The 144,179-nt window shown below is 44.1% G+C and overlaps 1 protein-coding gene and 1 pseudogene across 5 annotated transcripts in view; both read left to right on the top strand.

Moving 5' to 3' along the window:
• Rpap3 (RNA polymerase II associated protein 3) overlaps positions 1–11,813 on the top strand; it is a 34,307-nt gene extending 22,494 nt beyond the window's left edge. For all 5 annotated transcript variants that reach the window (XM_034517079.2, XM_034517075.2, XM_076911971.1 and 2 more), the window contains 7 exons: positions 1,910–1,980; positions 2,088–2,189; positions 4,114–4,334; positions 6,355–6,544; positions 7,488–7,585; positions 7,913–8,013; positions 11,533–11,813. In XM_034517079.2, the coding sequence (XP_034372970.1) occupies positions 1,910–1,980; positions 2,088–2,189; positions 4,114–4,334; positions 6,355–6,544; positions 7,488–7,585; positions 7,913–8,013; positions 11,533–11,618 (869 nt within the window). In that variant the 3' untranslated portion in view covers positions 11,619–11,813. The remainder of the gene's footprint in view (positions 1–1,909; positions 1,981–2,087; positions 2,190–4,113; positions 4,335–6,354; positions 6,545–7,487; positions 7,586–7,912; positions 8,014–11,532) is intronic.
• A 50,296-nt stretch (positions 11,814–62,109) lies between these two features.
• LOC117719301 (small ribosomal subunit protein uS3-like) lies at positions 62,110–123,488 on the top strand (annotated as a pseudogene).
• Positions 123,489–144,179: the final 20,691 nt, after the last annotated feature.

Here is a 144,179-nt window from a genome sequence, read left to right as displayed (position 1 = left end):
AGACCATGCTGTCCTCAACCTGTCTTGTCTCCTGATATGATATGCTTCAGCGAACTGACTGGCCATTCTCATTCCTGACATGTGTTTGTTTGCTTTCCCTCCTTCCCTATGACCTTGTGCTGTAGGTTCCTTTTCTCAGTCTCCAGAGAACTGATCTGGGCCTTCCGGTGTTTCCCTCATTGCTTTTGTCCCTTGTTTATTCATCTTCGGTCTCATTTGCTGTTTCCTTTCTCTCTTTGTTTCCTTTGACATCTGTACTGGGGGGGGGGGGGTAGTCAAGACAAGAACCTGTGCTGGCTAGTTTTATCTAATTGACATAAGCCAGAGTCATTTGGGAAGAGGAAACTCAACTGAGAAAATGCCCCTAACCATTTGGCCTGTAGACAAGGCTGTGTGGGCATTTTCTTGTGCTAGGCCAAGATTGATACATGAGAGCACCCCCTTCTGGCCTGGAGGTCCTGGGTGCTCTGTGCAAGCGGCTGCACAAGCCAGGAGCAAACCACTGAGTAGCAAGCACCCCTTGTGGCCCCTGCATCACTGCCTGCCTCCGGTTTTTGCCCTGACTTTCTCAGTCACAGGTGGCAGTTGTCACCTGTGAGCTGTGAGCCGAAGTGAGCCCTGGCTTCCCCGAGCTGCATTTGGTCATGGTGTTTATCACAGTGACAGAGGCCTGGGTTTTCTCCCAGCTTCCTGATGTTGCTTTCCGAGCCAGGTGTAGCTGCAGCCCTTTGCTGTTTGTTTTATCGAGTTATGTAAGATGGCACAGCACTGATTTGATATTTTTACCATCTGAAGTGTATGTTTTTGTTTTCAGTGTTGTGCAACCCTCCGTCTGTCTTTATTCTAAACTGTGCGTCAGATGCTGATTGTTCGTCTTCCTTTTCCCTTAGCTGGCCCTGGCACCCGCTGTTTCTATTAACCTGAGCCAGGCTGGACTTGAACCCCTCTGCCCTCTGAGTGCTGGCATTCTAGGGCATATGCTACCACACTGGGCTAAGTTTGGTCATGTTAGCTTTGCCGATTGGCAGGCTCATGGCCGTGTTGCTGCGGCGTCTGCTCCATTTAACTCAACATGCTTTTAAGCTTTCTGTGTGCTGAGGCATCATTGTAGTTTCTTCCTAAAGTGTTTTTGCAGTTTCTTTTTTACATTTTATTGAACATGTCCATGTCCATGCATGCATATCACAGACACACATGTGGAAGTCAGAGGCCAACCTACAGGGAGTTAATTCTTTCCTCTTTCCATGTGGTCCTGGAGGTGGAACTCAGATCAGTTAGGCCTGCCTGTGGCAGGAGAGAGAGGCTTGCTGTGTTAGCCCTGGCTGGCCTAGCATTTGCTATGTAGACCAGGCTAGGTTTGAACTCACAGTAGTCCTGCCAGTGTCTCCTAAGTACTAGGATTACAGGTGTGTGCCCACACCTGGTTTCATTGCCTTTTAAAAACTGAGCAATATTCTGGGGTATGGTGTTCTCTTAGGGGAGTTACTCCCTCATTTATTAAGTGAGTGTGGTTGTGTGCGGTGCTCCTTAAGTCTCTCTGTGTCATCTGCAAATCAAGGGTGCAGTAAGAGGTCCTAGAAAATCCATGTGAACAGCTTAACAAACACGTGTTCTTACTATTGCTCCTCTCAGTGTCCCAAGTAAACCTCACTGAGAAATGGGAGATGTCTTTTGGGTGGTGCGGGCTTTCAACCCCAGCACTTGGGTGGTAGAGACAAGGTGGTTAGGGTTCAGGTTATCTACAGAGATAGCTGGTTCAGGGACAGTCAGGGCTATGTAAGAACCTGTTGCAAAAAGCCAAAATAAGTAAATAAATAAAATAAAGGGATTATTAACTAAAGGTGTCATGTTTTGAATGTCATAAAAGTAATTTTACTATTTTGTTATTTTCTTTTAAAATTCTCGTTAGACTTTGAGACTGTTTTACTTCTGGAACCTGGAAATAAGCAAGCAGCGACCGAGCTTTCCAGAATCAAAAAGGTAGCGACCTCTTCACCAACGCGCCATCGGATTATCTAACACATAAGTTTGTTGGTTAATATAATTAACTCAAGTATTTTGATAGTTATTTCAAATTTGTTTTCAAGGAATTAATTGAGAAAGGACGCTGGGATGATGTCTTTCTTGACTCCACACAGAGACACAATGTGGTGAAGCCCGTAGATAATCCCCCTCATCGTGTGTTACCGGTGAGCAGAGCTCTTCCGTTTCCTCACCGTTCAGTATCCACCGTTAGTGGAATTGGAAACAGACTTGGAATTAGGAAGCATAAAGCGTATTGAAAATTCCTGCTGTAACTATTTAACACTTTCAGTGAATCCCTCATAGAATCTATGGACAGTATCAGGGAGAATCACCTGTTCTGCTCTCTAGAGCAGCTTATGTTTCAGTTACACAGTTTAGCATATTGATCTTTGAGTCAGTTTGACATTTTGTTATCGGCTCGACCTTGTCCGCTGCCTCTGGAGTTCTGTTTGATATTGCCATTGGTGATGCTGTCTGGCGGGTTTTGTTCTGTTGGCCCTTCCGTTTCTGCAGTCTCTGTTGCTTCCTTGTTAGCGTCAGTTTCCTGGGTGACTCTCTCCTTAAGTCACTGACTACTTCATCCACTTTGCTGACTTTTCATCCGTGCCTGAGCTGACGTCCTTGATCATTTGTGTCCCTTTTGTGGTCCTTGATCCTTCTAGGTTAGAGCTCAGGTTCTTTCTGGCCTTTCAGGCGTCTGTCATCTTTGTTCTCCTTCTGAGAGGGTGTCAGCTTCCTGGTAGGGGGGAGTGTAGTGCCATGCTCCCGGTGTTTATTTTATCGTGTCTGTGTGTCATTTGGATTTTAGGTTTTCCCCAACTGCTGACAGCAAGAGAAGACATGTCATCACCATGCTTTGGGTTAGGAAGGCCCCTAGGGTATTAGTTTTTGGGAAATGTAGTTTATAACATTTTTGCTTAGAGTTAAGAGTATCAGCATTTAAGTAGTGAGTGAGGGAGATGGGGAAGCAGAAAAGAGGGGGTGAAGAATGAGCAGAGTGTTGGAGGTGTGGACAGCAGGAGAGAAGCAGTGCATGTTTAGAGAAAGGAAAGACAGACAGAAATGCCTTCCCCATGAGACACACAATACAATGGACATAGTACATTAAAAACAAAAACAGTTAAAAATTAAAGTAGGGGCCAGTGAGATGGCCTACTGGGTAAAGGTGCTTGTCACTAAGCTGACACCCTGAGTTCAGTCTCGGATCTACACAGTGGGAGGCAAGAACTGACTTGTAAGTTGTCTTCTGACCTCCACATGACCCCTCCCAACAGCTAAACATAATAGGAGATTAGTGTAATATAAACAGAGATGGACAATTGGGCAGGGAGACTGCACCAGCTGTGCAGGCTTGCTGACAGGTTAGTCCCTGGGACCCCCGTAGAGCAGGATTGGTGATGCACATGTGTATCCCAGCACTCTGACAGAAGCTAGTCTGGAGGACACAGTATAGCAGCAGCAAGAGAGACCGCCTGTTTGGCGCTTACTTGATAATAGGGAATGTTATTTATTAAACTGGAAAACTACTCTGGATAGCCCCTGTCAACTTCGTAAGTGTGATTTGGCAAGTCTGAAGCCTGGATTGTTTTTATCCAGCTGTTGCACACCTGGATAGTGCTTAGAGTTTCACGTTGGACTCTCTCATCCAGTGCTGGCCCCTGTCTTCCCTTGCTGTACTTACCTCAGCCCACAGAACCGCTCGTTGTCAGGAGGATCCTGTCTGTCAGGAGGGTCCTGTCAGGGGGGTTCTGTTCTGACTGTCTGTACCTTCCCCTCCCTCCCCTGTGGACTGCCTGGCAGCCTGTCTGTTCTGCCCTTTCTGCTCTTGGCAGTTGACCTTTCACCTTTGTAACTGTTACTGTGCACATCCCTCGATTCCCACCTGTGAGAGCTTGGGTAGGCATAGCTTTGTATTCTCAGGCATAGTATGCTCCTAAGTCTGTCTTGCTGACAAATTGAATTTACTTTTAACTGGGATATTAACTGTAAGAACATAGCAGTCTTTTTTTTTTTTTTTTTTAATTTGTGACCTTAAGATGGGAAAACTTTTTATATGTCGATTTAAAAAATCAATTTTAATTGTTTTAGAAAGCACTCAGGAAGGTGTTTATTGAAGAAACTGGCAATTTGATAGAGACTGTTGATGCAGCAGATAGTTCTGCCACTGTCCCCGAGATGGATCGAGCGATGGCAGCTGTGGGCACTGGAAGCAAGAAGAATTCAAGCCAGGGCGTCTCTTTGCCTGCAGGGGATACTCCAAGAGCCAAAGTGTTGAAGATAGAAGCGATCAGTGAGACTTCAGCCCCGCCGTAAGTAGTCCTGTTCCTATCCTCTAACAACGACGTTAATGACGATGACGGTAACTACACAGGCATTGGCAATACTGAGAAGAGGTCTGGCTTGATCCGTGTGTGATCAACTGACTGACTGACTGACTGACTTAGTCTAGTGAGCCTTTCCATCTGCACTGGGAGACTGTGCTTAAGAACATCCTTATTTCTTTACCAGAGGGAGTCGACAGGTGGTTTAGAGATGACACAGTGTCTGATTCTCGATCAGATTGAGTTTGCTCAGTTTCTTTCTAGAACTTCAGTTTATCTCTGTTTCACTGTTGAGAGAAAGAAAATTTATAGAAGGAAGTGTCATAAAAAATGAAGAATTTAAATGTTACCATTATTGTATCCATCAATGCTGAAGGCTGCTGAACACTCTTCAAATATAGTTTAGAATTGAGAGCCAAGAACAAAGAAGAGAGATGTTTCAGGAAGGAGGGGCCTTAGCCAGGGATGCAGGGACGGGGCTGTGGTGGGAGTGGGTGTAATGATGTGTCTGTGGAGAGCCTTCAGTGAAACATTTCCAGTTGTCTTGTTACTCAGAATTGTTATTAATTATTGGTATTAACAACAACAATAATAACATAGTCCACACAGTGTCTTTACTGATGATTGTTGAGAAGGTGCAGACCCACTGTGGGGGGGGGGGGGGTTATGGTTAGTCTTATATTTCCACTCAGTGAACACAAAAAGTTTGTATTTTAAACACTGAACTATAGTAGAAGTTTATTTAAGGTATTGTATAGATTATTCAGAAATTCTGAAAAAAACTGAAGTATTTCTTCCTTCTTGAAGTATCGTGAAGCTGTAATAACTCAGATTTCTGAAAGGCTAAGTTACACTAGAGATGATCCTCTCAGAGAGTGGGCCAGCTCGTCCCCAGCAGGACTGCAGCCATTGCATAGCCAGATGCATGTGCATGCGCACACACATACTGCACACACAGCACACACAGCACACACACATATACATTGCACACACACATACATACCGTACACACACAGCACACACATTGCACACACATATATACCGCACACAAACAACACACACATTGCACACACACACATACACACTGCACACATACATACACATTGCACACACATATACACTGCACACAAACAACACACACATTGCACACACACACATACAAACTGCACACACACTGCATACACACTGCACACATACATACACACTGCACACACACACTGCACACACATACACACTGCACACACACATATATACACTGCACACATACACTCTGCACACACACTACACACATACTGCACACACATACACTGCACACACACTGCATACACACTGCACACACACACACTGTACACACACTGCACACACATACACACTGCATACACACATATACACTGCACACATACACTCTGCACACACACTGCACACACATACACACTGCACACACACTGCATACACACTGCACACACACTGAATATACACTGCACACTGCATACACTCTGCACACACACACACACACTACACACACATATACTGTACACACACTGCACACACACTGCACACACATACACACTATACACTGCACACACACATACTGCACACAATACACTGCACACTGCATACACTCTGCACACACACACTACACACACATATACTGTACACACACTGCACACACATACACACTATACCCTGCACACACATACTGCACACACATACACTGCACACACACACACACTGCACACACATACACACTATACACTGCACACATACACTCTGCACACACACTACACACACACATATTGCAGACACACACACTGCACACACACACACACACACACACACACACACACAGCACACACACACACCCCTTGAAAGAACTGGGCACTGTCAGAACGCAGATAGCAAGCACAGTATTAACAAGGTCTGATGTCAGAACTCCTGTTGTTCTCTCCTTTATTGGTTTTGGCTGCTCGTTCTGTCGCTGGTTGGCTAATGCTCTGAAATCCTCCAGAGCACAGGTGGACGTGAAGCAGGCCGTGCGTCAGCCTGTGAGTGAGAAGGCCTCTGTGAGGGCAGAGCAGCCGCCGCCGGATCAGTTGGCCACTGCAGTTCTGCCTCCAGTTCCTGCCAACTCCTTCCAGCTCGAGGCTGACTTCAGACAGCTGAGAAGTTCCCCAGAGATGCTCTATCAGTATGTAAAGGTGAGCTGGGGGGTGGGGGAGGCGGAGAGGGGGAGGGGGAGCCAACAGTGCTCCCGGACGTAGGTCAGAGAGTAGCTTCTGGCTGCTGCAGCAGAACCACACTTGCTGTTTGTGTAACACAACAGAAAATGCCTCTCCCTGCTGGGTGTGCATCATCCTGGACAGACTACTCAGAAAACCTGATTTTCTTTTTTGGAAGCGAGCTGTGTATGAAATTCCAGGGCCTAAAATGACTTAAAGTCTAATTTCATATTCTCTACCTAAGCTTTAGCTTTATTATTTAATCTTCCGCTGGGGAAGGAAACTGAAATCCTTAGATCTTCTGTGTGCCAGGCAGTGCTAGCAGTGTCTGGGCATTTAGGTCCTGGAAGTGAACTTTTATTTGCCTCAAGAAAATAAGCTAGGTCATGTGAATTTAGCAAATCATAGATTAGTATAGTCTTCTTCAAGTGTAGTAACATTACCTTACACTTTTGTAATTTTGTAATTTAAGTAATGTCTCAAGCAAGTCTGCTTTTATCTCTATTTGTGGTTATAGTTTGGGAGCTCTCTCATGAGGACCCCTCTCTCTTCTGTTTGTGGAGTTTTCTAACTATTATAATTATTTGTTATTTTTAATTGTGTATATATGTGTGTATGAACATGTTGGACCCCTGAGCTGGAGACGTGGGTTTGCTGCCGTGGGGTGCTGGGAACTGAACCCGGCTCTCCTGCATGAGCTGGAGGTACTCCATCTCTAGGCGTTAGTCCAGTTAGGAGCCATGACGGACTTAGGTCCCTCTCACTCCCATCCTTCTTTCAGAGTTGGGTCTAAGTAAAACCTCACTATCTCATTAAATATTAGTGTTTGTTAATTATTCATAATATTTGTATATGAGCAGTTATTATATAACATGTGTAATATGAATGTTGTCAAATTCAATTTTCTCTTTTTTTTCCCAAGAAAATTGAACCATCTTTGTATCCGAAGTTGTTTCAGAAAAACCTAGATCCAGATGTATTCAATCAAATCATTAAAGTTTTACATGACTTTTACATTGAGTAAGTTGTATTCTCACATTATAAATTTTTTAGTTGTATTCTCACATTATAATATGTCCAACGATTTAGAAAATTAATTCTTTAATCTTAATGTTTTGTATGTGGCAACGTCAGCTTCCTGGTAAGATTTACTGCTATAGAAACACTGATGGAGGGAAGTGTGAATGGAGAAGGACTTCCTAGAGAGCAGCGGGATAGAGGCACTGTGATGTCTTCTTATGCTGTTATAACACAGTCTTACCTTGGGGAAACGAAGACTTTGTTGTTACTAGAAAAAAAACCACTGCCTTTACCTGATCACTTGTGTTTATATTTGGACTGTTTCAGGAGGGAAAAACCAACTCTCATCTTTGAAGTCTTAGAAAGACTTTCTCAACTGAGAAGGTTTGACATGGCGGTGATGTTTATGTCAGGACCTGAGCGAAAGCGTAAGTTCTGAGAAGGCAGGCTTTCCCAGCTCCTCAGCCTCCTGCACCGATGTCTGTTTTACCCTGCACAGGATACAGACAGTCAAACACGAAGTACGTCCAACTCAGTGAAACAGTCTGTGCAGCTGGAGTCCATGCAGTTAGAATGTGTTATAGTTCTTGGCAGTGTTTAAGTGTAGGCACTGTCTTTATCCTCCAACACAGGAGGCAGCCACGGCCCGGGAGATAAGGAGAGGCCACAGGGAGGAAGCCACGGCCCGGGAGATAAGGAGAGGCCACACAGTAGGCAGCCACGGCCCAGGAGATAAGGAGAGGCCACAGGGAGGAAGCCACTGTGCTGTTGGTTCTTCTTGGACGGTGGTCAGTGGTACAAAGGTTAGATTCTGCCATTGTGGAGCAAGCAAAGGGGCCTGCCACAGAGCTGGGTACACGGTGTGTGTGATCCCTTCTGAGAGGTGGTCCTTGAGTCTCTTTCAGCTGAATTCTAAAGAGCAGAAATTGGTTAGACAGGGATGGGGAGCAGGAGCTTCCAGGGATTAGCATGTGCTGGAGGCTCTGCCTGATCACAGCAGTAGCACTGAGAACATTCCCAGTGCAGTGCTCCTGGATTCTAGGGCTGGGGTCAAGAGTGCAGATGATGACCCTGAAATCTTCCCTTACTTATACTACAGGCTGCCATAAAAATCAAACTCTATGAAAACTTCAGTTATTCAGAGTTTGGGGTTGTCTTAGTTAGGATCTCACTTGTGTGAAGAGACTCCATGACCAAGGCAACTCTTATAAAAGAAAATATTTAATTGGGGCTGGCTCACAGGTTCAGAGGTTCAGTCCATTATCATCAAGGCAGGAAGCATGGCAGTGTCCAGTCAGGCATGGTGCAGGAGAAGGAGCTGAGAGTTCTGCATCTCAATCCGAAAGCACTCAGAAGACTGACCCCACGTGGTTAGGAGGAGGGTCTTATTGCCCACCCCCACAGTGACACACTGCCTCTAACAAGGCCACACCTCCTAATAGTGCCACTCCCTGGGCCAAGCATATACAAACCACCACAGAGATTTATTTCTGTTTTTAGGTAAAAGATAACTCATTCAGTTATAAGTATGCCAATTATTATTTTGCAAGATTTCTTTAATTTTTTTATTTTATACGTGTGTGCACCGTGTATGCCTGGTACTAGGGGGCTACAGCTAGAGTGTGATCAGTTGTGAGCCTGTGTGTGTGTGCACTGTGTGTGTGCCTGGGCTACAGCTAGAGTGTGATCAGTCGTGAGCCTGTGTGTGTGCACCGTGTGTGTGCCTGGGCTACAGCTAGAGTGTGATCAGTCGTGAGCCTATGTGTGTGCACTGTGTGTGTGCCTGGGCTACAGCTAGAGTGTGATCAGTCATGAGCCTGTGTGTGTGCCTGGGCTACAGCTAGAGTGTGATCAGTCGTGAGCCTGTGTGTGTGCACCGTGTGTGTGCCTGGGCTACAGCTAGAGTGTGATCAGTCGTGAGCCTATGTGTGTGCACTGTGTGTGTGCCTGGGCTACAGCTAGAGTGTGATCAGTCATGAGCCTGTGTGTGTGCCTGGGCTACAGCTAGAGTGTGATCAGTCATGAGCCTGTGTGTGTGCCTGGGCTACAGCTAGAGTGTGATCAGTCGTGAGCCTGTGTGTGTGCACTGTGTGTGCCTGGGCTACAGCTAGAGTGTGATCAGTCGTGAGCCTCCTTTTAGGCATTAGGAAGTAAATCTGTTTCCTCTGCAAGAGCAGCCAGTACTTTAACCTCTGAGCATCTCTCCAGGCCTTGTTTTTATTTTTTGAGACATGGTCTTACTATGTAGCTCTGGCTGGCCTAGAACTTACCAACTTACAGCAGTCCTCCTGAGTGCCAAGTGCTGACATGTCAGGCATGTGCCACCATGCATAGCTAAAAATGCCAATTTCTTTACTTTTAAAAATTAGCAAAAGCTGGGCATGATAGCACAGGCTTTTAATTCCAGCACTGGGAGACAGAGGCAGATCTCTCTGAATTCAAGGCCAGCCTGGTCTACAGAGCAAGTTCCAGAACAACCAGGGCTACACAAACCCTGTCTTGAAAAATTAGCAAAACTTCAGCATGCCTTTCTTAGGTGCTCTTACACCAAGCACCCTGAGCTCCTCTCAGGTCCTTGTTGTAGCCGTGACACAGAAGGTTCTCAGTCAGTACGCTTACTAGATGCTCTCTGCTGGATATGGTGGTACATGTACTGTGGTCTCTTCCCTCTGGGGCCTGAGACAGCATTTTGAGTTCAAGGCCAGCCTAGACTATTACAGGGAAGACCCTTTTTAAACATAGAATAAACAGCAACAAGAGAAAGATACCCTTACTTACATCAGGAAGGAAACAAGGATTAGGGATTAAAATGTAGTTAGGGCTGGAGAGATGGCTCAGTGGTTAAGGGCACTTGTTGCTCTTGAGGACCTGGGTTCAATTCCCAGCACCCACACGGTGGCTCATAGCTATCTGTAACTCCAGTCCATAGACTATGATGCCCTCTTCTGACTGGGTACCAGGCACACACACATGGTATGTGTGTGTATGTATATATATGCAGGTAAAACGTTCATGCACATAAAATGAATCTCAAAAAAAAAAAAAAAAAAAAAGAAAAGAATTTAACCCTAAAGCTTCTGTTTTATCTTTTAAAAAGAATCTTTAAATCTTCTCATGCTAGTGTAAGAGTATGTGTTGAGTGAGTGTGTGTGTGTGGGCTGTCTGAGGATACCTCTGGGGTGGAGAAGGGAGCTGATTCTTCTCATCACCTGGCAGCAGGGTCTTGCTCGGGTCTCCCATCTGCTGAGTGAGCCGGGGGAGCATGGGGAGCATTAACTGAGCACTCGGCACTGGCTGTGGTGATCTGTCTTCCTGCCACTGACAGTGCTGCCCCGGTGCTGAGTGCGGCTGCTTAGACTGGTGCCACTGAGGGCGGAGGAGAAAGTTACGCTGGCAGCAAGACAGTCCGGAAAAACGAAACTTCTTAGATCACTCTTAGATATACAGACATGGTGGCACTCACCTTTAATCCCAGCACTGCACAAGCAGAGGCAGGCAGGTCTGGGTTCAAGGCCAGCCTGGTCTACAGAGCAAGTTCTAAGATAGTCAGGGAAACACAGAGAAACCCTGTCTCAACAAGCAAACAAACAAATAAACATCCTTAAGTCCACAAACAATTTATGAGAGGCCTGGAGAGATGGCTCAGTAGTTAAGAGCACTGACTGCTCTTCTAGAAGTCCTGAGTTCAACTCCCAGCAACCACATGGTGACTCACAACCATCTGTAATGGGATCTGGTGCCCTCTTCTGGTATGTGTCTGAAGACAGCTACAGTGTATACTCACATACATTAAATAAATCTTAAAAAGAAAGGATTTATGAGAAATGGTAACTCCTGGTAAAAGATGGTAAATATTTTATTTGACAGGTCAGATTAATCTCTTGAATTTATGTTTTGCATAGTATTTTAAAATGAGTGACATACAATCTTTTTTTTTTCTTTTTTAGTCACAAATGTATTATTCAATCACTTAGAAAAATCAGAACTGAAGGAGGATTCTATTGAAGAACTCAAGAAAAGATACGGCGGCTGACCTCCATGCTTGGACTTTGCTGCCGCCTCTGTATACGGTTACTGTCCTTCCTGAAATCAAGTGTTTGGCTTTTTACGAAAGTGAAACCTTACCTGAGAGGACTTTCCTCTCTCTGGATGGCTGTTGATTCATTGTAAGTGTTCTGTGGCCTAACTAGTGAGAAATGCTTCAAATAAACTAAGTTTTTATGAGATATATTTGAAGGCTCAGTATTTCATTTTATAAATAACTTTAAATGTTATACTACATTCCTCAATGTCTCATAATTGTAACATTTTTATATTTACATGAATTTTTAAAATCACAACACACAGCTACTTTATTTCTGCATTAATAAAGTGATTTCCGTGGAGAGGGTATTACTGACTAGATCTCAGAATTGTCTTCCCTCCTTCCCATCCACCTACACTAAACAACCATTTTATCAACAGTGGGTTCAAGACAGGGTCCTCAGCTCCTGCTGGGGGCTGTTTTGTGCTCACAGCTGTCTAGACCTGACAGTTACAGTCCAGTCATCATCACCGTGGCGTCAGACCTGGTCCAGCCTCCATGAGTGTTGGTAGTGAGTACTGTAGCAAGCATGGTACAGGTTACATGCTGTAACCCACGCCCACTTGCAAAACCTTTTCTCTGTGTGAGGTTCTGAGTTAGTGCTGACTTTGCTTTTAGAAGTTTAATGACTGGGGGAGCGACTTGGCCCTAAGCCGCTGCTCACCATAAGCATCACGTGGGTGGTGCAGAAGGGATCCATGGGAAATGCTTAGGAAAGTCCCAGAGGCAGGAGTAGTGAGTGCCAAGCATTAGGACTTTGTGTGCCCAGGTGTCTTAGCTGGGGTTTTATCACTGTGAACAGACACCTTGACCAAGGCTACTCTTATAAGGACAACATTTAATTGGGGCTGGCTTACAGGTTCAGAGGTTCAGTCCATTATCATCAAGGTGAGAGCATGGCAGCATCTAGGCAGGCATGGTGCAGGAGGAGCTGAGAGTTCTACATCTTCATCTGAAGGCCGCTAGTGGAAGACTGACTAAGTCTCATTGCCCACCCCCACAGTGCCACACCTCCTCCAACAAGTTCACACTTAATAGTGCCACCCCCTGGGCCAAGCATATGCAAACCACCACACCAGGTCCAAGGGAGATGCAGTGTTCCCACATGGACTCTTCCCACCTGTCTTACAGCAGAAATTAGAGGGAAGCCAGGAGAAGCTATTCTCTGAGAACTGGCTGTTTATGGTATAGCTAGGATTTAAACTGAGCCCCTGGCCACCAGAGATCATGGTCCTAAGTACCAACATGGAAGAGACATTAGGCTCAGACAGAAACGATTACAAAGAATCCTCAAGGCTAAGGAGGAAGCACAGTGTAGGTGGACCAGCACTTGCCATGGAGAAGTGTGAGCCCAGGACCCACTGGGAGACTTGTTGGCCGCAAGAGTGAGGTTTCCTTGTGGGAAGGTGGGTGAGGCTTATCCTGACCATGACAGTTTTCTGTACCCTGACAGGCAGGTTTCTAAAGTGAATCAGGAGTCACAGACTTTGTTTTCCAAGTAAGGGAATGAAAGCATATGTGGGTTATTCAACCTGCCCAGTGTCACCTGATAAATGAGTGACAACAGAGACACTGTACAAGGTTGTCTGACACTTCACCTGCCTGGTGGCCTTCGTGTACTGTATTCTCCTCTCCTTGAGGTGAAGAAGAAAGGGTAGATTCAAGATAATGCTGAGGAGGCAGACTTCTTAGGGTTGATGATGTTCATATATAAATCCAGTCAGTGAGGGGAGTAAGAGACTAGTGTACAGAAATCAGCTGGCCTTGAACTCCTGACCTTCCTGCTTCTGCCTCCCAACTGCAGGGCTGTGGGTCTATACCACCATGCTTACTGGATTTGCTTTCCATTCATTATTGTTCATCTGTAATATGTTGGCTACATGCCAGAATTTAAGCTGCTTGCATATCATAAGTTTCTTTTTTAAAAACACGTCATTAGTGTTAATATTGACCTTGTGTATGACAGAAGTCCAGTTAATGTTGATAAACTGATCTGTCTAGAATATCACCACTTGTGTGAGAGGCCAGAATTAGTGGGTTCCGTTTCTCACCCCAAGTATTTATTGTAGGATCCTCAAGTCAATTCACTTAGAATTATATCCACGACTTTTAAAGAGAAATCAATTAGAAAAGTGTAGCTATCCATAGTGGAACTTGACACACTTCCTTATACTGACAGTTAAATCATTGGGGGCAATAAAAAGAGTTCTTTTCCGCATGGCTGTTTTGTTTGTTTTGTTGAGCTTTTATAAAGTTTAAACACACACACACACACACACACACACACAGAGAGAGAGCCTTTGCACAGGTACCTGGTGCTTGCCCAAGGTTGGGCTGAGACAGAGCAGGGACGCAGCTATGTCCGGGCACTCAGCCGGTGGGAAGCACTGTTGGTACTAAGCCCTTTCAATCTATGTTTGTCAGCATTCCTTCCTTCGTTTTCCCATACATAAGCACCGGCGCTGGGAGTGGGACCATTTGAGTGTCTAATGAGCAGTTGTCGGATTCTTGTGCAGCCTGCACTGCCTTGAGCAAAAAGACTGTAAGTCCGCCCACCAGCCTGACTGCCCCTATGCCAGCACTGGCCATCTGGAATACTCCGTGGATCCCTTGATGTAAGTATACAAAAGATGGCAGTGGATGGCACGGATTGCCTTGGCTCCTTAAGACACAGCCTCTGCCAAGGCTGTTAGAAACAGTGTGTTCTGGCGTCTGCGACCATCAGCCCAGATGAACCACTTCCCCTGGGGGAGGGACTATGACGACAGGTGTCAAGCTGTGACTGGTCTAAGCACCCCTACTCGGACTGTGTGAGTAGGCTGTTAGGCTTGCTCAGAGTTGCCATGGGACCCCTCCCCCCAGTGCCATCCCCCTTGGTGTTGCCACATCAGGTCTTACAGACTTCTCTTTGTGGCCTTTCTTTGCCTGTTTTTGGGCGTGCAGGCTGAGCTGGTGACAGAGAAGGATGGTTACCATGGAGACCATGGCAGTAGGCAGGGCTTGACAGGATGAGCGGCAGCCTTGGCTCTGGTTTCAAGTAGCAGCTTTGATGGTTGGAAATCAGGCCTTGAGTCTTGACTTGACAGCCGAGGTTCATGCAGGTGCCACTGTGAACCTAACAGCATAATACCCCACACTAGGACCTGGTGCTGCCCAGCACATGATCCTCATACCTGGCTCTCTAGAACACTGTACTGACAACTGTTGTTTGGGTGCTGGAGATATGGTGGGACGTAAGCCTTGGAGGCCTGTGGTCATGTGGCAGCGGCCAAAGCAACTGCCATCAGAGGACTCGGTACTACCAATATCCCTTGCGCTCAAATCCGTGTGTGGCTCCGGTGTGGTGCCTCGTACTGCATTAATTCCGCCCAGTAATCCCATTTGTCCATTGGGTTCCTGCCCTCTGTGGCAGAGGATGCCTGACTCATCCCATCCACACCCAGCATCCAGCTCCCGAATGGCCCTCCAGATGCCTCAGATCCTGAGTGGAGCAGGTGCCTCAGCTGTATACCCTGGCTCTCACAGGCTGTCTCCAAGAAGGAAGTACTCTTGAGTCTTCACAGTGGCCATTAACAACCAAATAGCCTTTGAGGACTGTAAGAGAGGCCAGGGAGGAAGAAGAGAACAAAGGGCGGAAGATGAGGAGAGAGCAAACTGGGAGAAGCCAGAGGAGACAATCTACATCGCTCGTTGCCAAGAGGTCCAAAGAACTGAACATCCTTGAGGCTGAGACCCGAGGCACAGGTTACCAGTAGCCAAGTGTCCCTGTACCTGATCTATAGGTGCCGGGGCCATAGCACTTGTAGAGCAAGGGTTCTGGTACTGGAGACTTCCACAGGGGCTGCCATATTAGGGGCCATTGCTTGTTCCCACATCACTTGCCCACCCTAGTCCCTTGCAACTGTTAAATATCAAGGGAGTGAGGAAGTTCTAGAAATTCATGTTTGAAGAGTTTCTTGTCTACCCACAGTTTCTCTCCAAGTAGAACAAAGGCCTTTCAGCCACTGACTAGTGAGAAGACCTCAGTATTTGATGTTCTGCATCCAGTGGGCTGTGTGTCTGTCCAGGGTAATGCCTAGGACACAAGGGCTGGCGAGATGGCTCCATGGGTAAATGTACTCGCTGCCAAATCTGATGACCATGACCTGAGTTTGATACCCAGAACCCATGGGGTGGAAGGAGAGAACTGACTCCTACAGCGGTACCTCTGAACCTCCACACGTGCAACACACACACACACACACACACACACACACACACACACACAGAAAGAGAGAGAGAGAGAGAGAGAGAGAGAGAGAGAGAGAGAGAGAGAGAGAGAGAGAGAGAGAAACATAAAATAATAGGAAATAGCCCTTCTTGGTCTTCCTGGCCAGGTCCTCATAGTGTATCATCAGATACCATGGTCTCTGAAGGTTACAGGAGGCTGCTGATGGTTCATCTCAACTTTCAACATGAAACCCAGAGTTACCTGGGAGATGGGCCGGCCTCTGAGCATGAGCGCCCCCTGGGGGGATTATCTTGATTGCATCCTTTGAGCTGGGAAACCCCATCCCCTGTTGGCTGTGCCATTCCCCAGCTGAGCTCCTGGACTGTGGACATGGAGAAAGAACCCACAGAGAGATGCATTGTCTTCTTCCTCAGAAGTTTCTTCAGCCTTTTTATTAGGAAAGTAAGTAGGACCCTGGTGAACTGTCGTGGGCTAGACTGGATTGGAGACTGTCCAGATGCCCTGATGACAGGACATGGGCATCCTGCCATTAGCCAATCCAGGGCCATGCCGTGCAAGGCCCACTATGGATGGACAGTAGGGTCTGGGGTGGGCAGGGACAGTAATTCAGGGACTGGCACTTGACATTTTCCACACATGTATGTAACTGAATGTTGCAGACACTGAGGTGTGAAATGCTTTGTTTGCCATCCCATAATATACCTTGCTAAAGGGGAACTTGGGACATTTTGAGCTCCCTATAATTCTACCATCTGACGTTCTTTACTCTCTGTTTAAGGAATATAAAAAGAACTGCGCCATTAATAAACTTGCTGGCCTGAGTCTTCAGCCCTTCAGCCCTCCTGACCCCAGCCTTTGACTCTTCCCTTCTGTTATCTCTTTATCACCCATCCTGCCCCTCCCCCTCAGGACTTGATCAGAGCCACAGTATGGCTGGTCCAGGTTTGTGGACATGGAGAAATTCTCACATGTTTTGGTGAGGTAGGTAACATTCCGGTTGTAGGGTGTGCTGGCTGGTTTTATGTCAACTTGACACAGCCTAGAGTTATCAGAGAGGAGGGAGCCTCAGTTGAGAAAATGGCTCCATAAGGTCTAGCTGTAGGGCATTTCTCTCAATTGGTGATCAGTGGGAGAAGGCCTAGCCCACTATAGGTCGGGGAACCCCTGGGCTGTTGTTCCTGGGCTCTATAAGAAGGCAGGCTGAGCAAGCCATGAGTAGCAAGCCAGTAAGCAGCACTCCTCCATGGCCTCTGTATGTGCTGTCCTGCCTCCAGGTTCCTGCCCTGTTTGAGTTTGTGTCTTTGCTTCCCTCGATGATGGATGGCAATGTGGATGTGTGAGCCGAATTAACTCTTTCCTCCCCTGCTGGCTTTAGAATCCCTAAGACAAGCTATTACCAGCATAGGGGGTTTTGCTGTGGCAGACCTGCTTTTGGGAGGCTTGTAGAAGGTTCCTTTGGGAGGCGGTTTTATGATCTTGTTCCTGATTTTGTGGTCTGTCCCTGGAGCTGGTGTCTTATAGTCTAGTTTCTGGGACTTATGGTCTGTTCCTGGAGTCTTTTTTTCTGTTATGCCCCTCCCCCCCCCAAATCAGGTCTGGTCCTTAAATGTAGAGGCTCTAGGTACATGGATTAAGCACTTATATCCACCTCAGATCTGTACATTAAACCCCCAAAGCCCCAGTACGTGGCATTTGGAGATGGAGTCTCTGGGAGGTAATGTCACAAGGCTCGACTGTTGAGTCTAGTGCTCTCATGAGAGGACAGGAGAAGAGAAGACAGCTTCCTCTTCCTCTCTTGTGCTCTTCCTCTCCTCCACACTGTGGGAATACAGTAAGATGGTCGCCTGCAACCAGACGGACCTTCACCAGGCACAGGTCCATGGTATCAGTGACAAGAGAACCTTCTATAGGCATGGGGTCACAGCGGCAGTGTCTGTGACCAGAGGGACCTTCACCAGGCATGCGGTTGTAGCATCTGGGACCAGAGGAGAGGGACCTTCAGCAGGCACCAGGCTGGTGCTTCAGTGATCAGAAGGACCTTCACTAGGCACGGGGTTCACCACCTCAGTGACGAGAAGGACCTTCAGCAAGCACAGGGGTCACCGTATCAGTGACAAGAAGGACCTTTGCCAGGCACAGGTCTACAGCATCAGTGACTAGAAGGACGTTCACCAAGCACGGGGTCACAGCATCTGTGTGACTAGAGGGACCTTCGGCAGGCACGGGGTCACCAGCGTCTGTGACCAGTGGAATCTCCACTAGACACGGCATCTACAGCATCACGATTTTTTCTTTCCAGCCCCAGAACAGAATGCTTGCTTCTTAAGCCGCTTATTTGTTTATCATTTTTAACGCAAACCTGACTAAGGCAAGTGGGAACTAGGAAGACCCTGCTGTCTGTGTGGTCATGAGGTCATATAGAAGGTGGCTTCCATAGGGCAGTGCTTAGTTAGATATTTGTGAAATAAGCCAACAACCAAGAAATCCAAATGCCGTAGAATGGGGTCTCCAGACAGAGAGCCTTTGAACTTACTCAAAGCCCTTGTCTGAACATTAAAGACCTTTTCTCATCATTAATGGGTATTAGTTCAATCCTCTTTTACAAGATCATGTTCAGAGAGCCGCTTCTCTCAAACGTGTTTTGAACGCTGAGTGAGTAAGAAGGAGTACGATTTGCATTTCTGTTTCTCGGTAGAACATCCTTTTGTGGGTCACACCACTTCAAACAGACTTAATGATAACGTTATACTGTTCCAACTGTGTGTTGTCACCGTACCTGGAGCTTTGCATATAATATTTAAACTCAGAAAAGCGTAGGAGGAACAGGTTGTCCTGGGGGTCATACAGAGGCTATTATGATTTAGACATCTGTGTTCTTTCTTCTGTTTACTGGGTGACAAAACGACCTTGAGAACACAAAGAAACAACAGCTAGAGTCCCCAGGCTGGCAGTTGGCATTCTGTTGGCATTACTGCCACCTGCTGGCCATTCGGAAAATAGCAGTACATAATGTCCACGTTTGTTAGCAACAATGAAAGTGAATTTAATATTTCTTAGTAAGATGGGCTGCTGGATTTGTAAGTCTTTAGTGTGTTGTATTAGTCAGAACAAATATATTTATGTTTTTATATTTATATGGATTTATTAGACTGGCTTACAGCCTGTGGTCCTGATAGTCCAACAATGGCTGTCTTTTTACAGAATGTCTCTTGAGAGTCTGATCGTCATTCCAGGAGGCTGGAGGTCTGGAGGTCTCTGCAGTTCTGGTCTGGTACTGGAGTCCTGGAGGGTCTGGAGAGCTGCTGGTCTTCAGTCTATGTTGAGAACCTAAAGAAGTTTGATTTAATACCAGCAGCAACAAGGCAGATGAGCTTGCCCGGGAGAGCGAGGGCAAGCAGGCAAAGAGCAAAGATTCCTTCTCCTGTGTCCTTTATGTGGGCTGCCACCAGAAATGTGGCCCAGATTCAGGGTGGGCCTTCCTGCTTCAAATGATGTGAGTAAGAAAATCCTTCACAGAAATGTCCAGTAGCCTGGGTTTTGGCCGATTCTAGGTGCAGTCAAGTTGACAAACAAGAATAGCTTCACAGGTACACAGCAAAAATTAGGATGTAACCTTTGAAGTGTTGTTCAGAAAAAAAGACAAAGTGAGTCTGGGGCTGGCGGGGGGACATTGGGGGCTGTGGCAGAGACAGCTTGTTCTCTCATTTACACAAGAGGCATCTCACGGAGGCTGCATCCGTGCCAGCCATCATGGTGGTACAGCTAAGTACTCAGCACACAGAGAGGGCTGTGGGACTCACCCTGTCCTTGAGCCATCAGCAGGTCAGACAGAGAAGCTGAGTTCCCGGTGGCTTATCTAGATGAGCACACAGCTCATGGCTCCAAACCTGTGTTAGCCGTGGCTAGGCTGGCATGCCATCTGCCCACCCCAAAGTAGATGCGTATCAAGTCTTTCCAGAGACTTGGAGGGTGTTTTGAAGAAGCAACCCCACCCCCGATTTAAAATAAGTATCATATTGAACTTTGAAGAGGAAGATATATCCTAAAAATACAGCCTGGAAGGAGCGTTTTCTTATGGCGGTGGAAGTGGCAGGGCTGGGCAGTGGCTGAATGCCTCTCGTGCCAGTCAGGCCTCCTAGCTGGTCACCTAGAAGCACCTGCTTCCTCTTTGCTTCCTCTGCCTCTCAACTTCTGGCAACAGCAAGTCGTTGTGATGTTGACATCATGCAGCCCACGTCAATAATGAAACACACTAAGTTCAATACTTATTCCCAGAGGTAACTGAATATGCATTTCATCAGATCCAAACTGTAAGCAGGCAGGTTGTGAATTATGGTGAAATAGTCATTTGCAATGACACGTGGCCAAGAGAGATAAAAAAGATGGCATAGTTTTGTGGTCATTGCTCTGACTTTTCTGATTATAGCATGGTCAGCCCTCTTTTTAAAATGATAACAATAATTTATGATGATGATGCTGGAGTGCTGGCGCAAGCCTTTAATCCCAGCACTTGGGAGGCAGGGGTAGAGGAAATTCCACGCCCAGAACAATGGGCGAATCTTGAAAAGACAAAGCTATGAAGGAGAAAGACAGGAAGTGAGTGGGTTTGATGGATGTGCGCCCAGGAAGTGGGTCTGACCTGTGGCAACCGCTTTTCGGGTTTTGTGTTTTGTTGATTTCTTTTTTGAGACAATGTGCAGGAGATTTCATTTTGCCCTTACATACACAATCATCATGTTTCCACCTCAAAACCCCGGCTTGGTTAATCCTAGTACCTCAGTCCCAAGGCTCAAACTGGACATGCAGTCGGCCAAGTCAGCTCCACCTGTACATTGAGGTGGAACCCAGGCTTTCCGTATCGTTTCTCACAGCGTGATTTGTCATTGTGTGAGATAGATTGAGGCACCAGAAGAAAGCTGTCATGAACTAACCTTACACACACTAACTGTTAACCAGAGAATTTGTTTCAAGTCTCAAGATTCTATAACAGGTCAATGTAACTAGCTAACGACGACCTGAACACAGGACTAAGGTTTTCATACTATAGTGATAGACACTGTAGTTTAATTACATTGTCCTTTACGTGAGTCTTATTTTCATTAATTAAATTACTCTTCAAAGATCCAGAATTGTACCCTTTAAACAGCTGCACTGTAGCTTCTGGCCAGGAGATGGCGCTGTGCTTTTCATTTAAGCCCATCGTGAGGTTTCAGCCTGGTTGGGTTACTCCATAAACTCTGGAGTACATAAGGTAGGACATTGTGAGCTTCATCACATGACTGTCCATTGACATCACCCTACACTAACACATTAGAAAAATTGGGTTGTAGCAATGGGGTCATATACATTCATAAAAGGGATGCGCTTACTTTTATCAATCAAAGAATGAACACAATATGGTACTCGATGGTCCGGCACCAAAACAGAAACTTAAAAATATGCTTAGAACTTATACGTGGACTCACAAAAACAAAACTGTGTCGAATGAGTTATGTTTTGATTTGATACAGAATTCTTGACTGACAGCCTTTCTTTTCAATGCTGAAAAAAAAAAAAAGTCAGTGCTATCCTCTGAACCTCGGTAGCTAAGAAAGCTCTCGCTTTCCCCCTATGGGTGATCCGTCCTCTCCTTTGGCTGCTTTCCAGCAGACTTTTGTTTGTTTTAGTAAGTGTGATTAATTCAATCAGTCATGATGCATGTGGGCCTAGATGTCATCTGCTTTATCATGTTTGAGGTCTGGTCATAATTTTGCATTTGGAAACATTTGCAAAAGTTGGAATGGATTCAGCTGCCACTTCTTTGAAGACCTTTTCACCTTGTTATATTTCCCTCTCCTTCTGAAACATCCCAAAAATTACTTTTGACTTTTTCTTGTAGTCTTACAGGTCCAGCTCATTTTCCCACCAGCGTTCCTCCAGTCTGCCTCTCCAGTGCTCCAGTTATGATAGTCACGAACCCGCCATGAACCACTGTATCTGGGTGCCGGTGACCTGAATGCAGGGCCTCATTGCTTATATATAGGTGAGCACTTTACGGACTAAGCTATCTCCCCAGCCCGCTTCACTGATTTTTAAAAATTAATTAGTCAATTAGTTTGTTTTCTGTGTATGGGTATTTTGTCTGCATGCACATCTGTGTATCACACGTGTGCTTGGTGCCCACAGAGGGCAGAAAATGGGTGGATCCCCTGGAACTGGAGCTACAGATAGTCGTGAGCAGCCTTGTGGGGGCTGGGTTCCCAGCACTCTTCCTCGGGAAGAGCAGCCAGTGCACCCGACCATGGAGCCATCTTTCCAGCCCCTTTATTTTAGTTATTTTATTTTCAATTTACATTTCATTCTTTTTTATAGCTTCTATTTTTCATTTATTACTTGCTTTTATTTTTGTTTGTTTGTTTGTTTGTTTGTTTTTTGGCTTTTGTTTTTCAAGACCAGGCTAACGTCAAACTCAGAGATCGCCTGCCTCTGTCTACTGAGTGCTGGCATTAAAGGCGTGTGAAGTTTGTCCAACCTATTTTATTCTTGTTTCAAGCAGGTTAGCACTTGCCTGTCGAAGCACTTTTATCTGGGCTGTTTTAAAGTCTTCGTCAAGTCATTCCAGTATCTCCATAGTCTCAAGGTGAGCACTTGCTAATTGTCTTTTTATCATATAGTTTGAAACATTTCTTGGCTGGCTTTTTTTTTTTTCATACTATAATAGAATTTTGAATCTTTAAACTTTATTTTATTTAAAAAAAAAAAAAAAAACTGTTTTAGGGCTGGTGAGGTGGGTCAGTCAGTAAATGATCTGAATCTGAACCCACCTGGCAAACAAAGACAACTAATTTCTGCACACTGCCCGTTGACACTCTCTGTGGCATATGTAAGTGTGCTCACACATGAGGATGTGTGTGTGGGGGGGTGGCATGCATGCATGTGCACATGTGCACACACTTCTTTGTCAAGGGAGGAGGCAGCACTCCCTGAAGGTGCCAGAGTACAGTAGAAGTTCCTGATCCCGTTCAGCTTGGGTGGACTGGGTAGAGGTTACAGGTTTCTCACCACTGATAGGTGGAACCAGGTGTCTGTTTTTCCACTCCAGTGATGCGGTGACATAGAATTATCTCATTATTTATTTTTAAATAAATATCTCATTATTTTAAAACAGGTTTTTATTTTTTTGAAAAATTTATACAAACATTTCCTCCTATCCAACTCCTCCCAGATCTTTCCCCTTAACTTGCTTCTGAGGGGCAGCTGAAGCCCTGACAGTTGGTTCTCTGGTGCCACCCCATTTGGGAATGAGAAACTACTTCATCACTCATGGGAGAGGGCATAGCTCCCGGTGCACTGTGGGGTCTCCAGGGACACAGGAGGCTGAGGTGCTTCTCGGTGCCCTGCAAGGCCAGTGCTTGCTCCTCGCTGCCCTTCAGTTGTGCCAGTCCAGTGGACGCTGGAGTTCTTTAGAGCCTCACTGGAGCCTACATTGCCTACCCCACCTTTGCTGGTGTGGGTGTAGTGTTGATTGCTCTCTGAGTCTCTGTCTTGCTTGAGTGCTTGTTTCCCAGGGCTCTGGCACACAGAGGTGGCTCCTAGGTGCTTATTTTGCAATACACACCATTGGTGTTTGCGGTTTGCTGGTGGCCTCTGTAGCTCTGTTTGGAATGTGGGGCAAACACTAAGCTCAGGGAATTCACACTGTGCTCTTCATGTCCCACCGTCCCTGGTCAGTCTGTCTCCTTTTCTCAACTTTATCAACAGCTTCTTCTTCCAACTCATCCTTGTCCGAATCCTCTTCCTCCTCTTCCTCTTCTTCCTCCTCCTCTCCTTTTGAGACAGGGTCTCATTATGTAGCCGAGGCTATTCTGGAACTCATTCTGTAGACCAGGCTGGCCTCCCACTCAGAGATCTGTCTGCCTCTGCCTCCTGAGTACTGGGAGCCATTGCACTGGGTTTTTAGAGTTGTCTTATGCTGATCTATACACAGTGTCCTTTCATTTGTAAGTAGCGGTGAAAATATGCAAAACTTCACTGACTTTTTTTTTTTTTGGTTTTTTCGAGACAGGGTTTCTCTGTGTAGCCCTGGCTGTCCTGGAACTCACTCTGTAGACCAGGCTGGCCTCGAACTCAGAAATCCACCTGCTTCTGCCTCCCAAGTGCTGGGATTAAAGGCGTGCGCCACCACCGCCCTCTGACTTTTAATTATTTAAAAAATCCCATACTTTTAATCTCACTCAGAAGCTTCTTGTCCAACATCCCTGCCCCCACAAGGGGGCAGTAAGGGGCAGAAACTTCTAGGTGAGATTAAGTATAGAATAATATCTCTTTAAGAGATTATTGTCTGCGTTATTGATTGTGTCCCTTCTACACGATTCTGCGGAGTCCCGAAGGTGACAGGCAGGCTGGCTCTGGGAGATGTTACAGTTTGTGGAGCATCTCCTGCAGGCTCCTGTTTTGGAACATTTTGTTTCCATCTGGTGGCGCTGTTCTGGGAGGTTGTGTAATCTGGATGCTGCACCTCGCTGACAGGTATACAGGGATGGGTTTTGAGGGTTATGGGCCGGCGGTGTCCCGGTTGATGCCATGTAACACGCCTCTGCTTAAGGCTCCCGCTGCCAGGCTGTGAACGATGCCACAGTGGACAGTGTCCTCCCAAGAGAAATCCTGTCTTCTCCAAGTTGCTTCTGTCTAGCAACTAGGAAGACAAAAAATACAGGAAGAGATTAGGAGCCCTAGAGAGCTGCCTTGCTCCTTCCGCACCACAAGGGGGCAGTAAGAAGGCACCATGTGAGAAATCAGGCTCTCACTAGACGATGAATCTTCCAGGACTTCCCAACCTGTGGTATTCAGCCTCACCGGCTAAAGATCTAGAGACAATCTTCACCGTCCTTGGTGCCATAGCCCCCCACCCCGCCCCTCTCTTAAATCCTCTTGGTTTCCGCTTGCTGGAAGCTCGCTCGGATGAGCTCCCAGCCCTTCACTGTAACAATGAGGTAAAGTCTACAAGTCACCATCTCTCTAGTCTGCTATAGGATGTTACTTGTTCTCTCTGCTTCTAGCCCCTATAATTCGTTCTCTATAGCAAAAGTAAATGTAAAAAAAATTATTATTAATGTATACGTGTGTGTGTGAATGTGTGTGTGTGTGTGAGAGAGAGAGAGAGAGAGAGAGAGAGAGAGAGAGAGAAAAGAGAAGAGGAGAGGAGAGAGAGCGAGCGCATGACATGTGCGGTCATAGGATAACTCCATGCAATTGCTGCTTCACATCTGGGGACAGAAAGAACTCAGTTCAAGTCAGGCTTTTTCATGGCAAACATCTTTTTAACTATGTCAACCATCAAAATTCTAAAAGCACAAATCAGTTCTTGCCACTGCTGGATTAAGAATCATATAGTTAGCTGGGCATGGCGACACCGGGCCTTTAGTCCCAGCACTCAGGAGTCAGAGGCAGGCAGAGCTCTGAGTTCAAGGTTAGCCTGGTCTAGAGTGAATTCCAGGACAGCCAGGATTACACAGAGACCCTGTCTCAAAAAACGGAACAAAACAAAAGAATCTGAAAGTGGTATATCATTGTACTTTTAATAAAATATAGCATCTTTTAAAAGTTTTTAAAAAATTAAAACTTTTGTATATGAGTGTTTTGCCTGTATGTATGTATGTATGTATGTATGTATGTATGTATATGCACCGTGTGCGTTCCTGGTGCCCATGAAGGCCAGAAGAGGGTATGTGCTCTCCTAGAACTGGAGTTATAAGTGATCATGAGCCATTCAGTGGGTGCTAGAAACTCATCCCAGGGTTCTTTGCAAGAGTAGTGAGTAGACTTAACTATACCAGCCCCCCAAATATGGCTTCCTACTTATAGTCTACTAAATCCCCATGGGACCCACCTGTGTCTGTTTCTGCCATTACTGCTTGTCTATTCTTCCCGTGGTCACTGCGTTCCCAGCACCCCTTGCTCCTTTTCCTCTTTGCACCCACCCACCTACTCGGTCTCACCTCTTCTAAGGCTAACTACTTTTATTACTCATGAAACTTTTTAAAAAATACTGTTTAATTTTATTCTGGCATTATCTTCTGGCATTGCACTGGCTGATTTTTTGTGTCAACTTGACACAAGCTGGAGTTATTACAGAGAAAGGAGCCTCCCTTGAGGAAGCGCCTTCATGAGATCCAGCTGTAAGGTACTTTCCCAATTAGTGATCAAGGGTGGGAGGGCCCATTGTGGGTGGTGCCATCCCTGGGCTGGTAGTCCTGGGTTCTATAAGAAAGCAAGCTGAGCAAGCCAGGGGAAGCAAGCCAGTAAGTAACATCCCTCCATGGTCTCTGCGTCAGCTCCTGCTTCCTGCTCTGTGTGAGTTCCAGTCCTGACTTCCTTTGGTGATGAACAGCAATGTGGAAGTGTAAGCTGAATTAACCCTTTCCTCCCCAACTTGCTTCTTGGTCATGATGTTTTGTGCAGGAATAGAAACCCTGACTAAGACAGGCATAGTTATTTACTTGTTAGCGTGTGCCTCCACTCCTTACCCACTTGAGGTATAAACTTCCTGCTACCGGGATTGTTGCCTCTCATCCATTAGGCTGCTGGGAGGTGGCAGAGATGGATGGAGTGAACTCCTGGTGAGGTAGTCTGTGGAGGGCAAGGCAGGGTTTCACATTGACATATTGCACATGAACAGAGCCTGGTTTGTGAATGGCTTTGATTACGCTACGGAGGAGAAACTGAGGCCTGGAAGTCATTTGGTAACCGAGGGCACATAAGTGCCAGGCACGGTGCACAGCACCAGGGCCACAAGCATGAAGGAAGCAGGATTCTCGCCTTCCTGTGGATCGTGGACTCATGTCAGCACCAGGGAGCGCAAGCCACTGGCCTTGTAGTACGGCTGAATAAACAGTGGAGCTGTCAGAGGAGGGACAAAGCGCCGAGATAAGGAGTAACTGCTTCCTGGTGGAGAATTTTGAAAAGCTTTACTGAGAGGATGGTATGTGAACAAGGCCTTAGAAGATGAATAGGACTTTTCCAGGTGTGGGAAAGAAGATAAGAGCTGGCCAGGGAAGGAGAAAGCAGAGACGGAGAGACAGGTTCGGAGCTGTCAGCTATTTGAGAGCGGGCTGGACTGTCACGCCATGTATTAATGTTAGTGTAAAAGTGAATTTGGCTAACGAGCTGGATGAATAGACTTAATTTTCTCAGTGAATGAATTTCTGATTTATCTCCAAGAGTCAGTGAAAGTTTTCTCTGGCTCACATAAGCTTTCTGCAGGCTATGTGCGCTTTTCCTTAATTAGCCTCTGGATTGGAAAGAACAGTGACCGACGGCAGCTTGTGGAAGGGGAGACAAGGCAGGGTGAACTCACACACCCGCCTGTGTGCTTGCTTGCCGTGCTGAATGTGTGGCTGGCGGCTAGTCAGAAAACGCTTTCACCCAAGGGCATGAGTTGGGCAAACTATGTTGAGTTCAAACTGGCTTAAGCCTGTTGCCCATTGTCCTTGAAAACTAGGATCCTTTTTTGATGGATTCCCAGCCTGCTCAGACCTGGGTCCCTTAGCAACACCAAGCATGACTCCCGAGAATTTGTTACCTGAAAATGAGGACCACAGTCCATAGGTGTAAGGGTTCTTTTGTGTCTTATATAGGTTTTGTCCTTTAGCGATTGGAGACATCTGTACCTTCAGCCAACCAAGGAAGCCATTGGTGGCTAGGGCATCCACCCTAACACATGTACACACATCACCTCCCACAAATAGACTCCAGTGAGGGAACTGGGGTTTAGAGCTGGAGCACTTTTTGTCCTGGGGTGTCTAGATGATATATAGTGAGGCACAGGGCCAGGCCTCCTTTCTCCTTCTTGAACTGAACCAGGCAAGATGATCTTTGTGGGTTGGGTTGCTTTAAGTGACATCAGGGACCAGACTGGATGAGGCGAGAACCAGGCTCTCTGAAATTCCCACAGAGGAAAAGCCTACTTGTGAAAACAGACCCTAGGAAGGTGGTTTTTTTTTTTTTTTCAAGAGCTGGTGAGTAAACCATCTTGGATGAAAGCAAGAGCTATTGGACTTGAACCTGATCCAACCCAGGGTCTTAGCTATGTACTGAAGAACGAACTCTTTCCTGTCTTCCCTCATTCAGGACATTCATTTCTTGTTTTTCCCCCATGTCTGAAATATTAGCTCCCTTTCAAACAGCAATCCTATTTGCTTACTGTATTCACCCACCAAGAGTGGTCTGTAGTTACTCAGTAAATGCTTGCTGAGTGAATGAATGAAGGACATCACTCTGGCTTTTATGCATCCCATCTGGAGAGGAGGTTACAGCATCAGAACTTACACAGAAGAATTATATGTTTGAGCCCCAGCTCTGGGGACAGTGACCCAAAGTTCCCAAACTATCAATTACCAATGAACAAATAAATAAAAATTTAAATGCCATATCATAGGGTAAAAAATATTTAACTAAAATAAATGTTTGGTACGGGGTTTGCAACATAGCATGCTGATTAGGTTTTTTTTTTTTTTTTCTCCCCAACTTGATGCAAACTGGGGTCATGTGGGAAGAAGGAATCTCAGCTGAGAAAAATACCTCTCTATCAGACTGGCCTGTTGGCAAGTTTGTGGTGTTTTCTTGACTAATGATTGATAATGTGGGGTGTGGGCTCAGCTGATTGCATGTGGGGCCACCCCTGGGCTGGTAGTCCTGGGTTCTGTAAGAAAGCAGGCTGAGCAAGTCATGGGAAGCAAGCCAGTAAGCAGCATTCCACGGTCCTCACATCAGCTCCTGCCTCCAGGTTTCTCTTAAGTTCCTGCTCTGACTTCCCTACATGATATTGAAATGAATTGAAACAAAGCCCTATTCTCCCTAAGTCGCTGTTGGTCATAGTGTTTATCATAACAATAGAAAACAAACTAAAACAGTCAGTGAGAGTAGTTGTGGTTTATCACTGGGTGTGAACACACGGAGTACCACAGGACCGAGAGGAGCCATGAAAAGTTGCGAGGGGTGTGTAGGCGGGCAGTCCCAGATACACACACACACAGCAAGCGAGATGCATCTCAGGCAGACTTAAGAACCCAGAACCACATAGTTCTGCTCATGACCCAAATCACCAAGGCGACTGAAGGAAGGACCCTGGCGATGACGGTCCTCATTGACCTGGCACCAGAAGGATGTCCCCAAGTCTCTTGCCCCCAGCAGCTCTTGTTCATCAGCCTGCAGCTCTGTCGGAGCGGGGCTGCAGCCCTGCAACGGTAGACACACTGGTTAGAGAGTGCTGGCGAATGTGACGATCTGTCCTGGTGGAGAACCACGTTTTCTCATTTAGAGTCTGGGTCACGTCCTGGAGGAAGTATCCCAGCCCTTTGCCTGCTGTCGGTTCCGATTTCACGCTTCTTCCCGCCGTGCTATCTAAATTAAATCTCTACTTCACTCAGGAGCCCTCTGGCTTTTAAGTCCTATTTTTGGAATGGTGTTCAAGGCGTGCATCTGCTGAAAAGGAGGCTCCAGGGCTCCTGCCACTGTCTGGTCTTCTCAGGCTCTCCTTGCTTTGCACACTCAGCCAGATCTGTGTGGCTTCGAGGATCCTTCCCCTCTCCTGCTGTGGGGAAATTGTTCAGTCACAGACACTAGTTGGTGTCTGTGAGGCCGCACCCAGCAACGGTCTGGTACCTCTCCCACCACAGGCTCCAAAGCCATAGCCTCAATGACAACATTGTCAAGTCTTTGTGGCTTCCTTTCGGATGAGTAGACTGAGTCTCGACAAAGAAAGGCCCGCAGGGGGAGGAGTGAGCGGGGGTGGGAGGTCAGGTTTGTATGTAATATCACGCATGCTGGGAAAGTCTAGCCTGACCCTGGGCTCTGACACCATGTGCAGTAATATTTGTTGGAAGAGCTGTAGGAAGGAACTGCCGCTATTCCCACGGGCAGTGTGGGCAGAGACCTCCCTACTGTGCTGAGAAGACCTGACAGATGAGAGAATGAAGCAGGACTCAGTATACCTGACTTGATTTCCCCTTGGAGAACTCATGCCCAGATGCTTCTGATAGTGACGAGCCTGGCTCACATGGGTCTGGGGCAGGATTAAGCACCGAAATTCAGGTCCATGGGGAAACACTTTCTTTTGGTTACCGTATGCCAAGTTTGGTCAAATCGCTATTTGTTATGAGTCTATGTCTTGATGTTACTGTGATTCCCTCTTGGGATTCCCACGCCGGTGCTACTGTGTCTCTGACTCCCGGTAGCACAAACTAAGTGATTTATAACCAGAAGATTATTTGTCTCAACTCTTAGGGAGGCTAGGAGTCCATAGTGAGGACGTCACGTGGCCAGAGCACATTAGACGGCGACAGAGCATGCGCTTAGCCTCATAGATGGCCAGAGAACGTTAGACGGTGATAGAGCATGCGCGCAGCCTCAAGTCAGCTAGAGCATGTTAGACAGCGAGAGAGCATACGCTCAGCCTCATACTGGCATCAGCCCTTTGGCTCATGTATTTTTAAGTTTTCATTGTGTCTGTTCCTTGTTTGGATTTGCATTTCCCTGATGGTTAGTAAGCTTGAAGTTTTCATGTTTATTAGACTTTTTTGTCTCATCTTTTGAGAATTCTCTGTGTGGTTAGCCCATTCATTGAGTTTATTTAATGTTGTCTTGTTTAGGTTTTTTTCCCCCAGTTCTTTGTATATTACTCTGTTTGATATAATACTCTGTTGTGTATATAGCTAGCGAAGATTTTCTCCCATTCTGTAGGCTGTCCCTTTGCTCAGTTAATTGCTTCCTTCGCCATGCGACAGCTTTTTCATTTATAAAAGCTCACCTGTCAGTTGCTGGCATTATTTCCCGGGGGAACTGCGCCCTAGTCAGACAGCCCTTGTCTCTGCCTGTAACCCGGAAGTGTTTCTCCCGCTTCTTCCTGTAACAGTTTCAGAGTTTCAAGCCTTGGATTCAGGTCTTTGATCCATCTGAAGTTGAGATTTTTATATGGGGTGAGAAAGAGGAAATTAGTCTCATTCTTTCATGTGTGGGTATCCAGTTTTCAGCACTGTTTGTGGAAGATTTGTCTTTTATCCACTGTGTGTGTGTGTGTATGTGTGTTTACAACTTTGTGTGTGTGTTTCAATCTGGGTCTTCTCTTGTATCTCATTGACCCACTGACCCATTGACCTGTGTGTCTGCTTTGTGTGGGTGCCATGCTGTTTTTGTTATTATGGCTCTGCAGTATGATTTAAAATCAGGCATGCCAATACCTCCAGTGTTATTCTTTTTCGTTCCAAATACTTTGGATATCCAGGGTCTTTTGTGCTTCCACATGAATCTTAAGGGTTTTTTTTTGTATCTATGAAGAATGACATTATAATTTTTATGGAATTGTATTGAATTTGTAGGATGGCCATTATCTCAACATTAATTCTTACAATCTGTAGGTATGGGTGGTCTTTTCATCTTCTAGTGTCTTCTCTAGATTTGTGTGTGTGTGTTTAAAGTTTCCATTGTAGAGGTCTTTTACTTTCTTGATTAGGTTTATCAGGTATATTTCTTATGTAAGTTTTTATACAATATATTTTGATCGAATTTTTCCCCTCCCACTCAGTTCCTTCTGGTTCTTCTTCATCTCCCTATCCCACCCACCTTCATTCTCTCTCTCTCTTACAAAAAAACCAACAACAAATAAACCCAAACAGAAATAACAAAATAAAAATTTAAATTGAAAATCAAAACAAACTTAAAAAAAAGAAAAGAAAAGAAAGAAAAGAAAACAGATAGGATAAAAAAATCAAATCAAAACAAAAAGCAAAAAAAAAAAAAAAAAAACCCAAAATAATACACTAATATGGAATTCATTTAATGTTGGCCAACGACTCCTAGATACAGCACCTCCTGTGGAGTGTGGTCTGTCTACCCAGTAATACTCCACTGGAGAAAACTGAGTTTTCATTTCTCAGTGGGCATCGTTACTGAGAGCTTCTTGGTTCTAGGTGGTGCTTTGTGCCCACTTCCTCTTGTCAGTGTTAGGTTTTGTCTGGTTTGAACCTGTGCAGGCCTCATGTGTGGTGTCGCAGCCTCTGTGAGCTCACATCTTCTTGAGTCAGGAGGGTGTTGTTCCCTTGGACCATCCATCCCCTGTGACTTCCTGTGACTTAGATCTTCCAGCCTCCTCTTCTGCCTAGTTCCCTGAACCCTGAGGGGAGGAATTTGATGCAGACATCCCATTTAGGACTGAGTGTTCCAAGGACTCTGATTCTCTCTAGATTGTCCAGTTTTGAGTCTCTGTGTTGAGTACCATTGACAGCAAGAAGAAGCTTCTCTGATGGTTGATGGAGGTTCTTGATCTATGGATATAGCAATACGTCATAGGAGTCATTTTATTGCTATCTTCCTTTAACAGAATAACAGTAGTAGGCTTTCTCTAGGCTTATCTAGTCTTAAATACTTGGCCACTTTTGCAATGCTGTGTATAGATTCCTTATCATGGAGTGGGCCTTAAATCCAATTTAAAAAATTGTTTTGGTTACTCCTGTAACGCTGTTGCCACTATTTCAGGCAGGTCTCTGTTGGTCCTGTAACATTGATGCCACTATTTCTTTCAGGCAGGTCTCTGTTGTGGGCTCAGGGTTTGTTTTGTTTTTAGGTGAAATTGTGTTACAATGAGGTTTTGCTTAGCTGCTTAGGCTCCTGGTGGATCTCACACAGGTACCTACCCAGGAGCTATCTGTTGATCCAAGGATGAAACACACACACACACACACACACACACACACACACACACACACACACGCTTATTTTTAAAATGTCTTAGCTACCTCAAAGGCTGGGCACTCCTAAATCTTCCCCTGCTACCTCAGGCCCAGTCAAGGAAGTGGCCAGTGGCCACTTAGCTGAAATCTCACATGGCTGGTTGGCTTTATCTCCTGTGGCTACCGTGTCCCATTCTTCTTCCCTGCATTATAGAGATTCTCTTATTCCTCTCTGAGTCCTCGACCTCACAACTTTAAGTGTCCTGCCCTGTGCCCAACTACTAGCCATTGGTATCTTTATTGATTGATCAAAAACCAATTGGGGACAAAGGCCTTCAGTGTCTGGACACACAGATAGAATTTCCGATGTAATCAAAGCCTTAGAACCAATCTCCAACACAATTGATTACCTTTCTCCTCTGGTAGTGTGAAAAGTACCTTCCAGCACCACGAGTAGTATCAGTAGTGGTGAAACTTCTAGTTGGGCACCCACTTGATTTCTCCATGTCCAATGATAAAAGTAAATTGTGTCTTCAGCAATAGGGTTTACCATCAGTGGAGAGAGTAACCTTGGCAGTAGTCTATCATGGCGGTGGGGTGAGGTGAAAACTTTTGGGTTTTTTTTTTTTTTGAAAGTAAGTCAGTTATGTCAAATGAGGTTTTGTTGAGACACACAGGTAAAAAAGATGTTTTGTTAAAACAGATGCCTAAAAACATTTTTTTCTGAACTTGACACAGGGTGAAAGGATGTTTTGCTAAAGTAGACACATAAAAAGTATTTTGTAAAAACAGATACAGATAAAAAGTTGTTTTGCTAAAGTAAACACACAAAAGGACACACGATGTTAAGAAAAAATATAAATATAACCCAACAGACAATAGACAACACTAGATGATGCTGGTTCAACTTGCTATTCCTTACTGGTCATTGTTTGTCATGACTTCATTAAAAACAAACAAAACCCCCAAAACCAAAAACCTTCTAATGGTGTTCTGGCAGCTTCTTGTCACTTCTGTGGACTCTGGCTGGTTGACAAAGTAAAGTAAAAGCTTCTAGATACGTCAGCTGATACAGACTTAGTAAAACAGAGTTTTACTAAGACAGACTCACATAGGGTTTTGCTAAGACAAGACCCATAAGAGGACACGTAATGTTTAGAAGTAGAAATGGAGTCAATAGACGACAACAACTGACTTACACAGCTGGCTTTACAACGCTTCATTGGTCTCTTGTCTTCATCTTGTCTTCGATGATCTTCACCTCCCTGAGAGAGGCACAGCAGAAAGCTTCTCCTGACATCCCTGATGGTCCTGGTCACTGACTTGTGCTGATGCAGTGGAGGCCTGGCAGTTTCAACCAGGTCATGCCACCACAGCTGATTCATGTTTACTATCCTGACACTACTAAACCAGACTACTAACATCCTGACAATTGGAGACTTAAATCATGACAAGAAACTATTTCTAAACAACATACAACAGAGCCTTGCGGCTTCTTCTAGATGGACCTGCCATTACTAATTTGTGACTGGTGTTTGCGGGTGGATCCAGCTGCCGCTATTAATTCGTGTGAACTAAACTGCTGATATCCTGACAATCCAGATCAGCTTTACTCCAAAAATACTATTTCTAAACAAGTCCATTTTTCCCATATCCTAATAACCTTTCTTTTCTACTCCCTCTGGTGGGCAGTGAGATAAAAGAGAGGTTAAAACGTTTAAGAACCCTTATTAAAAGTAGGTTTTAAAAAAATCTAAACCTACAATATGGTGGCTCCATTTAAAGAGCTTTCATATATGTGTCTTTTAGGATATTTCTGCAACAGTAGGTTCTCATGCGGCTTTTCACTGTCCCTGTCGTCTTCCCTCATTTGCCCTGCCCTCCCTCCCTCTCTCTAATTAATTCTCCTATCCCGTTTCTCCTTTATCTCCTTACAACACTATACACCATTGCCTCTTCTTTGGAAGATCTCACCCATGGTCCCTCACTAGCTACTTAACCTCTGTACTTGCTGGTTTTATGTGTCAACTTGACACAAGCTGGAGTTATCACAGACAATGGAGCTTCAGTTGAGGAAATGCCTCCATGAGATCCAGCTGTAAGGCATTTTCCCAATTAGTGATCAAGGGTGGGAGGGCCCATTGTGGGTGGTGCCATCCCTGGGCTGGTAGTCTTGGGTTCTATAAGAAAGCAAGCTGAGCAAGCCAGGGGAAGCAAGCCAGTAAGTAACATCCCTCCATGACCTCTGCATCAGCTCCTGCTTCCTGCCCTGCTTGAGTTCCAGTCCTGACTTCCTTTGGTGATGAACAGCAATGTGGAAGTGTAAGCTGAATTAACCCTTTCCTCCCCAACTTGCTTCTTGGTCATGATGCTTGTGCAGGAATAGAGACCCTGACTAAGACAACCTCCATGGTTTATTTGGATCAAAACACACATATCTAAAGCTTAAAAAGCAACATCCACATATTATAATAGAAAACATTTGTCTTGTGGTGTCTGGTTCCTTCACTCAGGACGATTGTCACTAGCTTCATCCATTGACCTATAAATTCCATTGTCTTAACAGCTAAATAGTAGCCTATTTATTGTGTGAGTGTATCACATTTTGGTTCTCTGTTCATCAGTTGAGTGACATCTAGGCTGTTCCTAGTTTCTGGCTCTTATGAATAGAGCAGCAATGAACATGGTTGAGCAAGTGTCTCTACAGTAGGATGAAACATCCTTTGGGTATACGCTCAAGAGCAGAATAGCTGGTTCTTGAGGTAGATCTATTCTCATCTTTCTGAGGAAAAGCCACACTGATTTCCATAGTGGGTTTGTTGTAAACTACCTTTTTTATGTTAAGGTATATATCTTATACGCCTAATTTCTCCAGGACTTTTATCATAATGGGGTGTTGGATAGGATGTTGGAAAAGTCAAAGGCCTTTCCTGCAACTAATGAGATGATCACATGATTTTTATCTTTCAGTCTGTTTATGTGGTGGATTAAATTTATTAATTTGTACACATTGAAGTGTCCCTGAATCTCTGAGAAGAAGCCAACTTGACTGTGTTGGATATTCTTTTTGATGTGTTCTTGGATTCAGTTTGCAAGCATTTTATTGGGAACTTTTGTATCTATGTTCATAAGGAAATTGGTGTAATTTTTCTTTTTCTTCTTTTTCTTTTTTTGTCTGTGTATGGTTTTAGTTTCAGGGAAGTAGTGGCTTTGTAAAAAATAATTAAGAAATGTTCTTTCAGTTTTTATTTTGTGGAATTATTTGAAAAGTGTTGATATTAGTTCTTCCTTGAAAGTCTGGTAGAATTCTGCACCGAATTCATCTGGCCCTGAGATTTGTTTTTAGTTGGGAAAGTTTTAGTTCCTGCTTCTATTTCACAAGAAGTTATGAGTCTGCTTAAATTATTTACTTCATCTTGATTTAACTTTACTAGGTTGTGTGTATCAAGAAATGTATCCATTTCTTTTAGGTTTTCCAGTTTGGTGGAGTACAGGTTTTTAAAGTATGTCCTTATGACTCTATGAACTCTCTCGGTGTCTGTTGTGATGTCTCCCAATAATTATTTATTTATTTAATGTACATGATTAACACTATAGCTGTCTTCAGACACACCAGAAGAGGGCATCAGATCCCATTACAGATGGTTGTAAACCACCATGTGGTTGCTGGGAATTGAACTCAGGGCCTCTGGGAGAGCAGTCAGTGTTCTTAACCTCTGAGCCATCTCTCCAGCCCCAGATGTCTCCCTTTTCATATCCAATTTTATTAACTTGGATATCTTTCTTTGTCTCTTGGTTAATTTCTCTAAAGGTTTGTCAATCTTGTAGATCATTTCAAAGAATGAAGTTTTTGTTTAATTGATACATTGCATTGTTTCTGTTTCTATTTCATTGATTTTAGCACTGGAGTTTATTTCTTCCCGGCTAATCTTTTTGGGTTTAATCCTTTTTGCTTTTCTAGTGTATGTTATTAATATGAAACTATCCAGGCTTTAAAGTTTAATTGTGTAATTTTCTTGTTTGTTTTGTTTAGGTTTTCGTTTTGTTTTGTTGTTTGTTTTGTTTTGTTAGCTATTTAGTGCTATGGACTGCCTTCATTATGTCCCATAGGTTTGGTATGCTCTGCGTTTTCACTTTCATTCAATTCTGAAAAATTTTGCATTTCCTTCTTGGTTTTTGTCTTGACGTAATTTTTATTCAGTAGTGAGTTGTTCATTTCCCATGAGATTGTACACTTCCTGCCATTTCTATGGTTGCTATTCAGTGTCTTTAGTGGATGGTGGTCCACGTTAGTGGATGGGCTGCCACAGTTATTTCAGTTTTTTTTTTTTAAGACTTTTGAGACTTGCTTTGTGTTCTAATATGTGACCAGTTTTGGAAACAGATCCATAGGGTGCTGAGAAAAATATGTCCTTTAGTGTGTGGGTGAAATGCTCCGTAGATGTCTACCAGGTCCATTTGATTTTTGATATTATTTAACATCAGCATTTCTCTTTAGCTTTTGTCTGGATGATCTGTCTACTGGAGAGAGTGAGGTATTGAAGGCTCCCACTATCACTGTGTGAGGCTCAGTATGTGATTTTAGTTGTAGTAATGTTCTTTTCATGAATCTGGTAACTTTTGTTTGATGCATAAAATTTAGAATTGTGATATCGTCCTGGTGGGTTTTTCCTTTGATGAGTATGTGGTGTCCTCCCTTATCTTGCCTTCTCTTCTGACTGGTGTTGGTTTGAAGTCTGATATTTTAAAAGCTATACTTGCCAACTTCTTGGGTCCATTGCTGGGAATACATTTTTCCATTCTTTTACTCAAAGATGAAGCCAATTGTAAGATGGCTGTGGTGGCTACTCTTGGTTGTTGCTATGACTAATTTGGAGTGAACTAAAACCCAGATGGCTGGGCACACCTGTGAGGGATTTTTTTTCTTAATTAAATTATTTAAAGTGGGAAGACCCTCTTCTAATTCATATCTGCTGAGTGGAAAGATCCACCTTTACTCTGGGCCAGACCTTCTGCTGGCAGCCTGTATGAACGACATGGAAGAAGGAAGCTTGCTCTCTCTGCCTGCTTGCTCTCACTCTCCTTGGCAAGTCTATTCCTTCATCTGCACTAGAGCCTACTTCTTTGAGATTCTGTCTTACTGAAGACCAGCTTAGATATTCAGCCTCATGGACTGAATAATTACTGGATTCTTGGACCTTCTGTTGATAGACAGACATTGTTGAACTATCTGGAGCACAGTCTGTAAGCCATTCTAATAAATCTCCCTTTTACACACACACACACACACACACACACACACACACACACACACACACACACACACATTCTACAGAATCCTGATTGATAAAGTGCGTTTCCTGGAAGCAGAAGAAAGATGGACCCAGTTTCTTAAACCAGTCTCTTAGTCTGTCTTTCTAATGAGGAATTAAGACCATTAATATTGAAAGTAATTAACAAGCATTGTTTATTAATTCCCGTTATATTGTTGTGGTACAGGTTCCCCCCACCCCTTCCTTTTTTGATCTACTGTTCTGGGGCCATTGATTCTCTGGATGTGGTTAACCTCCTCACACTGAAGTTTTCCCTCTTGATCCTTCTTAGAGCTGGGATGTTGGACAGAAATTGCCTAAATTTATTTTTGCTGAACTGGTTTATCAGCTGTAGGAATTTACTGGTGGACTATTTAGGGACTCTTACATCTAGAATCATATGATCTCCAAATAAAGATATTTTGGGCTCTGCTTTTTCTATGCGTGTGCTTTTATGTTCTTCCCCCCTCTTCCCGCTCTGGCTAAGACCTGAAGCGATACATTCAGTGAAGAAATGAACACTCCTGCATTGTCCCCGGTTGTAGTGGAGACACTTCAAGTTTTCCCCATTTAGTATAATCTTTGCTATAGGTTAATTATGTATAGCCTTAATATTGTAGAAATATGTTACTTTCAAGCTTTTATCATGATGTCGAATTTTTGTCAAAGTCATTTTCTGCATTGACTCAGATAATCAAGTTTGTGTCATTGGGTCAATTTATGTGATATCTGACATGTATTGACTTTCCTATGTTGACCTGTCTCTGCAACTAAGGGATGCAACCAACTCAAAAATGATTGAGTGACATCCTTGATATTCTGCTAAATTTGGTTTATTGAGAGCCTTTGCATTAATGTCCACCAGGGAGATTAGTCTATACATTTTTTAACTGTTTGCATTCTTTTTTTTTTAAATATTTATTTATTTTATGTATAAGTACACTGCTGCTGTCTTCAGACTCACCAGAAGAGGGCATTGGATCCCATTACCAATGGTTGTGAGTCACCATGTGGTTGCTGGGAATTGAACTCAGGGGCTCTGGAAGAGCAGTCAATTCTCTTAACCACTGAGCCAACTCTCCAGCCCTAGTCTATACATTTTTAAAAAGACTTATTTTATGTATTTGAGTACAATGTCACTGTCTTCAGACACACCAGAAGAGGGCATTGGATCCCATTACAGATGGTTGTGAGCCACCATGTGGTTGCTGGGAATTGAACTCAGGACCTCTGGAAGGGCAGTCAGTGTTCTTAACCGCCGAGCCATCTCTCCAGCTTTTAGTCTATAATTTTTATTGTGTGGTTTTCTGGTATTAGTATTTGGGAATCTGACAAAATTCCCCTCTTTTCTACTTTATGGACTGGTTTAAGAGGCAATGGCTAATACAATGGTTTATAAGGCATTGGTTCCTCTTTAAAGGTCTGGTAGAACTCAACAGGGAACCTATCTGGGCCTGGAGCTTTTCCGGTTGGATTTTTTAAATCACTACTTCAATCCTGTTACTTGTTACAAATTTGTTTTACATTGTATATCTCATCTTGGTTTTATTGTGATGGACAGATGCATCCAGGAGTTCACTATTTCTTTTAGATTTTCCCGTTTTGTAGAGTATAGATATTTGTAAGGTAAGTCCTCGTGGTGCTTAGTTTGTCACTGGTATCTATTACAATGCCTCCATACTCACCTGTAATTTCTTTTAAATCAATTTTGGCCTTCTTTTTCTTTTGGTTAGTTTGGCTAACAGTGTGTAGATTGCGTTTGTCTTTTCAAAGAAGCAGAGCTTTGTTCGTTGCTTCTGTATACACCTTTGCACCTCCCTTCCCCCTGCTTTTGGATTAGAAAGTCCAAACATCAAGAGACCTGGGAAGGATTCTGAAGAATAGACAAAGTTCTTAACCAGAAACTGAAGACAAGTGCGATTTCCCAAGGCGTGGAAGAAGGGAGACTACAGCATGTGTCCAGATTGAGGAGAGGGTGACAGGTGACAGGAGCCTCACTAACCTGTCCCCGGCACAGGCTGCAGGGGCTACAGTCCTTCTGGAAGTTTGCTCTGTAGGACTCAAAGGGCTTCAGGCATCCACTTAGCTGACAACACACTGACCCAAAAGCATTCCTCTCTCAAGACACTTGGCACTGAGTAAGACCCAGAGTTGAAGCTCAGCCTAGGGACAAGGGCTCCTGACCTCCCCACAGTGAGCATCTCTCCTTCCCTGAGCCTAGAGACAAGGGCTCCTGACCTTCCCACAAGTGAGCATCTCTCCCTTCCCTGGGCTAAGAAGTAAACAGGAGCAGCTAATTGTTTGAATGAAGGAGAGACAAAGGGGAATTTGAAGAGAAACAAAACCCAACAGTGTGTTAAATTAGCCTTCTGCCACATTGTGACATGAGTCCTACTTTGGAGAACCAGATGTTTATATGCTACAGTTTCTCCATTTCATTTCCTGCAGGCTGCAATCCCACAATTATAATGGACAAGATTACTCTACACACTGGGGGTACTTTCCCAAGGCTAGGTTCCTCAGATTACCCCTCACAGCAGAACTTCCATCAGCTCAGAAGAAGAAGGCTTGAAAACAGAATCCTGTTGAGTTGGAGAAAATACATTTACAGTTTTGACACCAGCATGTATGGACAAGATTCATGCCTGCTCTAAGGTCAATTTACCTGTAATGTAAAGTATTAATTTACATGACTGTTTGAATAATGGGTATGAGGCTGTTTTCTTGAGAGTGGGAACTCCTTAATGGGATGGAGACCTGGACCTGGGGAGAAAACCCACCTCACGGTTGTAACATTGCCTCCTCTAGTAACATAACTTCAGGAAAAGGTTGATATATGAACACACAGCACCCCGTTAGATTTAGATTTTGGATAAGAAATAGGATGTATTTACTAGGATGTGTTTATGTTAGAGGATTATTTGCTGCTTACCGTTAGTTCCATACACCATTCAACTTCAGACAAATAATACTCGTTTTTAGAATGAATGTTGTGTTAGAAGGCAACTTGTATCTGGACAGATCACACCAGGTCAACACAGCTCCACGAGAAGAGGTTTAGTGTGGGAAGCAGGGGAAGAGATGAGGAAAGAAGGGGTTCAAGGGAGAAGAAGAAGGAGGGGCAGGGGTCTCTGCCTTTTATTTGGGCTGTGACATAATCACCCATACTACAGCGCACAGGTGAGGCATGCAGGTAAAGTGCGTAGATGAGGTGCACTCTGGGAATGTGTGGTGGTTGCCATGGCAACAGATGCAGGAGTGTCTGTGTCCGTTAGGGGTGATGTCATCGCTGAATTTGGTGGTGACTGGCGACCGGAAAGCTGGTCTCTGATGCCAACAATAAATATAATTCAAATATTACTCATTATCTGAAATTCTAATTTAGCCAGATGTTCTGTGTCCATCGATCTCTCCACACACTGGACTGTAACAGGGCCCTTGAAACAGACCTTAGTACGACTGACTCCATGATACAAGTACCATTCAGGCTGTAAAACTCAGCATGTAGACAATACCACCTGTCAAAACTAAGCCAAAGGTCTAATCCACCAAAGGCCATAGTTTTGGGCAAGTCTCATATTGTACTAACCTTCCCTTTACTTCTGTGGCTCTGCTTTGGCTAACTGTTCTTGATAATTGAAGTACGTCACCCCGGAACATGGTTTTTGTGCTTAAAAGCTCACCTTGAGAAAGGCACTACATTGGCATCCTGAACACCCAGCGTAGTTTCTAGTGAATACCTTCTATTACCATGTCCTGGCAGTCTTCTCTGGAGAATACCCCACAATAGGACAGTTCTACTTTGGGTAAGTCATTCAAACTCTCAAAGTTTCCATTTCTTCATTTGAAGCATTGGGCCTAGTCACATTTGCCTTACAGAGCTGAGAAATAGATCATGCAAGAATGAGAGCCAGGAAACAGGTCAGGGAAGATAGCCAGGAAACAGATCAAGCAAGGTTAAAGTAGTTACAATGATTCACATCCCATGGCTCTGTGTATTCCAGATCACGACTATAACCAGATCTACATGGAATGAGACAAACCCTGTTTTTAATGGTTTTACTGAGGTATGTGCTCTTGGATGCCCATAAAGTGGGTCTTTACTGCGTAATGTTCTATGGCTTAAGTGAGTTAGTGAATGCAAAGAACTTAACCCTGAACCCTGAATTTAATGCTAAAAATACCCAGTCAGTGCTAGTTAGTTAAATACAAGCCAGTACTAGTTAGTTAAATACCCAGCCAGTGCTAGTTAGTTAAATACCCAGCCAGTGCTAGTTAGTTAAATACACAGCCAGTGCTAGTTAGTTAAATACCCAGCCAGTGCTAGTTAGTTAAATACCCAGCCAGTGCTAGTTAGTTGCTACTGCAGTTGTACATTTATGGTATAACAGTATCAGAGCAAATCCAGGAGATTTGGAAATGGATCTGAACCAAGAATGATTTATTGAGGACTGGGTGCTGTGGGCAATGTGTTTTGCCTCTAGTCAGTTATCAGAAGGGGACAGGGGCTGTCAAAGTGTATCTGGGGAAGACATGTACAGGGCTTTCCACTCCCCCCCCCCCACCCCCAGAATGCTAAGAGACAAAAATAACACCTTCATGAGCGAGTTTGAGGAGCCTAGAATTTTCTTGCAGATTTCAGTCTATTTCTGTAAACTCAGAAGAAACCAACAGCTGATGTCTGATTTACTGCGGGCGCAAACATCCTTTATAAACAAACCACAGGCTCGAAGCAGCCTCAGATGAATTGATAGCCTGAGGCTACAACTCTCCCTGTTTATTAAATGAACTAGGCCCGATCTAGGTCATAGCATTAGCGAATGGAGAGCGGGCCTCGCCAGATTTCTCTAGATCCCTGAGCTCAGAGACAGATAAAAGAATTAATCAAGCAAAGCCCGGCAGAAGGCTTCCGGGCGAGGGGGCTAGGGAGGGCAGCTCCGATACTTTTAAAATAGAAAAACATTAAGAAGTAGCCACATAGACCTGCAGAAAGAAGAGCCGGATATTAAGCTTCTTAACAGTAATTTTAAATGGGTTTTTAGTTTTAAAATGCAAGTATCTGTTTAGCGGCTTCTCGTGGACCATCATAAATAGCTTTTCAGGGACCTTAGAGATTGAATGGAAAGTGAACTGCTAACAAGAAAGGGAGCAGGTCCTGGGACTGCACCAGCTGACAGATAGGAAGCTCTGTCCCTATCTAAGGCTCAAACCCACCCTCCACTCCTGTTGCTGGGTCTTTCTTCCCGTTGCATTTCTGATTTCTTATCTCTCAGTCTCTGTCTCGGTTGTTTTTCTTCGTCAAGTATTTATCTTCTAAATCCTTCAGAATCCAATTTCCATGTGGCTGCTTTATAAGTCACTCTCAGTACTTGCTAGGTTTAATTGCTGAAATAATTATGCACTTCCCAAACTGTTCTTGCGGAGCGTGGAGGCTGAGGTAAGTGTCTGCACACAGCACTCCACGGGCAACAAACAGCTTCACATCAATCAAGCTGCACAGTTTGAACTGACATGAAGATGCCCCTTGGGAACGGCTGAGTTTTATTTTAAGTATTTTTTTTTTTCCTAGTTGAGCCCGTCACTTCTTTCTCTTTTCTATTTCTTCAGATGCAATCAAGATGCATCAATGACTTTAAAATGCGTAAATCAAACATTTCTTTAAAAAGCAGTTGCTTTGAAGTGTTGTGGCCCGCAGGAAGCCGATGTATTTTCTTAACTAATGATAGATATTTTCATGTGCAGAAAGCTTAGCATCTAAAACCTTTTGGAAACACTCGATGGTGTTTTGGGCCGAAATGTTCCCACCTGACATTCATATTTGGAACCCCTGGTTCCAGCATGTGGGGTTAGGATATGGGGCTCAGGGAGGTAAATAGGTCATGAAGGTGTCTCTTCACAACAGTCAAACAGTTACCTTGTGTGTCTGGTTGAATTGTTATCATTCAGGTAAGGTAGTTTCGGACTACCACACAGAGAAGGCCAAATTAGAGTCCTTTATTAGCTGTCGACTGAGAGCAAGCTCTTGCCCTGGACAAACTCTCAGCACCAAAGCTCAGAGCTACAGTCGTTGTAAAGGTGAGACCCACAATGACATCATTGACAGATGTGGGTTAGGAGAAGCTGGTAACATTTGTTTTGAGTATGTATTTGGCAGAAGGTCCTGAGTGTGTTACCAAGACAGGCATGACTGTTCGAGGTGTTAGGGACATCACAAGGCACGAAATGGAGTCAGAGTGAGATCTGGGCAGGATGATGTTACCTCAGTCACTTCAGAATGAGAATGACCCCCATAGGTCATATGTTTGAGTACTTGGTCCCCAGTTGCTGGAACTGTTTGGGAAGGATTAAGAGGGGTGGCCTTTTTGGAAGAAGTGTTTTGTTGGGGATGGGCTTTGAATTTCAAGAACTCTTGCCATTCTCAATGTATCTTTCGCTGCCTCTTACTTATGGAAGATGTGGGCTCTCCGCTGTTCCTGCCCACCATGCCTTTGCTCCACCATCATAGAATCTAACTCTCTGAAACTGTAAGCCCAACTAAATGGTCTTTTATAAATTGATTTGGTCATGGTGTCATATCATAGCAATAAAAAAAAAATAACTAGAACACCTAATCTGTAACAATTTAACACAGCACCTTAAATGAGCTGAGACAGTATATTGGTACCAGGAGTAGAAAGCCACTCAGACAAATACTTAAAATTATTGAATGGCCTCAGAATGGGAGAGAGACTAGAGACATTTTGATTGTCGTGTAGCAGTTTCTTCTGGGATTGAAGCATTCCCTCTCCCAGGGAAGCTCCTTAAAACAGAAGGTAAACAACTCAAACTACCTTTAGGAAGTCCCTGAAACTGACCAGATTCATTAAGTGCCTCCTTCCCAGAGTATACAATAGAGACTTTCTCAGAGTTATTCTCAGACAAGCAGAGCTGCAAAGAAGACTGAGCCCAGTGGAGCTGCCTGGAAGAAGTTTAGTCAACCTGAGACACTTGGAAAGGACACTGTCTAAACTGCTGAGCTGCCTGCAGGCTGTGCAGCTTGCTCCAGGTTCCCAGCTTTTGTGAGCTGTCATTCATGTTGGGATGAGCTTTGGTGATGCAGCCATTTTGAATCATTTTTCCTCTTGTCTATAACCCCTCATGAATGTGCCTGTAAATAAAACTCTTTGGTTCACCAAGTTGGACTTGGGTGGTGTCTGTACATTGATCTATCATGGCCTCCCTGTCTGCGGTGAGTAGACAGACATATATGTGTTGTCCGTGAGTAGACAGACATATATGTGTTGTCCCCAGTAAGTCTTTTTGAAAGTGATTTTGGTGAGAGCTAGAGAGAAAAGGAAAACAGGAATATATATATATTATATATATATAATATATATATATATATATATATAATATATATAATATATATATATATTCCACACGGGGATGGTAATGTCATAAGGAAGTTAAGGACATGCTACCGTCTGAATATATCCCCCTGAATTCATGTGCTGGAAACTTACACCTCTGTGCAACAGTGCTGAGAGATGTGGCTTGTGGGAACATGTGGATTCATATTCCCGGAAGAAGGGCTGATGGTCTGGGGGCGCCTGCCCAGCTTGTCAGCCATGTGAGGACATGGTGGTCTTCCCTTTCAAGGAACACAGTCAGATTCATAAAGTACAGACGTAACAGAAAGGGAATGAGAAGACTCAGCAGGTAAAGGAGTTTGTTGCTACACATAATGGCATGAGTTCAGTCCTTGGAACCTCAGATGATGGAAGCAGAAACCGACTCCCACAGGTTTTTCTCTGACCTCCAAACATGTACATGTGTGTGAATGCACATATACTCACATACACATACACAAACATAGAGGGGGAGGGGGAGAGGACAAGGAGAGAGAGAGAGAGGGGAAAGGGGGAGGAAGGGGGAGAGGGGAAGGAGGAGGAATGCACATACACTCACATACACATACACAAACACAGAGGGGGAGGGGGAGGGGACAGGGAGAGGGGGGGAAAGGGGGAGGAAGGGGGAGAGGGGAAGGAGGAGGGGGAGAAAGAAAGGGAGAGGGGGAGGGGAGGAGAGAGAGAGGGGGAGAATATCAGAGTTGGGATGAGGGAAGAGTAGAGCAGATCCAGAAGTCTGTCCTGGCCTCTTGAGGCAAATGTGGGAAGATTTGTATCAAGTTCCCAGGGAGAAATCAACAGACAGCCAAGTGCTGTGCTAGTGGACTGCCAGACGCCTCTAAAGCAGCAGTTCACAGAAGACATGCACGACACAGTACACGTTAAAAAGATTAACCCTGACCCACATGACCGCACAGTATACGATATAAAGCGCATGGGGCCCTTTTAGCAGCTTCATATAATTGATGAGAGGACAGGGGCCACAGTGCTGGGCCAGAACCCCTCAGAACTGGGAAGCCAGTTCCAGTGCCATACACAGCAGGCTGCAGTGCAATCTTTGGGTATGAGCTGGGCCAAGTTGTGCGAGCTAGCCTTTCTGAGATCATCAAGGATCGAGAGATGCCTAGAGGTCTGTGGTAACAGTAGTACCTCAGCATGAGGAGGCTGGGTGGCTTATGGAGACTGTCTGCAGGTTATGGAAAGCTAAATAATGTGGTGTGCACATCTGGCTGGTGAACATGAGATCATTCCTTTGATAGATGATGAATGGAAATGACAAGCTCTCTTTTTATTGTTCTGGATGGTGCTGATGCCTCTTCTTTGTTATACCCTTAGCTGCCCAAGACCAGCTGGTACTTGGATGAGAGCTCCTGTCCACCTTCTGTAAAAACGTTTCATCGAATGGTGTTCATGCTATGTGATTGGTCTTACAATTCCCAGGCTTTAGCATTATGAGAAGTCAATTTCTGCTCTACCTAGACTACACCACAAAATAAACTGAGATATTGCTCATCAGTCCGGACATGAGCTTGGAATGGAAAAGTCCACTTCTACTTGGCATCCCAGAATCCACTTGGGTTTTATTGTTTGTTTCAGAAACAAGATTAACTTCCACCTATGCTTTTCAGACTCTCACCGAAATGTAGCTCTCACTAGGATAAATGCACCTAATTCAGACTCAGTAATGATTAGTTTAGGCTGGACAGGAGGAAGGAAATTAGGCAGCTTTTATTTCATTAACAGGAAGAGGTGCCATTTAAAATCAGACAAAACAAATCAAACATACTGGGGGAAGGTAGGATCAGTCTCAGGCAGAGACCATTCTTTCAAAAGCCATTGTTGTCACGAAGTCTTAGGATGGAGGCTGAAAGCTGAGCTACCTGGTAAGGAAGTCCACGGGGCAGAGATTCTGGGGAGGATGTTAAGGCCTCTCACTGGGGAGCAGTGAGCTTAAGTGATCCTCCAGGGTAAAACACATGGGAGGAATTCACAATAGGAAACGGGATAGGAATTTATATGAGAAGCTATGTTAGGGAAAAAACCAAGAGTTGGTTTTGCATTTGTTTTCTGTAGTCATGCACCAGTTGCCAGGCATACTAGCTGTCGACATCCGCCGACTATGCAGATGTGTCTGAGAGACCCAGGGTCTGAGGACCTGAACAAGTGGGGCAGACTACAGTCTGATGCTGTTGATGACTTCCTTTGAGTTTTAGTGTACTTTTTATACTGACTATGACAAAGAAAGTAATGGTTTAAGGAAGGTTGTCTGAGCTCTGAAAAACATGATCAGAAAAACATGTAAGTAAGGCCCAGTAAGCACACACTGAATATGATCAGAGCAGCCCTTTCCGAAAACTCTCTCAGAACAGACCAGTCTAAACACACTTGTCAGATATACATTACAGATTATATCTGGGAAAGTGCAAAAGCAAGGCAGAGGGCCATATCTGGATTCAGGATACACTGATCAGATTGGGTTCTATAGCTATGATCTGACACCCAACAAGAATAAACATGTCTTATAAATTGAATATAAATGTTTGTTGTTGGAGGCATAAAGTTACATCCAAGAACAACCCAGGAAACAAAATGCCCCTGAGGTAAAAGGCCCTCTGCCTTTTTTCCTGGAGACCCTCTCAGAATTCCCTGAGACATCATTTAGTATGTGTCATGGTTTGGATCATGTTCCAACAGTGGTCTTATAGAGATATTCTCCAGGCCTTGGAAATGTAGGTCAGTGACCTCCAGTACCTGTTCAAGAAACATGGACGACTCGGAGACAGATGTAGGGATAAGGATGCCCTCTGCCCTGTGGCCAGTGTGTGTAATGGTGAGATGAATGCTGGGACGGTGGTCCCCGAAGCCTATGGTTCACCATCCTGCCATTTATTTCTTACTTGTAGCTCAGAGCACTGTGGGGGTGTTTGGCAGGCAGTCTGCAAATGTCCCACCAGTTCCCACAGCCTCAGAGCTCCTTCCTGACTCTTAGGAAGTCAGTGAGCAGGTATAAGGGGGAGGAAGCCAGACAGTTACCCAGAACAAGTTTGCGGGGCAGGTTAGAAAGTAATGTCTACAAGCAATTGATTTGTCAGGGTTCGGTCATCCTGGTCCCAGGAAGATCATGGTCTGGCAGCCACTTTTTGGCACCAGCTTTGACCCATGAAAGGCAAATATTTTCTGGATGGTCACTTGTCTCTGTCACACATTGTCAGGGGCCTGCTTATACACTGAAGGCCTAAAATCAGCCATAGGCCTAAAAACAGCAATAGGCCTGAGATACATGCCTGCTAACACAAAGTCTTTGGTCTCTGTGGAAAAACACTGAAACAGATGGCTAGAAGCTATTGTAAACAGGCAGCTTTGGTGGAAAGTTACCAAACCTGAGTAGTCATAGACCTTGTAGATAGGTACCCTTGGTGGATAGAACCAACTTAGATCAGGACAAGTGAATCATAGGCAGAGTCATAGTGACATGTCCCCTGAACCCAGCTGACACTCTGTTCTGGAAGACATCTTTATTCCCCCTAAACACCTACGCTCCTGTATCATCTCCTTCCCCACATCCTGCTTTTCTGTGTATATAACCCCTGTGTGAAAAAGTAAAAATTACAGTTTGATCAGCCTATAGACAAGCTGCTTCTTTGTGTCTGCTTGTTTCCCTCCTTCTCTCTTAGGTGATCTCCTGGACCCTGTTTAATGCCCTGCAGACCAGGACAACACATGCATGAGAGAGGGTCGTGATGAGAGTTCAAAAGACAAAGAAACCCAGTTGCATGGCATGAACATGCATGTGTGTTCATGTGCGTGTGTGTTTGTATGTGTGCATGTGTACACATGTGGGTACAAGTAGTGGGTGATGGGAGAAGAGATGGAAATTACAGTAAGATCCTTCAGAAGACTTTATATTTAAACCAAGCATTAGAAGGGAAATGTGATTTAAGGAGTGGGGGGTCAATGGAAAAGAATATCTTATATTGAAACAGAAAGCATGGGCAGAGGTATTGGGCCATTCATTAATGTATCTAGTCAGCAAATCATTACAGGAACGCTGAGAGTCATCCCCCAATCTGACAGTACAACTCTCCGCAAGGCAGATTCATTCCTGCTCTCGCTACCTCACTGACTAACAAGGGGAGACAGACTATAAAGAACTCACAAATAAAAACACAACACAAAACATCAAGAAAATAAGTGGGTTGCTGGGGAACTGAATATTTTTAAATAGGCTTAGGGTGAGAACGCATGTCAGAGGTGAGGATGGAAAAGGAAAATAGTGAGACTCCAAAGAGAGGAAAGACCAGCCAGGAAACTATCTTTCATGCAGAAAGGGAGGCTGAGGGAAGAGATGTGGGAGACACAAAGTCCTAGGAGACTAGTCCTTCTAAAGTGACCTTTAGAGCCTACTCACACAAGCCTGTAATCTCCGTACTTGAAAAGCATTGGAAGGAAGATCTTGAATTTTTTTAAAAAGATTTATTTATTTATTTCATGTATGTGAGTGTTTTCAGACACACCAGAAGAGGGCATCAGATCCCTGTTACAGGTGGTTATGAGCCACCATGTGGTTGCTGAGAATTGAACTCAGGACCTTTGGAAGAACAGTCAGTACTCTTAACTGCTGAGCCATCTCTCCAGCCCCGATCTTGAATTTTTAAAAAGTTTTAGTTGATTGATTGATTAATTAATTAATTAACATCCTGACTGCAGTTTCCCCTCTCCCCCTCCTTACAATCTGTCTCCTCATCCACTTGCCCTTCATTTTTCTTCAGAGAAGGGCAGGCCTCCCATGCATATCAACCAGCCATGGTATATCAAGTTGCAGTAAGACTAGGTGCCTCCTCCTCTCCTTTTAGGCTAGATGAGGCAGCCCAGTAGGAGGAAAGGATCCCAAAGGCAGACAACAGAGTCATTGACAGCCCCTGCTCCCATCGTTAGGAGTCTCACAGAAAGACCAAGCTACACAACTGGAACATATGTGCAGAGGACCTAGGTCAATTGAATTTGTGAATTCAAAGCCAGCTTGAAATATATATGTAGATCATATCTCAACAGCAGCAGCAACAACAACAACAACAGAACATTCAAGCAAACAAACAAAACAAACTTGGCATATAAGCCTAAGACAAGAAAATAGAAACTCATAGCTCTACTTCATGTTTCTGGACCCTGAACTCGATGGCCCTTTGGTAAATTTACCAGTCTATCTTAGGCAGTCTAGCGCCAAGAAGGAGCCAGCCATCTTGTGTACTAGGAAAAGAGCACCAGTTTTCTTCAAGGAGTTAAAAACCTGTAAACCCCACTGATTAAGTAGTTTTTCACTTTTGGTGCCTCTCCCACAAGCAGGAGTTTCTCTTTCTGTTGCTCTAGAGCAGTGGTCTCAAGCTGTGGGACACTACCGTTCTCTTAGTTAGGGTTTCTATTGCTGTGAAGGGACACCATGACCATGGCAACTCTTATAAAATAAAGCATTTAACGGGGGCTGGCTTACAGTTTCAAAGGTTCAGTCCATTATTGTCGTGGTGGGAAGCCTGGCGGGGCAGCATGCAGTCAGACATGGTGCTGGAGAAGGATTTGAGAGTTTTACATTTGGATCCACGGGCAGCGGAAGGAGACTGTGTGCCACACTAGATGTGGCTTGAGCATGTGAAACTCAAAGCCTATCCAACCTGACTTCACACCTCCTCCTTTAGGGTGTAGCTTGACATGCCCGCCCATGCCTTCTCCAACTATCAAGATCTAACCTGGGTTCTACATACAGTGCCCTAACCTCATCTGGTCTCTACTGCTTGAACTGAAAATGATATCTAGGCCTTGGCCAGGACCTTTCCTACCTATCCCCCATAGGACCCTTCTACACCATATTTAACCTTTCCACCCAGCCATATCTACCACCTCTCCAGGCTCAGACCAGGAAGCACATCCAATATCCCATCCCAACCCCCTCTCCCACATGACTTCATTCCACACACTCCATTTTCAATCTCTAGGTCCAATCCCCTCACACATCCTCTCTTCTGCTCTGACCTTTTCTGTCCATAGCAGACTTAGGACTAACAAAAAAAAAAAAAAAAAAAAAAAAAAAAAACCTCTACATGTCCAGATTTCATCTCAAAAATATATCAACAATATAAAAAAACTCAAGCCAGTATCTTTTCTCCAAAACCTACCAGTCCTATAGAAATATTTGCTAATGAGAACCCAGCATATGGAATTCAAAAGAATAAATTTCACCAAATAATCCAGAGAATTTAAAGAAGACATAAAGAAACAGTTCATTGATGTTAAGGAGAGAGAATAGATGCCTGAGTGATGCCCACAAAAATACAAACATAAGGCTGAAGGAAGTGCCAAAGGCAATCCAGGACCTGAAAATAAAATTCAGTCAGGAGACAAAACCATTGAGGACTCAAGCCAAAGTGAAGATGGAGTTATAAAACCCAATAACTCAACTAGAAAATCAAACAGAAATTCTTACACATAGAATGAATCTAGTACAAGATAGAATATCAGGACTTGAAGGTAAAGTAGAAAATTGAGACCAAATAATTGAGTAATAGAAACATGTTTTTAAAAGCACAGGAAAGGAATGTATAAGACATGTGGGACACCATGAAAAACACCCAAACCTTCCATAGGTGAGGGAGAAAAATGCCAAGTCAATGGCATAGACCAGATCTCCAACAAGATCATAAAAAAAAACCCTTCCCAATTATGTAAGAAAATACATACCTATATAGATACAAGAGCCATCAGTTGATAAGACCAAAAAAGAAAATCCCCATGACATATCATAGTTAAAACACTAAGTATATATAATAAAGTGCATCAAACACACACACACACACAGAGAGAGAGAGAGAGAGAGAGAGAGAGAGAGAGAGATATGCAAGTCACATACATATAAAGAAAAAAAAAAACATCAAATGATAGCTAATTTTTCAGCGGAGACTTTCAAAGCTAGAATAACCTGGAGCAATGTATTACAAGTCCTAAAAGATTGTGACAGCCACCTCAACTAATATCTCCAACAAAACTATCTGCTCTCATTAGAGAGAAAGACTTTATATAGCATAAATAGCCTAAAAATGAGTCACATCCAACAAACCAAACCCAAGGAAAATATAGGAAACATCATTTCAGATTGAGAAGAAGAATGAGCTGAGGCTGGAGAGATGGCTCAGCAGTTAAAAGCACTGACTGGTCTTCCAGAGGTCCTGAGTTCAATTTCCAGCACCCACATGGTGGCTAACAACCATCTGTAATGGGATCCGAGGCTTAAATCTGGTGTGTCTGAAGCCAGTGGCAGTGTATTCATATACATAAAATAAATCTTTAAAAAAAAAAAGAAGAATTAGCATTTGGAAAGACATATGAAACCATAATTATTAAAACACAAAATACCACTGAGAACATAAACCACACCAAAAATCAACAGCATGATGACCACAATTAACACACACATTTCAGTAATAATATAAATATCATTGATCTTAATTCTTCAATCAAAAGACACACTAGATGGGTCAAGAAACAAAAATCTATCTTTTTATTGTCTATAAGAAACACATCTCAGCTTTAAAGATGTGCATGGCCTTAGGGCAAATGGAGGGACAAAAGTTCTTCAATCAAATGGGACCCAAAAGTAAGCCGATGTTGCTATCCTAATTTCCGACATTCAAATTAAAACTAATAAGAAGAGACAAAGAGGGACACTTCATTCTAATCAAGGGAACAATTACCCAAGAAGACATTACTATCTTGAGCATCTATGGACCAAACTCTGGCATGCCTACTTTTGTAAAAATCATTCTACTTGATTTAAAGACACAGATCAACATCATTTAGTTAATAGTAGGTGATTTGGATACCCCATTTTCTCCAATAATCAGGTTATCTGACTATTCTGAGAAACATCAGAATTAATTGACACTTTATATCAAACAAACTCAACAAATATCTACAGAATATTTCATCCAAACAACCAAGAAGCACATGGAAGCTTTTCTAAAGTAGATCACATCCTTGGGACACAACACAAATCTTTCCAAATTCAAAATGATTGAAATCTCTCCTTGTATTCTGTATGATCACAATGCAATAAAATCTAAAATTGACAGCAAACAAATCTCTGGTAAGTACACAAAATCATGGAGATTAAACAACTTATTACTAAACAATAATTGGGTCAAAGAAGAAATAAAAGAAGAAATAAAATTTACTGTAGTTAAATAAAAGTGAAAATATATTAAACCCTCTGGGTCACAGTCAAAGAAGCCCTGGAGGGAAAAATTATAATTCTGAGTGCCTACATTAAAAAAAATAAGAAAGCACGCAAATGATTTAAAGATGCAACCAAAAAATATTGGAAAAACAAAAACAAACTAGATTAAAATCCAGTCAACAGAAAAAAAAATCAGAGCTAAATTCAGTGAATCAGAAACAAAGAAAGCAATACAATCAATCAATCAATCAATCAATCAATGGAATTAAGAACTGGTTCTTTGAGAAGATAAAATCCTGGACCCAGCTAACCAAAAGACAGAAAGAGAGGATCTAATCAGAATCAGAAATGAAGAAGGAAACATTACAACAGACACCAAAGAAATTCAGAAAATTATAAAGGAATATTTTAAAAACTCTACTCTGTGAAGCTAGGAAAATGAAAAGAAATGAATGGATTTTTAGAGTTGGTCAATCCAACAAAATCAAAGCAAGGAAAAGTCAGTAGCTAAACAGATCCATAGCAAATGAGGAGATGACAATGGGAATAAAAACAGCGATGTGGTATGGTCACACACACCTTTAACCCCAGCACTGGGAAGCAGAGGAAGGCAATTTCTGTGAATTCAAGGCCAACCTGGTCTATATAGTAAGTTCCAAGACAGCCAGTGCTACAGTGTAAGACCCTGATGAGAGGTGTGGGGATAAAAATTTTCCTACCTAAGAAAAGTTCAGGGCCAGAGGGATTTACAGCAGAACTACACCAGACCTACAGGCCAATATCCTTGAAGAACATAGACTCAAAAATACACACTAAAATCCTTGCCAACAGAGTACATATATACATCAAACAGATTATACAGCATGTGTAAGCAAAGTACAGTGAAGCCACCCAACTGGTAAGAAGAAAAACAGTTAATTGGGGGGCAAACTGCCAGGCTGTCTCCTGAGAGTAGTGAACAAGCAAATGGGTGGGAAAGCAAGTGACTTTCATGTGACAGTCAGCAGGTGGAGATCTTAGAACGGATTCAGGTTACTTGATCACTTGGAAACTAGATGTACTTTTTCCCCTCAGTTGACTGTCAGGAACATAGAGGGAAAGTAAAGACTTTCCTGACAAACAGAAACCAGCATTAGGAGGTTCCCAAGGGATGCCGAATTTATGGTTCTCTTTACCTGGTAAGAATATGTCAACTGGGCAAGCCAAGGACAGGTAAGATTCTGCACAGAGCCTTACCAACCTAAGACAGAAGTGCATTGCTTATGATAATGCATATTCCATGACAGGTAAGGAAGGCTTTCTTGTCAGAATGACCTAAAACAGGCTCAGTCTGGTTTATGCAATAAAAAGTGGGAGATGTGGAGAACTTTTGGGGCTGCCTGGCAGGAATCTGACATAGGCCAAGGACAAGGAAATGGACTGTAGGCAGGAATCTGACATTGTACTGGATCAAAGAAGTAATTTCAGGGATAAATCTAAATTCTAGGCTAGAACAAAGAAGAAATCTCAGGCAGGAATCTAAATCTTAGACTAGAACAAAGAAGTAATTATAGGCAGAAATCTAAATCTTAAGCTAGAACAAAGAAATAGGCTTCAGGCATGAAAATGACTTTGGGCTAGGACAGGGAAGTAGGCTCAGATATTTTGATCATCCTGATAAGCCCTTAGAAATAGTGATCACAGGAGTAATCATGGGACTCTGTTTATTGTGATACATGTTCTTTGATTATCTGGGTTTATTGTCTTCCTTGTTCCTATACTATTTGCATCCATTGTATTGCTAGTTCCTTAACCTAGAACGGACCTTAATACTTGAATGTAATTTAAACAGTATAAAGGCAAAAAAGGAGGAGGAGGAGGGATGGGATAGGGGATTAATGGGTGGGGGGAATGGGGAAGGGGGATGGCATCTGAAATGTAAATACATAAATAAATAAATAGGATCACTAAAAAAAATGTCAGCAGCACTGCCCTCTGGGGATCTGCTTTGTGTCCTAACACCATGACTAAGCTTACATCATCCCTCAAATTCTGCTGGTTTTATGGCAGTTGTAGATCCCCTCCCAAGATTCATGGTTTCACTTCACTAGCCCTGAGTAGCTGGATATGTATCTAGTACCAGGCATTGTGGGAAAAAAAACTCGTGGGGGAGTCCGGCAGTGGCAGCGGCAGGGTCCCAGGTGGACTTTCCACACTGCCTGTGGAGGGTCCCACATTCATGCAGCCACTGAGGGTGGGCCAGAGGCAGCATCAGGAGGGTTCAGGGTTCCAAAGGCTGGGAACCTGGAGGCAGGCCCAGGAGACAGTGGAGTCCAGGAATTTTCCAAAGCTTTTATTGTTCATGGCGTGGTGAATGGGTGTAGATGGTTCTAGCTCTGCTCCCCTTAAAAGCCAGGGGAGCTGGCTTTTTATAGGGAGGGGAAAGAGGGGAGGGAATAACTTAATTAGCTAAGCCTCCCCCCCCCCCCCGCGCCTTTATATATTTAAATCTCGAGGTGAAGACTTGTTAGTCACGCCTTCTACCTGTGTCTTACATGACTGACCTGGGAAGGTAAAATGGAGTTTAGACTGCTTGTCAGGGCCCTGAGTTCTGGGAGTGTGGCCAAACACCTGCCCCATGCCAACCCAAGAACCAGGATACCCTTCCATGGCCCAACAAGGCATGGCTTCCCTCTTGTTGATCTAGTCTTAAGTCCAGTTAGAGAGATGTTGGTTACAGCCAAGATATGTGTGCCACTACACTACACTACTATACTCTTTGGGTTATTGTATCATGCCAATCAATGATGTTCCATAGGTACCTGGCTGGCAAGGACTGTTGGTTGCTTCTCCTTTGGAAGCTTGTATGGTTCCTTTTGGTACCATGAGGTAGTCTTCAGGGAGGAAACTTTTTAATTAGTTGCAGCTCAGGGTCCTCTGAGACCCTTTGTGTAAAGTGCATGGTGTCTTCAGCAATACGGATTTACCCCTTCTTTTGGGTGGGTGGGGGGCAACCCACAGCAATAGCAGAAGATGGTATTTTCAGAGAGTCTCTTGGACAACCCTGACCAACAACTCAAAAGAGGGCTTTTGAGGCCTTCTTTTTCAGGCCTGGTGTTGTGGCTTTGTTAGATGGACTTTGGCTGTTGGATGGAACATTCCAGATGAGAAAATTTCGTTTAAACTATATATGCATATTTGTACACAGAGTTATTCAAATTATAGTTTTTTTTAAAGATAGTACTATGGTTCCTTATATCTTTTTAAACATCTTTATCCTCCTTTCTTCTTCATTTAGTTCATCTCCAAAGAGCCCCCGCTTTCCTAATCTTCTAGCCTGCTAAGTGGCCTGCATTTCCTGTATGGCATTCTGAAAAACTGATGACGCCTTTAAATATGTGTGAAAAGCATAAACGTAGGAGCCGCCCAAACAAGTTGGCAGCTTTACGAGTTATCCAAAAGTATCTTGCTCCTGGAGAAGTCCTAGAACCCTGGGAGCCAGCCAGGGTTTTCCACTCAGCACCCCACCCCACCTCCCCCTGAAGTACTTGCTGAGGAGTGCCCAACACCACTAAACATAAATTCAAGCTCTTTCCTCAGATTCCTCTAACTAGTCTACTCCCCAGTAGTGAGGCTTTATATTTGTTCCTTGGTTCAGAACATTTTTAGCTTCAAACTTGAACTAGGCTGAACGTAATGGAGACATGCTTAATAGACAAGAGGCTGTCACTTTATAATGTGGGGCCAATGGCTCAGCCAGGGAGCATTGTCATCTGGCTCCTAGCTTGTCCTGAGATCACAACGTCACAGTGAATGCTCACCTAACTCTGTCATGGTGGATAAAGGACCTACAAGATTCTGAAAGACAACCTCAGTGCTCATGTTCCGTGATGAAAGTCCTGGTCCCCAGGGGCTGACCGAAGGCCCCATTCATGATGGTGACAAAGGCTGAGTAATGCACTGGCGCTCCTTGTGCTGTGTGAGTCAGAGGAGAAATGCGATCTATCTGTTTTAAAATTTAAACAGTCAGACAACTCCAATTTTCTACTAGTTTTGTATGATTTTCTGCCTCTCATTCCAACTGAAGACTTTCCAGACCCAGAACTGAAATACTGTAAAAGCAGATGTAATGTTCTCAGCTGCCCAACTGTTCTCTGAGTGCCTGCGTCCTGATAACCACACAGAAGTACAATGGATATGTGCTTCGTTTGGAAGTCTTATAGCTCCAATGCCAGAAAACCTTTACAGCACACGAATATCACATTGTCCTCTTCAGCAGGCTGTGTGTGTACAACGTGACAAGTCGTGGTATCTTATAAGACACATAGCAAGAATCTAGGAGCTAACTGCAGTGGACCGGATGGGTCTGAGCTGAACAGGAAATGGCAGCAGCTCACTTCCTGGCCTCATGGTCTGGGGCCACTTAGCTTGGTGACATATCAAACTCTGCCCTGGTGAATAACATGGTGGCAGTGTCTAGAGCAGTGGCCCTCAACCTTCCTAATGCTGTGACCCTTTAATATAGTTCCTCATGCTGACCCTCAAACATAAACTTATTTTCATTGCTACTTCATAACTCTAATTTTGCTACTGTTATGAATCATAATGTGAATATATGTGTTTTCTGATGGTCTTAGGCGACCCCTGTGAAAGGGTCATTTAAACTCCAAAAGAGTCATGACCCACAGGCTGAGAACCACTGGTCTACAGGAATGCTGTGTGTGTGTGACTTCAAGGCCCACTACTGTTTAGGTCTTAGGTGCCTCCTTCCAATGTTTTGGGTACTCAAGAGAATGTAGACATTGCAGAGAACACAAGCTTGTTTTGAAAAAGAAGACCTGTTTGAAAGCTAGCAATTTTGTCATTTCTGTTGTTCTTATTGAGACAGAAGGCACCTCAGCTGCATCCTATATACGTCCATGTATTAATGGTTATGACTGCATGTGTGGGTGATGTGTGTGGGAGCACATCTGCCACAGTACACGCGTGACCAGAGAATAACGCAGAGGTGCAAAGGTGGTCATCTCCTTCCACCTTTGCATGGGGTTCAGGCATCTAACTCAGGTCACAAGGCTTGTACAGCAAGCACTTTTATTTTGCTATCCCATTAGTTAATATTTTAAATTTTTCTCCTATTACTTAGTCTCCCCAAACCTGAATTGCTCACATATACAATGGTGATTAAAATAGTATAAGTAGTATGTAGGCGATATAAAGGATTATTTTTTGCTTCAACTCTGTCATGATTTCTTTCATTCTCTCTCTCTCTCTCTCTCTCTCTCTCTCTCTCTCTCTCTCTCTCTCTCTCTGTGTGTGTGTGTAATTGATAGTGAAAGTGAAGTGAAGCCTTAAGAGAGGCTTCATTGCTTCGGAATGGCCATTCTAACTGTATAGAAGTCCGCTGAGATGTACAGAGTTTGAGGTTGGGCAAGCGTCTGTGTAGCTCCTATATCAGGTACTTTTCTATTGCTCAGATAAGATATTGTGACCAGGAAGGGCAACTTACACAAGAGTTAGAGGGTTAGAGCCCATGGTGATTGAGTGAGGGCATCGCAGATGGATCAGAAGGTTGAGGGTCATATCTTGACATCAAGCACAAAACAGAGAGAACAAAACCAACAATCTCCAGTGATACATTTCCTCCAACAAGGCTGCGCCTCCTAAACCTGTCCATAAGGCACCACCAACTGGGGACCTGGTATTCAAGTGGCTAAAACTTTGAAGGACATCTGATTCAAGCCAACACACTTTCTTAAACAAGCTTTGCGTTGCTTTTATTTGTGGGTTAATTAGAATAATGTGTTTTATTTTTTGAAAAAATCCTTCTGTGCCCTCGGGTTTCAGTGGAGATTAAATGAAGTGTTGAGACTTTGCTTGTGGAGCTGAGACCATGGGGCACCTCTGTGGGTGGTGCTGCTAGTGGCCTATGGGAGATGCTCGCCCAGTCCCAAACTATACATCTCAGTGCCCCCAGCAGGTTTCCCCCAGCAGGACAGGAAAACAGACGCCATGCGTGCAGACAGCACCACTGTGACATTAGCTACCATCCCTGTTTCCTGTCCATAAGCATCTCAGCTGTTGCCTCTCAGTGCCCGCTCAGAGGCTTGGAGTCTGACAGGAAAGTTTTAATTGGGAGTATAATAGTCATGCTAGCTTTTCTTCCTCTTGTGCAAAGCTTACAATTGTTCGTTTGGGGAAGAGAATAAAAGTCTGGTGGATACGTGAATACTAATGTAACAGAGTAAAACCTTCAGCCAAGCTTTATTGTTCATCTCCTGTCTTCTCCTGGGCACAAAAGAAGAGTCAAATCGAAATGGAAGGTTGGTGGTGGGGTTCAGTTTTGGCTCTGGGGTTGGAAGCTCCCCTTCATGGCCCTGGTAGTACTGGGAATAGCTTCTGGCAGAAGGAACTAACAGCACCAGCTATTTTGTTCTAGAAGTTTCTCCAGGGATCTTGTTCTAGTCTTATCCTGCTGCTGTGATATAGTAGCCTATAAGCAGCTTACAGAGGAAATGGTTTATTTTGGCTTGCACTTCCGGGTCACAGTCCAGCACCACTGGAAGTCAGGACAGGAGTGCAAGCTGGATCCTGAAGAAGAAACCGCTGGGGAATGCTGCTCCCAGGCTCACAGTTAGCTTCCTTACACAGCCCAGAGTCATCCGCCTTGGAAATGGTGGCACTCACAATGAGCTGAGCCTTCCTACTAATTAACAATCAAGATAGTTCCCCACAGACACACCCACAAGCCTCTCTCCTGTGTCTCCTCTGAGCAGGTAACATCTCACTCTGAAACGCAGGCTTCACTCAGGGTTTTCCACTTGCACTGTTTTTTGTATTTTTATATACTTACCTGACATGAAAAACAAAACAAAACTATAATGTTAAAATTAGAAAAAAATAGAAAAAAAAAAAAAAAACCCTTATATCCTCTTTCATGCCTCCTATTAGATTTAAATATTTATTTGGATCAAAATAAATCATTTTGTAGTGCCCTCTCATCCCCCCTAGCAAGCCTTCTGTAATTCTGTGATGTTTTTCTCCATATGAGGTCAGGAAGTTGTAAGCTTGCGGAGTGGGGGTCTGTGAGGGAGAGAACTTTGCAGCTCTTTGTAACTTTGGGTAAACCATGCACAGAATCCGAGAATGAAAAATGTTCAGTCTCCTGAGTAAGTGAGCATCTGTACTCCAGATAAAGAGCTCCAGGCCGCCAATGACTGCCAAGAGTTAGTCTTCCTCAGGATGAAGCCCCTGATTGGTTATCCAATACCAAGTGGTCAGTCCTAAAATCATACACGTGAGCAGTTACTAAATGGACCCAGCAGGTTCTATTTATATAGTCATTCACATACACACAGTTATGCGCACACACATTCACACAAACATACACACATGCAGACACACACCACCAACAACAACAAGAACAATAACTTTAAAATCCCATTGAATTATTTTTCTTTAGATTTTTGAGCTGTGTGATCATCAAGGAAACATATTTAAGAAGCTGCATCCCAGGATGGCCTTATAATCACTATGCAATATAGACTGGCTTTCAACTTGCAATCCCCCTGCCTCTGCTTCCTAAGTGCTGGGGTTATAGGTATGTGTCACCACATCTGGCCCCTTTCTCCTTAAGTAAGAGAAAATTTGAAGTTTAGAGATATTTCTAAAATTATAATCTGAGACCAAAGATGGTTATATACCAGTAGGTCGTGATAATAGCTAATCTGTCTCCTCCCTCACCTTGTCCTCTCCTGGCCTCTCGTGAACATCCAGTCTTTGGTCTGCCGTGCAAGCACAAAGCCACTGACAGATCTGAAATCCCACCGAATGCAATTTAGGTTCTAATGGAGACTCAGAGTTTGGCAGAGCTGCGAGCTCCTTACTTGGCGTGTGAGTGATGATTATTCTACAGCAGTCAGGCGGGACGAGCTGTGAGACGCTCGCTCGGCAGAGAACGCCAGAGTCAGTCAGCAGGAACCACAACTGAAAGGCATTACTGCTGCATTTAAAGAATTTTGATGTCTGAAATTAATAAGCTTTAAAACTTCTATTATTCTTTGTATCAGTCATAATTCAACAGCACCCTTCTTTCTCTCTCTCTCTTTTTTTTTTTTCTTTCTTTCATTTTCCTTACGGGGAGTTGAATTACAAGTGTGTTCGCCGTGTCTGACTTTACAGTCACTTACTGGGTGTTTACTGTGTGCCAGACGGTAGTCCTGAGGCTTCCCATCACTCATGACTCCTGTTGCCCAGCAGAGAACAAACTTGGAAGCTGGAACTGTCATCACGACATGGGTGGCAGAGGTTAGAATGCCTGGAGGTCCAGGGTTATGTTAGTGGCAGGAATCAGAGAATGGCTTTCATCAAGTGTGCTGCTCTACCCTGGGGACCACAGAAGGGTAGAGGCAGGCAAGAGTTTCAACCTCTATCTACATGGTAGGTGTGAAGTCAGCAGCAGAGATGGCAAGTTGAGCAAGATGGCCGGACTGGATGGAAGCCACAGGAGCTGACAGCCAGTGACAATGTGAGACCAGAGAGCAACGAGGAGAAAGGAAGAGATGACAGTCCTTTGCAGGTTTCCTCTGGTGGGTGAGAAGGTGAGCATGACCAGCCATGGCAACTACATCACTAGGTTCCTGAGAGGACTGGAAGTGTGGAGTTTCCAGCACAGGGTCTGCAGGTAGCAGGCGCTGTGCCAGGCGTCTTCAGTATGGTGAGAGGCCTCCCTCCCTAAAAGACGTGAGATGCACTGACTAAAGCAGGAGCTGGCTCAGTTTTATGGAGAAAGTCTTTTATTTGTCATAAGTGGAAAGGTTTTTTTCTTTTGAAATAAAAACTGCATGTTCCGTGGTAGATCCTGGACGTTTTGCTAACAAATATGGACAGATGTGGAGGAAGGAGAGAAGCACTTCTTTCCTCTGACACTCCTGTGTCCGCAGCAATGGGTTAGCACTGTAGAGAAAAGATTGTGATGCTTGGAGCCAAGCGCTACATTTGATCTTAGCCAGAGAGCTGAGAAGTGACCACCAGGAACACACACACACACATGCACATACACACATACACAAACATACACACATATACACATACACTAACATATATACATATACAAGTATACAAACATACATACATATACACAAACACACACCTATACTCATACATATACACATACACATATACACATATGCATATACATACATACATACACAAAGATACACACATACATATACACACATACATACACATATGTACACACATACACATATATATACATACACATATGCATACATACATATATACACACATACACACATACATACACATATGTACACACACATACAGACACATACATACATATATACATATATACATACACACATATATATGCACATACACACATACATACACATATGTACACACACATACATACATATATACATACATACAGATATGCATATATACACATACATATATATATGCATATATATACACACATACACACATATACATGTATATACACATACATATACACATACACACATACATTTACATATGTACACACATACACATGCACACATACATTACACATATGCATACATATACATTTATATGCATATATACACACATACACACATACATATACATACACATATACATACATACACATGCACACATACATTACACATATGCATACATATACATTTATATGCATATATACACACATACACACATACATATACATACACATATACATACATATACATACATATATACATACATACCCACATACATACATATACATACACATATACATACATACACATACATACATACACATACATAGATACACACATACATACACATACACACATACATACAAACATGTACACACACATACAAACATACATACATATATACATTATATACACATATATATACATATGCACATACACATACGCACATGTATATATACATACACATACATACACACATAAAACATGCATACATACTACATATATATACACATATGCACACACACATACACACATGTACACACACATACACATGCCTGAAATTTCAGAACTTAAGATTCTGAAACAAGGGAATAGCCCTAAGTTCAAAGCTGGGCTGGACTATATCGGAAGCACCAGGTCTCAAAATAACCATTAAAAAAACCCATTGCACTGCTTAGTGTAACACTTCCCATATTTTCCCCGGCTTCTCCCCTCTTAGCTGCCCCTTTCCTCTCCTCTCCAGCTCTCCTGTTCTAACTCTCCAAAGCTTTACAACTGGACTGTGAGTGCCACGCTGCTTTGGGGTGACCACTTACTTCTGTAGGAGTTTAGCTTGCAACTGCTGTTTTTTTAATCATTGGATTTCCCAGGTCATAGTTCATTCGTCAAGTGTGACATTGGTAAAACAACAGAAAAGAAAGCTTGGGAACCCATGGTAGTCGTGCCTGGGATAGAAGATGGTCAGTGTGGTCTAGCCTGGTCTCTCTAAGACTTGTCTCCTGACCACCTGCAGCGGTGCCCTCTTCTCTTTGGACCGTCACTGGGGTTTCATGTTGAATATGTATCTTGTCCATTTCCTTCCTTTTCTTCTGTCAAGCCCACCTAGTGCCTGACTCCTAATACTTTGTATGTATATGTATGTATGTATATATGTGTATGTATGTGTGTATACATGTGAGTATGTGTATATATATATATACATGTGTATGTATGCATATGTGTATGTATGTATATGTATGTATGTATGTAGTATTCAGGCCTCCATCCTGACTCTGCCCCAACCACACTGAAGTGTGAAGGAGCTTACCTTCATATGGACTGTTCCCTTTACAGTTGGTGTGTGACAGTTACTTTTCTATAGCTGAAATAAAAACAACTGTGACCAAAACCAATTTATGGCAGAAAGAGTTTATTTTGGATTATGGTTCAGGGAGATGCATGTCCATCACAGCCTGGAGGCATGACAGCAAGTGGCAGCCATGGTGTCAGGGGCAGAAAGGTACATTATCTTCAACCACAAACATGATGCAGAGAGAGAAAACTGCCCGTTCAGTGGTATACTTTCTCCAGCACAGGCATTATCTCCTGAGCCTCCCCAGTCAGCTGTGGTAACCAAGTGTTGAAATACCCAAGACTGTGGGAGACATTTTCATCCAAACCACAGAGAGTGTTATGGCAACGCTCACACAAGGCAAGCTTGCCTGGTCAGTAGGGACTTGGACTCTAAGTTCAGAAACCTTGTGTCCCTCCTCACAGTATATGACCTGGAGCAAGCTCTTAAGCCTTTTCACCCTAACCTGGGAAAGATAATTATTCCCACTGATGAACATAAAAGCTAGAAATGGGTTGGGAAATTCAGGAAAGATGGCCTTGATTTGTGTCCTTGGCTGGAAGATGAAAATGTTACTGGTCTTGTCCTTGCTGAAGGCCAGAAAGGACAGAAGTTCTTGGAGGTGCTGGTCCCTGGTCTGGGTCCTGAATGATTTTAGGGTCTCATCTCTTGAAAGGGGAATGGTACAGTAGCTTTAGAAGCCATTGAGGGTGGACTGTGTCCTCATGATCAGCTTTGGGCCCCACTTCGTTTTTTTCTCATATCACTAGCAAAGTAAACATCAATCTTGTCACTGCTTGGGCCTTCTGGTCAACCTCCGGCTGGGGCATTGGGTGGGGATAGTGGGAGTGGGGTGTAGAATCTGTTCTGATCTGTTCCAATGATCAGACTATTACATACACCTACTATCTGCTTGCTTGACATTTGATCCTGCTGGGTTAGTCACTTGGCCAGGAGATTTCCTTTCAGGAAGGCTCATTTAAACCACCTAAGACCATACGAAGGAGATGGGAAGAATAGTTATCCTTTTAATGAGATAATGTATTCCTCCTTCTCGGAAATTCTCCTTCTATGCAGTTGTGTGCAGAGTTCTATCCTGTGGCACTATGGTTTGCCCATAACTCTCCCCCCCCCCTTTTTTGGTCTGTTTTTATTTGTCTCATTCTCTGAAGTGCCCATGCCCTCTCCTGACCTGTGGCTTGTTGAGCCTGTCTTCTTCCTTTAACACTAACTCAAAAGGCATGGCTTTCTCTCTCTTATCTTTCTTCTCCTGACATCTGAGAAGATTTACAGTTTGCCTACCCTAGTAACCATTTTGTAGGGTTACTGTTAATATTACATGAGATAATGCTAGAAATGTGTTTAGAACAGAGTCGGGCCACAGTCAACATGCCATAGTAGTTAGGATTATTTTATGGTTCACGTTGTTAGGATCCCGATACTCTCTCTCTCTCTCTCTCTCTCTCTCTCTCTCTCTCTCTCTCTCTCTCTCTCTCACACACACACACACACACACACACACCATCTCTTGGGAAGTGAGTTCCGTTGCTGTCATTCTAAGTCCCTGGGGAAACTGGAATTCCATCAAGGTCACTACCGCAGGGGAACCTGGATTCCTTCTCCTGGATTCTTAGTCCCTTTAATCAAAAGGAAGCTCTCTGAGACAATTTTGTTAGAGTCTGAGAGCAAAATAACAGAGCAGACAAGCTGTCAATTTCCACAGCTGCCCAGAAGAAGGAGATGGGAAAGGGCAGAAGGGGTGGGGGGGACCAAGTCGTTTGCAAGGAAGTTTGGGAAGCAGCCTCATACTAGAAGGGGGAGGGGCACTTTAGAGAGGGACGGAGGAGGCCACGCCCAGAGCTTGTGTGTGTGTGTGTGTGTGTGTGTGTGTGTGTGTGTGTGTGTGTGTGTGAGTGTGTGAGGGAAGCGTGCCCAGGTTTTGGCCAGTAGCAAAAAGGGCAAAAGGGTGAGAAAGAAAAGAAGTTAAAAAGTGGGTGGGTCGGCTGTGCTGCATCCTAGAAGGTCCTGGAAGATCCGTAAGCTTCTCGGAGGGCGGAGCTCCAGGAAAGATGGGTAGTTATCTTGTTAAAGGCACAGTTACTCCTTCCCTCTCTTACCATTACTTTAGGAAGACCAGCTTTCTAGGGAGGGGTGGTCTCCTAGGGAGGTGATTGATGGGCTCAGCTGAATTAACTCTTAAAAAGAAGAGATAACAGCAGGTAGCTTTTGAGGGGCTTCAATAGAAGTCAGATCGCTCCATCTTTTCATATGATAATTTAAACCCTAAAGAAGGATTTCCCTTTCTAGTGGTATCAGGGAAACAGAAAGGAGGGCGTCCATTCCCAATGGCCTCCAAGCCTGCTTAATGCTTAATGCTTACATACCTAGCTACCTGACCCTTACCTCTGTTTTTGGAGACAGGGTCTGTGTGTCTTAGACTGGCTCCTTCGTACTCTCCTGTTTCCACCTCTGAAGTGCTGAGGTCACAGGCGTGTGTCTCCTTGTCTGATTTATTTGGTACTGGGGAAATCCAGCCCAGGGCTTGCTGCCTGAAGCCTGGGGTTTTGTTTTTGGGTTTTTTGGGTTGTTTGTTGTTGTTTTGATTTTTGTTTGTTTGTTTTTAACTGACTTGCCTGGACTTGGCCATTTCTTAGGCCCAGTCTCCTAGACTGCCAATTTGAAGCCTGTCGTGATGTCAGCCTAGCCTTCTCAGTCAGTAATGCAGAGGGAGCAAGAGCCTAGATCAAACTCAGGAGGAACAGGGATGAACCTGAGGTGAGGTTACAGTTCACCCTCATCACAGAGTTCACTGCTCAGGGAGAAGACGGTAGGGAAGAGGCAGAGGAGGGGACAGTTGGTGGAGGGTGCTCTTTTGTCTGGACTGGCCTCATTTTACAAGCGGAGGAAATCAGCAAACTATTCTGACAGAAGCGCTGCTCAGCGTGGGATTGTGGCACAGGATGCAGGGAGCTGTCACATGGATCCTAAAGAAATGGATGATGGGCTGGAAGGCAGCTCGGTCCTTTTTTGGGTCTGTCTTGGGACTCCTGTGTATTTTATTCAGTACAGCGTGTGGTAAGTGAAGAACCAGGTAAAGGCAGTGGGTTGTCGTATAGAACGTGATCTTCCAGTATCTAGAACCTCAGCTGGCTGCTCAAGAGCTTCCACTGTGCTTCTGCATGAATAGGCGTCAGATTTAGTCTGAAGAAAATTTTGATCAGAATAGCTGAGTGTACAGGTGGTTCTCCACGGTGGGCTACGGGAGGTCCACGTCCAGCACCAGACATTGGGAGTCCCTTTCCTAATAATGACAGCTGCCCTGGCACCCAAAGGCTCTGCAGTGCAAACACAGAGCTGGCTGTTTGTAAAAGATCTCCGCCTTTCTGGTGACTTTGAAGCAAAGAATAAGGAAACCCCAGGAAGCTGTAGGCTCAATCTCAGTACTCTGAAGAAGCAACAAAATGGCAGCAGAAACGCTCTTGTGGTAGGGCCTAGTCTACAGGTTTGGAAACTGCTGGGCACCGGGCACAGGTCTAATGACCTCAAGGAGCTTGGCAGACTGTGTTTCATCTGGTTACACTCACAGACCATTCATCTCTGAGGGAGTTTCTTAGACTCCTGTGTTGCAAATGAAACCCTTAATGTAGCAATGGTGAGAGGGAGCCCTTCAAGAGATCAGGTCTTGACCTCTCCGTGCTCCTGAAAGAATTAACGCCATTCGCCATTCGCAGTAGGTGAGTTATCCCAGGAGTGGGCAGATGGATGAGTCAGACACCAATCTCTCCCCCTCCCCCTCCCCTCCCCCTCTCCCCCTCCCCCTCCCCCTCTTTCTCTTCCTCTCACTCTCCCTCTCCCCCCTCCCCCCTTTCCCTCTCCCCCCTTTCCTCCTCCTCCCCCTCTTCCCACTCTGTTTACACACACACACACACACACACACACACACACCCCACACACACCCCTCCTGTGTGCTGTGAAAGTCTGAGGGCTTTGTTTTGTTTTGAAGGCACTTTGTTAATCTTCATGGCTTTGTACTTTCATTTGTTATTGTAGGCACTCAAATCGAGGCTCCCAATTACAGAAGTAGACCCATGTGCAGATAGCTTTTTTTAAAAAATTAACGTTTAATTTTGAGGTTGACTTCTGTCAGCCACGATAGGCCCGTGTTTTATTTACCTCCCCACAGATGAATCAAAAGCTTGTGCACTGCAGGGTCGGGAGAAGTCTGGGCTCTTCGTATCATTTTGTTTTCATCTGCTCGTATTTGTATCCAGATGCTACTGCCATCTCAAGTGTACAGAAGAAACTAGAGAGCTTTTCTCTGAGGCATAGTGGTATTTGTTTGGGACTAGCTTCTTGAAGAGGATTGAATCCTACAATGGATGTGCACCTGCATATACACAGTCAAACAGCTATGTTTTTTAAAGCCTACCCCCTCCCCCCCCCCCCAGCCCCTGAATGGGGAGGAGTCCATTTTGAAACAATCGTCCTTGGCAACAGTGACTGGTGTCAGGCTGAAGCTGAGAAGCCAGTTGTTGGGGCAGATGTTCCTGTAAAGCATCTTTCACAGCTGGCTTTGCAGTCTAGCAGGATTGTTGTCAGATAATCATGGATAAGAACTCGGCCCTTCCTTCATAACTTCCTGGCTTATTTACTTTTTTTTTTTTTTTTTAAATTTACTTATTTCTTCTGTATACAGTATTCTGCCTGTATGTGTGCCTGCAAGCCAGAAGAGGGCACCAGATCTCATTATAGACGGCTGTGAGCCACCATGTAGTTACTAAGAATTGAACTCAGGACATTTGGAAGTGCTCTTAACCTCTGAGCCATCTCTCCAGCCCATAAGATTTATTTATTTAATGTATATGAGCATTACATATGAGTACACTGTAGCTGTCTTCAGACGCACCAGAAGAGGGTATCAGATCTCATTACAGATGGTTGTGAGCCACCATGTAGTTGCTGAGAATTGAACTCAGGACCTCTGGAAGAGCAGTCAGTGCTTTTAACTGCTGAGCCATCTCTCCAGACCCCTGGCTTATTTACTTTAACAAATAATCGATCTAAGTTACTCCATTTTGACTCTAGCAACTTTTATATTTTCTTGCACATTATGCTCTGTACATCCATTTGAGGTGGTGATTATGAACTCTGAAATACAGTAATTTAGGAGACAGGAAAAGTATGTCTGTCTTCTGCTTGGGGAAGAAATTTCCACTTTTTCTTAGAAATCACTGGAGCATCTAGGGCAGCCTGTGTAAGGTGACTGTTTTGAAGTAGCCTTTTTCGAGTATTTAGAGTTAATTCCTTTGATATTAGAACAAACAATTATAGACATAATTCTGATACTTTCCTATATACAAAGCTTACGAAGACAAAAAGGAGTATATTAGATATTTTGAAGCAATCATCTTTGTCCCTGTAGTGTACCAATTCCATTCAGAGAATTAATTATTATGAACTCATTCTGGAAAGTTCTTTAGGAATCAGTGTGTTCATGAATGAATGTCCCAGGTGAGGCCTGGCTTCCCAAATCCTTGGGTTTACACAACACATTTACAAACTTGCCTTGCCCATATGCAATCTGAATTCCTGTTTAATTAATATTGGTATCTCCACAGAGTTAACTCTAACCCTCAGAACTCAGTGAAGAGCCCGGAGCAATTGCCGCCATTGTTTCCATCCCCACCTTACTGCAACGCTCTCAAGGCCTACCTTCTCCTCAGTTGTGGTAAAACCACCTGGCGTGCGGAGTGAGCTGGCCAGGTGGTTTTCCTCCCCAACTTGCTTCTTGGTCATGATGTTTTGTGTAGGAACACAAACCCTAAGACAACTTCTTACTTTTTTGTTGTTGTTCTTGTTGTTTCTAGGAAATACAGAGGCAATAGAAGACTCAATGAGACGCATGGTATATCCTTATAGCAATATTTGTATATTTGTGTCTCTTACCACTCTGAGCCAGGCTTGATTTCCCACTAATAGCTATTTTGACTTGTCTCAATTCTGTGATTATTCCTTAGTACACTGAAATATTTGTGCACGCATTCATGTAGCAGACTGCCTGAAAGCCTTTGGGGACACGGCAAATGATATTCATAAATAAAATATCTCTCAGGACATTCCCTCCCTCAAATGTGGCAAAGGGCATGAATAAACAGTCTCATGATGTTCTGTGCCCCAAATGTCATTACGAGTTTTGTCTTATTATGTCAAATCTGCTAAAGACACTTCAAGAGATTTGTCAGCTGTCTCACAGCAACCAGCTAGGAAGCACGACCACCCGGAGAAGAGGCAGGCTTAAAGAGCCATGTTGAGTTTAGGTCTCAAAAGATTCTCTCTGTCATCTGTTCCTCCCATCCCTCCTCCCCTCTTTTCCCCCTTCCCTCTTCCTTTCCCTCCTCTCCTCCCTCCTCCCTTCCCTCCTCCCCTCCTTCTTCCCTTCCTTCCTTTCTCTCCTCTCCTCCCTCCTCCCGTCCCTCCTCCTTTCTCTCCTCTCCTCCCTCCTCCCTTCCCTCCTCCTATTCCTCCCTCTGTGCTCCCTTTCTTTTCTTCTTCCTTCCTTCTCATTCTCATCCTCTTCCCTCCCTGATAACCCCCTGCTCCTCCCTTCCATGTCTCCTGCTTACCATTCCGTCTCCACTACCATGAAAACAATCTTGCAGTAGTTTACTGAAGAACAGGATAAGCTTGTTGTAGCTACGCTAAGTTCTGTAATGAGTGACCCATCAGGTGACCACAGATGGATAAGTAAACCAAGCTGAGATCAGCTGAGCTGAGATCAGCAGAAACATCCACTCACGGACGAATAAGCAAGCAGCTGTTACTTTAATCTGTTCAGTTTTGAGTTGTTTTGTTGCGTGGCAATAGCTAACTGATACAAACTCAGAAACAAAGGTTGCATGACTGTTCGTGACAGGCCTGTAGTATTTATTCCTGGTTAAGGTATTTTTCTACGATCCCATTCTATTGGCCCATCTTGTGTTCCTCTGACGAGCTGACCCCTTGTCTTTAAAAAAGTAACCTCTGGTGCCGGGCAGTGGTGGTGCACACTTTAATCCCAGCACTTGGGAGGCAGAGGCAGGCGGATTTCTGAGTTCGAGGCCAGCCTGGTCTACAGAGTGAGTTCCAGGACAGCCAGGGCTACACAGAGAAACCCTGTCTCACCTCCCCCCCCCCAAAAAAAAAAAAAAAGTAATCTCTGGGACATTCAGGCTTCTAACAAAGTCAACAGTGGCCATATGGGGTGATGGGTGAACATTTTTTTTAAAGGAGACTGTTAAGATTATTATTTATATAAGTGCTTTGCCTGCATGAATCTATGTGGACCACATGCCTGCCTGGTACCTGCAGAAGTCAGGATAGGATGTAGGATCCCTTAGAACTGGAGTTACAGATGGTTGTGAGCCACTGTGGGTGCTGGGAACCGAACAGCGGTCCTCTGGAGGAGCAGCCTATGCTCTTAACCTCCGAGCTGTCTCTCAGCTGAGCCATCGGATTAAGCCCGAGATGAACATTCTTACGCAAAGATGATCCATGCAAATTTTGGAGACTGTATCTGTATCTTTGAACAGAATCAAACAATCCCTGATTGTTTGTTAACTAGGTGGCATCGCCAGCTGCCTGCCTTTTCATGGACCATTTTCATAAACCCAAATGCAGTGCACCGTATTTAACTATCCATCTTAATACGCAGCATCACTATGTGGTGCTACGCCTCACCATCTAGAGTCAGGAGAAGCATGAGCCGCAGACTTCCTGGATGCTCATGTTCCTGTCCCTTCCCTTGGGCTGATGTTTCACTGCTGATAATGACCCAAAGATGTCTGCTCTGGCTTCTGCTGGGCCGGGTGGCTAACACCTCGCTTATCCTCAGGCTTTGTAAAATCTCCTAGCAGCATAGTAAGAAAGGTCATCTACCGGTGGGACAATTAACATGTTTCCTCCCCGTGAATGAAGTTTGGTGTAGAAAAGGGCGAAAACAGTGCCAGAAATAAATGGCTGGCTTATAAACATATTTATTAAATGCATCATGCCGGAGCAGCAGATGTGAGGAGGACAAAGGCTGCACCCCAGCAGCCGGTTGCTAAGCAAATTAACTGTCTTGTTGCTGGTAATGAGAGGCTGTGCTTGCTGGGAGTGACTGTGGGATTGTACATTTCTCCTGTTTGTTTTTCAATGGACCGTGATTGGCTCTGGGTACAGTTTGGATAAATTTTCTCTGTGATTTTGATAGAATTGATCATTTTCCCCCTAAAAGAAAAATTTCCCTGATAAGCCTGAGTATTTTTTTTTCTGACTCCATGATTTCCTGACGTCCTCATCAATGGTATCGATATAATTTATGATTGCCCCTATTCCTCTACTCTCTGTAAATCTTGCAAAAGATTACCACCAAGTAGAATTATGTTCGACTTAGAATAAACAGAAAGAAGATCCCAGAAGATGGTAATGGCTGTTAGTTTAGCGATTCCATGTCATATTGTTAGGGCAGAAACGGGAACTCTCGCAGTAAAGTCACTGATTTGATTAGGAAGACTGATCGTTACACACTGTAGCAATACCCACAGCCCTGGCACCCTTCCCACTTCGTCTTTAGGAAGATATTTTCTGGCTCTGTTGAGAAGAATAAGTCATTAGAAGCTCCAGTAAACAATTCTGTGTGGGGTGTCCACTCGAGCAAGCAGCTGTCCTTTGAAAACGGCCTTTCTTGTTGGAGGCGCCCAATTGTGCAGTCAGGAGGTTGTGTAAAATCAATTAAGCGGGGATCACAGGATCATCAGCTCTGAGAACTGCTGGCCCAGCTGTGATTATTTGCCAACGGTGGCAGCTTCCTCCTTTATTCCTCTGTCACTCCTGCCCACACGTTAGCCTTCACTTCCTGGCAGGGTACGTCCCTCCCCATCTCCTCAGCTTCTTTCCCTCACCCCCCTGGCTGGTTCAACCCTGTTGTCTCTCTTGAGTCTTCCCTTAGCTCGAGCTCTCAAGAGCCTGGAGGAGGACACCCTACTGCGGCAGGAGGTTGATGCTTCCAGCCCTTCCTTGCCAGCAGGTAGGAAGCCGAGAAGGGGCGGGACTACAAAGTGCTGCTGTTGCTATGGCAACCCACACTGCTCTTTAGAAGAAAATCTGTTGAAGAGGAAAGGATCCTCTGGTCTTTTGATGTGTTCTTCCCAGTCCTCCCAGCCCTCAGCTCTTGTTAGAGGGTCATCACTCCTAATTGTCCACCCATCCCTAAGGAAGTGGCTTACACTGAGGTCTGAACAACAGAAATGCCTCCCTTCCCCAGACAAAGAATCCATGAATATGACATGCATCTTAAACAATATTTTTTCTTATATATGCATGTATATATATATGTATGAGATGTAAGCATGCTTGTGTTCCCGTGGGAGTGTAAAAGTGTGCATGCTGGTGCCCGTGCATGTGTACACACATGGCTAGAGGTCTAATCAGCATGTCTTTCTCAATTCCTCTTCACCTCAGTGTTTGAGACAGTGTCTCTCACCGAACCAGAGTTAACTAATTGGCTAAGTTTGCTACCCAATGAGCTCCAAGCATTATTCTGTCTCTGTTCCATCCCCACCCCCAATACTGAGATTACAAAGGGAAGACACCACATGTGGTGGGGATATGAATTTAGGCCCTAATGTTTACATAGTGGGTACTTTTGAGCCATCTCCCCATAAGTAGGTATGGATTCTTAAACAAGAAATATAATATTCGATATTATAATTTTGTACACCATTTGGCTGGGTGAGGTCGTGGGCGCTTTTTTTTTGAGGTACAATATTTATTTGTTCATCAAGTGCTCACTGAGTACTTACCACAGTGCTGAGGCCTGTGGTGCACTAGATACGCAGGCAAATACCCACAGCTGCAGAGTTGAGACTTCATAGAAGGTCAAGTGGTAGTTCCGGATGCAAGAGTCTGGGGGTGGGGCCTGGGGTTAGGAGAAAGGTCTTATGTGAACACACAGTGCTTTGAAGGACTCCTGAGCCCACATGACCTAGAAGCATGTCTTGATATTTTTATAGTTAGTATTCAAAATAATGGCTTTCATTATATTTTGCTCATATTCGACTCCTAAATTGCCCTCCCTTACCCCCTTCTTCTGGTAGTCCTAAAGAGCTCCCCAACAGTTCTTCTAGGCCTAGTTCCTCAGTTGGATATAATAATACATAGACTGAACGGTGCGCATTCCACTCAAGTTCATACGTTGAAGCCTAAGTCACAACACCTCAGCCTGGTGGTAAGCTAGAATGTAAGAACATCTAGGGGCGGGATTTTAGAAATTGTGCATGAGTATTTGGTTGCATGCATGCATATGTACTATCTGGCATTCTCAGAAGTCAGACAAGGGCATTGGATCTCTTGGAATCAGAGTTACAGACTGTGCTGAGCTACCGGGTGGGTGCTGAGAACCGAACCCTAGTCCTCTGAAAGAGCTGGAAATGCTCTTCCCTTCTGAGCCATCTCTGCAGCCACCTGAGGTGGGATCTTCTAAAGGGGAGATTGAGTTGAATGATGTCATGAGGGTGTGCCAATATGACTGGTATGAGAAGAATCTGGACACAGACACATATGGTGGGAAGAGAGTGTGAAGACACAGGTAAGACAGCCATCTACAAGCTTTCCTCATGGCCCTCACCGCTGTGGATGCTGTAGTCTGCAGTGCTATAAGGAAATGAGCCTGCCATTTAAGCCATCCAGCGCATTTACTTAACACAGACAGAGGCACTGTGAGGATCGGATGATGTAGTACACATAACGGGCTAGAGAACATGAGATTGTTATGTAGCAGCCCTTAGTAGTTATAGAAATCAAGTAGTGTCTGTTTTAAATGAGCATGCATTCCAAACTCACTTGTGTTATTAGATTCTGATCCTCCTCTTCTTCCTCTTCTTCGTTCCTTCATCTATCTATCTATCTATCTATCTATCTATCTATCTATCTATCTATGTATCTATTTTTCAAGACAGGGTTTTTCTGTGTAACAGCCCTGTCTGTCCTGGAACTTGATCTGTAGACCATGCTGCCCTCGACCTCACAGAGATCTACCTGCCTCTACCTGTCTCTCTGCCTCTCTGCCCCTCTGCCTCTCTCTGCCCCTCTGCCTCTCTCTGCCCCTCTGCCCCTCTGCCCCTCTGCCTCTCTGCCTCTCTGCCTCTCTGCCCTTCTGCCCCTCTGCCCCTCTGCCCCTCTGCCTCTGCTTCCACAGCACTAGGATTAAAAATCCAGAGCATTGTTAGATTCTTAAGGTTCCTGGAGTGTGGGAGCCCTTACCCCTTTTACTTGGATGCTGAAATCTTTCAGACATCCTTCATTAATCCTGTTATTGTTGAAAATTGAGCATCTAAATTTCCTCCCAAGAGTTTAACAGGCCCAAGGGTCTCTCTTTAACCGGCACAATGTGCACCATTAGTAGGTGCTTCACCTCGTTCTAACGTCAGAGCTTCCTAAGGACTTCCCTGTTCACACCTGGAAAAGCCTATCGCATCAACCTTCTTCACTCCCACGAGCTTGTTCCTGAGTACAGAGTCTTACACAACTGCTCCATGCTGAGAGGACTCAAATTTGTTTCTGGAACTTTAATTATAATTTAAGAATATGCAAATTACTATTATTGTTTCCCTTTAGTTATGGGACAGCTGCTTCAAAAACAATTAATGAACGAATCATGGAAATGCAATTAGGAGAAATACCATTCTCCATTCTCCAAACAGAAAACAGAAGGGACAGAATTCTATTTACAATTTTCCAGATTTTGTTTGTGTATTGAGTTTATGGGAGCTGGTTCCAAATAGTAAATCATCCTTTATCATTACCCTCTTCTGATATCTCTGTACTTACTTTCCTAAGAGCAAGACTTATTTAATGTTTTCCCTCCTTGAGGAAAAAGACATAAACCTAAGAGAAAAATGATCTTTATGCCTTCCCATCTAAGAAGACGTTGCTGTTGGAAATGCAAATAGAACAGAGAGGAAGATGGAAGAAATAATGGATCAGGGCTGGAGAGATGGCTCAGTGGCTAAGAGCACTGGATATCCTTCCAGGGGTCCTGAGTTCAATTTTGAGCACCCACACGGCAGCTCACACTATAATGGGATCCAATGCCCTCTTCTGGTGTGCAGATGAATATGCAGTCAAAGCAACCATGTATACTAAATAAATAAATCTTTAAAAAAAGGAAAAATAATGGATCATCCGTCAGCCCCAGCTTTGATGCGACTTCTCCCATAAGGAATCTATTACCTCATCTGTGGCTCTGGGGTGAATAGAACAGTTGACTTTGGCCAATAGGATGTGGAAGAACCAAGAGTGACTTCTAAGCATGCCTGAAGACAGACCATGTGAGAAGAACGAGACTCAGGGGAGGACACCAAGCATCAGACACGTGCTGCGTGAGGCTGTCTCCCACTGCTCAGCTCCGTAAAGACTAGCAGCAGAACAAATCGGCTAAATACAGCCCAAACTGTTGATCTATGGAATCAGAAGTTAGTGGTCACTGCCTGAGGTCAGTGTTGGATGTCTTCCCCAGTACCTCTCCACCTTTGAGGTAAAGTCTCTTCCAGAATCTCACTGATTCAGCTAAAGTAACTGGCAAGCAAGCCACAGGGAGTGTTTCTGTCCCCTCCTTCCCTGCTCTGGGATCTAAGTGCACATGCTGCTGTGTTCGGCTTTAGTGGGCATGCCGGGAATTGAACTTGTATCCTCTCATTTGAATGGCAACCACTTTACTGACCTCGCTATATTCCTAACCTCAGGTTCTAAGTTCTATAAGTTACAGCAAGGTAAATAGGACTTTCAACATTCTGTTGTAATAAAAACAAACAAAACAAGAAAGGAAGAAAATCTCTTTTCTGATAGAGGACATCTGTGGTGTTTCTATATGCTTGGCCCAGGAGTGGCACTATTAGAAGGTGTGGCCCTGTTGGAGTAGGTGTGGCCTTGTTGGAGTAGGTGTGTCACTGTGGGTGTGGGCTTTAAGACCCTCATCCTAGCTGCCTGGAAGCCAGTTTTCTGCTAGCGGCCTTTGGATGAAGATGTAAAATTCTCAGTTCCTCCTGCACCATGCCTGCCTAGATGCTGCCATGTTCCCACCTTGATGATAATAAACTGAACCTCTGAACCTGTAAGCCAGCCCCAATTAAACATTGTCCTTTATAAGAATTGCCTTGGTCATGGTGTCTGTTCACAGAAGTCAAACCCTAACTAAGACAACATCTATGAAAAACTCACAGTGAGTAGCACATTGAATGGTAATTGACCAAGAGCTCTTTCTGGGATGTCATGAACAAGACAGCATTTCTCATCTTGAAGACTCTAGCCAAGATAATTAGAGAAGTGTCCAGCTGTTTCAAGCCTCAGCTTCATGAGCCTTTCATGCCTTCAAAACCAGCACCACCTGGGGGACTCTTAAACATCACCGAGTTTGGTGCCAGCATAACCTTGGGTGGCCCTGTAATACGGCTGTGTGTGCTGGCACTCAGGAAGCACTTCCACAAAGATTTTGTCTCAATAATGTTGGTTTCTTTTAAATCATAGCTGATTCTTCAGCCCCAGCTGACCAGTATCAATTGTCTGAACAAAGCAAAGATTTCACTTAGTGAATTTGGTCTCTTGTTAATCACAGCTGATTCTTCAGTCGCAACTGGTCAGAACTGTATATTCTTAATTCAAAACATGTAATGGCCTTGATAGAGTCTCTAAGGAAGTCTCCAACATCCCTCTGAGAGGTTACGAGCTGGGCCTTCATTGTCTGCATTGCTGCCCTGTGCTCAACATTCTGATTTTTTATGCCCACAAAGCAGCCCACTGGGCTCTGAGTTCTCAATGGTGTTTCTAACCCAAAGACTATTTTCCATAGTCCCCCAGGACCACAAGGTCAGATCTGTCATAGCAATAGCCAACTTCTGGTACCACAGTCTGTATTAGTCAGGATTCTCTAAAGGGACAGAACCGATAGATTGAGTAGATTGAACATATATATTAAAAGAGGAATTTTAGAGTGGGCTTACAGGCTGAAGTCCAACAATGACTGTCTACTGATAGAAAGGTCAAGAAGCTGATAATCACTAATTATATGAAACTGGATGTATCAAGTATCCAAATCTGGTGCTGGAGCCCTGTAAGAATCCTGGGAAACTGCTGGTCTTCAGTCCATGTTAGAATCCCAAAGTTTCAGTACTAGTGAAAGAATGCCTTGCAACAGGATAGGTGAGCTTGCCATTGAAAGTTTCAATCAGAGCCATTCTGTCTGCTGCTTAAATCTATATTCTTGTCAAAATTTTTCAGCTCACATCTCTTCTACACTCAGTATATAGATCATCGGGGAGGAAGGAGAAAAGCAGGCACATAAACCAGGAGGCAGTATACCAGTTAGCTTACAACGTCTGGGAAGAGAAAAATCTCAACTGAAGAACTGACTTCATCAGATTGGCCTGTGGGCATGTCTTTGGGGGGATTTTCATGATCACTAATTGATGTAGGACCATACAGTCCTCTGTGGGTGGTGCCATCCTTAGGCAGGTGAGTCTGGGCTACAATAAGAAAAATGGCTGAATGTGAGCCTGGAAGCAAGCCAGTAATTAGCATTCTTCATAATTTCTTTAAGTTCCTGTCCTGCTGGGGTTCCTGCCCTGACTTCCCTCATGATGGACACTGTTCAGGACACGTAAGCTCAAACCCCACTTTCTTCTTTAAGTTACTCCCAGATTATGTCCTCTTCTAATCAGTAATGCTATTAAAGATGTATTTTGTTTTTGCACACCTCTGGACATTTACCTATTTTATTGAGTGTCATTTTTAGTTTTACATTTTTATCTTTTATTCTCAACATTTAAATGTAGATCTTTTAACAAAAAATATTATAATTATAAGAAGGTGACTGGATATAAGACTAATACATAAAATAAATTTATTTTCTATTTTTATATATATTGTATACATCTCCGTATTTCTGCATAGCAAATAGATGTTGTTTCTTGAAACATGGATTCATGTAGCATAGGCTGTCCACTCTAGTAGTGGTGGATAGCCTTGAACTCCAGATTCTCCTGCCTCCATTGCCCCTTCAACTGCTGGGGTTATAGGTATGATTTATCATGTCTGGCTTTTTTTTTTTTTTTTTTTAAATAAATGACCTTTAAAAAAAGCAATCCTGCCTCCCCCCCCCCCATAATTATAAATGTCCACTCCATAGGTACCACCTTGGCCTGGGTCAGTAGTGGTTTCGTCGTAAGATGCAATCCCTTTGCTGTGAGGACTTACGCTTCCTATTGTACATAACACTATTCAGCTGAGGGAGAGTGATTATTAACTTACTGAGGAAATTAAAACCTTATTTAGTTGGGTGTGGTGGTGCATAGCAGAGACATGAGTGTCCAGAGTTCAACTCCGGGCTGTATAGTGAGATGCAGGTTAAGAAAGCAAATGAAATCTTAATGACTTAATTTAAACCATGATAATCGATTTTTCTGTGGTTAAAAAAAATCCCTGACACATATTTGCTCTCTCACTTGACACATGTAAATAAATCAATAAAGAAGTACCTGCTAAGTTTCAAACCCTGGAGAAAATGGCTGAGGTGCCTATTTAACAGATCGAAGAGGACCTGGTCACCAGGTTGTCTAAGCATCCCTCAGTTCCTACCTGATACGGGGTATGGCTCATATACCTGGTTCCCCTCACTCACCCTGTATCTCTAGTTCTCCAGCTCAGGAGAATTAGGCTAGAGGCCTAGTTTCCCCTAGAGGCTCTTCCCTATTTAGTCCAGCCATTTTGGTTACCCACCTCTTTTTTTTTTTTTTTTCTTGCCCTTTGGCCTTTTGGCTGCCGAAGCTGTTTGACCCCTCTCCTCACGTGGCTCAGGGTTATGTCCACTATAGACTCCCCCAGTATGAGTATGGTCCCTGCCTCCACCATACTCAGGAGCAGTCATGGCCTTATTTATTTATTTATTTATTTATTTATTTATTTATTTATTATTCAGCTGGTACCAAAACCCGGGACTTGTCATTTTCTTTCTTCTTCTTTCTTTTTTTTTCATTCAGTATCAATCAGTAAGTACCTTTCTCTCTTCTTCTCCTCCTTCCTTCTTCATCAGAATGTGCTGTTTCTAGCCTTGGTTATAAGGAGCTGTCTTTAAGTAAGCAGATACATAAACGTAGTTTCAAGTTGTGGAGACAGTAGAGAGAGACTTGGGCAGGACGGGCTGTCCACAGCTCTTCTGTATAGTACGGGAACCAGGGCTCAAAGGTGGATCCCACAGGGCACAGGAACCTCCTCCCATCAACTCTGGGTCTTTCCCAGCTCATTTCTCTACTCGGTAGCTGCTGCCTGAGTGATATAAACCTCTGACAGCCAAGAGGAGCGGGGTGGGGGAAAACATTTTCCCGAAACATCTGTACAGAGTCCACTTGAAGCAGTGCCAGGGGGCCGTGGGGGCGGTGGGGCAAATTAGCGGTTGCCGTGACAGCCCGGGTGTTCAAGATGAGGCACTAAAAGGTACTTTGCACATTGCTAAATACAATTGTTCTTCCTCGATGAGTTTGGATGTAACAATGGTTGATTACTATGCACAGGCTACTTTGTCTCAACTTTTGATGTTCACAGTAGCTTTCACATGGCGATACTAATCATGGAGGACCCGGATCCTAACGGCTTTGACCTTCCCTGGGGAAGATAACTGGTAAACATGGACAGGCTCGTTACATACCAGAGACACTGATCACTTGGGGTACTGGGGAGCCTAAACATATGAGTCGTTTGGGGATCACCTCTTTATTGGGATGCCTTTCGCACGGAGGGATGGTTCTTGCTCTCTGTGAGGTGAATGTGAGAAGTCAGAGCGGTGCGGGAGTGGAGTCAGTCCAGTGGAGAAGTTGGGTCATGGAAAGCACAGTGAGCCGGGTGGGGGTGGGCACGTGTGGAGAGGGGACTTGCTGAGGCCCCGTGAGCTTCATGAGACACAGTCCAGCGGGGTCAGGCAATGTTCAGCTCTGTTCTCACAGACTCTGTAAGATGGTCTGATTTCAGTCAATAAAAGGCTTGGTTCCTCTTACACCGAGTTAAGTGATCTGCGTGCCTCTATTTTTTGCTGTCTTCGCAGCTGTTGGCATTTCGTCTAGGCTCCGCCCCACAGTTACCTGGCAACAGCCAGGTATGCCTGACTCACCATAAAAGCGGCTGCTTGGCCCCTCCTCTCTCACTTGCAGCCTTGTTTTTGCTCCCTTGTAATCTCCTCTTGCCCCTGCTCCTTAGCGTGTCTCTCCCCATTCCCCTCCCGCTCTCTCTCCATGCTCATGGCCGGCCTCTATTCTTCTATCTCCCTCTCCCTCCCTCTCTTTCCTTCCCAAGCCCTGAATAATCTCTAGTGTATACTATACCATCGTGTGGCTGGTACCCCAGCATGGGCCCTCAGAGGCACCCCCTCCCTCCACACCATAGCGCGCCTCAACCAAACATAACTCTGCCTTCTTTATCTTTTTATAAAACAGCAGCGAAGCCTCAGGCCTTGTAAATCAGAAAAGGCTGATGTAAGCATAAGGAATTGCTCTTTTCTAAACCCACCAGGATTAGAGTGATCCCCGCTGCTCTTCCTCTGAGCTTCACAGGGCCAGAGACATGGGCAGACAAACTTTCCTGCAATGGAAAAAGAAACCGGCTTAGACTGACAAGCATAACAGCCGGCCAAGAAGATGAGGGCCAGAGTGTAGTGACAGCGGGTCTTGTTTCCTTCAGAGCTGAGTTTCATTTCCAAATGTCCTTTTCAGCAGAAGGCATTTTGACTGAAAATTCCTGAAAAGAAACTGGAAAGAGTTTCCATGTCTGCAGACACTGGTGGACTGATTGGAATTTCAGTACTGTGGAGAGATTAGAATTTTATAGGCTCAGAGGCTAATTACTTAATCTTGGGCTAGTTTTAGCTTCTGGAACAGCTATTCCTTGTCCCACTCTGTGTCCGAACTAACACCATGTAATAATAAATAAAAGCCCCTTAGAAGCTATTAACTTAGAACTAACATCTTGTGATGATAAATAAAAACCTCTTAGAAGCTATTAACTTAGCAGAACACTGTCTTCCGCCAATCCAAGAGCCAAGAATGTCATCAGAATGCATCGTGGGACTACAGTGAGAGGCCAATTCTTTTAAGCTCAGGCTTCATTTTAGAGAACCTGACCTAAGTTTGAACTCAGGTAAACTAACAGGCTGGTACCTAGCGTTAGTTTCCAAGTCTTCCCCCCCCCACCCCCCGCCCCCAACAAAATCCTAAGCCTCTAGGCTGATTCCCAATGAAGTGCCTTCCTTCAGGTTATACCCTCAACAAGACCAGTGTCTCCTGATTATTACCCCAACAGATCTGCACCCCTAGGTTACAAGGCCGTCCGTCCCCTGCCTTATGACCACCAATGCAGAGGGAAACAGACAATAAGTTTATGATATGACTCCCAGGACTAACCAATTATGTTAAAGGCCACAGTAGCTTTTTAATTAGATGCTTGCACACTCACGCCCCCTCCCATCCCCCATCCCCACTTGCTGCTTACTATAAAGCCCTGCCCCATAGATATTTGGAGCTCCCCACTTCCAAAACTGTGCCCTGGGGGGCCTGAGATGGCTCGAATAGAATAAAGGCCCTATTGTAATTTACATCGGATCAGCTCCTGTCTTTTTTTTGGGGGGGGCGGGGCGAGGGGGAGAATCACAACACTTCCCTGGACTACAATAGAACAGCTCCCCCATCTCACTGTACAGTCCCTCTGAGGTACCAACCAATGTATTTTAATCTTGCCTTGGTTTATGACTTCCTTTGGTCTGTAAAATAGTGAACAGCTGTGAAACTGCTACCATGCTGGAAGATAAATTTGGGGATAACCTAATTCTGAGTTCCTGGGCCATGCCCCCTCAAAACAGCTCCAGAAGAAATGGTCTCTTATTCCCGTTATGCTGAGAACTATTTTTCGTTTGTTTGCTTTTAACATCCACAACATCATACACTTGCACACTCAGCCACGGGTCCCTCCTAAAGGATGTGAATGTAATCGAGGCTGGGCGTGGGGATGTAGTTCAGCTGGGAGAGTGCATGGATAGCATTCATGAAACACCAGCAGGGCATAAACTGGGAATGGGGGCACTGGCTGGTCATTACAACAGGCAGAGGCAGGGGGATTAGGTATGCAAAGTTATCCTCAGCTCTCAGGGCAGCCTGAGCTCAAGACCTGTCTCTGGTAAACAGTGCAGGCCATCAGCACGCCATGATGTAGGAGGGCTACAACATCTGCCCCACAAGGAGGTGGCCTCAGGTGTTGAGCCCTTTTCTGAATACAGGGGCTCTGCCAGTGTATCCGCATGGTACCCCTCTACTTCTGAGCATAAACCCCGAGTTTGGACATTTTTAGAAGTGAACACAAGAAGATCCATCCGGAATCCATTGCAAAGCCAATGCCCCCCCAAATCACACCCGGAGGGCCCTCTCTAAATGTCTCAGGAGAGCTGTCCCAGAAGCTCTCATCTTCCCTTGTTATCTACAAGCTGTGGCCCCTCCCCGATTTGCCAGGGCTTTCTTTTCTAAACTGCACAACCCTTTGGCTTAGCTTTTGCAGAAGCAAAGAGAAGGCCAATGGTGAATAACATGCTTAAGATATTTTTATTCCATTACAATTCAAACGATACAAAAGTGTGAAAGATGTTTGTCCCTCTCTCTCTCCTCCAATCTCATTCACCAGGTGTAAGAGCCCATCTTTAAAAGGGTGGCCTTGCAGCCGTCTAAACTGCAGTCTGTTCAAGTAGAGTATTCAGTTCCTAGCTATAGTCTTGGCAGAGCCAGGAGAGAGGATCTTTCAAAAAACCAGGGGTGTGTACCTGTTGTTCTAGGAAGAGACTGTTCTTTTGTAGGGAAACAAAACTCTTTATGGGCTCTTTGAAAATGGGACAACAGGGGGCAGGACCTGAGTCTTCAGGGGAGAGATTGTGACTAAGAACCAGCCAGAGGCTTTGCATATGAGAGGGAAAAAAAATGCAAAGGATCTCTCCAGATGGAGACCTGTCTACTTCCCCCACCCCACCCCCACTTCCTGAGGATCTTTAGAAAGAACCAGAGAGGCTGGTGGCCTTGGGAGCCTGCCATCCTGAAGAAGGGAGGCTTGAACTATTCTTCTGGGTATCAAAGGAAATCAACCTCCCTGGCTCCAGAAGATGAGGGCTTGGGTTGGAGTGAACCTCAAACTGTTCTGCTCTCTGTGGGCTAGCCTCCCCACTCTGCTTAGTGAAGGTTCTTCTGACCCTCTGGGAACAGGGAGTGGGGTGCCAGTTAGAATACTAGAAGGGGTACAGAACATTCAGAGATTAAAAACAAGCGGCCATTACCAGGCTGGGAAGTAAATTAACTTTGCTTCAAATGTAAATGTCCCCGCAGGGGCTGAAAGTATATTCTAATGACCTTGTAGGGCCAGATGGAAGAAAAAAAAAAAAAAAAAAATCAGTGGCCTAGCCCCATTTTCTCTAGACTTTAATTTCCTCCTTTGAACAAAGGGACAATAAGGCTCTGATGGAGCCGCACCAGTTGCAGGGCTGGCTGTTAAAGTGAAAAGGAAGAGATTGAGGCTTTAGAAGTGTGCTCAATTTTTCCGTCCCTGGGAGGCCACTACAAACCATCATGTTTAGGCCGCAGTCCCAACATCTAGAAATAAGACTGGGGTTAGCTGAGGTCGGGAGTGTTGCTGGACTGATACTCTTGGTTTCCTGTCAGGATTCGTTCTGTGACTCAGTTTCCCTTTGTCTCACGAACCTTGTTCAATGAAAAGGGAGACATAGGGACACTGCATATATACTGTACGTGGTTAAAAGTTGTGTGTCAATCAGTTCTCTGAACCTAAGAAACTGAGATAGAAAAAATTTTTAAAAATTAATGGAAAAATAAAAGGAAGTAATTCTGGCATTCTCTTTGCTGTGTAAATCTCCCATCTCCTCCAAGTGACCAAACTTGCAGTCTCCTGTCTCTGCTTAAACTGTTCAAAGTATAATCTGGAGTTAGGACCTGAGAAAAAGTTAAGGATGACAGCATATGAGAAATGTATAACCCTAAAGTCTATATGAGTTAGAATCTACTCATGGCCAGCTACTCTTTGGGCCACAGCCCAATGGACACCATATTAAAGAGTTTTTTGCTTTTTAACCTCTAAGCATGTGGAGTGAATTATCACAGGAAAGGTACTGAGAGTTCCGACCCTCTTGTTTCACAAGTAAGAAAACAGAGGGCAACAATGTTGTGAAGACCCCCAAACTCGGGAGACCCTTCCTCAAGTCTCAGGAAATCAAGACCACCCCAAAATGACAAGAAACCATACCTGGATGCAATCAGCGGAGGTTTATTTGAGAGTTGGCTAGCCAAGGTCAAAACTACTCGTCCACACAGGAACAGAATTTTGACAAAAGGCCAGCAAGCTGAGGATTTTTTTTTTTTGTTTTGTTTTGTTTTGTTTTGTTTTTTTATAGCATGGGGTGGGGAAAGGAAGGAATTTTTGCGTGGTTACACATGATTGGTTGCATTTTTGCACAGTTACACATGATTGGTTGTTTTACAAATTTTGAACATCAGCAGGCTGTAACACTGGGAAAACCTCAAGGGGGGGGGGTAACCAAGAACAGTGGAACATTTCAGAGGAATCCACCCTAAATGATTTAGAGCCACGTGAAAATCACTCTGCACACTCATTCTTCTCAAAAATGTAGTTTTACCATGTCACTGTGCCCTACCCTGTCATTACCAACTATTTCAGGTTAACTATTTCTCACTTGCCATAGCCCCATCCTGAGGCTTGAGGAATGTTAATCCAGCAAGTGTCCTCTGATTCAGGGATAATGCCCTCCACCCGGAATGTGTCTCGGGGCAGTGAAAGCCTGAAATCTTACATCCAGTTCTGCTTTCTGGAACTTGCATTCTTTTGTTCAGGTTTAGGGTAAAGAAAAAGCCTATATATATTTCATAAAATGGTCTTTATTAATTTTTCACTCTACAGTTGCTGTTACTTTTCCCCTTAGAATTGTGGAGTTCTTAACAGCACCAAGCTGGACTGAGAAGCCCAAGGAGACTTTGTTTCTGGCCTATGATAGAGGAGAAGGTTATCTCTGAACAACCTCTCAGCCCCTTGGTGTTCCAGAGGGCACAGACATAGAGCAAAAGCTGAGCAGACAGGACAATAAAGACGAGGCTTATCATGATGTCATTTATGCATGTGGCATTGTAATGAAGGTAGAGGCTGTGTTACCATCCCGGCAGTTATCTTGGTCATGTCAGCTAGCTCTCCTGAGTAGAAACGTCTGGTTTTAGGCTTCCTACCCTTAAAGATAAGCAGCCAGGCTCAGTAGGAAGTGCGTGTCTGAGACCAACTCTCCTGATAGGACTGTATCTCGGGGTTACTGCCATGCCATGAATGATCACGCAACACTCACAAGATAGGGGTTTTGAAGGCATTTATAGAAGGAATAATTGTTTTTCAGGATATGAGAGAGAAGGAAGTTGGTTTAAGCTCTGAACCTTCTGCCATTAACTTGGAAGACAGGTTAAAAAGTACAGGCAACATTGTGATCAAGACTGAATCAAGACTCATCCCAAGCCTCTCTTGAGTGCTGGTGCTTTCTCCTTATCCATCCTCAATTCCGTTCTGTGTTGTTCTGTATCCTGAGCCAACGCTATTCTCAATTCCTCTACAGTCAAACTGACGCAAGAAAAAAAAAGATGGGGGTAATTTAGGAGTCAGGGTAAGATACTCTAGAGTGGAAGCTTCTTGAGGGGAACGCCTCAGGCTGCTCAAGTAGCAGCATCAACTTGCATCTTGGGCTGTTGCCGTTATGAGTCTGGGGTCATTCTGAGGTTCACCAGTCTGACCATAAATAAATGCAACAAAGAAGAATCTTCATTCAGATGCCGGCACCACAAACTCATGGCGCCGGGACTGCACTCATGGCGCTGGGACTGCACCTAGGAGTGCCTTCAAGATGCATCCTTGAGTTACATTCGTCAGAGGTTTATAATGGCAAAACTTAACTACTTCCTGCCTTTGTGCAATCAGGGGCAAGCACACATCCTAGTGTACTTCCTGCCTACATGTAATCAGGTATACATCCTGCCTGTGTGCAGCAAGTGTGTTTACAGAAGGGAAAACACGCAGTTTGCTGTCTTACATGAAAAAATTACAAGATCAGCTGCCAGGATTCCTGGAAGTTATCTGTCCCTGGGCAAGTGGGGCTTACAGGTTAGAGGCATTTCTGTTTTATAGTTCTCTTAAGCACAGTAATTTTAAACATTTAAACATAATGTTCATCATCACATTGCCAACCAAGTCTCTCCTGACCTGTTTCCTCAGTACTAACGTACAGTTCTCATGAAGTCTTCTCCAAGGTTTTGCTTGGCCAAATACTTTTCTAAACTCCAGGTATGGAATAATGGTGGTCAGATGTCTGTATGCTCCACATGATAACTTTGTGTAGTTCTTAGTGAGTTGTTTACCATAAAAATAGTATAATGACAACAGTAAAGGAGAATCCACCCACTCTTTGACTCTCCAACATGCTGACAGTTCATCCAAGTTTCCTGATAGCTTTTGCTTACTTGCTGCGTGTTTTCAGATCAGTAGGTTACACTGTACCTGCACTTCAAACTCTGCTTTGGTCTGTAAGGTCCCATTAGTTTACCACACTTCTGCATGGATTTTAGAATCATATTTAACAATCATACTATTTCAAATCACCTTTATATCACAATTTATTTAATTAGTCTCCCTTTGATGGACATGGGGATTATTTCTGATTTTTTTTCCTCCATCACCAGTGACATTTGAAACAATGGATACCTTTATGCCTGTCTCCATTTTAATGGATTTTGCTGAATTAATTCCAAACTATTGGATTAATGAGTCAAAGGAAAGAGTATTATTTTAGGAATGGGCAATTTGTTTAACAAGTACTGAGGGTATTGAGGAGGGTCGGCTGGGTTGTAAGGGGCCTCAAGGAAAGTATAGAGATGGCAGTCATTCCTAGTGTATAGTGTCCAAAATCTGTTGTAACAGTCACCTCATTTGTTAAGGATTTATGGTTAAAATCCATAGCAGGAGTTGTTACTACCAGGTGTTCAGACATTTTACTTTAACTCCTCAGTATGACCAAGGGAAAAAGTAGCTAAGATTTCTTCTTATTTTCTAATTGTATGTGTGCATATCTTTGTGTGTGGATCTGTACACGAAGGCAGGTGGCTATGGAGATGAGAAGGTGTTGTGTCCTCTGGAGCTGGAGTTACAGGTGGTTGTGAGCTGCCCAATATAGGTGTTGGCAACTCAGCTTGGCTTCTCTGCAACAGTGGGGAGTGTTCTTAACCACAGAGCTATCTCTCCAGCCCCATCTTCCTATTTTTAAGATGAGAAACAGAGAGAAGCTAAATAGCTTATACAAGGTCAAGTATCTGGTGAAGAAGCTGAGTCAGGATGTGAAGGTGGGTCTACATGGCTCCAAAGTTCTTGGGTTTAGACCAGCCTCATTCACGTGGTGCTTCCCCCAAGCACTGTGCAGTATGCCAATGGTCTGAGTCTTTCTGTTTATTTTCTGTTTTGACATCAGAAGATGTACTCATTATTCTAAGCCATGAATGTTGTCTATTTTTTTTATCCAAAGGCTTATATATTTATTAATGCTCAATAACAAGATGCCTTTATAGAGGTGTAACCCAATACCCAACCTAGATATACCAACTACCTTTGACTGCTACAGACAAGTGAACATTAGCCTCCATGTCTCCCTCTCTCTTGTCTTGTCTCACCCCTAGCTCCTCCTCTTTTTTCTCCTCTTACTCCCCTACTCCTTCTCTTTCTCTCTTTACTCCTCCCACCTTAGATCCTCCTACATATCACCCTTCCTGTTAAAATTAAAAAAAAAAAAGACCTTTCTCTCAAAATACAATTAAAGCATAACTATACCAATTTGTATCAGTAAGGTACCAGATAGAACTAATACCCAGTCCACCATTTTGTTGACTAAACAGAACCTCTGTCATCTCTCCTAACTAAAAGACTTAGTTCTGAACCTGGCTTTTTTTCTTGGCTTTAGAATGAATGTCAGCTGAAAACCATCCTCTCAAATATGTTCTCTCAAAGTAAATAGCCAGGATTGGCTATGAGACTGTACGTCTTCAACCCCATCAGAAATCCAGAATGACTGAATTAACTGAAATTATGGGAAGCACAAAGCATAGCTTCTAAAACTTAGCCAATTTATAGACACCGCTGAACACCTGGACAGTCCCTATACTTCAAAATGTTGGAGCATCCGATCTTTAGCCTTCTGGCCCAGGATCATCTGACAGACCAAGTAATGCAGAATTATTAAGGGCTAATTACTCTGTCTTGGCAGATATAATCAGTCAACTATTCAGAAAGTCCATCCTTTTCTAGACAGTAGTTTGTCTGTAGATGAAAAGAGGCAATTTTTGCCTAGTGGCTGTCTCACCACAACTGGAGTAACTCCAAAGATGCTCAATTTCTTCTTAGAATCCAATACAGGGAAGCTGTCAGGAACAGACAGGTCTCTAATCAAAATGAACATTAATACAGAAATGTTTGTAATATCAATTCTGTGGACTTCTGACGTTTTGAAAACCAACTATCTATATAAGGCAACCTGGACTATTGTTTGTTAACTCCCCTCAGCTAAATAAAATATAGAAAACACCCTAACAATAAACTCAGAGCTATGAATTTGCTATAGGCCCTTAACTCACAGGATAACCATCTCAAATCAGTTAAAGAAGGACTGGGTCTAAGCCTTGTATTCCTAAATGTGTTATATGGACACAATGCCTATGAGAGTAACAATATTCATCTCACTTTTATATCAATAAGAAACTCGTACCAATGAAAACCTTAAATTTGAAATCAAAGTAGATTTTGTACCATTTAAGAAACTATAACTTCAGCTTAATAACAATTATACAGATTTCTACCAATAGGTTATGGCTATGCAATAAATCCTAGCTATTCCTCCCTGTTCCAACAAAAGCACTACTTTTCCCTAGAAAGACAGCCCAATATTAACCACCTCAGTCCCCAAGCCCAGGGAATAGGGACGACGACTCTTCATTAACTTCTTCAAGCTGATTATAGGCGCTGAGATATTAGAAGAGGGGTAGGGGGAAGGGTAAATTGATAAGCCTCTGATGTCTCTGTCTTCATTGCATCCAGCAGAAATCCCAGAACACCAGAGGTTCAAGCAGGTCTGCTCAGCTTGCTTGATGAGTAGATTCACCAAGGCTGTGTATTCTGCATTATACAATTTTCAAAATAAATTTTAGTATCAAGAAAATTTTTTTGTTTGAATTCTGGAGTCTAGTCTTCTGGTGGCCTGCCTCTGTCATTCCTAATCCATATAATTCTGGAAGGCAGAAATATTTTAATCGTCTCTTCTGAAAACACACAGACAAAAATCTTTTTCCCTAAACAGAATATCCTTGAGCCAGTAACCAGAAAGACCTTTATCCTGACCTCTTTCCCAGAGGAAAAATATAACCACAAAACTTCAAGTCACACCCATCTTCCTTCCCTATTTTGCCAAGCAGGAAATGAACCCAGAATTTCCATGGAGCCCACGTTAGACAGAACCCGAGTCACCTGTGAGACATTATAATTTTATATCATTTAAACACACCTGATTTACACTCTCTTTCTGTTCAGCCCTCTTCTTAGAACAGTTTTTTATTTACACCATCTATCTGTTTGGCTCTGTACTCCAGAGCAGCCTCCACTTGTACACTGTAATCTCTATTCTAGAGCCAGTTACAATTTTCCCTATCTAAGTTCCAAACCGTGGGTGATAATCCACACATGATTCAGACAAATCTGTTTATAAAACTTTCTTAAAAGCAAATAATCCCTATATTTAACTTTATACTTAAATCAGTAACTGCTCCATAATGGAGGCTTATTTATTTGGCTATCTTGGCTCAGAGCAGCCTGACAATTTCTCTTAGCAGAGGACCTGCCTACCAACAATTTTTGTTCATAGTTTCCTTACTGGAGTCATGTGACTCCTATCAGCGCCAATCACTCACTCACTTTCTTTAAAAAAAATATAACTTTTACTCTCAGGTGAATAGACTTAAATTTTTAGTAAATTTGTGTCTGAAGTTGGTGCACCACTTTGTTGTGGTAATTACTTTAAAAACGACCTCTGGTCAAGCCAACTGTCTAAGCTGTGACAGCTCTGCCTAGCTCAACCATGTGGCCAGAGGCCACGTGTGTTCTGCAGCTAGAAACGGCCAGCCCTGCCACCCACGAGATACAAGGCTGGGCATTGCCCAGACTATCCTGCCAACCACATGGGCCCAGTAAGAAAATGAGACTCCAATGCTTAAATTATTTAAAGGCTTATATAATTGGTAATAATCAATAACAAGATGCCCTTACAATCAGAGGTGTAACCCAATACCCAACCTAGATATACCAACTCCCTTTGACTGCTACAGAAAATCGAACATAAGCCTCCATGTCTTCCTCTCTCTGTCTCTCTCTCTTTCTATCTCTGTCTCTCTCTCCTTGTCTCACCCCTAGCCCCTCCTCTTTCTTCTTCGTCTATTTTTCAAATGCAAAAGCAGAGACAGTATTGAGCTCTGAACAGACTTCAAGGCTTTAGCTGAAAGGATTAACACACTGGTGCTTGAGAGGATGTGGAAAGGCCTCATGTGCCACCCGGCAGGTTGTCCACTGTTTGCTGGGTTTGGCCTTGATAATAAGGATGGAATTTACACCGGGTCTGCAACTGACTGTCTCAGATAGTGCCCTCATCCCCACAGTAAGGAGGTTTGTGGGCTGTTTAATCAGGATCAGACTTCAGTGGCTATAACGTTCTCTGGTTTATGGGGATATTCTAGTACATGCAAGCTGCACTGTAATGCATTTTATTTTTTATATGTTTATTATGCGTGAAATTTAATTTATTGTAGCTGAGTCATGGTAATCCAATACACTGAAATTAGATTAAACAGTCAACAACCGGCCATTTCATCTCAGAGATGTCAAACTACTTTACATATCTAGTGATATACATTGAATGCACGCTTTTGTTGTGCATCATTTTCCATGAACGGGGTGTGTATGTGTGTGTTTTGTGTGTGCACTGGCTTCTGCATTTCAAACGTACATAGCATGTACATCTTTTCAAGTCAATATGGATACGGCCTTAGTTTTTCTCTAACAGCTGCACCGTGCATCATTGTGCCATGGTACATTCCCATAGTGCATTCAGTACATTCTCAGTTACTGAATATCAAGGTAGGATCTTCTTGCTGAATTGCTGAGCATTTTCACAGTTAAGGCTCTTACCTACATTGTCAAGAGCTTTCTCACGAGAAATTCTTATACTCACAAAGTCAGAAGGCACACTGCACTTAAAAGTCTTTGCCAGCTAGTTGTCTGCTGCAAAGACCAGCTTATGCCCTTCAAACTCTCAACACTCCATGTAGGACTGGATTTTTCCTGCCGACTTACTTGTTTGTTCTTTTGTATTTGAGAAGGAGTCTTTCTATGTAGCTCAGGCTAGACTGGAATTCTTGATCCTTCTGCTTCAGCCCTTAGAGTGTTGGGATAAAATATACATGTTTATGTAAGTTGGGCCAGTTATTCCAACTTATTCTGTCTGGTTAGGCTAGTTTGACCGGGCCGTGTAATCTGGAAACTTTGATTCTAATCATGGTATTTATGAATATGGCCAACACATTGAACACCTTGCAGGAAAAAAAGGAATATAAAGAAAAGTTCCCCTGGAAGTAGGATTTTCATGTCACTGTGGCAGAAATGGAATTTCAGTTGGAGGGAGAGATGCTGAGTGTTAGGGGGAACCCACCAGAGATGACCACTCAGACAGTTTATAGCCAATTGAAAGTCTGTATTCCAGCCAGCTGGGACCACCACGCAGGCGTTAGGTCTTCAGTGTACTCCTGAGTGTCCAGAGCACAAGTGTTTTGAAGGCAAATCTACATCCTGCCATCTTGCTCACCAGCTGCCTGGGGGCTTTGCAAAAGCCAACCGTTTAACAGAAGCTAAGATAAGTTAGCTTGGGCATCTTAACCTCAGGTTCCTAGAATAGAGTTCGGTAACTTTCCATGAGATTCTCCATCAAGGAGATCAAATTCTAGTTAAACCTGAAATGGTCTCAACAAGAATTCAAGATGGAGGAGCCTCTGCCTTGTCACAAGAGTTTTAAATGTCCTTGTGCCCAACTTAACAGGTCTCCTGATCCTGTACTTTTTGGAAAGCAAATATTGACACATGGAGAGGAGTGTGGGTGCCGTTGACTTATCCAGCGATTGTTTCTGTTTGTTGGTGCTTACATCCAACAATCTGCTGCCAAATGCTAATTTTCCTTTCCTAGGAGAGTCACATATTTTACTTGAGCCAGAAGGGGGTGGGGAGGGGGAGTGTTGGTTTGTTTGCCAGATGATACCTCATGGCTAAGAAGGGAAATCTCTAAAAAACACAGCTATCATTTAAAATGCATTTGCCTTTGTTTCCTGGAGACGAAATTGTTCTGGTAACACTCAGCAGGGTGGAAGTGTAAGGAAGAAGTCGCTGATCAGCAGCACAGGAGTCTTGACCTGTTCTATTTTTAACCTGGGCCAGTTTGCCCCTCCTTAAGCAACCTGGTGGTCCCCCATGCCCGGGAGGTTGCCACATTGATGCTGAACTTAGTGCAGATGCCCAATACACATAGTATAGCACAGAACTCCCAGACTCGAGTGATCCTCCTGCCTCAGCCTCCCTAGTAGCTGTGACTACAGATGTGCAGCATCTAAATCTCTCAACATCTGTGGTTTCAGTTTCTTGATAAAAAAGGCACAGACTAACAGAGTAGATGTGAAAACAGGATCAATCCCTCTGCTGCACGCAAGAAACACACCTCAACATCAAGGACAGAAATCACATCAGGGTTAAACAAAGACATTCAAAGCAAATGGGCCTAAGAAGCAAGCTGATGCAGCTACTTTAATATCTGACAAAATAGACTTTAAAACCAAAACTATTCAGAAGAGCTAGAGAAGCACACAACGTACTCATCAAAGGAAAACTCCACCAAGATGACGTTTCAATTCTTAACATCTATGCCCCAAACACAAGGACTCCAAAGTGTGCAAAAGAAACACTACTACAGTTTAAGTCACATATTGACCCTCACACACTGATAGGGGGCGCTTGAATATCCCATTCTCATCAATGGGCATGTTATTCCCACAACAACTAAACAGAGAAATATGTTAACATGTTATAAACCAAAAAGACCTAACAGATATTTACATAACGTTCCACCCAGACACACAAAAAATACACCTTCCTCTCTGCACCTTATGGAACTTTCTCTGAAATTTGCAACATACTTGGACACAGACCAATAAACACAAATAACCAGCAAACATGAAGAACAATACTCAACCTTATTAGCCATCAGAGAAAAACAAATCTCTGCCTCTAGTCAGAAAACAAATGGCAGGTGCTGTTGGGGATGTGGATGGAAGGGAAGCCTTGCAGTCTGCTGTTGAGGATGTCAGCCATTATGAAAGTCAGTGTGGTGCTAACTCAAAAAACCTGAAAGTAGATCTTTAATAAAGTATTTTTCCCAAAAGCCTTCAGGGCAACATACCACTGAGACATTTCACGTTATAGCTTATCACCACACAAGCTGTGAGCCGACCTAGGCGCCATCAACAGAGGAATGTACAAAGAAAATGTGGCATGTGTATACACAGTGGACATTTTCATCGGAAAAGAATTAAATTATCTCATTGGCAGGAAAATGGATGCAACCGGAGACAATCACGTTAAGTGAGTTAGAGCTGGCTCAGAGAGAAGGCAGCGTATCTTTCTCTCACTTGTGGTTCCTGGACTTTTAATGAGTCCTTTGTTTATTTTATGACAATTTCATGCATGTATACAATGCTTCTTGATCCTGTCTATCTACCCCCAACTTCCTGCTTCCATATGTGTATTGACATGAAAGAAGGCAGACTTTCTAGGGAATCATTGAGGACCTCAGGAGGAGGGAGGGGTGAGCCAGGAAGAGTGGGAGGGGCGGGAAAGGCAGAGTAGAGGAAGTGGAGGGATAGCCCCAAGTACATGAAGTCCTTAAAGAGAGGGTTAACACAAAACAAGAGCAACGGCAAAACAGCTCTAGAGGCTGCCCGCGCAGTTTGATTGCTCCCTAAGGAAAGCCGCAGCTCTCAGTGAATCAACTTTAGAATGTGGAACATTTTAGCAGTGTGGGGTGTCCATATACGTAGGAAAGGAACAAGCATTCAGCATGGGGTTAACCATTTTCTGAGAGGGCTGGGGCTGTAGCTCGGTTGGTACAGCACTTGCTTAGAGCACAGAGGCCATGGGGTTGACCATACCCAGCCTCTCAAATTATCTGAGGCAGAGAAGAATGAGTTCAGGTTTCTCATGTCATCCTGGTTTGGAAGTTTCTCATGAAAAGTTGGAGGAGGGGATGTGACTCTGTCCATTGTGTTCTTAGTACAAGCAGGGAACAAAACAGAAATTTCCTCCAGGCAGTGGTGGTGCACGCCTTTAATCCCAGCACTTGGGAGGCAGAGGCTGGTGGATTTCTGAGTTCGAGGCCAGCCTGGTCTACAGAGTGAGTTCAGGGACAGCCAGGGCTATACAGAGAAACTCTGTCTCAAAAAACCAAAAACCTAAACTACTCCCCCTCCCCCCCCCCGAAATTTCCATGAACTTGTGACTCAGTATTTTTCTTCATATCTCAGATGTAGAACCATTAATGGTTGGCTATTAAATTGGAACATCAACAAATCTTCTCTACGAAAGGATCTGGTGACTGACTCTAGGGCAGGAGTCTTATTATGTACCACAAAGCTATGTTGGACCTGATGCTACAGTCAAAAGCTGAGGGAAGATCACCGTAGGCTTAGATTTTTCAAAATGTACTTTGATTATAGTTTAATCTCCTTTCTAGCCCACCACCCATCAGAGGTAGGGGAAAAGAAAGGTTACTAGGAATTAGGGGATGTGGATCTGTTTAGAAATAGTTCCTTGGGGTGATGCAAATCTTTGTTGTTAGCCGTCCAGTCTTACAAACACCAAACATAAATCAGTAGCAGCGGCTGGTTCAGGAAGAAATGGTGAATCTCCACCAATCAGAACAAGTTCACTGAAGCAGCAAGAAACTGCAACACCATCAGAAGGAAGCTGTTTGGTGCAGTTCTCTCTGTGAAGTCACAACGAGTGAAGATCAGCAAAGAAAGCAAGGTGAACCAATGCAAGAGCGTCATCAGCGAAGACCAGCGTTAACAAGGCCCAGTGCAGACCAGGCAAGAGTTGCAAGGTGAACCAATGCTGGAGCACTGCCCACTGTCTGTTGGGTTATATTTATGCCCTTTCCAGACATTACATGTCCTCTCAAGCATTTGCTCCAGCAAAGCATCACATGCCCTGTCACCAGACAGCCTCCAGAAAAACACCATGTGTCGGTTCTCAGCAAAACATCCTCTCACGTGTCCACTTCAGCAAAACATCTTCTCATAAGACAGTTTCCAGAAAAACATCATATGACACAACTGGGCAGGAGCACATTTTGCTTGGATCACACAAGGATATCAGATTCTAGATTCTTCATTTTGAATATAAAGTTGCAGCAGGCAGTCTCCAGGGTCTTCTAGGCCTTCAGCCTCAGCCTTGGCTCTTCTGTTTCTGAAGCTACCAGGTTCTTGGCTGCAACAGCTACAGATCCCCACTCCACATCACCCTGGCTCTCAAGCCTGTAACGTCCATTGTGAGACTATGGGACTACCTGTCTCTCGTGATATAAGCCAGTAGAATCTACATTATTGATTCTATTCCTCTGAAGAACTCTGGCTAATATAAGACCCAAGTGAGGAAGACAGCAGGAAATAGAGACAAAAGAGGTTAAATAATTCGTGTTGACCTCAAGAGGCCAGTGTGGAAAGATGTGCATCTGCACTCGGGCTGGCACAGTCATGCCTTTCCCACGTCTCCAGCTCGTGTTCTACTTGAGCTTCTCAGTAATTATCATGGCAGATATAGTTCCTTCTTTCCTCAAATTTCTAGATATGTCTCAAGTATGGCACGGGCAGAGGACACCAAAGTCAACTGCTATTAACTCTTATTCTAAGATCACTGGAGATCCAAAGTGATGGAGACGTTTCCAGCCCTTTGGAGAAGGCCCGTGGATCTCTGTGGTGTACGTACTGTTGGGAAGATGTTGCGGTAGACACGCTATGGTTAGAATGAGGGACTTCTGAGCTCAGCAGAATGGGCTGGCTTGTAAAGGTTCAGAGAAGCAATGAATGCATTCTGGGTGGAGCGGGAGGCTGGGGACAGGTCAGGGGAGAGCTTTAGAGTCTGGTCACATGTGCTAAATGATATGCAGCCACCTGTACCTTGTCTTTAGTCAATACCAACAGAATATTAAGATGCCAAAATGCACTGGATATTTAATGTGAAAATGGGTAAAGGTTAGTCATTAACATGGGTCCAAGTTAAAACCAGACAGTGTGGGCCCTGTCTGGGCCAACTCCTGCTATATTTCATGGCGGTCAGAACCGATGTCACCGATGTCCCCTCACCTGTGCCACAGCCTGTCTTTTGAATACCCCCTCCCTCCCCGGGAGGTGAATGGTCTCTTCTGCCTTCTCATCCCTTAGGAGTCAGGGGCACTGCATCTTGGTGGTACCTACTGGTTTTTCTGTCTGCATCCACAGCCACCGACAGGGTCTTGGCTACAACTGTGAGCTGACCTGCTGCTCCAGGCCATCTTGGGTGCACATTGCAGTGATGCACCCTGAGTATATGGATCCTCCTCCCCGATCTGGCAGCCCAGTCCCTCAAATCCAGGCCAGATCCTTTCTCCCAGAGCTGTTTCACAGAACCCTTTGTTGTAAGGCACAGGATGGATAGGCAGGGCAGCACTGGTCTACACTAACCCCCGGTGCAGTGGTGGCCAGCCTATCACCTACTTCACATCTCTCTCTACTACTCACGAAGGGCCATGTTTTACTCACAAAGGGATGTGTTTAAAATGATGTGTGTTTCAAAGTCTTCAAGTTTAGACCTTGGTGAATAAGTCGAGCATGTGGGAACCAGAATTAATATTCTGAAAATGCAGTATAATTATGAAAATAGATGGTTTCTAAGATAATCACCCACTTTGGAAGCTGACTCCAGAAGGAGTCTATCATTCGCCAGATCCTGTTTCCCACCCAGCTGGGTCCTCTGCATTCACCTCTCTCTAAGTGGCCTTTCCAGCATGTTCCAGTTTCTCAGGGCTGAGTCTGTTGGAGGGGCAGGTCTTGGCATGGACCCAGCAGCCTTTCTGGGGAGCTCAGGCACACCAGTTTTTCTGATGCTACCCTGAGATCTATCAGGACAATGACATTGCTAGATTGACAAGTAGGGCATGATTATCCTTGAGTGGTAAGGGAGAAACAGAACTTGTAATAACCTGACCTTTTCAGCACCAGAAGGGCTGACCTCCGACCTCTGAGAACCAAGACCTACCAAAGTCAAAGGTTCCACACATGAGTCCACTGCTCTTGGGCGATGTGGCTGTCACTGAGAACGGTGTCTCCTGTTCTTCTGTGTCTCCACTATCTGTTCTTTCCCTGTCTTTGGACTGCCTTGCTTGTTTTTGATCTCACTACCTCCCCTTCACCCTCATCCTTTATCTGTAGATGGTGCTCCCAAGTGCTCCTCCAGTGAGTACTGCTGGCACATACAGAGGAGTCATCGCTAGACAGGTGAGCATGGCCTTTTGACAAACAGCAGATGGGGGCATGAGATCTGAGCATCTGTGTTAAAGTAAGTCAAGAAAAAAAAATTCTCTTCAAGTGTCCTAAATTGTTCACAGGGGGAAAAAAAATGATGATGATGATGATGATGATGATGATGATGATGATGTGTGTGCGCGCGCGCGCTTGTGTAGTCAAATCCTTCAGCAGGTCAAATGCATCAGCTGACCCTGCAGGGGACCAAGGCACGGTTGTTAGGATCTTGATCAATACACTTCTCATATTAACTGGAGCTCCCGCTAGAGAAAATAAATTGAACAACACAGTAAAGCTGGATGCTCTTCTGGCTGTAGCCGACTGCAGGCTCTTTGCCCTCCCTTGTCAGGGGTAAATCTCTCCCTGCAGAGGTAGATTTAGATGTTTCGGACCACAAAGCCCCACAGGTGCTTCTCGCATGGATTTTCTGTGAGGGCTGAGAGATTCTAAGTATATAACCATAGGTGCTGGCAGGGCTGGCTGCAAGGAGCCGAGTTGTAGGAATTTACACACAGGAATCTAGAGAGAATTAGAGATGTAGTCACATGGCTGAGCCTCATGGCTCCAGCAACAGGATCAAACCACCAGCGTCCAGCGGGCACATGAGGCCACATTTGCTTTCCTTAGCAACTAAAGGATTCTCTCCTCAGCATGGCAACTGATTTCCTCAGAGCCAGGAGGATTTCCTCCCAAGCCGGGAGAGAACTCCCAAGAGAGAACACACACAGTCATTCAGAACCTGCTGGCCGAAGTGACTCAGCATCGCAGGGACCAGTTTTGGTAGGATAAGGACGTGGCCTGCACAAGCACGTGGCTGTCAGCAGGTGGAGACTGTCGGCACAGATGGGGAGGTCAGCTGCCACACCTCTGGAAGAAAGGTGATGCTTGCTCAGGTGCCACGGGGGCTGCGAGCCTGGCACTTAGATTTCCCAGGCTCCATTGCTGACAGCGAGCCTGGGACTTAGATTTCCCAGGCTCCTTTGCTCTTCTTTGGGTTTTGTTTGTTCATTTGTTTGCTTGTTTTTCTGTTGCTGTGATTAGAACACTGACCAAAAGCAACTTGAGGGAAGAAAGGATTGATCCCGACTGACAGGTTAGAGGACATCATTGAGGAAACCAGAGCAGAAGCTCAAACAGAAACCTGGAGGCAGGAACTGAAAACAGAGACTGGGGGCACGCTGCTTACTGGCTTTGCTCCCATGGTTTGCTCAGCCTGCTTTGTTATCCAGCCCAGGTCACCTTTCCAGGGATGACCCTGTCCACGGTGGACATTAATTAGCAATTAAGACAATGTCTCCCAGGCATGACCACTGGCCAATCTGATGGCGGCAATTCCTCAGCAGAGAGAGGCTCCCTCTCCCCAAGTGGGCCATGCTGACAACTGAAGCTGACTGTAACGGCATGGTTTAGATTTGGCTGAGAGGTGATGTTTGGGAGACAGAGAGAGTAGAGCTGTTCACCCTGGCATCAGGGGTGGGTGACAGTCACACATGGCTTCAGAGGATGTGAGCTTTCCAGTGTCTCCTAGACTTCACATCTTGAGGCTGGAGCAGCACTGACTTCAACAACAACTTCCAGGGTTCTGTGGCCTCTGATCAGCTGCTTCCTAAGCTCTGGATTTAGCACTGGGACATGAGACTCAAAGAGCTGACTTATTAATTAAATCTTGTAAGGACATAGATCCCTATAGTAAATTTCTTTCTTTTTAAAACAGTTTTTCCCCTGGGAAAGGGGTCTATTCTTCTGGTATGGGAGAAATAGCAGTTTAGCGGTTGATTTTGGTGTTGTGCCTCTTTAAATTATGTCTCTACTACTTCTGTATGCGATGCTAAATCAGTGACCTAACCCTTTAAGCAAGAGTATTCTCACTTACAAAGTTGGGGTATCACCACCACCATCACCATCACCATCATCACCATGACCCTTGTAATTGCTGCTGACACAGCAGAACACAGTGGCACCATGAGAGTGCTCACAACAAATATAAGTGGCAAGTTCAAACTTTCCTGGCTTTTGTCTAACTGGAATGAGAAAGTAGTCACTTGAATCGGCGAGGAATAAACGTATCACTGGGGACTTAGAGGAAGTTAGTTCAGGGGTGCTGCCGCAGAGATGGAGGGGCTGATGGCAGGGCCGACAGGGGTGGGAGGGAGGGCCAGGCTGATGCAGAACAGCTCCCTACCACAGTCTCCCTGACCCTCTAAGCAATGTGCTCCCACAGGCTCAGACCATTTAATGCGCACCTGCAGATGGCATCAGCTTCCCTGGCTTCCCTACGGATGCTTGGGAAACTGAGCAAGGTGTGGGTAAGTAGAGCGCTGTGGTGGTCTGAGTGAGAATGTCCCCCCAGAAATGAATGCTTGGTCACCAGGGGTTGACACCATTCAAAAGGATTAGGAGATGTGGCCCTGTTGATGGAAATGTGTTGTTAAGTAATGGACTCTGAGGTTTCAAAAGCCAGGTCGGGGTCCCTCTCTTTCCCGGCTGCCTGCAGATCAGGATGTAGAACTCTCAACTCTTTGCCATGATGACAATGAACTAACCCTCTGAGACTGTAAGCCAGCCCCAGTTAAATGCTGTCTTTATAAGATTTGCCCCAATCATGGCATCTCTTCACAGCAATAGAACACTGGCTGGCACAAGCTCCCTCTGTTGATTCAGAAGATTGGCCGGTTCCCGATGCAGACAAGACCCAAGTATTCTCTAAATTTGAGAGCTAACACAAAACTGAGCCCTTGGTGCAAACATGACCTCAGGCGATCCCACAGACGAACATCTAGGGAACCTTTCCAAGTTGATGGTGAACCTGAAGATACTGGTCTCTCACTAAGTACAGGAAAGACAAGTAGCCCACCCAAGACCAAACAGCTAGTCAACTAAATCTCCCCATCTATTCTAGAATCTTTTCTCCTGGATCATGGCAGTGCGGGGGAGGCTGGAATGAAGAGGAGAATGTCTTACCTTGCCAAGCCCTAGGTTACTGAGTTATTTGGTAAAAGAGCAAGGGGAGACTACTTGCCCCTTAATTTCTCAGATTTAACTTGTAGCAGAATACACGGAAGCCAGCGAGGTGACTAACAGCACTCTAAATGCCCGCCCTCTGCATTTTCCAGGACAGCTATAAAGTTCCAAACAAAGAAGGCTTCATAGCTCTGATGAAAGGCGCCAGAAGGTCTTCTTCGCCTGAATTTCAATATCCCTGGGGGTTCCATGAGTCACTCTGGGGCTATATATGAAGCCATATTTATGTGCGGATGGGAGTGTATAGCTTTCAGTGTGTTCACTAGAGAATCCACAGCCCCCAATGTGTAAGAAAGAAACTCAGCCGTTGGATTTCACATCCCTCCAGCACTGGCTTAGTTTACTTTCATTAGCAGAGACTATTGAATTTATTGGAAAATGGTAAACATGTTGAGTTTAGCATGTCTGAAATCTGAACCAGGGCCTGCCATGCAAACCTGCTTCTTTGCTGTTTTCCAGGTAGAAAACTTACCCTGGCAACTTACCCTGGATGGTAGGAAACATCCAGCCCATCTCAGAACTGAGAGCTTGGCTCCTCTTCTATCCCAGGTGCCAAGGTCTGGTCCGCCAATAAATCCCGTGGATTCTGCCTCCTATGCACTCACACCTAAGACATGCTTTCCTCTCTACTACAGGTTCTCCAGCCCTGGCAACCATTGGCTGTTGATGGTCTTGCCAATTGGGATCCAGTTTCAAATCTCAGGTGGTCTCTGGCAATGAAACTCCAAGCCTAGCACAGCCTCCTCTTAACCCTGGAAAAAGCCTTGGCTGGTTTTTAGAATAAATGACCCCAGAGCATCTTCTCAAGTCTCAGAGGTAAAAGGCCCACGCTCTGTCCTGTAATAGGAGTTGTAGCTATGGTGGCGCTACTCAGGGGAAAGCCCCAGTGGCTTCCATCACATTCCTCAAGCACTGTGAAGTCTCTTGCTCTGAGGTGTTTACAAAGGCAGTTCCTTCTAAGATGCTCTTTCCACCCCACCCCACCCCACCCCACCCCACCCTGCTCCGTCCTACCCCACCCCGCTCCACCCACTTTGTCTGGTTTGTTCCCATCTGTTCTGTGTGGCTCACCTGTCAGGTTTCCTCCTCTAGACAGCTTTCCAGAGCAGGTTCAATCATCAGGCTCGTTTATAAAGACCAATTATTTGACCAATTAATATCTGAATTTCTTGTTACTATGTCTCCCCTGAGCCTTGAATGATGTTCATCTCAGTATAAGTGTTCATCAGCTTTTTAAATAAATGAATAGGGGATAAACGGATTGGAAGAGGAGACACCACATGAGGTTCTGAATATAGTATGTGCAGGTAGTAAGCTCTGTTAAACTCTGTAATAATTATGAAATCTGAACAAACTTCTAGTTTTTAAGTCCTTTTCTATGATCAGAAAACCAAAGTTCTGTATTGACACAAGATAGTCGCAACTATTCCATTGGTAAGCTATTCCCAGAGCCTTCTTGGGGCTTTTGAGTTGTTTCAACCCTAAGCCTGCAGACTTCTCAGAGAAGTGTGTCTCCGTGGTAAGCCTTTGTTGGTGTCGTTTGTTCTTTATGTATGGTGCTGCAGGTGGAACTCAGGGATTCACGTGCACTTGGCAAGTTCTCCACAGCTGCACTTCTAGGCCAAGTTTTCCCCCACTAAGCTGAGTTGTTCTGGAGAGCACTGCTCTGTGCTCTTCTGGTAAGCCTGCAGTCCCAGGGGGAATGGACTCTGGTGACACTGCGTGCCCCCCCCCCCCCCCCCCGGGCAGGCCGGGTGGGGGGGGGGCTCCCACTAATGAGTCCTTCTGAATGCTTGCACTGGGACGATTTGGTGAGTAGTGCTTTCTCGTCTAGAATGTTTACAACCCTTGCAGTAAAGTAGAAAGTAAGCTAGGATCAATACACCAGTGGTCCACAAAACAGTTACAAAGTAGCATTGTTTTGTTTACACTTTCCCCACAAGGAGAATTTCGAACACACATTAAGGGAGCTCCCCCAAGCCTTCATACACTCCACTACCCAGCAGCGAGAGTCAGTGCCCCGGGTCTCTCTGCTTTCTTCTCTACCTCCTTCTTATTAGGTCATTTTAAAGGAAGTCCTAGACTTCCTGTTCCACGAGCTGGAAACAATCCTGAGTGTTTGAAAATATTAAGCCCTTGTCAAATTATTGCATGATGAAGATCTCATGAGACATGCAGCCATCTATACATTTCTGGGTTCTCTCAGTATTTGCTCAGGTCTTTTTTCATGGTTTTCCACAACCATGACACTTCCCCAAACTTTTGCCAATCTATACGTCCTCCTCCCCTTTCCTCCTCCTCCTCCTCCTCCTCCTCCTCCTCCTCCTCCTCCTCCTCCTCCTCCTCCTCCTCCTCCTCTTCTGATTTTGGTTACTTTCTCGCTTTGTTTTGCGGCAGGATCTGGCTGTGTAGCCCAGATTGGCCTTGAACTCTCTACTCTCCTGACTCAGCCTCCCAAGAGTTGGGATTCCCATAACCCAGCTGCTGTCTACGGTTTCCTTTACTACACATTTTCTGAAGAAAAAAAAAATTATTGTAGCCCCTTCGCTGAAGAATTCTCTTATTCATGGACACACACACAGACAGTTGTCCGGATTGGAATAGTGATTGTGAGAAAGAGGAAGGGCTAGGAGAGGCGGGAATAAAGGCAGGCTGGATGGCACTGACTAGAGCTCAGCCGGCAGTGAGCACCTCCCAGCTTTCTGCAGCATAGCACATGACTGCCGTGCACAGTATCCTATTACAGTTGACTGAAGGGCTATGAGATGGGTATGAAGGACCCAGACCTAAAGAAATAGTGAGGCAGGAGGAGAAATATTCATCGCCAGGAGTGATCAGTGTGCACTGCGCATGAGTGGTGCAGTTCCACACTTTATTCCACTAATACACATAGTTATTACATGTTAAAGAGATTTTTAAACTGACTCCAGGTGTGAACAAAATCATTCCTTTAATGGGACTAATAAAGACAAGAAGAAAGGCGAATTAAAAATGTTCAAGACAGTCTTTGATATGAAAGATCTTTTAATATTAGAAAAGTTGAGAACACAGACTGACTCTGGGTCCTTCTTGACTGTGTTGGCATTGTTAATATTGTTTAGTCAAGTCACTGAGCTGGGCTTGAGCTTTCTGATTTCTCGCTGGCTTTGCTGCTTACATGGGGAAAAAAAGAATTCAACACATATTGCTTTGCAACATTGTTGCCTGCAGAGGCTCTCTGGGAGAGGCTAGCCAGCATTCCTTATTCTTTTCCCAGAATAGGGAGATCACATTCGTCAGTCAGTAACTAATGCAAGTAATGTCGTGGTTGTCCAGCACTGTGCTCAGAAGTGTGAGCTTACCTACTGTGTGCATCCTTTTCATCATGTGGTGAAACAGAAAAAGAGTAGAAATAAACAGGAGCTTTATTCTGGCTTAAAGGGTCAGAGATCTGGCTCCAGCGTCCAGTTCAGTGCTTTAGGCTATGGCAAGGCAGAAGCATCTTGGCAGAAGGGTGTGATGGGAGAAAGCGACTCAGCTCAGGCAGTCAGCAAGAGCATGCAGAAGCCTGGGGATAGGCATGCCTTTCAGAGGCTCATCTCCCTGACCTATTTCCACCAGCTAGATGTCACCTCCTTCAGCTAAGAATCTGTCTGTGGATTAATTTATTGCTGAGGGTAGCACTTCTGAACAGCACCAGGAGCTAGGCGCCAAGTCTTTAGCACACGGGCCTTTCTGTGGTTAAGGAAAAGGGCAACTAGTGAGGTGATGTCCTTGCTCCTTGTCAGTGGGAGGCTGAATCTCATAAAGGCCATAAGGGATATTGAATCCCTTTAAGCTGGAGTTGTAGGCATTTATGTGCCACCCAATGTGGGTACTGGTGTCCAAATTCGACCCCTGGATAGAGCAGTAAGCACTCTTACCCAGTCAACTTTCCAGGGGATGACCCTACCTTTCTGCTGCTTTCTCTGGGATTACATCTTCTCAAATTCTCTGGTTTCTGGATCTCTTTTTCCTGCCTTCTTTGCAGACGATCCCACTCTGTCCTCAGAAAGCTCTCCCCTCACTCTGTCTAGTTCTCTCTACTACGTATTTCCTCACACTGAATTTTTCAGCCAGGCCAATCGACAACACACTCAGGTGTCTTCCTAACTGAGATGCTACTTAAGGATGTTTGTGGATTGCCATTCCTTCACCTGTCTTCCCCCTCTGAGGGCAACACACTCTGATTCCCCGCTGGGAATCACTCAGTCCTTAAGTCCTTAGAGTGCAAGTCTCCTTTCTAAAGAGTCCCAGCCAGTAGTTTAGACCCTGGCTCTGGTGATTGGTTGAGAATAAAATTTGTATCCGTCAAATGATTGACACCTGATGTTAACCTTTGCCCTCCACGTGCACCTGTACACATCCACACTAAATGCAAACTTGTACACAAACGCGCAGACACTCACACAGGAATCTTCCATTCTGAACTCTGTATCTGCTTCCACTGGACGGTGCTGCCCACAGTGGTACAAGGGTCACCCCCATTGAGTTAATTCCTCTTGAGAATGCCTTCATAGGCCCAGATGCCGGTCTCGAGGTTTATTCCAGATGCAGACAAGGTGACAGTCAACATCAGCCACTACAGAGATTAATTCAGCTACTCACAAGGAGACAAGAAGGGGGCATTTCCTGGGGCTGCTGGTGGCACTTGGCTTCTTCAGCAGAAAATTCCCAAGGCAATCTTTTGTGTCCCTTACTGAATCATGATAATGAATGTAGCCCTGCTGCAGAGAGTCCTGAAAGGCAGGCAGCACTTGCCTGAGGATGGTGTCAACAAAGAAATGTGTTGTGGAAAGGGGAGAGGAGGAGAAAGGTGAGGAAGAGGAGGAAAAGATGAGGAAGAAGAGGAAAAAAGGAGGAAGAGAAATAAAAGGAGAGGCGGAGGAAGAAGAGAGGAGGGAGAGGAGAAAGAAGAGAAAAAGGAAGAGGAAGAGGAGGAGGAAGAGGAGGGGGAGCATCTTGAGGTCTTGTTCATGCTGTGCCAGACCCCTCTCACCTGAGACTGTTCAGTTATGCGGACAGTGGACTTCCTTTATGCCTGAAATCTATTGTGCTTTCTGCTGCTTATAACATAGTGACCTCAATGATGGTATGTCTTTAATCTTAAGTGTTTGAGTAAGCCCTGAAGAACCCATGCCTGTTCTTCCCAAATATACATCCTCCTGGAAGAAGGATGCACCTTTTTTTGTTTGTTTGTTTAATTGAAAGATCTTGTTTCAAGAAAGGCTTTTGTCTGAATGCTAGGGGAAATGGTAGAAAACGCACATCAAACCATCCTTCAGTGTTGTTAGCTACTATCTATAAATAAACTGGTGACGCAGTATATTGTGCAAACCGAGACGTTTTTAAGAGTTTAGGGAGAATGAGTAGAGTCCATGGAACTTCCAGGCAGCCCCTAACTGAGCAATAAAACAGAATCACCCTCTTTCCTGAAACGTCAGCTCAGCAAAATGATAAAACAACAGTTTTCAGGATACAGACCATAAGGGTGTGGGGGCCCAGTGTCCCCGAGATAAGGAAACAAATGACAAGGTCCCTAAGGTCACCACGTACTATTTCCTGAAGACTTTCTGATTTCAACATGGGAGGGACCTAGTGGTCTCTCTGGGGTGAGGAGACGTCCTGGGGCTGTGGGACAAGGTAACTTGAGTTCACTGGGGAGAATACTGAAGGGGGTGGAATCATGGTCCAATTCTCCTAAGTACTTGGCTGAGTAGAAACAAGCTTTGTGAGGAACTGACAGAGAGTAGTGTCCAGCTAGAGCTCTCAGGAAACTTTGTTTCAGTGGGAGAGCAAAATCAGGGCTAAGTTCATCTGGTCCCACCTAGCAAAAGCAAGACTCAAACTGTTTGGAAATACTTCAGTTCTATCCACGTACAAAGTTCAAGAATGTTTGTAAGAGTACAAAAATATTTAGCACCCATCAACACCAAATCCACAATGTTTGACATCCAATGAAAGCTTGCCAGGATAAGAGGAAGACACATGTAACCCACGATGAGACAGAAATCAATGCAAAGAAGAGAATGAAGAGAGCAGATAGAGAACTATAGATAAAGCCATCAAGGCAGTAATTATTAACTTCTATATGCCAATGACTTTTAGAATGAAATTAAAATATATTAAATTAAAACATGAAAAGATAAAAAAAAAATCAAACTTACAGAGATAGAAACTGCAATACCTAAGCTACAGCAATTGTATCTCTTTAGCTTCATGTTAGAGACTGCCAAGAAAAGATTAGGGGTTTAAAGCATAGAAATTATTAATCCCAGCAAACAAGAGTAAAAGCCATCACCCAAATTCTTTGGTTGAATTAAGCAAGCTTTATTTTCTGTCAGACAGGGCTATCTCCTTAAAGTGAGGTTTGAAAAAAAATAGCATCAAACACAGGAGATGGTGTATTCATATATTCACCAAACTTGCAAGACTAGGGAGTCTTCAAGGGTCCAGGGATTTCCAGAGGAATTTTGGTTATGTAGGAACTTGGACCAACATTTCAAAATTGTTGGTAGAATATCTTATCAGGGTGGAGGTCAGGGCATAGGGTGGGGAACATGTCAAATTCCACAAAATGGGTCAAGACCCGGTCAAATATAAGTTTTACAGGACAAGGATGAACTTAATTTGACCTTGTAGTAAGATGAGTTCTAACCTGGACATGGAGTCAGGCTGGCCCATCACAATAAAACTCCTCAAACTTAGACACTCTGAGAAAAGGACAGGAAGAAAACAACCATCACTGAGCTCTGGGAAAATAAGTGGCATTCCTAAGAGAGGAGGGAAAAATATTTAAAGAAACAATACACACACTCCCAAAAATTCGTTGAAAACTATAACTTAAGGCAAAAGGAAAAATCTACACATAAAATATGAGCAGTCCAGATACACTGTAACTCTTTTGCATATAAACAATACTAAAAAGAGAATCCAGCAAATGGTTAGAGATAAAAGGCACAGGAAAAACAAGGAGTAACACTAAACTGACAACAGCTTTCCTGACAGTTGCAATAGATAAAGAACTAGTCTTACAAAAAAAAAAAAAAAAAAAAAAAAACCAAAAAAAAACAGTCTTTACGTTTACAAAAGACTCTCACTGTGAACCTGAACTCCAAGGGAAGATAGAGAAAGGTGACAGATCTGGGCAGAGGGAAAATAAAACTCAGTAACAATCTGTATCCTCTGAGGGAGTTACAATCTGTATCTGATGAGAGAATAGTGCCAGCCCAAATGCAAACTGCATGGCTCCCTGCACAGTGACTTCTGTTTTCTTGTTGTTTATTCATTTACTTACTTGTTTTGAGACAGAGTATTCCCCTGCAACTCAGGACATCTTAGAACTTACTATGTAGCCCAGGATGGACTTGAATTCACAGTAATCTTCTTGCCTCAACTTCCCTCTATTCCCAGATACTCGAGTTACAGGAGTGAGCCACCATATCTGGCTACTAATCTATTCTTACTAATTGAATTTCATTAATGTTAATTTTTTTTGAAACAAAATCACTACCTATATATTGTGAAGTTTGTAATAATATATACGGTAAGACTGGCATGAGATTGGGAGACATGGAATTATATGGCCCTAATAGTCTTAAGTTACATGTGAAATAAAATATTATTTTAAGGTAGATTGTATCACATAAAAATATGCAAGTCCAAAAGCATAAAAATAATATTATATTGTAACTAATAAGTCAATAAATAGATTAGATATCATAATAAGAATTCTAAATATATAAGCAGCTACGAGACATGAAAAGAATATTGAAGAATAGAAAACAAATCACCAAGATCACAGGTTTAATCTCACCTTCCTTAACACAGTCATGTTACATGTAAATAGTCTAAGTCACACAATTAAGACACTGAATGATCATCAGATTGGGTAAAAAAAGCAAGAGCCGACTATGTGTTCTCTATAAGAATCACATTAAATATAGAGACTAATGTTCTAAGTGTAAACAGATGGAGCTTAGCAGCTTGAGGACTGACTCTGGGACTTCAGGAATTTCCTTGTGGAGGGCAGGTCACCCTTCCCCCTAAAATCATGGAGTTATAGAATATAGTAATTTTTTTTCAGACTAAAGGAAATTCTCTGAGGAGGCCACTGGTTTCCATCAGTCTGAGTTGACTCTGTTGACATGGCTTAATTGAGTGGGAAATAGATGCTGGCAAATGTGGGGATAGGCCAAAATTGGAAAAGAATTTTTCTAAGTGGAGATGAAGTTAAAGGAAACATAGAAAGACAGACAGACAGACAGACAGACAGTCAGTCAGACAAGAAACCCAGGCCTTGCTTTGTGGTAAATACATAGTTGATGAAGAATACATCTGTCCCTAGATGATGAGACACATGCAAACACTATTCCTAATCCAGAAGGCTGAAATCCTAAATGCTTTAAGCTCTGAAACATTCTGGGTGCTGACACAAGTGGAAAATTCTGCACCACAAAATGGTTTATATACAAAGTTATTACAATTATTGCAAACAACTGCATTTAGGTTACGTGTATAATTTTGTGTTTAGATTTGGGGCCCCACCACCAAGGTATCTTATTATATGTATGAAAATATTCTAGATTCTAGATTCTGGGAAAACTCCACACATTCAATATCCTTCAGCACTGAAGACAGGGAGAAGAGAGACATAGTTCCTCACTGTTGACAGTCTGAAGAGTCCATTTAGATTTTTGGGGACCCCTAACTCAGGCCACATCAGGGTTTGTGGCTCCAATGAAGGAAAGAATTTCAGACCAAGTCTGGTATGATGAGGCAGAGTTGGAGATTTTATTAAAGGTATTTTAATATAGGCTTACACATGTGGGTTAGGGGGAAAAAGTAAGCAAGGAGTTACTCAGAAGAAAGTCACGAATTCTGTGAGCATGTTGTGGGCTTCTTAAAATGGGGTGGGGGGAAGACACTCCTGAGAGTGGTCATGGACTCCTTAAGGGAGAATCACAATTAACTGTCATAGCTGAACTGCTCTAGCTTTAAGCTATATATATCATTTTGGTGGCTCCCAAGGTTGCTAAGAAACCTTTTCCTTCTTCTTTTCTCTGTCTTTCCACAAGTGGATTAATGAGTAGCTATGGGGACGTCTTGGAGTTATAATCTGAAAAAGGACAACCAGATGTCACTGGGCTGTACGAGGGGGTTTGCTCCTGCCTTTGTAAACGGGGCTCTGTGAGATCCCTGGAAAACTTCAGGCTTACAGCTGGGAAGAGAGAAGGGTCTTAAGCAGTTGTTAATTGGACTGGAATTCTTGCTTCTCTGGGGCAACTGGAATCTAAAGTGAGGGGCTCATCTCCCTTCTGGTGGTCCCCTGGATGTCAAGCATCAATCTTGTGTGTGTTTAGACGTGTGTGTGTGTGTGTGTGTGTGTGTGTGTGTGTGTACAGAAATCCATGAGTGTTGACATCAGATATCCTCTTCCTCGTTCTCCTGTTTTCTACCTCCCTCCTCCATTTTGAGACAGGCTCTTTCATTGAATCTGGGGCTCATCATTTTGGTTTAATTGATTGGGCAGCACCCGTCCACCACCCGAGCATCTGCCTTTCTCTATCCTCTCAGTGGAAGGGTTATAAACGTGTTTCTATTTTGGCCTATGTTTGGAATGCTAGAGATTCAAACTCAGGTTCTCATGCTATACAGCAAGTGCTTTGTCTGCGGGTGGTGGAAGTGCGATTTCAACTTGGATGGAGGGGGCGGGGCGACATGCTTACTGCTCGGTTTCTCAGGGATTTATTATCAATCATCTTGGCTGAAAAAGACCATGTGAAGGCCTTGAGGCCATTTGATGGAGAAGCATTTGTTACCACGTACCACTGGCCAGCTGACCTTTCAGAAGCTCAAGGGCAGCCCCTTAAGTTTTGTGGCACAGATACCAAGCGTAGTAATGTGTTTTAGACACTAGTGTACTCTTTAAAGTGTCCCGAATGAGATAACTGCACACAGGTAGCCATCCTAGTTTGCTTTCCCTTGTTGTGATAAACACCATTACCAAAAGCAAGGTGGAGAGGAAAGGGTGTCTTGGCTGCCATGTCCAGAGCACAGCTCATCACTGGGGAATTTAGGACAGAAACTCAAGCAGAGGCAGAGATGGGAACCACAGAGGAAAGCTGCTTCTGCCTTGCTCTTCATGGCTTGCTCAGCTTGCATCTTCCTAGACCCCACTTGCTCAGGAATGACGCCACCCACAGTGGGCTGCACGGTTCCACATCAATCATAATCAAGAAAATGCCCCACAGGCTTGCCTACAGGCCGACCTGATGGAGGTATTTTTTTCCTCAATTGAAGTTCCCTGCTTCCAGATGACTCTAGTTTGTATCAGGCTGACAAAAAACAAACAAACAAAAAACAAAAACAAAAAAACTATCCAGTATTCCTCCTTAAATCATAAACATGAAGCTATTTAATCAAACCTTTGTAGTGGGATAATAGATTCACTTTGACACCAAATAAACTGTAAAATATTCATTAAGATTCAGTTTCTCTAGCTAGATCAAGAACAATGGTCTCTGTTAATATAATCACCATTTAACTGCTTTAAGTGAAGCTTAACCTTCCAAATGATAATGGTTCAGCATAATTTATCAGAATGATTCTTAGCCTTTAAGTCAAACACTGCTCCTGAACAATGCTATTCCTGAAGTATGAGTGACAGGTGATACGTATGATACAAATGAAAACAATTCTAACTCCCCCACTGCACATTGTCCTTGGGTCAGGGGGTAGAGGATAAGGTCTGTTAATGGTCACTGACTTCCTGTTCACTAGAGGACTGTCTGAATGGGGACCTCACCTGATATATGCATCACCAAAGTATAAAATGAGAACACACACAGGAATAACAGCAAATCGGGAACACTGTAGCTTTAGCTCAATATTGGAAAAAGTCAAGATTTTGTGCGCAATTTTCCATTTTCAGACTTCGTCTTTCTCCACCCAAACCAACCAAACCAACATTGTCATATACAGGTTACAGTTCAGAAACAGAGAGCAAATATGATACTTAAAGATTGGTTTACCGTGTGGTGTAGCCAGGACTCAGGGTTGGCTTAACACAGTAAGAAAGGGTAAGATGTCCATGTATAACAGTATTTAAACAACAACTTTCCAGTAAATATGCCGCACTCTGGAGATTCAAGTAGCCTGCAAGTGTTCCAGCTGGCAGCAGAAACTGATGGCCATTTCAAACTTCCTGTGCTGGGCCTAAACACACGATACTGGATGCAGCTGAACTAAGTCACCCAGTTTATTTCTCTTTAAAAGCAATGAATCCAATCTCCTGAGATGTCTAAAATACATTGCATTGAGATAGATGGGATTTTATGACTTTAGAAATCCTCAGTTAGAGTATATATACACAGCTTGGAAGAAATCATGCTGGGTCTTCTCATTCTATCAGCTATGCATCATCTATCTATCTATCTACCATCTGTCTATCTATCTATCATCCATCTATCATCTGTCTCTCATGCATGCAGGTATGTGTGTGTGTGGTTACTGATGTCCTCACTTGCACATTCTGAGGCTAGAGCAGGACACCTGGTATCTTTCTCTGTTGTTCTCTGCTTTACTGTCCTGAGACTGGACAGAACTGGAAGCCCACTACTTTGGCTAGGTTAGCTGGTCTGTGAGCTCTCTGGGTACAGTCTCTGCCCTCCTGTGGGGCCATGAAAGGATTGCTTGGTTTGGTTTTTTTGTTGTTGTTTTTTTTCGAGACAGGGTTTCTCTGTGTAGCCCTGGCTGTCCTGGAACTCACTCTGTAGACCAGGCTGGCCTCGAACTCAGAAATCCGCCTGCCTCTGCCTCCCAAGTGCTGGGATTAAAGGCGTGCGCCACCACCGCCCGGCGATTGCTTGGTTTTTGGTAGAGCATTGGCTTAGAAATGGCCTGAGACCCTGCAAGGGACAGAATACATTTTGCCACGCTCCCAGATACCAACTCCTGACACATGGTCTAAGACCTCCATTGGTCCATGCTTTTCAGTCACATAGGGCAATCCCCCTACCAGCCCCTCCACAGGTAGAGGGCATGACTACAGGTCTCAGGCCTCGAGAGATTTCCATATTAATGAGATACCTAAAGGCCAGAGGGCATAGCCAATTATTACATATTCCTTTCCCAGACCCTCCTCTCTCCTCCCTCCCTATTTAAGTCAGGTCTTCCTTGACCTAACTGGGGTTACATCTAGATCCATCTACCATCCACCATGAAAATAAAGCTTTTGGAATCATGGACTTTCTTGTGTCTTTTGGGGCCTGCCGTGGGAAACTGTGGAGAGCTTCTCTGCATTCTGCCATGGAGGCCTGCCTCTTCAAGCAAGCTAGTGGAGCAGCAGTCGGTTACCAAGTAAGTACAGTTACCAAAGAATCTCTTCCCTGCCAGGCTCTGCCAGAGCTCTCCCTCTGGTTCCTTTCGGCTGCGGGCCAGCCTGCACGCCCTCAGTCTGGTCTTCCTCATTTCCCAGCGATGTCTGGGAGCCCAAGGACAGACCACTGGCTCCTGGGTCAGCCGCTGGCCTGGAGAACCCCCACTTAAGAGCCCTGCACCCCTGGGGAGCTTCAGGCTGAGTGAGTACTCCCCCGGCCTGGGCGTGAGGCCAGGCACCAAGCAGAGTGAACCCAATCAAAATCCTGCACTTCTGCTTCTCCCCGTAAGCCATGCCTCCCCTCTCTTCCGGGGCAGAACCAACTCAGCCCAACAGAAACCCACGCCCGCCCACGTGCCCAAGTAAGGTCAAATCATCCCCGCACCCTCCGATACTGGGGTGATGGGAATTCAAGACCCACCCTCCAATACTGGGGTGATGGGAATTCAAGACCATATCTGGCTTTTTCCACAGGGGCACTAGGTTCTGATGCGTGCAAAGCACGTGTGTGTCACCCATGGAATCATTTTCCTAGCATGATAGCTACCCTTAAAAGACTTGCCTTTACTTTTTTGTTCCGGAAACCTAAATCTACATTTAGTTCTTCCCTTCAAGAATTTTAATTTGTCATAAAAAATGAACTGTATTATTTTAATAAATTTTACACAAAAGATTTTCACTATGAAGTCAAATTCTGGATAAGTCAAGAGACTGCTTTATCAAACTTTGGGTTCTTGAGAAAAGGTGGTTTTATGTTGGAGTAATTATTTTAAAAGGCGGCCTCCGGTCAAGCTGACTGTCTAAGCTGCAGCGGCTCTGCCTAGCTCAACTATGTGGCCAGAGGCCATGTGCCCACCACAGCTAGAAATGGCCAGCTAGAGACACCAGCGTGGGAGATGGCTCTGCCAATCTTCCACGCTGCCTCTGCAAGGTTAGGCATTGCCCAGACCATCCCACCAACCACGTGAGCCCAGTAAGAAAATAAGACTCTAATGCTTAAATTATCCAAAGGCTTATATATTTGGTAATCAATAACACGATGCCCTTACAATCAGAGGTGTAACCCAATACCCAGCCTAGATATACCAACTACCTTTGACTGCGACAGACAAGTGAACATCAGCCTCCATGTCCCCTCTCTCGTTCTCCGTCTCTCCCTTAGCTCCTCCTCTTCCTCTCCTTCACTCCTCCCACCTTAGCTCCTCCTCTTCCTTTCCCTTAGCTCCTTCTCTTCCTCTCCCTTAGCTCCTCCTCTTCCTCTCCCTTAGCTCCTTCTCTTCCTCTCCCTTAGCTCCTTCTCTTCCTCTCCCTTAGCTCCTCCTCTTCCTCTCCCTTAGCTCCTCCTCTTCCTCTCCTTCACTCCTCCCACCTTAGCTCTTCCTACAGTTTTATTATTTAAGAACATTGAACCCTGTACATCAAGAACTATATTATGTGCTAGGGACGTTCTTCAGTGAGAAGTGCTGGCCTAGCTACCTGAAGCCCACAGGTTGATCCCCAGCACCACACACACCACGTATGCTATGGTGCACGTACTTACAAGTCTACTACTGGGAAGTGGAGGCAGAAGGACCCTAAGTTCAAGGTCACACTCAGCGCAGTGAGTATTAAAGCCAGCTCGGTATACGAGACAACTTGTGATGGGGAGGGAGAGGGAAGGTAGAGACCATAGCCTTGAGCTTTAAAGACATCACTTTTGTAGCTGAAGATATGCTTTGGAGGTTGAGAATGCTTACTATGGGCTCATGAGAACCTATATTCTATTTCAGTACACACATAACAAGCTGGCCATCCGGGGCCTGCCTGTAACCTCAACTTTGATGGAGCAGAGACTGGGGGAGTTGCAGACACTTCCTGGTTTCCACTCTAGTCAAGAAAACAGGAGCCCCAGGTGCAGGAAGAGATCCTGTCTCAAAGGATCAGGCAAATGAAAGACAGAGGAAGACACTTGGTACCCTCTTCCAGCCTCTTGTACAGGTGTGCATACTTGTGAACGTGTGTGCAGATACCCCCCCACACACACACACACAGATCTTTAAAACCAAAATCATCTGTTCTGCTTTGCTGTTTTATTTGGAAAGCATCTGCCGACAGAACTATATAATAGTGGGATCCTGATGCCCTAACCTGGAGTCTAGGAGATGTCCACTTGTATGTGGTCCTTGGGCTGTACCTCTGAATCAGTAAATAAAAAATGAACTTAAAAAAAAAAAAAAAAAGAGGCAGTAAAGATTCAGCTCGTCTGGACAAACAGGAGATGAGAGTTAAAAATAGCTCCTAGACAGTGGTGGTTACTCAGCAGGAGATTCAATATTGATTGAGGGTTGATATATGATTGTTGTTGGAACCTGGGTAGTAAAAGAAACCTTTAAGCAAAACACTTAAAATATAAAATAAAGGCGAGATGGTGGAGAGTTCTTTGACTTCTTTAAAAAAAAAACTTAATTTTACTGCAGAGTGTGTTTCTAAGGTCTGGAACTCATTATTGTTATTACTTAATGCCAGACATTCAGAAGAGCAAGAAGCCCTTGTCTTTGTGCATCTCCTGAGAGATCGGAGAGGTGGGATAGAGCAGCAGTGGGAATCTGAGGATGTTATCTGAGGCACATTACAAACACATATTTAGCAAGAAGCTCTGTGGCACAAGGTCTGCCCTGAAGGCGCCAGAGTTCTCTAGTGAGCAGAGGTGGATGCGTGGCAATGGTATTTTAGGGAGTGCAAGGCTTTGGAGGCTAAGACTCTTTCATTTCCATGTCAGGTTTAACTTAAGCATGCAATGCAATTGAGCTGCTATGAATCAAAAGCAGGGTCTGCTGATACCTTTCCCAGCTTGCTGGAAACTCAACCTGGTCCTCGGCCACGATGATGACATGTGCTCTTAGCCACTGCAACATCTCTCCAGGCCCTGGAAACCAATTTCACATTCAAGTCCTGGACCTTGGAGACTAGAGACTGGTGGTTAGAACTTAAGAGTTGTTGTGGTCTTATTATTACAGGAGGGTGAGTTCAGTCTCCTTCCCTCTCACTTTCCTCCTCCTCCTCCCCTTCTTCCTCATCTTCCTCCCCTTCCTCTTCCTCCCCTTCCTCTTCCTCCTCCTCCTCCTCCTCTTCCTCCTCCTCATGCTCATTCTCCTTATGGCCCACCACTTTCTCTGATCTTTTTTGTCAAGGGTCAATGCAACACAAACTCCTTGCTAGATATCTACTCTTGGATCTGGAACGTTGTAGGCTCTAGAACTGTGAGCTAATACAAGGCTGTTCGTCATAGTAGCATGGCCTGTGGTATTCTCTTAGAACACGCAGAACACAGGAAGAGAAAAGCATGGTTCTGGTGCTCATGTCACGGATGAACAGCGGGTGTGGGCGCAACTTGCCCTTCCACTGATAAAACAGTGAGACTGGGGTTTAAAAATCAGAAGCCTGGGCTGCAGGTAAAGACTTTGCATTCCTGACAAAGGTGCTATGCTACCTCCTAAAGAGTAAGTCGAAACAGTTCCCCCTGTAAGCACTATTTTATAGCTCAGTACACGAGTTGGGCTAACCACCTGGGTGCTCTACCCCATGTAGTTTTAACTGCCATCTGTTATCTGAGCAGCTAAAAGCGAAAAGCATCAACTGTCATCAGACTACTTTCTTGTTCAGAACTGTCCTCTTCCACTTCTACCATTTAAAATCATTTCCCATCATCTCTATGCATTCATTTTTAGCCATAGCAGGGGTTAATGCATAGTTACTTCTATGAGAATCACCACATCAGAGCAAAAGGTTCTTTTGTTCCAAAAGAAGGTGTTAGGAACCCAAAGCATGGATTTAAGGAGGCTCACAGATCCACATGGCACATGAAAGCACAGACCAAAATACCATAGAATCTACCTATAACTCAACTTACCAGGTGAATCTAATCAAGCCACGTGTGTTATAGGGAGCCCACCAAAAGGTGACCACTCACACACAGTTTATAGCCAATTGAAAGTCTTTACTCCAGCTGGCTGGGACTAAGGCACCAAGTGTTCAAAGCATAGGGTTTGTGAAGGCAAAAACCACGTCTTGGCATCTTACTCCACAGATGCAGTGGGAGCCTTTATGCAAGCAAGCAGTTTAACAGGGGCTAAGATAATCAGTTAGCTGAAGGGTAGATTCTGCATAAGCAGGCAGTTTAACAGAAGCTGAGATAAGCTAGCTGGGACTTCTGGACCTCAGGTTCCTAGAATAGACGTGGGTAATTTTCCACAGGGCTTCTCATCAAGGACATAAAATCTAAAATGGCCTCAACAAGAGTGCAACATGGAGGAACCCCTGTACTGTCTTGCCTTGTCATACATGCTTCAAGAATTTCATATATTAGAAAAAGCTATACAATTATTATTTAGGCTCCTTTAGTATACAGGCAACTGGGGATGATCTAACCATTCCATTTGTATAACCAGCTGCTTGCTTGAGTCACTTTGAGAGTACCAAGGCATCTAAAGCAGAGGGACATTTAAATTGCTGATCAAGTCATTTAGTTAGTTTTGGGGCTGTCTCCCGTAGCCCTGGCTGATCTCAAGTTGCTTCTGGAGTTAGGAATAACTTTCTGCCTCAACCTGTCAAGTGCTGGTATTACAAACTTTTTGTTTTGTTTTGTTGGATTACAGACTTTTTTGAGCTTCAATGTCCACCTTTGCTCTATACATGCATATATGGATGTTGCTACAACAGACTAATTTACAGCGTGTGTGTGTGTGTGTGTGTGTGTGTGTGTGTGTGTGTGTGAACTGCAGACCAAGAGATTTCTCTAACAGAGAAAATGTAAAATCTGAGCATCTAAGCAAATGGTCCTCTTGAGACCTCATTACTGTTGCAGACCAGATGGGAGAGAAGGAACAAGACACTTGAGCAAAGTCTCTGTCCTTACCACTCTTCTGGCCCCATCTCCCACCCCCCTCTCTCCATCTTTAGTGACTATGGCCACAAATGCAGGCATCATTAATATTTTATTAACACAAATCGTGTCTCCCTGTGACCTTTATCTTCCTTTGTTCATAGAGATGTGTGGAAAGCTGAACCTCTCCCTGGCCTAATGGGGGAAAAAAAATCTCAGAATGCTGTTCTGAGAAATGAAAGTAGAGAATAGTAATAGTCTTCTTCTGTACACTGCTATTTACATTTGAGACCAGGTTGTTACCTTTAAAGCTGATGGGGAGTGTTTGCTCTACTTACTAAAACACTGAGTGTGGTTGGAAGAGAATTCTTGTAACAGCACTTAGAAGCCTGACAAGGAGGTCCTGGTGGACTCGACCAAAATGAGGTAATCAAGTCTTTCCCACGCCAGAGAGAAAAAGTGGGAGATCTAAGAAGCTTCATTTACACCATGTTCTTGGAAGAGACCCTCAGAAATTGTTCTCTCTCCTCACGATAGACAAACTGGGATGTAGATAATCCTAGCTCACTGTGACCTCTTCCTGTTCTAACTCTGCACCAATCCACCTTCCTCTGTGGGATTCCAGGGCCTTGGATTCTTCACGTGCGAAGCTCTACAAAGGTGCTGAGAGGCATTTTGTAAGCCCAGCCATCTAACCCCAAAACCCTCTGATGACTCTTGACATCCTTTCTTGTTTTTTTAAAGACAGAGACTTGCTGTAATGGCTATTCCTGATTGTCAACTTGACTATATCTATAATGAATTACAATCCAGAATTGGAGGGCTCACCTCTGATGCAGATCTTGAGGCTGGGAGATACAAGTTTCTGACCTGGTTCTTGGCATGGAGATCTTGAGGCATTGTGGCTATGAAAAACTTAGGCCAGGGCAAGGTAGTACAGGCCCTTAATCCCAGGAGACTGAGGCAAGGGATCTCTGAGTTTAAGGTCAGCCTGGAACAAAACAAGTCCAGGCGTGGTGGTACACACCTTTAATCTGGGGCACACCTTCTGCTGAAAACCTACATGAGGACATTGGAAGGAGGAAGATTCACTCTTCTTCTCCTGCTTGCATTTACTTGCCAGCAAATCTGTTAGAATCTACCAGCCTCGTGGGACTGAACGACTGCTAGGTCCTTGGACTTCCATTCACAGCTGACCATTGTTGGGGAGTTGGACTACAGACTGTAAGTCATCATAACAGATTCCCTTATTATATAAAGACTACCCATAAGTTCTGTGACTCTGTAGAAACCTGACTAATACAATTGCTGTCTGGAAGGCTGGCTGACTGGCCTGGAAGTCATGATCCTTCTGCCTCAGCCCCACCCCTTACTGAACCAGGACTACCACACTCAACAAAGACACCACCTCTTGGAAGCTCTTTCCCCAGGAGGATTTCCATCCCTACCCTGCCCCATCAGCCATTTTTAGGATGTTTCTTCAACCTGCTCCTTTTCTTTCAGTTCTCCTACGTGCTATACGTTCAGTCATCTCCTTGCTCGGTCCTGTGGAAACTTCATCCAGGTTCCTTGGCAAGCTTGTCCTCAACCCTGCAGAGGAGAGCTCTCCCACTGTATACTGCAGCCGCAGCTCCAGGCTGTGTGCTGCCACTCTGTAAGTCAGACTCTGACTGGAGCAGAGGGCCTGGCAGGTAAACTTTAAGGCATATTTGGGGGATAGTACAGAGAAAACTCAGCTGAAGATTTCCCGTAAGGAAATCTCACCTTTCATCCTCCCTTCCTTTCCACTTCTATTTGGGATATAGAGCTGAGATCCTAACTTGCCCCAAGATGGAGGAAAGGTATTTCAATGCTGCATCTAACCATCCTGGTGACAGAATTGCCAGGGACCTTCACAGGCGATTAACACTGAGGTGGCTGTCTGTCTGCTGTGGGGACCTCCAAGTCAGCTCCAGAAATCCCAAGACCAAGTTCTTATCACAAAGACTTATTTGTCCCAGAGGGACAAGACAGGAAATAAGAGACAAAAGACAGGAGATAGAGGATGAGGGAGAAGGGGAAGGGAACCAGGGAGAGGGAAGGGGTAAGGAATTTACAGCCTCTGGATACAGAGACATGCAGGGCACGTGGGCAAATGGCAGTTTGTAAAGGTCAAAGGGGAAACCCATGTAAGATGAGTTGGTTTGTTTTGATTGGACAGGTTAATTAGGTGAGCCAGTGGGGGCTTTTGATTGCTGGACTTCAATACTTTGATAGCTTGACCGTGGTGGTCAGTCGCAGGAGGAAGTGGCCAAATAAGGGAATGGACCTTGGGGGCTAACTTTAGGAATGTAACGGTTTTTAGCAAGGCAGAGGGAATGGGGTAAAAGGTCAAAGCCTGTCTTCAGTGTTTGCCATTCTCGGGCCTGTTAGAACCCTTTACCTGTGAGCATGTATAGACTGGGAGGGGCAAGAACATCATGTCTTAGGGCTCAAAGTGTCTGGACCTTGAGAAATTTTGTGGCTCAAGGGAAGGAGGGAAAAAGGCCCACCTCCTCCAGGAGGCCACCAGACCAGTCTTGGTGTTTCTAATTCTCTAAGTGATCTGTCTTCCACATCCCAGCTCCTCCCCACCCACAGACAGACAGAGAGACTGCCACAGCCCGTTCCCTGGAGATAAATGGTCCAGGAAATCACCCACGCCTTACAATCCTGCTTGCCCACTTTCATACTGCTTACTGGTGTTTAAAGAACTATTTTCCAAAGTAATGAAAAAGCAGAGTCATTTCTACTCCTATTTGAGTGGTGATTAAACTTGCTTGTTCATTTTATACTGCACTATGCATTGAGGCTGGTTATATGCCTGGATTTTTTCCATATATAAAATTGTGCATATATACAATTGGACTAAACTCATGATTTAAGACAACTCTCTACAGTGACAAAGCAGGACAATAGAGGAGACGAGAAATAATCAAGAGAGACCATATTCCAGGCAGATGGCTCTCTCTTTAGGACACAGAGATAGATGGCTCTCACTTGGGTCTACAGTAGGAACAGCTTGTAGCTGACAAATATCTGCTAAGTCCTTACGGTTTTTGAAGCTAACTATGAAACATTTGGGAGTACAGATCTAAGCACATGAGATAACCACAGAACAGTGGTCTTTCTGCTGAAATCTCTTGAGGTGCAGAAAGCCTTCCTTAAAAAGTAACACCCCTCCAAACAACAGCAACAATAACAACAACAACAATAACAACAAACCTATTTCACTTTTTCCTTACCCCAGTGGATGGCAGATGGTACGGATTTCCAAGAAGAGCAAGTTTTGCAGTTGATGGCATCTTCAAAGCTGAACAGATGACTTCCTCACTTCGGAGTTGACTGAGGCTAGCTACTTTAGAGTTGAAGTCCGAATTACACCCAACAGAACAGAAATAACTGTTGTAGCCACCAGCACACAGGATGTTCTTGGTGATAAGGGTCATGGGATCAGAGTTGACTGAAGTAGTGTGTGGGATCACAGAGTCGACTGCAGTAGCCTGGAAAAGATTCGGCTTCTCTGAAAGCAGCATAGGGCTTAAAGCAGAAAGATGGCTTCGAGTGGTCCATGTGCCATAGCCTAGGCAGAAGAGTCTCTGTTACAAACCCCTAGGAGGGCTTGTGAAGGGCCTCCTATGCTGTGTGGAGGTTCATTGTGGAGAGAGGGGCCACCGGATTCGAGATTGTGGTGTCTGGGAAGCGCTGAAGACAGAGGGCCAAGTCCATGAAGTTCGTGGATGGTCTGATGTTCCATAGTGGAGACCTGTTAACCATGATGTTGACACTCCCATGGGCCATGGGCTCCTCAGACAGGGTGTGCTGGGCATCAAAGTGAAAACCACGCTGCCCTGCGACCCAAGTGGTAAGACTGACCCCAAGAAGCCTCTTTCTGATTATGTGAGCATTGTGGAACATTGTGGATGAAATCTCGGCTCCACCCCCATCTCGAAACAGAAGGGTGGGAAGCCAGAGCCACCGACCATGCCCCAGCCAGTGCCCACAGCATAAGAGGATCTTGGTGGCTGTATCTGGAGGTTGGATGTTGTCCCTTAAAGACATTTAATACAATCTTGCACAAAGGAAAAGAAAAAAAGGGGCTCTTTCTTAGATATATCCATTTGGGTCACAAAATAGTAGGGTAGGTTAGAAAGATAAAAGTGGGCATTAAACATTTACCAGCTGCCGGGAAGTGGTGGCGCACGCCTTTAATCCCAGCACTTGGGAGGCAGAGGCAGGCGGATTTCTGAGTTCGAGGCCAGCCTGGTCTACAGAGTGAATTCCAGGACAGCCAGGGCTACACAGAGAAACTCTGTCTCAAAAAACAAACAAACAATTACCAGCGTGATGCCTTCCTAATAAAAAACCTAAGTACATCATCTCTTACAGAGTTAAATATGGTTGAATTGAGAGAGACGTCCAACATCCAGGTGTTAGAAGAAGAGAACAGAGCACATAGAGTTCGGTGCAATATACACGTGGCGAGAGCTTCACCCTGAGGGCATAGGCGAGTGTTGGGGAATCTTGCTATTAAGGTAGCAGTCCCCCATGACCGGATGGCTTTCTGAGCTTGGCGCAAAATAGGGGACTCCCTCAGTGAGGCTTCCTTGTCTCTGCCTGTGTTTGTCTGGAGAGTGTCCCTGAACACAGGGCCTTATCTGAAAAGTCAACCTGTACAGAGCTCTCTGCAAGGCTGCATAACTCACGCTCCACCTCGGCTTCCCCCCACATGATAATTAAATGCGGTACTATAACCGGTCAGCCCTTCCCGCCCGCCTGATCAATTAGCCCTTTCCACCCGCACCCCTAAAAGAGCCCTTATATAGGAACGATAAAATAGACTCGTCTGGCGGCAGTGGTCTCCAGAGGTCATTCCGTCCATACTTACAGCTGTTTTAATTCTGCTCTCTGCCTGTTCATTTGCCCCCTTGGGCTGATGGCCGACAACCCCCGGGAAGAAAGGGGCGGGGCTATGCCGATCTATTCTCTGGGTACTGCCATTGCAGCAGCAGTAAAAAGTAAAATGTTACACATCGGACTAAGTTTATTCTCCCTCTCTCTGCCTGAATAGGAAATTCGTCTGTTCACTTCAATATAACACTCATCATTTGTGAGAACATTTACTTCTGTTCTGGTGAGTATACACATTTTAAAAGTATGAATGATAGATGGGCCAGGAGAGATGGCTCAGCAATTAGGCTTGGTGTTCTTGGTTTCTAGAGCCCACATCTCCACTATAACTCCAGGTTCGGGAGCTCTGAGTGCTTCTTCTGATCTCTGACGGTCCCGGCACACATGTGGTTCACAGACATACTCTCGGGCATGTAATAAAATATACGTAAATACATGCAATTGGAAATATGAATGATAAGATTCTCTGTGGCTTCGCAACTTTCTCCATGAATGCCACACCTTCAAGATCATCCACGTCTGTGCATGCGCCGTTCCATGAAGTAGACATTTATACATATGCATTGCTATGGTTGAGTGTGCCACACAAATCACAGTATACTACCCTATACCACACTATTCCACACTATACTATACTGGACTGTACAACAACATACTATATTACGTTATACAACCCTATACCATACTACACTATACCACACTAAACTATGCTATACTGCACCATAGTATACCACACTGTACCACGCTATATGATACTACCCCGTCCTATATAATACTACACTCTATAGAAAAGCTGTAGACTTACTGTGCTATTCTTCTATTAAGGAGCCATTTAATGTTTTTCCAGTTTCACTCTTATATATCTTAAACATATCTTCTTGTAATATAATACACTATATTGTATTAATTATATAATATATGTGTAGTATATAATACATATATGTATTCCAAAATTACTGAAGTTGGTAATATTAAGACAAAAGACATGTGTCATTTTTGGATCTTGTTGGTTGCTTCTGAGAATACGCAGGCTTAAATCTTACTAGTCTGATGGATAAAAATCACACATCATAGCCGGGTGGTGGTGGCGAACGCCTTTAATCCCAGCACTTGGGAGGCCAGGGCTACACAGAGAAACCCTGTCTCGAAAAACCAAAAAAAAAAAAAAAAAAAAAAAAAAAAAAAAAAAAAAAAAAAAAAATCACACATCATTGCTTTAATTTCCCGCCTTCTACTTGCTTGGTGACAGATTTGCATCTCTTTCTGTACACTAGCTTCTTGTATTTTTGTCTGTTTTTATATTAGATTGTTTGTATTCCCTCCCATTTCTAGAAAACAATCCTTTTCTGTGCCAGAAATCAATCTTTTATCTGTTATTAATACACTTATGGATCTTCTCTGCCAATCATCCACTTGAAATAATCTTTTTTTCCAACCTGTTTGTCATATCAATATTCTAATTTTGTGTTAGTCAACTTTGTAATTCTTTCTCATGACTCTTAAACCTCCCAGTAGGGACTTGCTTATCCAAGGTCATGTGTGTATTTTCCTTTGTATGTTGTAAACATGGTTACATACTTAGATAGCTTACCTTATTTAACTTGGGTTTATTTTATAACAAGTATTAGATTATGATAATAGCATTTCTTTAAAAATTATTTACTTTATCTATATTTTACTTTATCTGTGTGTGTGTGTGTGTGTGTGTGTGTGTGTGTGTGTGTTTGTGTGTGTGTGTATGGGTTCATATGGGTTCATATGCACAAAGTGTGTGCAGGAGCCCTCAAAGGCCAGTAGGGGGAGCAGGATACCCTAGAACTGGAGTTTCTGATGATGAGCCGTTATGTGGGTGCTGGGAACTGAACCAGGGTCTTCCATAAGAGCAGTCAGCATGTTTAACTACTGAGCCACCATCTAATCTCTTTTTATGAGGGAATGCTCATGTAACTTAGCACTGTTTATTAAACACCCTGCCCACCCATTTGAAATGCCACACTCAGCATCTCCAGATTTTACCCTATTACTTATCCAATTCTGCTCTAACGATGTTCTGCTGTTCTGTTTAAGTTATTGGACCTTATATTACAGTTAGAAATGAAAGACTTGAGATTTGTTTTTTAATTCCAATTTTTTCCCCGATTATCTGCCTGTACTTTTCCATATGAATTTCAATTCAATCTTGCCATATTACTTAAAAATCCTTTAGGAGGTTTTATTAGGATTGGATTGAATTTACAGATTAATTCTTGAAGGATCAAATGTTTCCAAAGATTGAGTTTTTCTCATTCGAGGTATAAAATGCTCTCCAGCTGTATTTTATAGTTGTCTCTAAAGGAATCTTGTACAATTTGATAAGTTCACTTGAGATATTTAATAATTTTGTTTGTGTTATGGATAGCATAACTTTTAATTTTTTGTAGATGTTTGAAACAATAATACTCATGAAATCTTTTAGTTTAATTTACATATGTATGTGTTTGGATGAGTGTATGTGTGTGCACATGTGTGTGTGGTGTATGTACCCTCCTGTGACTCACACAAAGAAGGATGTACGGTGTTCTGATGTATTGCTATTATCTACCGATTTCCCCGGGACAGGGTTTCTCATTGAACTTGGAGCTAGGCTGACAGACAACAAGCCTCAGACATCCCCCGTCTTACCTCCCAGGCTTATGAAATCAAGCCTGGCTTCTTTATGTGGGTTCTGGGAATTTGAGGTCAGCCCTTGCACATCAAAGTCTCTTAGCCAGTGAGCCATCTCCCCAGCCCTCAAATCTTTTTTATAACAAATGATTTCTGTCAAGAATTTTTACTCCTTTTCAATACCGAGAGTAAGTCTATCTAGAGTGATGCCAACAGTGTTTGCGCATCAGGACGAGAAGTCTTCCCCTGTGCGTGTTCCTCCAGCTGCCTCCACTCTTTCACGTCTGGCTTCGGCTACTGTTGCCTTTGTTCTGAGAGAGTTCTATATCTAAATAAAACAAGGCCGGGTACACATTCATCTCCAGTGCTCCAGCTCTAACTATAGATATACTTTCGAGAAAACCAATAAATATGTACTAGAATGTTTTGTGCAAAACACGGTTACTATGAAGTATATAGAACACATAAAACATTTCCACTGCTCTCAAGAGCTGACAAAGCTGCATATTCTAGAAGACCAGGGGCGGATCTCAGTAACACAATGATAGCTCCTACTCAGAATGAGCACCAGTGTCAGAAAGACCTATTCTATTATTTAATCCTTGTAAATCCCCCAGGCAGGGAGAATTAACATTATCTCTAAATATGAATCCTCTTATATATTAGAATACATAACAAGGAATATGACTGTCTTGGTCCTCTATTCCTGTGAGAGATCCTCTAAGCCCTTGGAATTTCCTCAGGTGATGACACTGTGTTTATTATCTACTGTGTATCTCTCTCTCTCTCTCTCTTTCTCTCTCTCTCTCTCTCTCTCTCTCTCTCTCTCTCTCTCTCTCTCGGCACACTCAGTGGCATATGTGAAGGATGTTACAAGATCAGAGATGCTTGCACTAATGAGATGACTCGGTGAGGGAGCTGGCCCCAAGGTGGGATTAGATAGCTGGGGCTTAGAGCCACGAGATACCAGCTAGATCTCCAGGGCAAGCAGAAGGGATAGATATTGGGTTTTCAGCTATGCGGCCTGTGATCCAGTCAATCATGCCCATGTACTGAAACCTGAATAAAAATTCTGCATACTGAAGCCAGGGTGAAGTTTTCTAGTTGCTAAGCTTCTTTGAGTCTTGTTCCTTCCCATAGCGTGGAGAGAGCAACACCCTCTGGGAGAGAGGGATGGGAAGCTTCATGTTTGGGGCCCTGCTAGAGCTTACTCTGTAGCTCTCCCCCCTTGACCAGGTCTGGCTTACATATAATAAAACTGTAGTTGTAAGTACCATGTTACCCCGGGTTTTGGTGAGTCATTCTAATGGATTACTGAACATGAAGTGGGTCACGGAGACTTTGTAATTATAGCCAGCTCATCAGAAGTGAAGGTAGTGTTGAGGTTCCCAAACTTGAGACTGTGTCCAAAAAACAGGGTGTGGGTCTCATGACCTTTGAACTAATGACCTTTGAACTATGAACTACGTGACCTGTGACCTATGTGTTTGGCATGGGTGGTTGGTCACAGTCACAGTGAGACATTCACAAAGGCAATGACCAGCCCCAGAATTCATCTTCCTGAGGTTTCAGTGTTCTTATACTTTGTGTGTTAGATACCATAGTCTGGTCTTCATATGTAGAGGTGGGCAAGGACGGCCAAGGAGAAAACTCACTGTATGTTTCTAGTCAGTCTAGACTCAGAAGTGACATTTACTTGCTGCTTGTCACCAGAGATCTAACACAGAGACCCAGGCCAGCCAGCATGGTGATTTGGATAAAGAACCAGAAATAAAAGTCTTGGGCCAGGGTTCAGTGAGTCTCCCAAACCACATTAAGTTTGAGTCTTAATTAATAGGCAGCTGAGCACAGACTCTAGAGAGTACAAGCAAGACGCTGAAGTGGGTCAGCCACTGGTTCAGAAAACATGGGCGTCCCCATTTCATCTCTGCAAGGCTGTGTTCGTACCCTCAGCGGGAGCTATGTGCACCAATCCCCTTTGAAAAAATTATTTATTTTTATTTTATGAACATTACTATTTTGCTTGCATGAATATCTGAAGGAAGGTGTCAGATCCCCTGGGCCAAGAGTTACACATAGTTGTACGTTGCCATGTGGGTGTTGGGAATCAAACCCAGGTCTTCTGGAAAAACAACCAGTGCTCTTAAACACTAAGCCATATCTCCAGTCTGTCCCCAGTCTCTTTTTAAGCTGATGGTTCCATTGAGGAGTGACTTAGTTACCTACACTCCTTACCCCAGGATACCCGCATGTCCCCAGTGTGCATAAAAGTCTATCCAACAGCAAAAAAATACTCTCCCAGGGTTTTTTCTTGATCCACAGAGTTCCATTCTCGTCAACCAAAATATAGTTGTATGAAGAGAATCCTGAAGGAATGACCTTTCTTAGCCACTGGACATTTGAGTTCCTGAGCAGGACTGGAACACGAGTGATTCACTAGGGGCTGAAATGGCCCTGGTGCATGGTCACATGCGTGGTCAGGGCCTTCGCAGTTGTTGGTGGTCTACAGCTGGAGCAGTTGGTGTAATTCCTTTGGAAACCGGAAGGGGCCGGAGATAGACTTTGCTTCTTGCTTTGAGAAGGGTGTTTATGGGAAGCCTTGAGCTGTAACGAGCATTCTGATTGGGTGGAAGCCATATTGGCATCTCAGACTTGCTATAGTAAATCACCACAAAGGGATTCCTTTTAAAGACCTAGAGGACATTCTGTAAGTCTTCTTGAGGGTGGAGAACAGCAGGGCCACACTATTCTTGGCTCTTGAGAAAACCTTTTTTTAAAAAAAAACAAAACAGTTGCAGCTCCCACCTTGTCACCTCCATGCCCCATCCCGTCCCATCGTGAGCCCCCCATACTGTCCCATGCTGTTGTTCCCCCATCCCCATCCGACTTTGAGGTCTAAGCCCAAGAGGGCCTCACATACAATTCCTTAACCAATTCTATCTACACAGACCCAAATTCCAAATACGGTCACGCCCCGAGACTCTGCTGGTTCTAGAGCAGCCACAGACACAGGGTTGGCTCATTCTTTTCTACTGTATCCTTTTATGAGTCTCAATTCCCTCATTGGAAGCTGTGGTTGATGGCGATGCCCTAATTACTTCCCCGGACTATTAGGATTAAACGAGATAATTGATGTGAAAATGCTTAATAAGCTATTAGTGGGCTGAAGGGACACATGAAACCACGGTGCTTGTTGCTTAGTATTACGAGTTACTGTGTTACGTTTCCATAGCTTGAGGCTGACTACGTGCAGGGAGAGGTGGAGGGTCCTGTATGGAAGTCACTGTGCTGGCAAAAGTGGGTAATTAACTGCCTTGTGTATGGCAATGCTTTTATTTCCCCTAAGAGAAGAATGTGAATTGAGAGATGTTTGGGCTCTAACTATGTCAAAGGTGATACCTAAAAACGGAGACTGCGCTAGTTCATAAAAACAGAAATGGCCGTTCTGTGCTTTCTTCGCTTTGTGGTGTGTCATGGGACCCTGTTTTTGTGCGATACTCAAATCTTTAGAAATGTCAACTGCACTCAGGGGTGTTTTGAATAATAGAATTTCTTCTACAGCTTGGCAATCACGTCAGGGTATCAGGTTCAGGTTATGCAGACGTGACAAAGGAAGAAATTTCACATGTGTGTATGTAAACTAAGATACAACATAAGGATGCCTCCTTTGATGGGCAGCTTGAATTATCAATTTGATGCAACCTAGAGTCACATGGGGAGAGCCAAATTAAAGGATCGTTTACATTAGGTTCATCTGTGGGGGATTGTCTCAATTAAGTTAATTGATACAGGAAGATCTAGCCTGTTGAGGTTTGGTTTGCTGCTATGTGCAGGTGGCCCCCAAGACCTGGTTGCCCCAGAGATGAGTGAGTCTACGTGTAGACCCAAGTGACAATACGTGACTTTGCTCCCAAGTTATTTCTGATTGGTGAATAAAGATGCTGACAGCCAATGACTTGGCAGAAGAGACATAGGTGGGGTTCAGGGTTCCTGGGCTTGGGTCAGAGCACCACGAGGGAGAGAAGAAGGTTAATAGAGGAGGAAGCTGCCATGGGTTAGGTGAGTCATAAAATAATGGCCATGTGGGTTGGCTAACTAGAATTAAGAGCAGCCCAGACAAAACATGGCAAATTATCTAAAAGGATTGTTGGCTGAGAAATAGACATTAATAGCTTAGAGAATAGATATCTGTCCAGCTCACGTGCTGATTAAGGATTATTATAAATATAAGGGTTGTGTCACCTCAGGCTTCTGCTGCCATGCCTTCCCGCCATGGTGGACTATACCCTTGAACCACAAGCTAAAAGGAACCATTCTACCCCTAAGTTGCATTTCATCGGGCATTTTTGTCACAGCAATGTGACACAACTAATATAGGTGGAGAGCTGCCAAGATGACGTCCCTCGAGGATAAGATTTCTTAACTGTTTTAATAATAAATTGGCACTGGCCAGGAAAAAGAAGGCAGAGAAAATTCCTCTGATGTCCTGGTAATGCTGCTTCCTCCTCCTCCTCCTCCTCCTCCTCCTCCTCCTCCTCCTCCTCCTCCTCCTTCTTCTTCTTCTTCTTCCTCTTCCTCCTCCTCCTCCTCCTCCTCCTCCTCCTCCTCCTTCTTTTTTTTTTTATGTTCTAGAGAAGAGTAGGGCTGGCCATGCATTTCTATCATGTTTCCCAGGCTGCACCACTTTTGTCTGTGGGTGATGACCAACGGTGTTCCTTCTGCCGAGTGCTGCTTTTCAGCAGGCAACACTCAAGACGCCACATGCTTCAATAACGGCTATCATAATATTAACAAGAAATAGCTTTGAGGCAAAAGCAATAAAATGTGGTGAAGAATGAATATAAAAATTTATTAGGTAGTTAAAGAAACTGTCTTAAGAAACAGATTACCCACCACTAATTACATACATCACCGTAAAGGAAATGGCCACAGATTATTCAGGACCCTTTAGCCTCGTCTGGATGGCCCTTCTGTCCAAATGTGTCTCATTACCTATTCAGTTTTGACTGCAGCAGCCGATACTGGCTGTTCTGAGGGGTCTTCTTGTGGCTGTCTCTGAGGAATGAGTCTTCCACTCGAATATAGAACACATATCATGTATAACTCACACTTTCAGATGCAAAAGTATATCCTGTGCATGTATCAGCAGCCTTCACTATTTACTGGTACTCAGGGGGAAATTTGCCTACTTGAAGCCCCACAGTACTTTTGGTGTGTTTCCAGAATTGTGGTTTGAGCGTATCTCCTAAGCTCAAGCACCGGACACGCTTTCCCCCGTGCGAGTGTTGAGACATGGAGTCTTTAAGAGGTAGTTGGATTGTGTGTGCTCTGACGGTGAATAGGTTGAATAGTTTCCATAGAGGGTGGGTTTATTACTGCGAGAGTGGTTTTGTGAAGGATGAACTCAGCACCCGTTTCCCCTTCTTCCCCCATCAAGCTGCTTGCCTCCTCTCTCCTCTCTCCTCCCTCCATAGGTTGCTTTCTACAGCACTGTGTTAGAGCAAGCAAGCCCTTAACACGTTGGCACTTGCAAGCCTCCGGAGCCATCATTGAAATACACTACTATTGTCTATAGATTACCCTGTCTGCGATATTCTGTTACAGAAGCATGAGATAGAATAAGATGTCTTGGATGTGCACACGCCTAGGTGAGGGCCAACAGAGCAACAACTCTCCCTTCTTGTTTCAGTTTTCACTAAGACATAACCAGCCGATGGAGCCCAGAGAGGTCGATGGAGCCCAGAGGGATCGATGGAACCCAGAGAGGCCAATGGAGCCCAGACGGGCTGCTGCAGAGTGTAGCAAGTGTCTGGGTTCTGAGGCCAGTATGACCAGGATTTAATTTCACCTCTAGCACCTGTCAGTGCAGTGCCCTCAGGTAAGTTAATATACACTGCTTTAACAATTTTTTTTAACCTTTATTATGGGACTGAGAGATGGCTCAGCGATTAAGAGTCCTGGTTGTTCTTCCAAAGGACCCAGGTTCAATTCCCAGTACCCACATGGCAGCTCAGAACTGTCTATAACTCCAGGTCTAAGGCATTCTATACTCTCACCTAGACTTACATACAGGCAAAGCACATACAAAATAAAATGAAAAATAAAAACATTATTATATTTAGCCGTGGGGACACATTGTGCCATGGAGAGCTTCTGGAGGTCAGAGGACAAATTGGTGGAGTTGGGTCTTTCCTTCTGCCTTTACATGGGTTTTGGGGACCAAACTCAGGACCCTTGGCCTGTGCATTGGTAAAGCAAGTGTCTTTCCCTCTGAGCCATCTCGCTGGTGTCACTGTATACTTCTGAACATTGGCATCAATATATAAAAATTAAAATATGATATATAATTTTATATATGAATATGTAAATATATGTGATCTATTATATATCATATAATAATATAATATATATGTAATATATGTATTGATAGTCTTTCAAGAAAGGGAAGTAAGCCAGATATGGTGGCTCATACCTATGATCTTAGTACTCAGGAGGCAGAGGCAGGAACATTGCCAGAAGTTTGAGAATAGTCTGATCTACAGAACAAGGATTAGCCAGACAGGGTTACATAGAAAAAAAAAACCTGTCTCAAAACAAACAACTGGATAACAAAAAATAATCACCACAACAAAAACAAAGCAAGCGGAATCTACCACACATGTCCTCTAACTGCAGGTAGGATTGCAACACAAAAGTAACTAATATAGCCATGAACTATAACTAATTATACAACCACACACACGCATGCATATAGACACAGGCACAGAATGAAGGAGGCACATATGTTCACATGTCTGCACACAGAGTATGCTTGGCTATCTTTCCTATATAATCCCAGATTTGCACAGGTGTGCTCAACAGCCTATTTTATTGTTAATAGCTGCTGTTTCTTCCATTTGTAGAAGTGAAGAAATTCCTCCTTGAAAGATCTTTTCTTTTTGTTAAAAGAGAGTAAGGTTTGTTCACCTTTTGAGGTGCATTGAGTATTTCTGCCTGGGTCTTTAGGGCTGAATAATATGCCATTAGTCTGACCAGGTTAATGCAGCTTCAAAAGGAAGGTAGGTCTGTCTTCTTCCATAAGTACAGTGAAAACTGTAATGTACATTTTCCTGAGTATTTTTTTTTCCTGTATTTTGCTACTTCCTGGCTGAGAGGGCCAGAGAGTGATTTTATAATAATAGGAAAATGGCAGCTGCTCGTGGCAGACAAAAATGATGCCACAGACAATAGCTCAAGAACTTCAAGAAATGTTCTCAAAAGTTGTAATGGCTTTGCAATATCCCAGTGCTTCATTTTCTCTAATGTAACCAAGGGAACACTCTCGTTAGACAGTTAAAAGGCAGGACAGCATTTATCTGTGTGAAACACAGATGAACTAACTCCTCTGTGAGTGCCAACCAGCCATCATCTTGACCACTGTGACCCTGTCACACAGTCACTAAGTCATTGAGAAGTATTTAGAGATAGAAATGCATTGTGTAACTCATTAACCATGTGTTTATCTGTGCTTTATGAAGGAAGAGCCCACTTTACACGTCTGGAATACGGTTCAAGTTATGATTTAAATGAAGGAGTTTATTAAGTTAAATAATAGACCTCCAAAACTAATGGTAGCTCAAACATGAATTAACCAGTTACTCAGATGAGAGTCTAAGTGGGTGTTTATGGGAATTTCAGTTGCTGTTCTATTGCTGTGAAGAGACACCATGGACCAAGGCAACTCTTATGAAAGAAGACACATAACTGGGGGCTTGCTAACAGTTTCAGAGGTTTCACTCATTATCCTTATGACATGAGACATGGTGGGATGCAGGCAGGAGCTAAGCTGGAGCAGTAGCTGAGAGCTACATCCTGATCCATATAGTCAGAGAGAGAGACAGAGACAGAGACAGAGACAGAGACACAGAGAGAGAATCCGACATGGGCTTTTGAAACCTACCCCCAGTAACACACTTCCTCCAAAAAGGCCATGCCTCCCAATCCTTCTAATCCTTTAATAGTGTCACTCTCTGGTGACTAAGCATTCAAATATATGAACCTATTGAAGGCATCCTTATTCAGACCACCGTAATGGGTGGCATTTGTTTGTCTATGTGATGTTTCATGGATCCAGTCTCCCATCTATGGCTGTGCCATTTCCTCAGCCTTCTTCACCTATCAGGCAGAAAATGGAAGGAAAGCACAGCCCCTTTGTAAAAGTCCTCAGCTGAGAAACTCTTATGCATCATTTATGTGTTTCTCCTCATCTAGCTGCAAGGGATCCTGAAACTGTAGCTCCCCTGTGTCCCCAAAAACAAAAGAAGGAAGATGCTATCTCTTGAATGAATACTGTCATGCTTTGGACCTGAAAGAAGTATGCTGACTCCATTTCACCATCACTGTAAGTAGAGGACGAGGCTGTTGAAGGCCTTGAATGCTGTATATATTTTCATGAAGATGCTGGTTATTGTTCAGAGGTCAGAGTTGATACAAAAAGGTCAAAAGCAGAGAGCAATTCATTGCTGTCCATGTCTCATTCGATTTTTTTATATTAGAATTAATGGGGAAACAACAACTGATGTACTTACAAAACAGTTCCTCACAGGAAAGGCAAGAATACAGGCAACATGTCTACAAATTTACTCTCCAGCATGGTTTGGGAATTAGTGCCATTTGTGAGAGTGAGTGAACCTTCCCGAGTGTTTTCAATACCTTTTTAAGTATTTTAATATTTTTTTAATAGATGGGTTGATTTTTAAAAAAGATTTATTTATTTATTTCATGTATGTGAGTATGCTGTTGTTGTCTTCAACCACATCAGAAGAGGGCATCGAATCCCATTACAGATGGTTGTGAGCCACCATGTGGTTGCTGGGAATTGAACTCAGGACCTCTGGAAGAGCAGCCAATGCTCTTAACTTCTGGGCTACCTCTCCAGCCCATATTTTAATATTTTTTGTTCATTCACTGAGAACCTCCCCAGGGTACATTACATTTCACACCCCCCCTTGCCCTCCAGGGTGCAGATACACCCATCAGCTTTGCTGGCCAGATTCGTGGGGCTGTGATTTAGAGGCAAGCTTTTTGAGAGACTGGCATAACATGGAGACACATTGGTTGCTGGTTAGGAGTGGCCAACACAAGGAATTTCTGGGACTGAAAGTGCTAGAGGTATGCTCTCGGTCATAGCAAAGGTGGGGTGGTTCTAGAATTGGTAACAGCAGCTACATCATTGCCTGCCAGGCCTGTGGATGGGTGCTAGGACTCTAATTGGTAATTTATGAAATGATCTCTCTAGGATGTTGAGTGATTCTGTGAGCTTCCTAATATTCTTTAGTGAATGTATTTTTATGTCAGCTTAATGGAGTGAATTCTGTTGTCTGCAAGTACTCAGCCCCGAAAGGACTGCGAAGCACAGCCAGAGCTTGTGGCTCTGTGTGCTGCCACGTTTCTTAAACTATCCATATTTTCTCACTCCAACTGTGATCTTGGCTACACTGATGGTAAACAGAAGACAATTGCTGATTTCACTGTGTGGAATATTAAAGCTGGAGAGGAAGGAACATACTTGTGGCTTGTGTTATCCAAGCAGGAGATGCTGAGGGAGGAAGTTTACTTCAGAGCATTACTGATACTATCTCTTTCTGTCTGTCCATACCAGAGACTTCTCTCTCTCTCTCTCTCTCTCTCTCTCTCTCTCTCTCTCTGTGTGTGTGTGTGTGTGTGTATGTGTCTTCCTCCTCCTTCTTCTGTCTCTCTTCTCTCTTTTCTTCTATCTCTCTTCGTCTTTCTCTTCTCTGTCTCTCTGTCTCTCTCTTTCTTCTTCTATCTCTGTCTCTCTCTTTCTCTGTAGTCTGTCTGTCTCTCTCTTTCTCTGTAGTTATAACTTAAAGGTTTTAAACTGTGGTTGTTAAAGGCAAATTTCTTAAGAGATAGACTACAAAAAGAAATTAACTTCTTATAAAGTGTGCATCAGATTCTACTCTACACAGAGCTTGTTAAACTTTTTCTACTTGTAACCCTGTTCTTTTGAGATAGCTTACTTTAAAAAAAATGTATGAGTATTTATTTTGTGATTCCCAAGGAAGTCAGAAGAGGGTGTTAAATCCCCTGGAACTGATTGCAAAAGAGCTTGTAACCTGAAATCATGCACAGTAGGAGTTATTTACACTGCAGACATCAACGAACACTCTAGTTCTGTTGACATACTGTGGCCTTATATACTGAATCCTGGGCATGGTCATCTAGAGATGCACCCCTGCATTGTGCCGACATGGAGATGGGGAGACTGAGTGACTTTCTAGGCTCTGTTTGGGAACGGGCCTCTCTTTTACCAAGAGAGGAACAGTAGGAAGATCCTTCTGCCTCCCTGCAAGGACTGAGGATGTCAGTGCTCAATAACTTCTTCAAAATGAAACCTCTGCAGTGTGTGAAGGGCTTCCTCCATCCATGCCTGTTTCCTATAGCAAGTGCCCTGTGCATTTTCTCTCCCTTCCTCTTCATTTTCTTTCTCTCCCCCAGTTTTGCCCCACATGCCATCTTTCCTTTTCCATTTCAAGTGTGCGCTCAAATCCCCGCTATGACAAAAATACACTCTCCATAGGGCCTTTCCCTGCGTTATATAGAGCTATGATATCGTGTCATCTCAGAGGTCTCAACTTTCATTTTTTAAACTTTTACTTTTATTTCAGGTGTATTATTTATGTTTGTGCACCACCTGCATGCAGCGCTCATGGAGGCCAGAAGAGGGTGTCAGATCCCTGAGCTGCCATGTGGGTATGGGACATTGAACTTGGGGTAGCCAGTGCTCTTAACCATGGAACCAGCTCTCAACCCAGTTTCAGCTTTAACCTGACAACTGTCCTGTTCCCTATTGAGGAAATAACTGCATAGAATCATTATTGTTTTAAAAGATCCATATTCCAGTGCTTTTGAGAGGAAGAAGACTAAAATGCACACAGATACTTGAAACAAAGACAAACTTCTTGTGAAGACACTAAAACTTTTCATGCATCACATTAATTAGATTCTGTCTAGAATAATTTTTCTCAAGTAGAAAATCTTCCTAAAGAGAGGAGATGAGAGGCAGCCAGTACTATTTCCCCCTCCTAATCAGTAAGTGTACGGGATCTGGCTAATCAGTTGATGGGGAAGAAAAAGAACGCACAAGGTTTTTATGTAGCATCACCTCTTTATACCAGCTAGGGATCATTCACAGCCTAGGACTCCAGTGAAGAAGATCAATGCTTGGTGATGGGTATTTCATGGTGAAACATTTTTCATGTGGGTCCTGTTTAATTCTTCACGCTTTGTACTCATCTGTCTGTGCTTATAACTGCAGGGGACCTAAACTCACATTGGAGATTAGGGATATTTGTCATGTTTACACAAGCTTAATTTTTCTGGTGACTCATGGGGAAAGGGTCCTCTTGTCTCAGTGAAGACAACTCATCCTTAATTTAAGGAAGCCTGGAAAGTCTTTCCACTAGCAGCGTTGGTTCAAGCATTTGGATGCAGCGAGCATGGCGGGTCCGTGGGAGCTGTGGGGACGGCAGGCTGGGCTTTGGCTCCAGTGGATTCAATGACCCCAGCTACATATCTCCTTAGCTCATTCAGCGTTTGGAGAATGAGGCCCCATCTCTTGTAGTCCTTTGCTTTCCCTTCCTACTTAAAAATTTGCAGCCTAATTACGAAGTCTAATCTTATCTCAGAATTGAAAAATGAAACTTAATTATTCGTTATTCAGCTGGGCACCAATGAAAACTGGGCAAGCAAACCACAGGAAAATAACCAGACACGGGTGCCCAGTTCATACCTGCATTACAGAAATCCCCTCCTCTGTCTGATCTCAATGAGTAAATTCTTGTTTTTTGACAGTGTCTGGCTCAAGAATACGATCTCTATGGAAACGGCTGCCTGGGTGAGCCCCTCCGCTGCATTTGAACATCCTTTCCACATCTGCATGCCATCTTAATTGATAGGACAGCTAGACCTTCCCAGATCTCAGTCTTTTTGTCAGCTTGCAAGTCAAATCCTAAATTAGGTGCAACACCTGAATGAACACAGCCGCCCGAGAAAGGAGACAGGGTTGTCATGACAACCAGGAAATGCCGTGTCTCCCCACAAACGTTATTTCAACTGTCATTGTGAATTTTCACAAATCACTAGTTCTTGTATTTTTTCAACTCTGGGTAGAAATGAAGTGACCTTCTGGGTTTTTCCTTAAAGGATTCAGATATCTGTGGTTGTGCTTCTTCTTCTGCTACAGCCCAAACCCATAGCTCTCCATACCCATAGTTCAGAAGTACAGCAGCCTTTCAAAGACTCCCTTGCCTCTCTTTTCTTGTCATGTTTATTTATGTAGTGTGTGTGTGTGTGTGTGTGTGTGTGTGTGTGTGTGTGTGTGCGTGTGTGTGCTCGTGCTCACACATACTGAACACTTACATGCATGAGCAGAGGACAAGTTGTAATAGCTGGTTCTTCCAACCACGCAGGTCCTGGTGTTCTCAGAATCACGGGTCCCTCATCTTCACTCCAGAGCAGCCTTGGGGAGCTAGGTCTGCAACAATGAAGCTCAAAAGCTTCTACTATTTAGACTTCAGGTTCCAGCTTCCAAACAGAACTCCGCAAGCTAGTTTTAAAAGATGTCTTAAAGATAAATAGAAGTGAATAGAAGTTTCCAAATGGCTCCTTGGTTCCAGCACTTCTGCCCCTGGGAAGTGGTCTGTCTGGTCTCTAAATCAAAGGGATACACTGTGTCACAGGTAATGTCATTCCTTCTAGCCTCCAATGTACCAAAGTTCTGGAGACCCTTGGAGAATGGCGGTACTGACAGTGAACATCTTCTGATGGCTAGAATTGCCAACCCCACCAAGATAGATCTTCTTGAGCTTGATATGATTGAGAGATCTTTAAAAAACAGAGTAACTGTGGTCCAGTTTGGACATTTCAGGCAGAAATATAACTTGTTATAAAAAGAGGGGAGGACAGGTTGAAAGGACTCATGATTGTGAACCAGGGGTGACTTGGACTTTCTGTCTCATAGGTGACTTCAATGTCCTTCAGTAATGCCTGCCCCATTTCCCACTGCGGAGTGCTCGCCATGTTCTGACAAGAGGAAGAGCGCTCTGCGATGAAGCATATGCTGTCCCTGCTCTCCAGGAAGGCTGGAGATGAAAAGAGCAAGCAGGCATACACACTGTTTTTAATGTGTGTGTGTGTGTGTGTGTGTGTGTGTGTGTGTGTGTGTAAATTTAGAGCTCTGTGCGCCTCTAAATTTACTCTATGCTTGCTCAACGTTTCATTTCCTGTGTGAATTCATTCTTAGATTGGAAGCAGCTTCATTATCAACACATTCAGATTAATTCCTGAGTCATGCCTGGCTTTTTCTCTTGGAAGCAAATCACAAAGTCTTTGAGAGCTGCTGTTGGATCGTTTTTTTAGTCGGCGTGTTCTGGGGTAAGATGTTCTAAAAGATCAAATGTAATGAACTCATCTCTGATGTATTCTGGGCTGAGAACCCCAAATAATGCAGAGAAAGAAAACCATTACGATTCAACGGAACCATTTCTATCCCTTGAGTGTCTGCTGGATTCTAGGCATTTTTGCAGCATTAACCTTCTGCACCCTATGTAATGACACTGTGACTTTGATTTTACCTTCAGATGATGGAACTTGTCTTAGAGATTAATTTTCTCAGGTCTCATGCACAGCCTTCAGTGCTGGGGCTATGACATGAACCCGAGTCAGACAATTCTTTGGCCAGCTTTGTACTGAACAATGTTCTATCACCAGTTAGCAAACCTTGTGGCATGATATGACTTTGCTTGTACCTGTAAGGTTAGAATTTTTTATTTCTTTTTCCCTTCTCCCTCTTGCTCCGGCTCCACTTGCTCCGGCTCCACTTGCTCCGGCCCAAAGTACACTGTAGCTGTCTTTAGACACCCGTATAAGGGCATCAGATCTCATTACAGATGGTTGTGAGCCACCATGTGGTTGCTAGGATTTGAACTCATAACCTCTGGAAGAGCAGTCAGTGCTCTTAACTGCTGAGCTACCTCACTAGCCTGAGGTTACAATTTCTAATGTTTATATTCTAGAAGATTGTATATTAAAGGTAAGGCAGTTAGAATCTAATAATACATATACACAGAGGTCAGCTTGTTGGTAGTTGGTTTTCTTTTTCAACCATTTCATCCTTGGAATGAAACTTAGGTCCTCAGACTTGATAGCAGATGGCCTTACCCATTGAGCCTTCACACACACACACACACACACACACACACACACACACACACATTTAGCTTCTAACAATCCATGTTTAGTTCTATCTTCAGAGTTGGGCATTTCTTTAAAAATGCAAACACTGTTATGTTTTACTCTCATTTAAAATTATATTAAGACTCTTGTGTTAGCCATAAACTGTAAGTACACTGGGGATTTAACTGCCCTACAAGGAACAAGGAGCACTGTCTCTCACATACACCCTGCATTAAAAACTCCAGTGAATCCCTTCGACAGTGCCCCGCCCCCTTTCCCTACTGTTCTTTGCCTGCTCTTGTTAGCTGCAATGCTTTTCCCCACCTGGTTCTGCAAACCGTGTAAATACATAGGTCTTTTCGAGAGACGTTGTCTCTGCTAGTCTTCCTGACTTGCCCTGGGTAGTGTCCAGTCTATCTCCCTTGCCACACTGAACTGTTTTGGAAGCCTCATTTGCATTGCAACTGATTTTGATACGAGCTGTGATCAAACCAGGGAATCCCTTGAGAGCAGACAGCATGTGTTTTCTCTCTAGCGTACCCAGGACTGTGTACCGCACAGGTTCTCAGGAGGAGTCAATACCTACGCACTCAAACTCCGAGGCCTCAGAGAAGTTTGTCCTTCCTGTATTGATTGCACTTCTCGAATCTTCTGTCTTCTCAGCACCTCTTCTTTGTCTCTCTTATCTCTGTCTCTCTCATCTCTGTCTCTCTCATTTTCTGTCTCTGCTTTGCCTCTTTTTCAGGGATTGTACTAAAAGTTAGAACTCACTACTTAACCTGGCACGTAGCTGCATGTTCTAGGGAACATACTGTCCAAATACGAAATAACTTATCAGAGACCATTTCCAACCGTTCCCTTCAGGGGCTCAAAGCCATGAATCACACACCCAGATCTTCACAGTAGGGAAGAAAAATTCTATTTATTGGAAGCCCAGAGATGTATCACTTCAACTAAATTAATTCAGAATTCTTCACAGTTTCCTGGGCCACAGGATGTACCTTGAAGCACAAGAAACTTACTCTGTGAGGATGCCGCATTCTTATTAATTTAGTCTTTAAAGACAGTGTCTTATATAACCCAGCCATAACGTCTCTTGAAGGAGACATTCAGGGGATGGGGGTGGGGAAGAGACTGCATCATGTTAAAGCTAAACTTATTTGTTGTGGAGATTTCTGGGCCGCACTACACAGTCGGGCTCTGATGTTTAAGTGCATAAAGATGACTTTAATAATTCTCTATTCTTCTGCCAGAAAAAAAAAAGAAAGAAAGAAAAAGACTAACAAGAGAAGATTTGGGCTTCAGAGAATTTTGAAAGTGAGCAGTCTTGGCCTCTCAAGAATTGACATTTGAGAGGTAAACTATTGTGAGTTCTCCCCGTTTCGTCAGGGCTAAATGAAACAAGACAGAAGAATAAGAATCCTCCCTGTGCTCTGAAACCTAAAGAACAGGCCCCTGTAGTGGCCATTTCCCCCATATGGAGCCTCTGAACCTTCTTGCTCATGGTTTCTGGAAGGCTTCAGACTACCCAGTGCTCTGCCTGCCTGCAGTGAACCATGAGTCTTCTGAACATTCCAAAAGCTCCCCAAAGTGTCCAGCAAGGTACATGAACCTGTGGGAATGTCTTACCCTCAAACCTTAGCATTCCATCTCTGGCCCGTATGGGCTCAAGATCGGCTCCAAATTCAAATACGCTTCCATAGGACTCCAGAACTCCCTCCATATTAAGATTGTAATGGCAAAATTATCCAAGGTCTCTTTTGAGACTCAAACTGACCCTTTAACTATGAGCTGATGGAAAAAAAAAATCCAAGATCAATTTATATACAGCCAGCACACAACAGCATCAAGTAAACCTTCTCATTCTCAAGGGGAGGGATGGATCAGACAGAAGTAAGACCGAACCCCTCAGGGAGAATACCAAATACTGCATGTCCACACCAGTGTCTGGTTTCTGGTGGCATCCCCTGGATTTCAATGGCCTTGGGTAGCCCCACCTCTACAGTTCTGGTGCACACATAGCTTCCTTTTTGGCTAGCTCTACTCAGGACCTTGGGGCTGGCAACTTCTCATGATCTCAGCATCTCCAGCATTGGCCTCTCTGTTGGGCTTTCCCTGATACACATTCTCCAGACTTACAATTTTGTTTTCTGTTTTGTTTTATTTTGTTTTGTTTTTTCATGGTCTCTTGGTGCAAATATCTGTGGTCCCGCAACTCTTGCATCATGCATTCCTGCAGTACAGAACCTTGTAGACAATGCCAAGCTCTGCTCTCTGCTGTCACCTTAGGATGTAGCCTGGGCACCTTGCACCACAGCACGAGTTCTGTCTGGGGGCCTTTGAGAATGAACTGAGACAAATATTTCCCTAAAGTACCCTGATCAAGTAGGGAACCCCCACTGCAACATCCAATGTCCAGACACTCCCCTTCTAAACAAAGTTGCTGTTTTATACCCTGGAGCCTGGGATAATTGGGTTTTTTTGTTTGTTTGGTTTGGTTTGGTTTTGCCTTTTCTATCACCCCGGTGCTAAGTTCTTGGTTTCCCTTTAACTGGGCCTCTTCAGCACCTGCAGCTGCTTTGACCTGGCTTGTCCCTCTCTGTTCACAACTTTACACAACTCCTCATTACTTTCCAGGCCACGGTTCTTATTTTAAAACAAAATTCCACCCCTCCCTCCCATCTCCCCTCCTTCTCGGGCAATTGGCCTAAAAGTACTGAGTAGTAACTGTGGTACGATCCGGATGTTAGTCTGTCTGGAAATTTCCTCTGTCAAATTATTCAGGCCACAGCTTTCTAACTCAACCTCAGGAAAAATTCCAGGATGAAGGCAGGGCACAGCCAGCTTCGTTGCCTGAATGTGACACAAATGGCCTCCAATCCAGTTCCCACCTAAGCCTTCACGAGCAGG

This window comes from Arvicanthis niloticus, chromosome 13, assembly GCF_011762505.2.
Source record: "Arvicanthis niloticus isolate mArvNil1 chromosome 13, mArvNil1.pat.X, whole genome shotgun sequence".
NCBI lineage: Eukaryota > Metazoa > Chordata > Mammalia > Rodentia > Muridae > Arvicanthis > Arvicanthis niloticus.
Note: the sequence above shows the minus strand (reverse complement) of the source record. Positions and strands in the feature narration are given on the sequence as shown.